Raw genomic sequence first — 144,179 nt, forward strand, 5'->3', positions numbered from 1 at the left:
AATACAGCATATTGCATATTCAATCCTTTTAACGCTCCCCCTTGGCCTCCCTTGTTGTTTTTCATGCCAATCAGCAAACCTGATGACTTGTAGTGCTCAAGCTCTGATTTCTAAGTGATCTAATTGGTCACAGGTGCAGTCTGCAGCCCATGAATACGATACGGTGGTTTCAATAGTTGTGCCATAACCCTGTGGGATTTCTTTGAGCTTATGCCATTCCGATTTTCTCATACACACACACACACACACACACACATTGCAATATTTCAGTTATTGGAATTATTACATTTCGATTGATTACTTATTCTGTCGTTGTTTTGTGTAACACGGATGGAAAAAAGGGGGGTCCGCGAGCATGCAGTTAGTTTGGTGCAACAGTGTGCGAGATTAAGCCGTGGACAGACACAGATATGCACACACACACACACACACACACACACACACACAACCAATCTTGCTTTACGGATATCATAAACTCCCTTAAGAATATTTTATTTTCCTACCCGTTACAAAGGAGTAAGCAGTAATGTTGTGTTTTTTAGCATATATATACATATATATATATATGTATAGTGTATATTTAGCATACATTATTAGACGTGTTCAGCCCTTTAAAGAATTAAAGTACACGTACACAAAACAAAAAAAGTGCATTTTTAAGCTGAGGAAGCTGTGGAAGTGGACGATTCCATGTGATGTGGAATTTTCTTGGTCGACCCTGAGAGAGACCGCGATTGTTTTTTCCCGTTTGAAGGAGTGACATGAGATGAGATTAGTCTGCCAAGAGCATTCTGCCGGAGTTGATTTCCCAGTGTTAAGAAGTGCGATGAGAGCGGCATGGACAGGGTTCAATTTCTATTCAGTCAGCGTCGTAAAGAGGCACTCCAACATGGCACTGAGTGGGTTCGGTGCGGTAGCAGTCGTGCTTTTTAAAGACCCAGTGGGGTTATTATAGTCCGATGTTTAGTTCACCCATGCCTCCGCCCTCCCCGTCACAGATGTTGCTGTTATTTCATTTATTTTGTTGGACTTCTTTGTAAAAAAGTAGATTAGTTTTTTTTTCATTTTACTTTGATAGGCCATGCTACAGGAAACACTCGAAAAGTACTTTTGAGTGCTGAACTCTTTATGGGGATCTTGTTTTGTCGCGTCGCAGCAGATGACACTGGCACTGACAACTAGTAGATCACACACAATTGTGTTATGTATGACAGTCTGACTGCGTTATGTATGACAGTCTGACTCCGTTATGTATGACAGTCTGACTCCGGAAACATGTCACAAGCGTTTTGGTTTCTTTTCTTTTTTCTTCTTATCTGAAATACACATGTTTCAGGTCACTTCGATGGCGGAGAACGATGCTTCCCTTGCTTCTAACCACATCTGTCATCATCTCAAGCGTCGATTCCGCTGATTTATCTGTATTTTTGCTCATTTTGTCTGTCAATGTTGTGATAATAAACTAACTGGTTAAGTAGAAGCCTGATACGTTTAAAGTGCAGCACTTACGGGTGCAGACGTAGTGGCACAAGGTCCTTTTTAAGGCAAAAACAAGGACGGAGGAGTAAAAAGAAACAAAAAAAAACATGCACGTCTCGTGAGAAGATCCAAACATTGAGAGCATGTTGATGTTGTTACAAACGCCTCCTGAGTGAAAATCGCAAAACCTCAGAAACCAACCAGGCAAACAAGTTGTTTGGCAGCTAATTGAGGAGCTCGGCGCTCGTTCGGTGTTTTTAATTAATACCAGCGGACCTCCAAAAGGCCTACGAGCGAGAAGCCGCGGTCTGCACGCACCAGATAATTACGTTGACGTTCGGGGTGGACGTCACGGCACTGTATTCATGTTGCTGCTCGAGTGTTTTCCCAAAGTGTTTCCCCCCCCCCCCCCCGCCAAACACTTGCTTGTTCTCAACTCCTGATGAATTGCGTAACGGAGCCCCTCTCATGAGCCTCCGGACTGGGACCGTCCACTTCTAAACCGGTAACCATCCGTCTTTCGACATTTCAACCCAGGGTTTTCTGCATTTATACATCTCCTGGAGAAAAAAAACCCGGTGGCGAAAAGGAATCATTAGTTTGATTGCTCCTTTGTGTCCAGCTGTGCAATACAGTCTTGGCTGACTTTGGGCCGGATCAGTCGGCTCCGCCTGGAGAAAAGTGCTTGAGAGTCGGCGTATATGACTGATCACGCCCATTTCGAACTTCTAATTAGAAGTTCTAATTTTTTTGTCCAGTGACTGATTAGAAAAAAAGATCATTTAATTGCCACTATGTTAGGAGACTGCCTTCCGCTGCTCTATACAGGAGAGTGATGTGTTGGATTCTCGCAAGCTACTCTTTAAATCTCCTGTTTTTCAAACTTTCTTGCTGAAACCACATATAGTCGAGCCGAGCAGAGATCGTGGATAGATCGCTATTCTCAGATTACAGAGAGCTGTGAGGCCCGAGGGGGGTGGGGGCATGTGGACCATGTGCATTAATAGATGGTTAGTGATATACATAATATTTCGGTTTTGACAGCAAATCTGTTTCTTAAGTTGCCGTGACAGCCACTCAAATTCATGCCAGAGAGCTATCAAATGGAATGGATTATTCCCCCACGTTGCCTGTCTACAAACCAAACGGAGCGGGGGCATGACACAGTTCCTCTGGCAGTGGTTGGTGTGGTGGCACGCTGCCAAGGAACAAAGGCCCCAGCTCGGCAGGGCCACGCGACGGAAAACAACGAGGAACATCTTCAGAGCCCCGGCTCAACCTTTTCAGAATTGCGCAGGTGAAGAAGAGCGAGAGAGAAAAAATAAGAAAAACCGATGCAGCCTGGGCGAGGAGCTCGGGTCCTCACTCTGATGTGAAAGCACAGCTGCTTATTGTGCACGGTGCCGGGGTGAATCATACCAATTAATGCCCCCTCATCTTCCTTCCTGGCAAATATAGATGAATGCCGCTCATCAGTTATCCCTCTCTCTCTCTCTCTCTCTCTTTCTCTCTCTCTCTGATATTCAGCGCGTCAACATGCGCAGCAAAAGGCCACGTGCGCTCACTAAGAGGCTCTCGGCTTCATGCACTATTTAGATGTCTCCCTGAGAGCCCTCTGCTCTTCCTCACCCCCTCACGGAGAGAAACATCCAATTCATCCTGTTGCGCTTTTCAAAAGACGCTTTTCATTAAAAACACGTGGCGAAGATTTCCATTCGATTGGGTTTGTTTTAAAGAAGCGCAGAGGGAACATCTGGTTTACGGAAGGGACTTGGAAGAAATACGAGCAGAAATTGAAATGGACAAAAAGAAAAACACACGCACGACATAAATAATACAAAACATGAACCAAATGTGAGTCGGCGACTTTAAACAAAAATATACGTATTCATCGCTCATTGATGTGAAATGCCACAGACGCAGGAAGCCACATCCCTGCATGTTAAAAAGAAGCAGTCTGCAAGATTCTTTTAGTCCCGCGTTAACTCCTAAATTGGCACCCAGGGGCTGTCGAGAAAGGAGAGAAAAGCATTAGCTTTCCCCGCCGCCGCCGCCGCCGCCGCGCTCCTCCAAGACTCACACCAGTAAACAGAACTGTCTGTTTTCACCCAAGTTTCCTGATCTGTTTATTAGCGCCTCGGAGAGAGAAAAGCTGCCAAGACAGAAGACCGCCGCTGCTCGGCAAACACAGATAACGCTTTTACACCAGCGAAAAAAGAAGAAAAAAAAAACGCTGTAGAAATGGCAACATTAGCCCCAAATGTGATAAAATGTCTCATCTGAATATTAATACATGCAAGTATGGGGGTGGGGTGGGGGGGGGGGGGGAGCATAACCCAGGGGAGAGGCAGTAGATGAAACGAGCCGCTGACCCAGATACAGTGAAATGTGTACAGAACCTTTAATATCCTGCCCGTAATGACCGTATCTAACTGGACACGTAGCTGACCTGATTCATAACGATGCACACGACGATCAAAAACCGTCTGGCTTTCAGCCGGTCGGCCCGGTCAATCTCACATCTCCACACACACACACACACACACACACATCCACAACTTGTTGCTGGTGTGGACGTTCTTCCGCGTGAGTGAAGAAGCGCTCGCAACCCCACAGATGTAATTGAAAAACATGAATTATGGCCTTTGTTCCATTTAGGTAGCGATGCTGTGCATGCTGTGACACTAAGTATAAAGGGACCATAATGAACGTTATTAATGTCACCTGTGGTAACCCTGCAACGCAGATATGGAGGAGCAACCGGAAAACTCCAGGAACGACTTTACTTAATCAGACACTGATCACGTTGCCATTCAACCAGCTCGTTCCCAGCAGCAGCTCGTTCCCAGCAGCAGCTCGTTCCCAGCAGCAGCTCGTTCCCAGTAGCAGCTCGTTCCCAGTAGCAGCTCGTTCCCAGTAGCACAGGAACGAGGCCAGCGGCTAATACCGTTACGCGGGTTGCATTGAGTTGCATTATGAAGGCGTTTAAGCTCTATTCAGTCAAAGGGAGTTTTGGGACGGAGGGTTTATTACGACGCTATCGTGATGGGTTCAAAGTAATGCTGTTGTTGAAGGAGATTCTTTCATCGCAAAATCAAATAAATATTATAGAGGGAAATTATGACTTTCTCACACGCGCTCTAAGAATCTTTTGAAACATCATTTAAACGAGATTTCTATTCAATACAAATGATGCATTTGTTGATCCTTTGAATTGTGTGTTTTTATGTGGATAAACCACGATAGACGACAATAAAAAAAATTTAAAAAAACATTTAGAACGGATTACACTGGATGGTTGAAATAATTGTTCAGGACAGAGGTAAAAAAAATAAATAAAAATAGTAAGTCTTGAGATTATATTATAGTTCTTAGACAATTGCAATCTGTTCATTTCTATTGAAACTTGTTATTTGGTCCCTTCTCTGTAAATCCCCCAACTCCAAGTAAAAAGCTATTTTACAAACTGTTTTCTTCCTCTATTCCATCTTCACAATCTCCTGTTGCAGTGTCTGCCTGCAGTGAATTACTTTGCCGAGGGCTGCTCGGAGGTGTATTATGTCTAATGTTTTCCAGACACTCTAATTTGTTTTGCATTTTATCTCCATCTTTATGCCTCCCTAACCTCCGTCCATAACCTCCCAGCCCCTTTTCCTTCTACTTTGTAGTAATGATTTAGTAATGTAGTAATGATTTGGAACGCACAGGATTAGTCTACCTCGCCTACTGTAATCAGACATCACAGAGCGTACTTTTAAAAAAAAAAGGATTTCCATATGCTATTTCATCACTTCTGAACATTTTTGAGGCGATAAATCAACCGTTTCAGATTTTTTTCCGAATATTGTCCATTTTTACGGAACTTCACGTATTGGAAATTTGCTCCAAGGTTGTTTTTTTTTAAGAGCTGAGGAGTTCCCTAATATTTGTGGTGGTATCTTTATCCCCAGTTGTGGTGCTATAACTGAATAAGCGGTTTGAGGCAGATTTCTTCTTTATATGTACGATTCTCCCCTCGATGATGTCTTATTTCACCCTGAGATGTTAGAATAGAATTGTTCTCGTCCTGCTTGCTTTCTTCCCCAATTTCCACATTGCCACACTCCAAGGACATAACGGGAAAATTGGTGTTATGTGAGTGCAAATGTAGGCCTATTCTTTCATTGTGAAATAGCCATGTTGTTATTTATGATGCTTTGTTTTATTACCACAATTGAGGCTCCTGAGATCTAATCGACAAATAGTGTTTCGGTTATCCTAGTGTGAAGTTTTCCTTTAAACTGAAATAAAAAGCTGATAGAGCACATTTTCTAAAATAAGGCGTTCTAATTGTTATTCAATTGGCCGGCCGCTCGGAAAACGTGAACCTTTTTTGTTTCTTCACGTCACTGTCTGTGTAGTTATTTCTGCCGTTTCAGTGCAGCATTATTTATATGAAAGTGATTATGCGTGAGATTTGCCAGTCAAATTTGGGATTGCTACATAAAAATAATAAGATTTCCTGCCTAGGGGCATCAAAAAACTATGAATTACCAAGCTTCAACATGGCTAATGACAGAGTACACCCGTCAGCCTATAAATGTACAGTATACGTTTCCTCGTAAGAAATTGTGTGATTCTTTTTTGCCACAGAGTTTATTTAAATGATAATGTAAACGCTCAGAATTCCTAAAGCTAAATACTTGTTGTATTGTGGATGCAACACAATTACATGTGCATGACTAGGACATGTTCCAGCATCTATTGTGGGCGATTGTTGGCTTAGTGTTGAATAATTAATCACAATTAATCTGTTTGTACAGCAGTGTTATCTTTCACTTTGGCACAGACTGTTTTTTTTTCTTCTCAAAAATGATGATGATGGAACCTGATGTTTCTTTGACTTGGTCATATTTTTAACAGGGGTCATAATGAGTATAACATTTTTTTTTTTTTTTTTTTTTTTAAACTGGCCATAATCACGTGATCCGCTCTAGGGACTGTGGCGTCCCAGATATCCCAGTTGTTTCTATTTTAAAAGGCTAGTAGGTCATGTGCCTCTATCAAGGCATGTTGAAGCCATGCCACAAAGAGACTTGACGGCAGGTATTTAAGTCTTTGTTGGTTGCCTGGCAACCGCGAGGTGTCAACCTCCGCCAGGAGAAAAATAGATGAACACTTAACTGCGTGAAAATCGTAATTTTTTTAAGGATCAGGCAAACCAGATGTGGATTAGTGAGCTGTTGAGGTGCGAGTGTGGGACGTCCTTATGCTAAGCTTTAAGCTAATTGTCTGCTGGTTGTTGCTTAATTTTTAGCGCATGGAAGTTAGTGTGGTATCATTCCCATTCAAATTGACGAATTATGACATTTTGTCTCCCAAGATCCAACAAAACATTGTTTGTTATTTAAAAACTGTATTTTAACATTAGTACACACAACATGCAAGGTTTGCCTTTGGATAATATAATGATTGATTGTCAGCTACCTTTTTATAAAAAACAAAATCCAAGGTATTTTGTTAGTGCGCACAGGCTGCCGGCTAAATTGTTGACTGTGACACATTCTCTTGCAGTTATTGTTTGTTTTTTTTGCTATCTGGCTGTCTCAATGCGATTTTTCTTTTTTTTTAAATCTGCATTTCATATCGGCGACCGAAAACGTGCTCTTGCAGTGTCTCTTCGGCATGACAGCTAACCGCACTGACGGGTTCTGTCAGGAAGCGCCGCAAGCGTCATAGCAACAGTCTTGACAACAACACATTGATTGATTGTCACACATACAGACAACATCAGTGTTGAATTCAGACGTGTTTTTGTATCGGGTGAGTTTATTAGTTGGACAGAACATGACAAACAGCGAAGCTGAAAACTAGTATAAAGTACAATTTTCCTTTTATTTTCTTCATCAAGGAGTAGCTATTTACTTGCGCTTGTATTAGAAGCCCCGAAGGTCCCGTAAAGTAATCCGTCAACTATATCGGGATAACTGTCAGGATGATTCACACCACCGATGTTCAACCGCGGGTCAGCCCGCACAGCTGAGCCAGGACTTGGAGCGGTCCAGGGCGTGTTGGGCAGGACATGCCAGTCCTGGTACACCCCTGGGCCTCGCTGTCCGCCGCCCGGGGTCCGACCCGTGGCGGGACTACAGAGTCCTCTTTAACGGGTACAATGAGCTGCTGGCTCACCTGTTACTGGATCTCAGTGTGGGCGAAGGGCAGCAGGTGACTGAAACAAGTGTCATAATATTCATTAATATATTCATATTTAGCTGTAGCCCATGGGGATGAGTGGTCGTCCCGTAGCCACAAGGTACCCGGTTCAATCCCCGCTCTCCCCATAGTTGCATGTTGAAGTGTCCTTGAGCAAGACACTGAACCCCCAGTTGATCCCCGGGCGCTTCACTGCAGCCCACTGCTCCTTAATAACTAAGGATGGGTTAAAAGCGAAGAGAAGAATTTGCCCACGGGGATCAATAAAAGTGTACATTTCTTCTAGCACTTTTCAAGCATACCAGATTCAAAGATTGACATTATTTTTCTAAATACCATTTCTATATTACCCTGCCTTTAAGACAAACTACAAAAAATATGAAGTCTGGCTGCAGCCTGAGGTGATCGCGCTGTGCTGTCTCCTGTCTTCACATCCAAAAACATGCATTGATAAATAAATGAGCGCAGAAGTCTGTATCTTGCTAAGTTTGGCAGCCTTCTACGTGAATCCAAACAACAGGATGGAAAAGTGCTCTATGATAACAGAAGCCAATGCAGGTTGTCAGCACATTGCCAAATGTCCATGTTAGGATGCCAAGATGCTGTCTTTGGTTTGAAGAATGCCGGTCCACACAAAGAAGGAACAGATCAAGCATGCACACACTCGATCATTCAAAACCCACGGATGTCAAATCAACACTGTCTCTTACAACATTAGTGAATAATCAAAACGGTGCCAAAAATGTTCCACATCCACACTATTATTCAACTGTCAAATCCCATCAAACTGTTTAAGAATAATCAACCTTCATTGAAGCGTAGTCAAAAAACAACCTTCTCAGAGTTCACATTGGTGTGTTTGGGCCAGAATGTTCAGAGCTGGAGGCGATGACATCACAGCGAGAGTGGAGAAAAGCAAACAATATCATAAACGAGCTGAAGGCCTGACTCGGTCTTCACGAATCGCTCACTCACCCACAAGTCCATTCAAGTCATTAGATAATGATTTTTGTATTTGTTCCACCTAAGTAGTTCACTAATATGGTAATCAGTGCAGTTTGGCAAACCGAGAGACACACAGGCACCAATGCACACTACTTATTTATTCAGTCAGCAAAAACTCCATTCATACCGTACAATGTTTCAAATGTGTATGCATTTTTGTTATTTTTTAACTTTGTCAGCCAGCCATAGTACTACAAGTATTTAATTGGCTCTAATTGCTACAATATCAATTAAGACAGGACGCAGCAGGTGAGGCTGGGAAGAATCACATCTAGCACCAGGACTATGAGCACTGGCGTCCCCCAGGGATGTGTCCCACTGCTTCTTCTCCCTCTACACCAACGACTGCACCTCAGGGTGTGCTGTTAAACTCTTGAAGTTCGGCCTCATCAGGAACGGTCACGAGTCTGCGTACAGACGGGAGGTTGAACAGCTGGTCCTCTGGTGTGGTCAGAACAACCTGGAGCTGAACAAGCCCAACACTGTGGAGATGACAGTGGACTTTAGGAGGAGCCCCACAACACTCAGCATACTCAACAGCACTGTGTCTGCGGTGGAGACCTTTAGGTTTCTGGGATCCACAATCTCCCAGGACCGGAAGTGGGCCTCCAACATCAACACCATCTGGAAAAAGGCCCAGCAGAGGTTGTACTTCCTGTGCCGGCTCAGGAAGTACAACCTCCCTCAGGAGCTGCTGATCCGGTTCTACTCCGCCATCATCCAGTCTGTTCCCTGTTCTTCCATCACTGTGTGGTTCGGATCGGCCACCAAACAGGACAGAGACACACTACAACGGATAGTCAGGTCTGCAGAGAGAACTATTGGTTCCAGCCTGCCCTCCATCCTGGACTTGTACACCTCCAGAGTCAGGAAGCGGACTAGAAAGATCACTGCAGACCCTTCACACCCTGGACACAAGCTGTTCCATTCCTCCCCTCTGGTAGGCGCTACAGAGCACTGTACACCAACACCAGAGGACACAGAAACAGCTTCTTTCCACTGGCCATCACTCTGTTGAACACCTAATCACCTCCATCTGCACTACTTGCACTATGACCACCTTTCGGCACTAACGTCCCCAATTTATTGTCATTGTTGTTTTTTATATCGCACATACCTGTTGCTACTCTGTTGTCTTTAATGTCTTTTTATATTCATCTTGTTTATCTGTATATTACATGTATGCACGACGAGAGCGTACGTGTAACCGGAGTCAAATTCCATGCGTGTGCACACACACATGGAATGCACCCATTCTGTTTCTGAAGACTAGCTTCTCGGCTCTCTTCACAGCAACCTCTTTGACATGTCATAGCAGGGTTAGTACATTTGCGATTTAAATTACCTTCAAAATCTATCCTGGAACCTAAATGCTACAGGACCATCATTCATGTTATTAACAACCCTTGACTAACTTCCCTATGTCAGATCAGACTTCAAATGGTAAATGGAAACCTGATCTCTTTAAATCACTCCAGTCAGGACTCTCGGTTCTCAGAATACAGAGCTCCGGACTGTCCCGGAAGTGCCAATTAATTCAACAGGCCATAGGGCCCTTTCCTATCATACTCATATAATAACCTCCCTGTGGACATCAAACAGTCTGATTCAAGATTTCTTTTACATTTAAGGCATTGCGGCATTGCGGCGTTGCGGCGTAGCGTCAGCTTTCCAGCGTACATTCTTCCCACCTGAAAAATGTACTCAGAAATTGCCTTTCTGTAATATATTTTGTGATGATAAGTATACTTTGCAAAATGGTTAACATTTGTACAACAGGGTTGCACAACACAATGCAGTTTGTCGTCCCATTGTACTACATGTCAAAACACAAACGCACAAAAGAAAACGATATCATATGTGGAGAGTGGAGAATGAATGAAGGACTCTCTCAGCCTGAGGAAAAGAAGGTGCAGCTGATACTTCTGTATCTCTTGCAGGAGGAAAGGAGGAAAACCAATCCACAGCGTCATGTTGTTTAACACTAGCTGGTAAAATATTATAAAACAAGCAGATATCTGTGTCTCGATGGCCTTTTTGTTAGTCCAATTCAAAAGTAATTTCAAGTATTGCTCCACATCCATCAGGGAATTTTCTCCTGTTAACTTTATATGTATTAATTGTATTCATGACTAAAAGAAAAGAGTTATTAAAAAAGGTCTTCTTTTCATGGGCTTCTGAAGAAACCAAGAACCACACGAGTCTTTCAAGATGTCATCAAAGTCAAATCTGCAACGGTCTTGACACATTTTTTCGGGGAGAGAACAATGGAGCTGTAAAACAGTTTCTGAATATTCATCACAGACGAAGCAATTTGTGTTTTTTTTTTTATTTATTCAAAATGTCATGATTGGCACGAAAATATAATTCTAAACCTTATTTCTTGTAACATACTAAACGAGGAAGCATCCAGACCTTCTCACATTAGATTAGAAATTAGAATTTCAATACGACGTATGGAATAAAGACAACATCTCTTTTGAATAAGACGCGGATAACATTATTATTTTTGGATTACTGAGAAACAAATTCCACTGTCATCTGTCTGATGTCCAATGAGGACCGGCCTCCTCCGTTGTGTATCGCGGTTGCACCGTGTTAATAAATCAATTTTCTTTTAAAGATCTAAAAGGAAAAAAAGTATTTAACAGCGTCTCTGCGGTCTATTGCCTTCCTCGACACTCTGGCCCCGCTTCCTCACAGTGGAGCATCCGTGCCAACTTTTAGTTTTAGACATTTTTTTCAACTAACATGCTACTTTTAGTGGATTTTAGCTCATGTCTTTTGTTGCATGTTTGCTGTTTCAAACATAAACTTTCATGTCACGAGAAATAAACCCCGGAGATAAACCCATTTTCATACGATGCATAAAGCATTTACGTTTGCATTTAAATAATCATGACAGACAAATGATGTACCCTTGTCTTACTCTATTTACCAGTTTGTCTTGTGCATCTAATGGAGATATTTAAGCCATTACTGACTCAAAAAGATGATCTAAAAATACACGACATATATATGAGCTATGGCCAATGTGTTTCCTATGCTGTTGGAGAAAAGCCAAGTAGGCCCAATCATGTGTGTGTGTTCAATCTTCAATTCTATACGTATATATATTATGATTACGATTACCTCTCTACATTTGGAAGGAGTTGTATTCATTCAGATATTCTTCTGTAGCATGGTTGATGTAACATGGGAATGCAACAATGTCGGTTTCTATTTTCCAGTGTTTTTCCTTTCTTCCCCCCCTACTCGCTCAAGTTCACGGTGAGGTGTTACCCACATCTGTTGGCTTTTCTTTGCAGCACGGACCCAAAGTGCACCAATAAAACATAACGTGTTGTTCTCGCCGGTGGATGTTGTTATACCTCCAACTTTAGAGCACTGGCAGTAACAACAATGAAAGCCTGTACTGTAAGCTGCCAAGCCCGGAGCTCAACAAACTCTGCACAACCTCAGTCAAAGCTATGTGTATCTCACTGGGAAGCACTGTACACCTGCAGGTGAAGCTCATCTTTCTGATCACTTTCCACTTGTTTTCTTTTTCTAACTTCTCTCCTCACGCAGTGTCCTTTTAAGAAGAAGGGAAAAAAATCGGTTCAATCCCAAGTATGAAACGAGTGCGAACTAATACTAATCAGACATGTGATGCTTATTATTCCATGGACTCCCTTTGTCAAGCAGGCGCTGCTGCATGCTTCAGGTTGCTCTTCCAACAGGCGGTGGTGTCCTGGTGAAGTGCAGCAAACCTCTAGATTGCAAGCCTCGTGACCTCTTTAGTAGTTTTCTTCTTTTTTTTTCTCCCTAATCTGATTTGCATATGTTTAATGCCGACATATGACTCCTTAAAGAATTCCTCATTTTGGCGCGACAGAGGAACCAAAGCGATGCAATTTGGCCCTCAAAAATCTCACCCCTTCTTGCCAGAATCATAAATCATAAATCCAGAACACACATCGTGCATGCGGAATCAGGGATTTCAGTGATTCCTGTGAAGGAATATCCAATTAACCAGGTGATTTTAATCCTGCTTCTATATGCAGCTATATATTAAGATATGATAGGAGCAAGAAATGGATTAACCAACCCATTCTCACTCACGGCTCGTCAAAAATACGGAGGCTTGATCAGAGCCCCTCGGCGCACCAGGCTTTAAACCCAGTTTTAGACAGGTGGGAGGGGAGGTCTGACGGGTCAAACAAGCAGAGACTGCTGTTAGTGTCCCGTGCCTTGACTCTTTAAAAAAAAATCTTAGTCTGTGTATCATTTGGGTACTTTATGGTGCAGTGTGCAGGATTTGGCTGCTGTGAGGTCGTAGATTGCAACCAAGGACTGTGGCGGGGCCGAGGCGAGAACACAATTGGCCTTATCCTGTCTTGTTCCCTGCGACTGAAGTAACATGGCGGTCCGGTACCGATAAATGGCTCATTCTAAAGTCACAAAAACACAACCGTTTCCATTGAGCAAGACACCTAACCCTGAATTGCTCCCCGTAGATTCCACGGTGTATGATTGTAAGTCGCTTTGGATCAAAGCGTCAGCTAAATGAAATGTAAATGTAATATACAGTAAATGAAACGTACTCGATATATTCTACTTCTGCCAATAGATACCGCTAAATGCTTTGTGTAATGCCTGTTACGTACAAAATATACTTATTGTACACACAAAAACACACTTATTTGACACAAAACCACTCTCTTTTTGAAACCTAACCAAGTTGTTTGGTGTAAATACTAAATAAACCTACGTGTGAAGTGGAAACGCCTTCCCAAACCTGATGCTATAGGGGTACACAGAGCGTAGTGTATAGGCATCTGACCAAACAACGGTATTTGATCACTTGAGATTGAGAAAGTGTTTCCAATACCCGCAGTATACACAGTATTTGTCAGTTATCCCTGCCAGCAGAGCCCTAGAGGTTGACCAGAGCACACTGGGGCTGGTTTAATGACGACATCCCATCACTCCAAGCAAGTGAACCATACATCTGTGTTTGTGTATTTCCACATTGTGTAAAATGACATTAATAAAGCAATTTAATCGAGGAGCACATAGTTCTACATCATGGGTATTCAGTTAAAAGTCCACGAGGTCCATTTAGAGAGAATTTCCTCATACAAATGTCCGGAGGATAATACAATATTTATTGTCAGTTTTTCAAATTGAACTGGATAAATTCTAAATATGACATACTTTAATTAAATGAATGTTCTTTCAAGTAAAATAAAGTGATGCGTTTAGGAATAAATCACAGAAATCTTTTGAGAAATGTATGCATCTTAAAATAAAGTACTGAATTGCCCTGCAGCTTTAAACTCAGTTCATTCAGTTGTGAAGTGATGTCACCCAAAAGAGCCACGATGTTACATTCAGAAATGTGTGTGCAGGGACTTTCTTTGTGGTTATTAAAACCACTTCTTTAAGCTCTTTTATCCTCTCTGTTAATATAATTGTTGGATAGTAAATTACTGTATTAGAATTCTGATCGTATTGGGCTCTTTCTGTCAAAGTGTGAACATTTGATTGGGTACATTTGCTCAAAAAAAAGGATGTGTGCCTTGTCTCGTTCGTCGTGGCGCTTCACAACGCCGCTTTTAGAAATCCCCACGCTCCCTGAACATATGAGGCGTACTGGTTTTGAGCTGCCTCTGGGGGGGAAAACTGAACTGAGTCTGCCCATTCTTGGTTATTAAAGACTTTGGTCTCGCTGTCCACTTTCCTCTTCTTGGCGAACGTGGAATGACTTAAGTTCTCTCTGACTGTCGGCACTCTCTCTCTCTCTCTCTCTCTCTCGTGTGTTTATCTAACTTATACTTATCGGAATACGCATATTTGATTGGACGAGTACCATCACGTGAGATGATTTACAACGCATGTAATTGGCCCGTGTGTTTCCGCTGATAAAGACTAGAAAAGCTGCATCCGGGTCAAATATAATTCTCAATTATCTATTATTTATTGGTTAGATCCAGGTCCAGATAAAACTATAAAAGCGTGGTCCGCATATTAGTTGACCCTTGTCCTAAAGCATGATGGGGGAAAAACTATAGAAAGAAATCAAACATTTTTAACAGAACTTGAAACCCTGAAACACCGATATGCCCCTCTATCCATTCATATACAGAAATATGTGGGGTTTATTATTCCATGGAATGTCTGAATATTATTTGTTAATGAGATGCCAGATCATGGCATTTAGCCGCATATATACTCCTTAAAAATAATAACAACAATATATGACATGCCTACGACTCATTCAATAACGACTATACCATAAGCCTGTGAAGTGACTACCAGGCAAAAACAATGTTCGGTTGAAAGGGTTAACAAGCATTTCATACTTGTTTTCTTTTCTGCCTTCGTCAAAAAGTGACGTAATCAGTTACTTCAAATATTTTCTGAGGCAAAACATTGGCGTACGGTTAAATGTGGCCACATTTCCTAACCAAATATTCATCTTTCGGGCCTATCAAGTCTCAAAGTTGGATTACAAAACTGTGTCCGCCGCTGAATGTTCCTTTTGAAATGTACAGCGTCACCCCAACATTTAATTGTAAGGGGGAATTTTCTTTTGTCTGTCAAGAAGCTCTGTGACCTACAGCGTCTTTCTCCGGGAGACTTAAGCGGGACTTCTGCTCTGTGAAAACGGATGCGTGTACGTGCAGAATGGCCTCATTACTCATTCCTCCGTTACCCGTGGGTGAAGGTGGATTATCTACAGTGTATGTGGCAGCCTCCCGTCTCTCCTGACCTTGAACTGTCATTTTTTATTTTGTTTCCATCCCCCCCACACCTCACTCCTGCATACCTCTCCACAGCCAATAAGATACCAAATGACCTTAATTAATGGCATTTCACCTCGTCTGTATTTTCCATCAGTCTCTCTGAAAACCCCGTGGAGTTCCCCGGTGCACAGAAACATTAAATATTCATATCGCCATCATTTTAATATTTAAGTCAATCAAATGGATAGCAGCAGTTAAAACTAACAGCAATTATCTATGCAGCGATAGGGAGATTTATTTAGTGTGCTGAGTGACAGTCGGTGGAACATGGTGCTGAATGTCTGCCGCTCTGCCTCTTCTTTGCCTATTTTTTTCATTTTTCCTTGACGACAGTGACTCCCTTTCAAGACTCCCCTTAACTTGAAAGGGAACCGCTAGCACAGCTTATGAAGAGTTTTGAAAAAGAGATATCGCCTTTTCACAAAAAGTGACACGGAGCCGTTCACAGTGGCTGACGACTTGAGAATTATAAACTGTGGTGCCATCTATTTTTATTGAGATTTTAAAAAGGTGAAATGTGTCGGATCTGGGCCGCTGGATATTTTTTTGTTTAAAACATTCAAAAAAATGAACTAACATTATGAACAGAATGTGAAGTGACTGTCTTGACACGCCCACGTATCGCGTTTGCAGAGATATCTTCGGAAATGAGTGTGCTAACCAGATAGTCCCGCCCCTTCCTGAATTATCACTGGTACCCGTGGCGATTGCGGTGAGCAGGGTCGTCCTTCAATCGGAGGATCGGCGGTTCGATCCCCGGCTCTACCCGCCCATGTCGGTGTGTCCTTGGGCAAGACACTTCACCCCAAAATTGCTCACGTAGCTGTGCCTACGGGATGTGAATGTATGTATTTATGAATGTTAGCTACTCCTGAACCATAGCTCCTCCCATCACTGTATGAATATGGGTGAATGATGTCACTTTGAGGGGTCGGAAGACTAGAAAAGCTGCTAAACAAGTACAGGTCATTTACCTTAAGAGGCAAACATATTATTAACGGCTTGTCAATAATAAATACAAGGTCTGTGTACATTTTGATAGTTTGGATTTGGATCAAGAAACAAGTCGTATTGTCGTTTGGTCCTCCTCGCATTTTACAGATTACTGCTGGTAGTAATTGCAGGAAGTGGAAACGATGCCACGTATGTCTTTGTAGTACGTGGAATTACACCGTGCACCTTTATGGATAATCACGTGTTTGATTCCACTATTGTTTTCGTCTCCTCGGACACCGGCTGCACTGCAGTAGATCGGCCTGAAAGAAAGACCGCGATGTCGAATTCCCCCTGAACCTCTCCACATGTCGTAAATCAGAGCCAGGCTTTTTTTCCGCCCTGTGTGCTTATTCTCCCGTGAGTGGGGTGTACCGCGTCTCCATCGGGACGAAATCTTGGTCAATTTGGTCAATTGACGTAAGAAACTAATGGGCTGAATCAATTTTTTTTGTAGAATGATGAATGATATTGGTTTCCAGTAGCAGATGTATTTCAATATCTGTGTTGATGGTTAAAAAGTCTGGTTCACTTCTTAACGGTGATAAATCAGCGACACACTCGACATATGGACCTATACTCCGTACATCGAGCTATATTAATTTTGGCCAAACCAGACTGGTGAGCAGTGGCGTCGCAAAAATATTGGGCCCTGTGCATATGCAGGCCCAGTGGGGCCCCTTCTGATGATCTATTGTCACGCCATAACCAAATCATCAAGTTAACGTGCACCTGTAGCGGTGTGGGTACGAGTTTTCAGGACCTCAGTACCCACAATACAATGGCGGAAAGCCATCCTACTCTGCCACCTACTGTACACTGAGAAAGGGTAACTGTATTTCATAACATAATCCTGTTTTTCACTTGCAGAATAAAGTGCTCGCCAATTGTGTCGTGACACAGAAGGAACACGACTTGGAAACTCAAAGGGCACAATCCCTATATAGATCAACCCAGTGGCCCAGAATAAAATGTTGGCTTTGGTTTCTGCAAACCTCTGATGTTTCCATATTTCATATCGACTTGGTTAGGTTTGATAAGATATCGTGCTGTGGGTTCAATTAAGTATCTTTCTTTTGGTTTCACACAGGACACAGACACCACTCTGAGACTTTGTTTGGTCCAAGTCAGAAGAAAAAAAAACATTCCCCCAAAAACACAGTTGGCAGTAGTTGCATTGGAATGTTTTTTTGTTTTTTTGTAATATATATATTGGAGACCAAGCTCTGTATATATCCAGTCAAACTACTTATTTAGCCAATAGTGGCCTAATAGTTTACTCATAATGCTAATAATGGAAAAGCTCCAGAAAAGCTCAGATAAAAATCGACTGGTATTCCGTCCGTTACTGGTGAGCGGACCAAACTGTAAAAAATCCAGACAGGTCGATAATTCACCGTATTGGTCCATCAAGGCAACAAGCCACTTCTGTCACATTACACATTGATTTTGATCCTGTAAATATTGATAAGTGCATCTTTAATTAAAGAAGACCGTTTTAAGGTCACCGGACCTATTTCTTTTTTTTTTTAAGAGCATCTAGAATAGATCAGATGTGTACATCCATACTATTAGCCCACGTGTTTACAAGCAGGGGACAGAATGCCCTTGCAGAACTAATGAACTATAAGTAAAAAAATCACTTCGTTTTTTGGAATAGTTGCCTGATTTAAATCAGTTCCATTTAGATTAGCCACCTGTGTGTGTGTGTGTGTGTGTGTGTGTGTGTTGTCAGTGCAGCAGTGCTCCTGAACCAATCCACTCTATAGAGGACTCTGGCTTAAGAATACAACACGTGGACTCATTCCACATCTAATAAAGACGACTCCTGAGGTTTTCTATTCAACGCATACACATAAAACTCTTTTTGTGGGTCAGTTTGAAGCCGCCATTCACAACATCTGCTGCACCCTGCATCAGTATTTACCACCCGAACGCTACAAGATGTTGATTGAGAGTGGGCATCTTGGACATGTTGGTTATTTGTGATGACCGATGCATCCTCTGTCTATCTCTCTCTCTCCTTCTCTCTCTCTCTCTCTCTCTCTTTTTTACGCCTGCTGATTCCCAGTAAATTCGATCTCGGCTCATTTATAACGACAACACTATCCCCGAGATCAAAACGTGCACCCACTCCAGCAGAGGAATGGCAGGTGCCCACGGGCTGGTGGCGCATTACTGTGCCGCGATGGGTGTTTTTCTTTTCCTTTTTTTCTCTCTCTCCCTCTCTCTCTCTCTCTCTCTCTCTCTCTCTCTCTCTTCACGCGTCACCAGTGGGCGCTTCTTTCCTGCGTACAAAGAGAGCAGAGCCCGGGGATGCGCACAATGTGAAGTCTCTCTCCGCTCAGAGGCTGTCCGCTGTCCTCTCTGCTCTTTTCTTGGCAGCGTCTCGTGGAGCGTAACGCGAGGAGGTCTCGGGGAGCATCCGCGGTGCAGCGCGGCGCGGCGCGGCGCGCATCGTCCTCGGCCGGCGAAAACCGAAACAACACAAACAACAACACAAACTCTCTGATTGTGGAATTTCAAAGCTACTGAGCTTCGGCCCGTTAGTCGTCCCATCCTTTTTTTTTTTTCTTCTTCTTCTTTTTTTTTTTAAGGACGGAGAGACGCACGAGGACGGAGCGTCAACACGCCGCCGGACCACAGAGCGAACATCTTCTTCTTCTTCTTCTTCTTCTTCTTCTTCTTCTTCTTCTTCTTCTTTGGGCTTCTGGTGAGGACCAGAGTTGCAGTGAGCGATGGTACCCGCTCACTAGAGCCACAAACAACGCGTCTATACGGACACTGGAATTACAATCAAAGCAGTTTAATGAAGAGGAGAAAGAGAAATCTGCATCTTAAAACAAGTAAGCATCCATCCAAGAGATCCCCACTCCGCGTCATGTGCCTGCCTCTTAACCCCTTATGTTTAATATGCAAGGATTGCTAAGTTATTTATTTTTTGTTTCTGCAGAGAGAGAGAGAAAAAAATAGTAGCACAAACAAGTTCATTTGAATGAAGTGAAATGAAATGACAGGAAGAAGAAGAAAAAAAGCCACACATGCGAGATGGCTTCATGGAGTGTTCTGAAAAAAAGAGATGGTAGAAAAGGAGGGGGCACCGTGCATAGTGTGACCACGAGCACGCTGCTCGTGGTCACACTATGCACGGTGCTGATGATGATTGCCAGTCTCAGATGATTTGAATGGTCCTACTGGGATTGATACCGCTGGGGCTCGTTTCCCTCATCTAGGACAAAGTCCATATGGTGCTGCTCCGCTCAGTCACACAGAGAGGCAGCAGCATCAGGGCTGGAGAGAGAGAGAGAGAGAGAGAGAAAAAAAAGCTCCCCCTCTAACTTGTTTACACCAATTATCTCAGTGTCTGCAGAGGAAAACAGTCTGAGCTGTGTTTCCTTTCGGTTTGTGATTTTATTTGTCATCTAACAGCATGATATTCTGATATTTCTTTCTGCAGAGAATTGTTCTCAAAGATCTCACAGGATAGTTGCAGCCAGAGTGCTATTAGAGAAATCAATGCAGAAAGCTCTGCTTGCATAAATATATATATATATATATATATATATATATATATATATATATATATATATATTTGTCCCCCTCTAGAAAAGCAAATATTTGGCCACCAGTGGTCTGCACACAAGTATTCTTTTTTTCCTCCTTCTTCTTCTTTTCTCCACCCAGCTGTAAAAAAAGAAAGAAAAAAAAAGAGCCCAACAGTGAGAGGAAAAATGCTTCGCCAGCTCCATCTTCAAAGCATTCTTTATTTTATTTTATTATTATTGTTATTATATTCAGCAGGGATTGTAATCGTTCTCCCGTCTATTCATGTTTATTTATAGCTCCCTTGCACATCATTTGAGCACTAGCCAAAGGAGAGGTGAAACATGTCTTTGAAGCCATGCAGCAAATTATTCCGTAACGGAGCATTTGTAGCACCATTTGCTTCCAAAACCCCCCACCCCCCCACCCCCCCTCCCTCTTTTTGATTGAACCAGAGTGGCAATTATTGTACAGCCCGCTTTTATGAGAAACGCTGTGAAATGGATTGAATAGTAAAATAATAATATATATGTTTTAAATGTAAAGAGCCTGAGTCTCCTGCTCCTCATCCTTGACCCCCCCCCACCCCACCCCTCCCAGTTATGTGTTTGTGTCTGTATATCGGATGAGGATCTGGGGATGATGTGGCTGGCTGATGATGGGGTTGAGAAATGGATCGCTGCTCCCCTCTCTTTTAAGTGCACTTACTCTCCTGCCCCCCTGCGTTAGGCAGCAGCTGAGGGGATGCAGCCGTGTTTAACATGGGATGGGGATGGGGAAGGGGGGTGGGGGGGGGGGGGGTCCTTCCAGGGATTTTATTTTTTTTTCGCATGAAAACACACAGCTGTCTAAGGTCTGCAGAGCCTCCTGCCCCAGATGTTGCACTCCCACTGTGGTAAACAGATATTTTTTTACACGAGAGGCTATACGCCCGCAGGTGAACATTGACATGACACTTTTTTTCTTTTGGGTGAAAAACCTTTCCCATTGTCTTTTTGGCTCGAGCGACGTCTCACAAGCAGTCATACATGTCAAGAGGCCACCATGTGTTTGGTATTGTTTCCACAGCCCCCGCAGCCTCGAAATGAAACCGCAGGAGCATCTCAGGAGAGAATACACGCGTTCAACCGATCCTTAAAGGAACGACCGTTGTCACAGCTGTCGAGGCCGGGTCGCATTTTGTGTGTGTTTTGTTTGCAACCTCAATGCTTAATTCGTAATGGGAACCCTGGGAGAACGCAGACTTGCGATGCGACCAGCGCCCAACAATTACCCCTATACTTGGCTGTGTCCTTCTCACTCCACAAGTATTTCGCTGTGGACATTAAGCTTCTGCCTTTTATTTGTTAATCACTTCACTTTGTTTGTTTTATTTTTTTATTTTTTCTTCTCTCTCTCCCCTCATTTCAATTCTCCCCGGCTCATGCTAAAATAGACTTAGTGCCAGGCCCCTCGAAGGAGTAAATTAGGAGGCATCAGTGCACGGTTGATTGTGAATTCTTCATTCATTGGCCAAAGCACAGAGCAGCTGTGTATTCAGATTGAGTCCGTTCCCCCCGGGGTGGTCGGATCCTCGACTCCCAGGATCTCCTGCAGAGCATGAGAAGGCGATAACTATGTGGACATGAATGCATCAAGTACTGGAGTGAATTCATACCCATTGTGCCACTGGTATTCAATTTGGACAGTGAGGGGTTTTTTTTTTCTTCTTTTTTCGTGTGCATGATGTGATGTATATCTTGGTCTTCCGGCTCCGTGCGCCACATGTGATCTGAATACAGACCTTGAGCGTGCACACCCCTGTGATGGAGAAACTCTCTCCTTTTCCCCTCCCTCCCTCCTTTTATTGGATTCTTTCGCAATTATGCTGCCCTCGGGGGCTTGGGTGTGTGTGTGTGTGTGTGGGGGGGGGGGGGGGGGGGGGGGGGGGGGGGCATGCCTGCCTTTAACCACCTTTCCCATCAATTATGTGCCAAAACAACAGCCCCACTAACCAAGAAGGCATCTCATTTACTCTGGAATGTGCTTAGTCCAATGACTTCCATTAGGTTTAGCTTCTGCGGAGATGAAAGTGTGATGCCTCATTACATTTGGCAGAGCAATCTTTTGCTCATCATTTTCAGCTGAGAAAAAGAAGAAAAAAAACGGCCGCCTCACCTTCATGGTATCGGAGCCCAGAGAGGAGGTTTTTTAGTAAAAAAAAAAAAAAAAAAGATTCCAGTTTTGCCTGCATCCAGGGGTCTTTTTTTTTGGGTTTTAAATCCTGTTTCTTTTGGATTTGCTAAAGCTTTTCACTTATATGCAGCTCAAGGTTTGCGCTTTTTGAAGGTCAAAAGTGATACAATTTCTTTCTTCAATTTTTGCAGCTTGGATATGGCTTTGGTAGCGTCACGAGACACTTAAGCTCTCCACCGAGAGCCACTGCAAAGCCGTGTGGGGGGGGGGGGGGGGGGACACACCCTTGCTACACAACGTCTGGACAAACTGGCACATGTATGTGTTGCTTTTTAAAATCAACCGTTAATTCGGGCTATGTCTTTTCTCCAAAACTGAAAATGTCACTGCAGGTTTTTTAACAGACTGCAGAAATGAAGCTGTGCTCTCATATCAGCACAGACACTCTGCCATGAGCTGAGTAACACCCAACTTGCAAAGAGAGTCTTTTTTTCCGAGGAGATTTTCTTCTCAGGATCTTGAGGCTTTTTGGACAAGGTTGGGGTTGTGATGACGAGGTCGGATCGTCCAGAAAGAGAATGGCAGTTAATGCTGCACTCAAACTGAAAAATGCAGCAGCCTTTTTTTTTTCTTTCTCTTCTCTTTTGCTCCAGTAGAAACTCTAACCATTTAATCCAATGTGATGTGTTTTTAAAGCAGCAAAAAACGCCCCCCAAATTGTCAAAGACACCAGGAAATCCACTCTGGAGCTCGCTGTGACTGCAATTACACCAGATGCGGGACAATTACTGGCACTATATGACAGTGGTGTTAAGCCAACACTGGGCATTAACTTGTGATCAGGCAAATGGGATGAACCCCAGCCGCCCCATGAGATTATGTAGTCAATGCTTTCCACGTCAGAGCCCAGCCACAATCCTGCAGTTACAAGTTAGTTTGAAACAAGTGAGTGGTTAGTATGTTTTAAGAATTCCAAACATAGCCCTGGGTTAATCCGCATAACAGGGTTGTGTTGTAAGGATGAGGGCCTGGGTTGATTTCTTAATCCTGCGAGGCGTATCAGTTTCCACTTAGTGTGATGTAGGTCAGGGCATGAGCAAAGCTCCTCCTGTGCCACCGATACTGCACTTACAGTCTCGGGGCTCTTGGTTCCACCTCGACGTGAGGAAAGTTGAATGGGCGTTGAGGTCATTGATCACCGGTCAGACGGGATATCTGATGCAGGTGAGTGTGTCAGTGACGGGGGGGGCGGGAGGAGATACCTGCGAGGATCAAATCTTCCATCGCAATATGTTTTACGTCAAGATAAATTGATATACTGTCGTATAAAGACTGGAATATCTTCTTTTTTTTTTGGGCTTGTCTATATTGATGCAGATGTGCAATACTACTTTAAAGCAGTTCTACTCATCTATTTGAAACAATGCACCAACACAGCCAGAGATATTAAAGAGGAACTCCAGCAAATGCGTATCATGTTCCCACAATGTTGGGGAACTTAGAAGAGTTAAATAAAATAAAAAAAGAATGGTAAAAATCAGAACATCAGAGGTCGATTTATCCCAACTCTAGTCATACTGTTATGGTTAAATTTTAGGATATAAGACGGAAAACAACTATGGAACAACAAACAAAACAATTCAGCAATATGACAATGTATGACCATTGCAATAACATGATAAACAATGGAGTTAAATGGAATTAAAAGCTAAAATAACAGTAATGGTAGTAAACCAGCATGAAATAAAAAGTAGATTAATTAAATAACAATTAAATTCAATCAAATAAGTGAATACAATAATCAAAGGCCCGGCTGATAGGTGGGTTTTAAGTTTATGATGAACTGTATTACCTACCTACTTTACAATAAGTTTTTACTTTCCTTTCACATTACTTTGCTTCACTCAGCACAAAGCCTGCGACGATAGATTTAGCAGTTCGGTTCTTCTGGGACAAGAATCGAATAAATCCGAAACCAACACTTCCTTTGTTTTTGTTCTTTTAGTTTTTTTAAAAATGTGTTTATTTAATAAGGGACAGTGCACATTAATATAAACATTTCTGTAAAAGTTAGCCAAGAGGCTATTTTTCATCTGGCAGAGGCAGATGTTATGTTAGAATGCATTTGACCCCCAAAGTAGCTTCATTGCCCATGTTTGAGAATTGATGCCTCTGCTGCCTTACTGTGAGTGACAAGCTAACGGTTGACGTACGAGACAGCTGCACTTCACAGAATCAACAAACAGCCTTACCTTTAACCGCCATTATTTCTTTATTTGTTCCCCCCCACATCTGTAGATAAGCAGCAAAACAAGCCCCCCCCCCCCCCCCCCCCCCCCCCCCCCAAAACTGTCAAAGTAACAGCATTGCTGAGATTAGCCACTTCGACTCCGTGTTACTCGCTAACCGGTTACAGCCCAACGCAGTGCTCTTCCGATGACTAATGCTCACGACGTCGTCGTCGTCGTCATCGTCATCGTCTCAGACAGATGACGCGCAACAGTTTTCACTGAGCTTGATGCGGTAAACTGTTGGACTGCCCCTTTTTAAAGTGCTTGATGGAGAAGGTATACGGGGTGCACCGCTGACAGGGGAGACGTACCATCAGTCTGGGTTTCGTACGACGCCTTCTTTTACCTCCTCTGTCGATCTCAGGAGGCGATGCGTTTGGATGCTAACGTTCAGTCGGCGACGTAAACCTTTGTTAAAGTGTGAAGTGGCATTTTGCGGCTCCCTGGAACACGTTCTCTCAGCTCCTATTCATAGTCGAATGGCATAAGAGAAGGATATACAGTACCTCTTTAAAGCTTCTGCGTCAAGCTTGTTACAACGCAGCCATTTAGCAGCTGTTTCTTCTTCTGTGCCACCTGAACAAATTCTCCCCGCCGGGCTGTACCCTCAAGTTTTTTTTGTCTGTTTCTATCCCTCCTCACTTCCTCAAGATTCCCTTCCTCTCCACTTACAGCATCTCCCGGATAAAAACAAAGCAATTATGTAACTCAGCAGTGCTATAATCATGTATTTTTTTCTTTTTTATTGCTGACGAATGCTTGTCGTATCTGGCTCAAAATGTCATATTTTAATCACATGCATAATTACTTTCCCCCTCAGATTAGAATTCTTGTATTCAAGGGGGAGGATTCTCAAGCAACTGGATGAGAGTCTCATTTGCCCTCGGCAACTAAAGATGATGTTACCATGGAAACAAATTGTTCTGCTATCAATCACCGGATGCCTTGCAGGTAAGATGTTTTAACACACATTATGTCTCACAGCAGGCACAGCAACATCTCTGATAATTAATTTTTTTTTCTTTTTCAAAGCACATTTATTAGAGGGTAATGTTAACCGTCGTGCTTTTTATCCTCTCGTGGGCTAAACACACGTTCGTAAAGGTTGTGAATAGAATTGTTATACTTGGGCAGCAGTGTTTATGTGAAATATTGAGTTTCATCCATTAGAGGGGAAGAGATAGAGTCAGAACAGTTGTAAATAACCCCTGAGAGGAAAAAACTAAACATTGTTCTCGACCCCCCCCCCAAAAAAAGTGATTAAGTTGCAGTCTTTACATGCACAGCGTACCCAGCACAATGTCTTTTGCGCACTCTGACAGCTCACTGTCAGGAGCAACCGGGAGTCCGATCCCCATCCCTGCTCACTGTCTCGTCCAGATCACGATCGGGATACGCGCCATGACTCCCCCCACCCCCCCACCCTCACCCCCCCGCATTCTAGCACAATCCACTTGCCGGCGGACCTCATTCTGCCCTTGTGTGGCCACCGAGGAATTTGAGAAGCACAGACACTCCACCAGAATGTCATCCCCTTGTTCGAATGACATTGTAAATCCCAATGAACGTTATTCAAATTGGCTCATGGGTAATTCACGCCTCCGGACCTCAAGGGAGCCAGATCCAAGAAGCTTCACCTTCCTAGCGGACAAGTGTTTTATAACAGGGCGCCGGGTCTGTCGCCTATAGGTGCGCCGGCTCTCATCCAGCGTTGTAATGGGAACCTCTTGACTCAATCCCTGCAGCTGATAACAATCATTATGACATCTGAAGTGACACGCTGTCTATATTCTCACGAAACACTCCCGACGCCTCAGATGTTTTTCGCCTGCATGGCATTTTGCTCAAACTCACATTAGGGAGAGCTTGTTAAGCCGAACTGTGAGGCGAGTGAATTTCCGATGTGAAGCTGTAGGGGTTCAATCATTCATGAACGGCTCGCTCCAGTACGTTTTAAAAATGCGTTAACAACATTTTCATGACGTTTTTTTTTTTGCTGTAGTTTTGTTTCGCAGCTAATTACAACAAGAGTTGCAATGATTTTGTGGTCTTGTTTCCCCCCCCCCCCCCGTCTATCACACGGAGAAACGTGTGTTGATTCCCGGACGTATTCTTTCCGGTTCAAACCCACGTGCAGAGCAGCTATCCTCATGCTGCAATCTATTAGCAGGAGGATATTAATTGGGCCTACTCCGGCCGTCTGTTGGCTCCGCTTTCATTTAGTACCAGACTGTGTTCCACATCCTTCCCTTTTAAGCTGCTGGCAGATGAGTGCTTCCTGATGGCCTCAATTAACCGGTGCATGCGAATTATGACATAGACGTTCTGAAAATAGACCCCCTCCACTTTATTTATCAACCCTGTCACTTGCTGCAAACTTTAATTATTGGGGAAATATGTGGACAATTGGCTTTCTAAATCAGTGGTCAACTATACCATCAAATTAAGTCCTCAGCTGTTTTTATTTTTGTTATTATGATGTTTTCTTTCTGGCAAGTAATTAACGCAGAACACCTCCGTTTAGTTGAATCACACACACACACGCACGCGCACACACACACACACACACACACACACACACACACACACACACACACACACACACACACACACTTGTCTATGTGAGCTCTGTGCAATCGCATTAAAGTCACCCAAACCCCCCAAGCCAGCTAAATATTCACACAGTAATCATTTGCGTTGTATGACACATTTGCTGTATATTTTTCTGTTGCATTTTTTTTCTTAAGCGGGGAGATTAATTGTACCGGACAGTAGCAACAATATGATGAGTTAGCATGATAAAGTTAAAGTGACACAGCGAGGCCCCCTCGCGATGGAAAACCGGCCCAGCATGCAACATTGCAGTGAATACACATAAGCGCCGTGGTCAGTGTTTTCTTTCTTCCTTTCTTCCCGTCACGATTCCAAGTGTCAGATACTAAATGTGTCAGCAATAGCAGTTAATGCCTAACAAGAGTAAGTGGGATTTGGCTCTTAAAGCAAGATATGGAAAGGACGCACACAACACTTCTTAGGGAGCGTCCAAATGCAATTCTGTCCTTAAGTATTTCAGCAAGATTAACTGTTTGTCCACCCGGGGTCTGTGCTTTGGCTGCATGCTCTCTTACGGTCAAAGAGACCATATATTTTGCTTGTACTACCATAGACTTTCTCCCTTTTCCCCTTCCCCAGCCTGTACAGAGGATGTCATATTTCAAGGGCCAAGATGGAGGACGGAGCCGAGCGACCTCATTTTACCGATCAACTCCCCGGACCAGCAGGCCACCGTCACGTGTGGGGCAGAAGGGAGCCCTCCCCCGCAGTACAGGTAAATTATCACTTCAAAGTTGCATTTCCCCCACACGAGCATCCCTTGGCCCGGGCCGGGCCGCGCGCCGCACGCCACGCGCCACACACCGCGACGCCGCGACGTCTCCGCATCGCACGTTGCAAAAGTCGTTGCTGCCTAATTGCTTCTAAATCTCCGTTTGCTCGCTTCCGCGGGAAATCAAAGAGGGTTTCCGATAGCGGTGATTGCTATTGATTCGTTAAAGAACAACGTTTTCTGGACACAAACGCTCGAGAGAGAGAGAGAGAGAGAGAGAGAGAGAGAGAGAGAGAGAGATTACGCACCATCCCGACAAAAAAGACAGGCTTCAAAGAGCCGCTGCCTAATTGAGCATCCATTTCTAATTGAAAAAAAAAAAAAAGCTTATCTATCTCAGCCGAGGCTATGATGTAGAGTCAGAGCCAGGGCCGCGGTGGGTGATGAATATGCCAACACCTCAGATACGAGCGAGGTTAACTTTAATAATGATAAGATTTAAGCCGCAGCCCGGCTAAAGCTGATGATTTATGATATGGTGCACGGCTTAAGAAATCATTAGGAGAGAAAAGGAGCTCCAGCAACTCATCTGCACCACGGATCCTTTGATATCTCCTCGGCTACTCCCTGGCGGTGAAGTGGAGCCTGCCCCGGAAAAAAACGCCAGCTGGCGGTGTTTTTTTTCTTCTTCTTTTTGTGTGGTGGATTGTGTTTCGGAGCTTGGTCAGCAGCGTGTAGATGCACTGCAAGCAGGGAAGAGAGGCAATAACCTTGTGAGTGACATTCTGTTAAATGCTTACATTTCCTATAATGCGTCTGCGCTGAAAACATGGTCCGGGGGGGGGGGGGGGGGGGGGGGTTGGGGTATCACTGTTGTGCAACCGGAGAGTCAGTGGAAGGACAAGTCGAGACCCGCGGACCTAAAAGCCTTCTGACGTTCACTTGTGTTTTGTTTTTTTTGTGCAGGAGAGGGCAGAGTTTTTGCTCATTTTAATGGATTTTTACGGATTTTAAAGTCTCACTTTATACATTTTTTGTAGAGACTGAAATTGTCTTGACTTGAATTGTGCCAAATAGATTTGTCAGGAGGAGATGGAGACCCAAACAAAGCTAAAAGGATGGTTAGTAGTAGACTTGGAAAATGGTCCAGGGATGTCACGAGAACCGACACTTTGAGTTGACGGAAATTTTGGAAAACATTTTCTACACTTCCACAGGTACCAGGGGTCAGGGGTCAGGGTTCAAGACTAACGGCGGACCGCAGCACACAGCAGCTGCTTGGCTAACAGTTAAAGGAGCTAAGGAGCTAGGAGTTAAAGGAGGTTTCATTGAGGCACTTTATGACGTGTTCAAGCTCTGTTCAGTAAAACACCGTTTTTTTTGCACAAATATAATCTTGTAAAGTTTAGTTTTAGGCAAGAAACTTGTTTTTGTTTTTTTAGAAGTCGGGTTACTGTAACATAGCTCCAAATGAATGCATATGTTTATGGCATGTGTTGGCATAATACATTGGCCATATCAACTTGGAGTTAACCCCTAGTGGCCCAAAACAGACAAAACAAACAACGGCATGCAGCTTTGTTTGATTTAAAATGTCAAATAATGTGAAGCAGTCCAGGCTGTTTATTACAACGTTGACATTTTTTCTCTGATTTTAATTAAGCCAGACGACAGAATGTTCACCATCCACCCTCAAAGACATTTGAGAGAAAATACATGTGTGTTACCCTTTTTTTGTATTGCTCTGATTTCATGTAAAGCTTTTGCTCAGCTTCATCCTCGTGGGACTCACTTGTCATGTATCCTACCTGGAGTTCACGAACTTTCCACCACTTTGGAACACTCAGCTTCTGTTTGCAAAACAAAGCGCACAACTCGCTCTGGCGATGTTCATCTAGGTCAGTGGATCCACTGTGCAGTCAGCGCCCTCAGTTATGGTTAAAAAAAAAATATATATATATATATATATATATCTGAAACCAGGTTTAAAAGGAAAAATTGACGTTTCAGTAGGCCAAGTCACCACTGTGGATGGACAGTTCTGGTAATGCTTTTAAAGACACACTATTTCTACCCTTAATCTTACTTTGAGGAGGGAGTCTTTGTTTTTTTGGAGCTTCATTTGCGTTGCATCATTTTTTCTGACACTGATCGTCCTTGGCTGGTTTCCCAGAGAAGAGAGGACTTTCTCCTGATGATACAATATAGAAAGCATAAATTCTAGGCAATTTATTTCCCCAAGACTGAAATTAGAACGTCAAAATGTCCAGCGCAGACTGTAAAAAAAAAAAGAAAAAAAAGCAGCCTTCAGGAAGTGGTCACTGTCTGACTTTCACCAGGGACGGCAAACTATTGCAAATGAAAAGTATTTGTATAATTAGATATGCCAAGCGAGAGAGGGTATTACATTCGGAGCTGCACACTTAATTTCCTCAGTTACTGCAGCTATTAAGAAAAATTCATCCATTTGCTTTAATAGCCATAGAAAAAAAATTAGGTCACCCAATATTGAATTTGTCAGAGAAGATGATGTTAACCCTCCTCAGGGAGCAGCTGTACCATTGAGGGTATCAATGCTCCCACAATAGGGTGTTTCAGCTTTCCCGCATATCCTACGGTGATGAAATGTAGATGAAATATTGAAATGATCAGTCAGATATTATTTTAATCCAGTTGACAGTGGACAAAATGCACCAAATGTATTGGATTTCCAGCACAGCTGCAATGAACCACTAAATAGTGGTAATACCAGGTACAATATTGGGAGTTGCAGAAGTTGTTTATTTCATAAAGATACAGCCCACATGGCCACATTTGTGTCATTTAGACAATGTGTTTTTAATGTAGATTGCCACACATTAACAGGCTGTATTCCTTTACTAAAACTGAAATATATATTTTCCTTTTAATCCAAAACTAGGGATTTCTGTGACAACAATCCCATTTACAGATCTTTACAGTAGTAAAGTACACAGAATAGTGCATCTTTAGTAGCATATTGTAAATATTATTCAGCATACAAATGAAGGATGAGGCTGGAGGTATTCCATCTTTCTTTCTCACTGTCAGCAAATAAAAAGAAGCAAATCTGGTTTCCCTCACCTCCAAAGCACTTCCATGTACGTATTTAAAAATGGCTCACAAATAATTACTCTGTTAAGAAAACAAGGCGCTCAGTAATTTCCCTAACATAGCTCAGCATATCACACGTCACAAACAAAAGTTGGTTTGCCCGGGACTATTTTCAGCGGTGGAGGGACACAAATGAGATGCTCCAGTGAGTTCTTTGCGGCGGCAGGGACGCCGTGATTGGGTTGAGTCAAAAATAAACTGCGGTGCCCGAGTTCAAAAAGCGGAAACAGAGTTACTCACTAACGTGAAGCTCGAGCGCGGAGGAATAACGACAAGCCTGGATTTGTCAACACAAAAAGCAATAAATTGTTGAGCTTTTATTATAAGGTTTGATCGACAGTAAAAAAACAAACAAAAAAAACAACAACATTTAATATCACCAACCTAATACCTTTGTCAGAGCCAAATTAAAATGTAAACTAGAATATTCCTCGCATGACTGCCCCTGTGATCTACTGACATTTGACAGTGATATGGAAGTGGAGCCTTTTAATATGCTGTTTGACGAGTTTGAAAATCCCATCCGGTTGGGTTTGAATAGTAGAGAATAGAAATGAGAATACTATAATGTCGTTTGTGTTCAAGCTCTTTGCTAGTCGGCTTCGTATGGTCTGATTTTGTTTCCATCACATCGACTCCCCCCCCCCCCCCCCCTCCCCCCTCCCGCGCCCTCCGCCTCGCTGGCGCCATGAATATATGAACGTGGAGCCCTGACAGTTCTCCAGTTGACAAATAGTCCGGTGTAGCGCCAGAGCACACTCCAGGGCTGCGAGCGGTGCTTTATGAATACACCTGTCACTGTGTTTACTATGAATCTGCTGTAACACAGGATCAAGGGCACAGCAGTGATTGGAAAGGGGGAATAAAAAAGTGCTCTGGCTGGTGTCTGCCACCATGTAATGTGACTTCGGGCAGATGTATGACTCTACCTTTGTTTATGGGTCGGTACAGGGTAGCAGGAGCATAAATAGAACCGGGTGGGTGATTAGAAGATGGTTGTTTTTTTGTCCCCCCCCCCCCCACATAGAGCCAGATAGCAGGGCTGAATCCAGAAATTGTTTCGGATCGTATCGATTTTTAATCTTAAGGAGGGTTACTTGGGAGAAAGAAAATCATATGAACCCTCGGGTGTACGAGATTGTTTCGAAACCAATGGCATCAACTGGAAGAAGGCCGGCCCGTGGTCTCAAATAAGTTTGAGTTATTTAAGCTGTGTGCTTGAAGAATACGCTTTTATTTGCTTATTTGGCTTTTACTTTGAATAAAAACATCATGAATTCAGGCTGCAAAAATGTGATTGTTAATGGTATAATATCGGCTGGTTAGGGTTTATGAATGTGTGCGTATACATCCATTCATTTTAAAAAGCAGCAGCAATATAATCTACTACACACAATTGCAGAGAGTAGCCCGGTCAGCAGTTGACTTTCCATTATCAGCTCCAAGCTCTGCACGTGCGTCTGTGTAGGTGTAAGTATAGGTGTGTGCGCGTGTGTGTGTGTGTGTGTGTGTGTGTGTGTTTGCTCTGCCGTCTCTGTGGGTGTCTGGCCTGAAGGAAAAAGGCAGGTGAGCCAGTGCTGCAGCGCTATCCCCAGTCTATTTGATGAGTAGACCTCATGCAAAATTGATGTGGACCTCAAGGTCACGGGGAGTTCATTCAGAGCATGCTCAGAGCAGCCAGCGCCCTGCAGCACACCGCAGCACACAGCACTGTTCTCCTGGAGTCTGTTGGACTTACTGTATAAGCTCCTCTGCACATGACGCGGTGTTAGAGACAGCTCGGTTAGGGACGATGCTGAGAGCTTTGCTCTGCCTCACCGATGCAGGTTTTATAAAGGGAATTATAAATGGAAGATACTCAAACACACAGAGGTGTCGTGCGACCCCTTTAAAGCCAAATAATGGTAAGCACAGGTAATGGCCTCAGCGTGGGCATTGTGCGAATTTTGTTTCATTCAAATCCCTTTTTGAGGAATGGAGACGTGAAAGTATCCAGTATTTTAAAAGAAAATTGCATTTTCTTTTTTTTTTAAATAGAAAAATGTCTCACAGTTGGTGGTGGATAAAAGAGCTCGCACCCCGTGTCGGTAATAGTTAACCTTTCATTGCAATATTCGAGATAGAATTTCAGCTTATTCTGTCGTAGGTATAGCTGTAAGAATGCTGCCTGATAACAGCCCGATTCACGAGGCAATTTGAAGGGGGATGGTACCGCCCTAGTTAGCAACACCGCTTCCCCCTTCTTAGCCTGCCAACCCCGTCTCCATCCCCCGAGAGAGAGCTCAAGGTCAGAGGGGTTGTTAGTCTGATCTGCCTCACTCATTGATCAGTCATCTGACTGAGGTCTGCCCAATTTAGAACCCCTGGCCCCCGACCACTACTGACACATACAGTAGGTGCCCCCCCCCCTCCCCCACCTTCCAGGTGCGGCTGTGGCGCGTTCCGATTGCGACGCCAAAGCTGATGGCCGCCCCCTCCTGATGATGCTTGTCATCCCACCAGACGCGTCGCAGCACGGCTAAGAATTTAAAATAATTTACCACAGCACACGTTTGTAAGAAGCCTTCATGAATCACTTCCTTTCATTGACTTGATGGTTTGTTGTTCTCCATTTATGGCTTATTATAATTCAAGATGATTCGCCAACTTTTGCTGTCGGCTTTTTACTAAGGCAGGAGGTCAGTCGCACAGTATAAATCTTGCAGCAGAGAATCATGGTGCTGCGTTTCGCAGCTGTTGGGAAAACATTGGAATCCGGGCAGCGGCGAATATGAAAGTATGCACCAAATTCAAGCAGCGCGCCCGAACAGCAGTGAAAGAGCGCTCCATGAAGAGAAGGGTTGCTTTTCTCATTAGTGTTTTCTGTTTGGTTCCCGTTGGTGTAAAAGTATCCCAGCTGGGTCTTATAAAAGATGCTGTGTATGGCGCCGTGTGCTGATGTTTCTTCACATATTCCGAGTGTGAAGTCGAACGTTCTATATTTATTTATTTGTTGGGCCTCTCACTGTGACCGTGTGGGAAAACGCAAGCGCGAGTTTGTTATTTTGTTCACAACCGGCTCGCAATGTCGAAGAGTGACATAGCTGCAGCTGCAATGTCGGAACCGTCCTTTTAAAAATAGTCCCGTTAACCCACGAAGGCCATCTGCTTTACCTCTCATTACTCCCCCCGATCTTTGCCTTTTTAAATCGCGCCCATTTCACAGGGTTCACTGGCAGAAGGCAGAAAACAAGGTCCCCCGTGTCTTCTAATAGCAGAGCCTGTCTGCGCTTTCTATTCCCTTCTTTTCTGCAGCAAGAGTAGGTAGGTGGCTTACTGATTGTGTCTGCGATGCAGAGACACAACACCATCACACCCCACCAGCTGTCTGCTCCGGAGGTGTGTGTGATCTGTCCAGGCTGCCCACCTTCCTCCCCCATTACGTTCAATCATACTGGGTGGCTGCAAGTCTAACTAGCTTCCCATCCTTTTCCATTTAACCTCCTCCTCCTCCTCCTGCACACACACAATAACCCTCCCTTTGCCACAAACAGGGAAGAAAATCGAGAAACACAAGGACTTCATCAGGAAATTACTTAAAATGTAAAGTGTGTGTGTTTAACTCGAAACCTTCCCGTTGCGTATCAGATATTTCATATGCAGTATATTCTTAGAAACATAAGCTATGCCATGGTATTGTGCATATACGTGATCATTGTTGGAACAGGGACAAAATCAGTCAGATTAAGTGACAGACTGTAAGATGAATAATGGAAGCTTCAAGATGACAGACAGCTTCATCTTTTGTAGTCTGGGGGAGAGCCATGACTGGCTTTAATGCAGCATCATTCTAACAGCCTGCTAGTTTGCCTGGGATGGGTGGGGGGTGGGTTTTTTTTCTCTTCATCAATGGAATTGTCATTTCACAGTCCTGTCACCAAGGCGGATATGTGATAAGTCTTTGTTTCTCAAATTCTATAAGGAAGCGGGTAAAGTCATTTTTCCTCTGTGTTAGCGCTACGAGATAAAGTCCCGTCACCCCTGGGAGCTCTTACAGGTATCACTCTGTTTGCATATCTGTCACACGCGCGGCAGACTGTAGATTTGGCTGAATAACGTCTGAGGCGTTTTCATTGTTCAGCGAGAACATTGTTCAGTGTTTTGTCTCTGTTGGTCGCGCTGATTAATAGCTGTCACTTCTTGAACTGAGCTCGCATGACAAAATATCCCGTGACCTTTCTTTGGAGGGAATGGTCTGTAGACGATGCAATGCGAAGGTGTCAAAAAGCAATAAGTCAGAGCAAAAAAAGCACAAACATGAACTAATTAGAAAGCACTCAGAGAGCACATAACTCTGCCAAGGCGGCACAGACTTTCAGATTTCCAATTTCAACACCAAAATGTAGACGCATTTCCAATCTGGATCAAAATATAATATAACATAATTGTATTTTGAATGTAAGTAAGTGCAGTGATTCGTGAATGCATAGTAACAATCGTCTACTGGTCATGCTAGCGGCTCTGTGAGGCTGTATTTTGGCAAAGTGGCTCTTGAGCTAAATGCTAACGTAAGCATGCTAACATGCTCCAAAGGAAAATGCTAACCTACTAATGTTTAGCAGGTGTAATGTTTGCCATGTTAATCGTGTTACTTTAGTGTGTTAGTTATACAGCAGCCAGCTAAAGCATTCAAATAAATGTTACCACATCAATAATAATAATAATAATATAATATAATATGTAGTAATGGAACAGGGACAGAGCCCGTTTTGACTGCATACTTTTGCTATTATACTCATTGAAAATATTACTTAATTAAAAGGCCTACATTGAACAAATGTTCTCTGAATATTTTCAAATTGTCTTATTGTTAGTTTTTCTTGAATAGAATATCTTAATATCTGTGTTATCATTGTAGATATTTCTAATTGGCACTAAACACAGCATACAGCCGAGGCTGCTAATTTTGCAGACAAAGGTACATTTTGATTTAAAAAATATCATGTTATCACCAAAGTTATTACAATTCTTCCTGAAGTTGTCAGGGATGTGTGCATCAATCCATCCAGTTATTGTTGAGATTACACTGAAAACCGCAAATGTGTTATGTTTACAAGTTATGTTTAAGTTTAGATTAGTCAACATTTTTAACCACTGTAGGTAGAAAGTCAGAAGATGAACAAAGTAATTGGGATTCAGCATCGGATCACCAAATGGCATTGGGATGCATCCTCTTGGGAACATGAATCTTTCAAAATATGTCAATAGTCGCTGTGACATTTCACTCTAAACCATCAACCTCATGGTGGTGCTAAGATAAAATGCAGGGGATCACCATAGACATTATGATACATCCTCTTGGGAACATGAATATGTCAGAATATGTTATGGTAACCCATTCAGTAGTTAGTTTGAGCTATTCTGCCAAAGTGGTGGTCAACCGACAACCTCTAACATGGTTAAAAACAGCAAAACAAATGTTTAAGTGCTCCCTCAAACTATGCTATGATGCATAATTTGGTGTTTACTTACCAGCACATAAACACCTATTCCTAAGGCCGTGCCCTCATTTTCCACCAAATGTCAATATGTCTTTTTAACAGTTTTCCAATATTCTGCTCGCAGACTAAAAACCAGAACCGAAAATATAACCTCCTTGGAGGTAATTAAAACGGGGATGAAATAAAACCCAATTCATTATGCAAGTGGGAGAATAGTCAATACTCACCGCTGCTCATGTTTTTGAATTTTGCCTAACATTAGTAGAAAACAAAAAGAGCGAATTAAGTCAAACTGGCAGCCGTTGCCGTCCTCAAAATCGAAGGAATGTGTTTCTTTCGTACCAAATTGCTATAACGTATATTTACAACGTCCCAATTCCTCTGCTAACAATACAGAATCCTACTCCTGTTACTCACCTTTTATCTCCTCAGCATGATGCGACCGATCCAATCGATCTCTGTGATAAACACTGTGAGTGTGCATCTCCAGGGGGCTCAGCCACTGATTGTGTTTGCGTTTTTCCAGATGGTCACTAAACGGAACACTCATTGATCTGGGGAATGACTACCGGCGTCACATGACTGGGGGCAGCCTGATCATTAGCAACCTGGACAAGGACCAAGACACCGGGGTGTACCAGTGCACGGCCTTCAACACGTGGGGGTCCATCCTCAGCCGCAGAGCCAGCCTACAATTTGCATGTAAGTGATCCCTACAATTGCTAACACGTTTTCTGGCGTGACTCTGACACAATTATGACATCCTGGCATCGCTTTGCATCTGCTGTTTATCAGTCGGACGCGTGTAATATGGCTGCGGCCCAGGCCTTCTTATTAATTTCTTTTCTTATTTCATTCACCAATGCCGATTTCTCATTTGGGAATAGATTTTTTCGAAAGGGGAGATGGTAATCGAATGAAATGTCAGATGCAACAAACACTCACGGCGGGTGAGGCCGCTTCTGACTTCCTCTGAACTCCATTGATTCTCATTAGCGTCTCCAACTCGTGACAGCATCTATGCTCGGTCCGGAATTGACTCATACTTTGCCGAGTGACGGGTCGGCTCCTGTGATCAAGACTTCAAAGGAGACGGATGCCGAATGACCCTAAAGAAAGCGTTTTGCTTCTCTGTAATCGCCGGCCATTTCTAGGCGTTAAACGTAGAGCAGATTGAGAGTCAGTGACCGACTGCGTGCCGCTCTGTCAGGCTGCTGCTCACAACACAAAAAGGTTCGGGTTGGAAAAGTGATTCTGTGGCGTTTTGTCCTACGGTACCTTCCAGACAGGCACCATCGAGGCACCTCTCTGCTCTTGATCAAGCCTGCTGACTATTGATCATGTCCCAAGGATAGAGAGCATTTCACTTCCTCTCAGGAGATGGACTGCCATTATCCCTACAGCCAGCAATGAATCTTACTCGTGGGGACCGGGTGAAGAGCAGAGCTGCTTGACATTTATTGTCTTGCCTAATGCGCAGCGAGGGAGGTCTAGGAGATCAGCATGGCTGATACTCTGCATTCCCGTGTAATGAGGCCACTGCCCTAAGATAGACATGTCGTGCCTTCCTTGCTGCTTTGCTAGCCGTCAAAATCAAGCTGCAAACGACTTTAAGCTCGCTCGTCCTCCCACGACTCACAAGAAGAAACTACTGGAGTACTGCACGGAATTTAAACACGTAGTTGCGATCGACATCATCAGCATGCAAACTGTATTTCTGACGGGTTTCGTCTTTTTCCACACTTGCTTTGTAGCAAAATCTAGTTGTATTCAATCCGGGTTTTGTGTTCATAGTTTTGGCCATCATCATCGGTTTGGATAACATTGCGCTCATCGAGTTGTTTGCTGTGATCCGTTAGCGTGGCAACATTGGCCGAGCGGAAAACAAGATTATTGTTTCTTGACTGACCTTGACTGCTCGGCCCAGAATATAACTTGGGACAACTTCACACATTGTAATTAAAAGAGTTGATATTGACTTCGCTAACGGTCGATTGGTGTCTTCTCATCATCTTATTTCATAGCGTTTTTACCTAGTTTACCCACATTAGCCACTGGGGCAAAATTAGCTTCAAGATTTTTGCCTCATTTCCAGTGCATGGTTTGGCTTTTATGAATAGAATTAATTGTGGTTGCCGTTGATGGTATTACAAAACTTCAATGGTCCGCAGTGTTTTAACCATAACTTCTAGTATCGGTTCAGGTCGCTTGGAACCTTGCAGGTAGTTTAGTTGTTGGGTGCAACGGACCATTGCCATCTCAGAAATAGCCCTGTATTCAAAAATGTATTCTACTTTAACTATAAAATATAAATATTCAATTAAATGAATAATTTCACATTTCTTTGGTATTTCCAAAACGTACGGTCCACGTACAGTTTGGAAATAACATTTTGGTTTAATTTGCTAATGTTGCAAATTGAGGGGCTTAAAAAGCTGCACTCAAATGTTTTTTTGTCTTTCTATCAACAATAGATCAAATGACTATTAAAATTACAAATTACATGTATTATGAAACGTGTTAATGGTAGAACAAAAATAACAGCGAGTTCACCTCAGCTCAATGACGCCCTGTGGTTATAATAAAGGCCTTATCAGCTTTTACAAGGTGACAATGTGTCGCCGTTGCGTTAACAATACTGCTTTAAATAGCCGGTTGGAATGTTTATAACTTGATCGTTATCACCTCAGTGCTTAGCTCTTGTTGTAATGAGGTCCCCCCCCGTTCCCAATTCTCACTAATTGCCTGACAGTGATATAGTAAGAGATGAAAACTATTGTTAAAGCTACACTAAAGAAAATTATAATAAACCAGATACCTTTTTCTTTTACAAAGCACATTAAGACTCCAGCTTTGTGCGGCTTCTCTACAGCAGGTACAAGTAGTTTGCTCAAGAACATTATCGGTCACAATATATAACTGGAATACGGCCGGCGCCATTGCCCAGACCAATCATCTTTGAGCTGTAATGGTTGCTCTGTGTAATCTCCAAGCCAGACATTCCATTATTTGTTCCTCCATTTTTTTGCTGCTTACAAGGGAATCACTGCAGCTACAGTGAGTTTGGCCTCTGGCTCTCGACGTTACAGTGTGTGGTCAGTTCACTCCAGTGAAGACTGTTATTCTTCTGCTCAGTGGCTGGGGGGAAAGACAGAAGTGTATCCCCCTTCAGCAGCGAGCCCAGCGAGCCCCTCCCCCGTGTCCGCTAAGTGGTTATTTGTAGATCTCTGATTTGCCATTAAATCGTGGCTGTTATGAATTATCAACTGCTATTATGCTGGAGACCTTTTTTAAAACAATACAAATCGACAGGATATCGTGAATGTTTTCACGAGATGGACACTTTTACAGCCTGATGAGATCAGAAGGACGTTGCCTCTGTCTGTATTTTTTGAAGTCAGACGTCTCCTCCTGTGGCCTCCTTGGTGTCCTGCCGTGACTTGGCTCTGTTTGATTCCACTGCGGTCATCCGAGAGCTACTCATTAATCTTACCAACGCTCTGTCCCACTTCTCTTCATAATCTTCCTTCCCCCTAATTTCCCTTATCGGTCACACTGACTTTCTTTTGTTTGTGTTTGGATGGCTTACTCCAGGCTGTTAGCCAGAGGGTGCCGACAGCGTACAGAGCGGACTGCGGCAGCTTCTCTCCATCAGTCATAATGCCAGGGGTGGTTTATCATCCCAGGTTTGTTTTTTTCTTTTATTAATTTATTTCTGGTCTGCCAGCGACTGCTCGTTCATTTGCAAAGGGGATGGATTGTGCTGAGAGTATTGATGGGCGAGCTAATGTTTTTAAGTGCAAGATTACACCACATTTAATAATGCTGTTACTTATTGCTGCTGGCACTGCAAACTGTCATTTGTCATGCACACTCCCTCCCCCACCCCCGGCCGCCCGTTCCCACCCCGTGTTTGCTCAGTCCACACCCCCTGCCCATTCCAGCCTAATCTTTTTCGCGGTCCTAAAGCGTGGTGTCGCAGCATCAACAAGTCGGGTCCATCTATTTCATCGGCACCCAAGATGCCTTTTGAAAGTGTCGAAGGCTGTCGGGAGGTGTCCCGGGGCAATCACTGATGCCCTGTTAAAGTTCTACTGCTCAAAATCTAACATCAAAAAACATGCCTCAGAAATTCACTGAAGAGGGAGCCTTGGAAAAAAACGACGTTCAGAACTTTAAAATATGGACGACATGAATAAAATAAAAAAAAAAACACTTTCTAGCCGTCTGATATTGAGCTCATTGCCGTTGATGATTTTACTTTTTCTTCTTTTTTTTTCGGCAGCAGTCTAATTCCATTTTGATCTTGTTGGACTCATCAGATCTCGATAACTTCAAAACTCAAGCGGTGAGGAGCGCTGTCAACGTCCGCGAGGGCCAAGGAGTGGTTCTCCTGTGTGGACCGCCTGCACACTCTGGAGGTAAGCTAGCTCTATCTGGGTACGCCGCCTTTGTGCCTCTTATTGAAACGTGGCTCAAAAACAAGTCGCATAATTCACAAGGCTTCTGTTTTTTACACCCATGTATGCAGTACACATGCTCCTAATTAATCAGCCTTGTTTTTTTTTTTTGGTGGACCTGTCGTGGTTGTAGGGAATTCGCAATTTTTGAAAAGATTAAAATAAAATGCCATCAATCGACTGCTGGTAGTGATCAACAAGTGATGCCTCAGTGGCAAAAGGCCTTTTAAATCGGCCAGGCTAAATCTTGGCGTTTGTTCAAAGTTTGGTCTCATTTAGCATCTGCAGATTAATTCCATACGAGATGTGTTTTGACCCATGGGAGAGAGCAACAACACAACATGAATAAATCCGCGTTTTTTGTTATCTTCGCCGCCATCATGACCGTAAGGTAGCCGGGTAGGGACCACTCATTGAGATTCGACTCTTCTTAGCGTGGGAGGCAATCTAATGAGTGCACATTGCTACCGTGTTTCTCAAATTAGGCTTGAAGGAAAAGTTTGACATTTTGGAATATACGGTATATATGTATATATGTATATTAATTTGGTTGCTGACAGTTAGATGAGAAAGTCGATACCTCTCTTCATGTCTGTCCGTTAAATATGAAGTTACAGCCGTCAGCTGGCGAGCATAGCTTAGCTCAAAGACTATTTACAAGGGCAAACAGCTCTAAAGCTCACTAATTGACACGCTAAGTCTCTTTTGTTAAACCCGTACAAAAACCAAAGCATTTGAACAGTGAGGGGTTTAGTGGGCCCTAAAAGTACAACTTGTTCCACTTTATTTTTCATGGGTGAAACAAAAGAGATGCAACGTGTCGATTAGTGTGTCTTAGAGGTGCTGATAGAAGAATTGTGTTACCCTAGGACACAGCCAGACTTTCCAGTCTTTATGCCAGCACTCATAATTATGCACCGCACATTCAAAACAAATGCTTTAATTGTTCAACTGAGAAGCTGGGAACGTCGTCTTTAAATAAGAGGCCACAAACAGGAGATAAAGACGCGGGCCGCTCAGCCCAACCTCTCTGAGGATATGGACAATGGCTGCTGCCTGGCTTGTCTTCCTCTTGATACAGTAGCTTACACATTGGAACAACCAATTTTGTTCACAAGGGAACAGTTGCATTGTAGAGCTGGTCTATGGGATAATGGGTCAGAGTACTCTGTGTGAAATACAGTTGGACAGCTTTCCTCTGACATAGGCCTCGGCTTATATGCGGTTGGCTGCTGTAACTGTGGCGCCATTGTGTTCTGTTTTTTTTTCTTTCTCACATTTTCAGAAAGTGAATGAAAGTAAAGTAGTGCGAGCCTGCTGTCGGCTTTTCTTCTTTCTCGCCTTCTCTCCCTCCTTTTCTCACATCTCTCCACCACCTTTTTTTCCCCCCTCCTCTAAATTCTGAAAGCATCAATTTGCTTCCGAACCTTGAACACCATTGAACTTTATCCAATACCAAGCACCCTCTCCGGCTCTCGATTCACTTTGTGGACTTTGAGTTCTGATAAAAGGCTTTTCTTGTCAAATTGTCACACGCAATCGTTATCGTGTCACTATTTGTTTACTCTTTTTTTAGTGCACAACTCACCTATTCTGTTGCATTAACGCCCTTATGTTGTATTTCCACTGTCCTATTGACTTAAATTCCTCACGGCTCATTACAGCCGCGTAGTTCAGATGGAGGTTTTGCTGAGTCTGAACTTTGTGGCTCCTGCTTGCCTAATCAGAAGCACAGCGTTCTATCTGCATCGCTGCTCCCAGCTTCGGACGCTTGATCCCCAGGGGGAAAGGGGTCGGAGGAGGGGAGGGGGGGCATCGGATATGATTGACAGTCGCCGCGCACACCTTTTGACTCGGAGCCCCTCAACTCCAAACTGGTAGATTACACAGAGCATCTCCTCGCTCTCGCAAATCTGTGGCGCGAGCGCTTTCTCGAAATGACACGGTAATTCACCGTGGCAGGTTTCTCTTTTCGTATGGTAGACCTGCAGCTTCTGAAGGGGGATGGGAGGGGGGGGGGGGGGGCGTCGCAACATGTTCTCACTTCCCACCGTCAATCCGTCAATCCGTCAATCCCTCCATCCCTCCGTTCGTCCGTGCCTCCCATGAACCCGAACCAAGTCGCTCAGGGACCCGGGGAATGGAGGCCATGTGTCAGGGGAGGGCACACTGACGCGCCGTAATCCATTTTGTTTCGCTCCCTTTCCCTGGGTCTCCCATTGCTTCTGCACTGATAGCTATTACATTTGCCATGCCTTGGTATAGCTTCCCAAGGAAACTGAGATAAGGGGAGGAAAATGAGGTTACATACTAAAGATTTTAGGCCACACTGGGGTATCTTCTTTTGGCTATAGAGGTCGATGCTACTAATACAGTTTGTGTGCAATCAGTTTTAATGGCGGTTTAATTTGTTTTCCATTCCAGGCCTGACATTTGCGTGGATCTTTAACGAGTACCCGCACTTCGTCCAGCAAGACAGCCGTCGATTCATCTCTCAGGAGACCGGGAGTCTGTACATCTCAAAAGTGGAGTCTTCAGATGTTGGCAACTACACCTGTGTGGTTAACAACTCTGTGACGAGGGAGAAGGTGCTCAGCTCTCCCACTCCGCTGGTCCTCAGAAATGACGGTAAATTCTTTCAAACGATGGGGAACTGAGTAGAAAATAATCCACAGTTGTTACATCTTCATGTCAGCATGTTGCCATTTGTGGTTGTGAGAGGTCTTTGCCCCGTAGGCATCAATTTGATATTAAGTCAAAATTAAAACGGGGCTACTTTTTTGATTGAGCTTACTCAACATTATTTGGTCGTATTTAAATACACGACCGTATAAGAAGTCACATCTGACAATGTTTTGATATTGGACTGTTGACATGTAATGATACTGTTGACAGCTCCGCACTAAAGCTGCCTGAGCTCATGTTAACGTTAGCTTAACATGCTGACAGGACGGCTTCCCAGCTCTGAATATTGGACGTCTCAATTTAAGCTTTCATATCCTCTTCAACGAGACGGTGGGACGTGCTTCACATATACACTGAATTAAATTCAGTTTCAAAGGTTGTTAAGAAAATGACTTTTCAGAAAGGGTGCCGGTTATTTTTTGTACTACCTGATGCCCTTTATAAAGGCTTTTTATCTCTCATTGCTTTATACATGTTATTAAACACTTCCTCAGATCAGTTCTATACCATTCTGGGTTACCAGGCTGGTCGGTCTTTATCCTCTTCTAGCGCGACACTTTCTGGACCACAATCTGTTAATTAGTAATTCACATTCATTACTGCTGATTTGATGGTTTATTAGAAAATGAGAACCCCCATAAGTATTACCAGCATTAATGCATTGCCAATAATTATAACTGGATTATTACAGAATAAACCAGCCATGAACGGTAAAGTCCCGCAACCCATACGTTGTTTTCAAGGACTTATGATCAATAAAGTAGATAATTTTTTTAACTGCTGATGAAGCCATTGATTGCAGGGTGCCTTGTTAGAATGCGGTACAATGTTTCCCTTCAGTCTTTCAGATCTCAGCGTCTCTATTCAGTCATTATTCAGAATGATCAGACCATTGATTTGAAGCACAAAATGCCAAACTGTGAACGTACAGGAAAATGCTGCGTATCACTAATAACTAATCATTGAGATAATCGGCAACCCCAGATTGCTTGAGAATTCTTCTGGGGGGCATTTTGCGTTTCTGGAAACCGCAACAAAACGGTTTGTGTGGAAAAACCAACGTAACAACATACCGTGAATAAATAGCCAGCGCCCATTTCTTACAAAAGGTTACGCAACAAGTGTAAAGTCACAGCGGTCTCCTGGGTGTTTGACCTATCCTCCGCATCTCTCACCTGCCCTTAGTGTTGAGCATTGACACGCTGAGCTGCGGAACACTTACTTTTCAACGTCGACCTTTGGTCTGAAAACATGTAAAGGTCCAGCTCATGCTGCCAGACTGTGTTGTTTGTTCTTGGTAATCGTAAGGGGCCTACTCCTATCGCTGAGAAGGAGTATTTGACTCGTTCCCGTGATGTGAATATAAATGAAGTCATAAATGAAGTCAGATTGCCACAGGTCATGAATCTGTACAGAGCGAGTCTTTTCCCTGATGTGTTCTCTGAATCTTTTATAAGCCACCTTTTCACCGGCCTTTCAGTGGTCACTTTTGCTCGACATGCATTTTTTATTATTTTTTTGTGAGCCCGTGTCACTGCGTTACTACTTTCTATTTGATCCAACACGTGTACAACAGGTGAGCTGGTAACCCTTGATGTAAAAAAAAAAAAAAAGCTTGTCATCCATTGTCTCCCTTTTTCAGGAGTAATGGGCGAATATGAACCCAAAATAGAAGTTCATTTCCCCGATTCAGTTCCAGCTGCGAAGGAATCGGTGGTGACACTGGAATGCTTCGCTCTGGGAAAGTAAGTCTGCCTCACTGTGTCTGTGTGTGTGTGTGTGTGTGTGTGTGTGACATATTCCGTAGGCTCATTCGTGCATGAATGAGTGCTACTCAAGATGATTTAGGGATGCTCGAACGTAACATCACTCACTCTCAGATTCATCAATCCATAGGAGGACAAAGGGCCGCAACATGAAAACACAAAGGGGTAGAAATCAAAGTTATTTTTAAGAGCTTCTGAAATCAGGGCAATCACAGTTTGATTTGCAGGGAACAATCACTCACAGGGCTTTAGCTTCAACTGCTTTTTTTTCTTCGTCCGTGCTTAATCAAACTTTGATCACTGGGAATGACAGTCGCCAACACGGGAACTTTTCCAATGTCGGTTTTTCTGCAGCCCCGTCCCAGAAATAAGCTGGAGGAGGACCAGCGGTATCCCTTTCCCCAGCAAAGTGAAGATGAAGAATTCAAACGCCGTCCTTGAAATCCCCAATTTCCAGCAAGAGGACGCGGGGATGTACGAATGTATGGCGGAGAATCGGCGGGGCAAAAATGCCGCGCGGGGTCGTATTTCATTCCATGGTGAGTGAACCATTTCGAATTGACAGGAAACGCGGGGAGGAGCCACGGGAGCTAATGCGCGTCTCCATTTGCACAGGAAACATGCATGCGATCAGCCGCTTTAATCTCATCCTTTTGACAGGAAGCCTATTTGTCTACAACGTGCCAGTAACAATGGTACAATGAAATGAAAGCACAGGCTTTGGATCTAAACTCGAAAAAACATAAATAGTGAATGTTATTGTAGAGGAGCCACATTTCCAGTCGATATTCAAATCTGTTGACCAGCCTGCCTTCCTCGTGCTGATAATCCACTTTAAACTTTGATGATTTAATGCAAGGCTGCTTTAACGGCTTCATGATTTCTGATACCACCCTTTGCTAATCCACTGCTTCTATAATTAAAAACACATGTTTGAAGATAATCCCCTCGTTTATTCCAAGCTAAACCTCACTGGCTCCAGACAATAACGGACACGGTGCTGTCCATCGAGGAGAACCTCTTTTGGGAGTGCAAGGCCAACGGAAAGCCCAAACCGTCCTACAGCTGGCTGAAGAATGGGGAGCAAGTGACGCCTGAGGTATGGAGATATGTTGAGACAAAAGAGCGGAATACATGTGCAACGCAATGAAAGCAGATGTTTCTGTTCCGGTTGCTTACGCTGAATCAAAAATGTAGAGAAACTGTTTGAAATGTGAATTGTGAGCGTACCCTGCTCTGGGTGAACGCATATTCAGTATCAGAAGTGGAGTTTTATGACAACCTCTCATCCATTTTCCAACTTGCTCGGTAGAACTACCGTTAATTAAATTCAAGGGGTGCTCCAGCGATTTAGTACCGAGCTTTCATAATGGGGCAGGCAGGCACACCTGGTATCTGTATCTAAATATATCGTACGGATAAGAACATCTGATCCAAGGGCCTTTGAATTTATACTTGATATTAACAAGCATTCGCCAATTAATTTTTTTAAATCGCTTTTTTTATATTACGGAGGTAAAAAATTCCCTTTCGGCCCGAACCAAACTGCCAGCTTCTTTTTTTGTAATTAAGAAAATGGTCCTTGTGGTTTTCCCAAACTCCCAAAGCTCCCCACGGCCACAACTATTTCACACATCATGCCAAATCCAAGGTGTGTGAAATAGGCGGATTCCCCCTTTTAAATCACCAACTGAAGCAAGATAATGTAGAATGTAATCATCAGTAAAAACATGCTACAAATAGATTCACATTGAAGGTTGGCAGTGTTTATGCGATAAGGTGACTTTGTGCCTTACTAATGTGTTCTATTTCACTGAGCTCCAGCTCTCCAAATGCGTTCTATAATTAAGAGAAGCCCCTCCCCCTGCCGCCTTGAGGATGTCTGACTAGCTCATTGGGTTAAAAATCAATCCAAGTCATCATCCGAGCTGTCATCATAGTTTTTCCGGCTGAGCAACCCCGGCAAATGAATGACTTCTTAATATGCTGCCGGTGCTGTTGTCAACATTGCTCCTCTTCTGTGTATGTAAGACGTCAGGTTAGCAGCTTCCACCGCGGCCTCCTCGTCTCTTCCCCCATTCCAAGCTGAACATAGGCTCTTCTCTCTCTCTCTCCTCTCTCTCCCACTGTCCTCCTCCCTTCATGGTGCACCAGTAATTGCTGCTGCGCTTGTGGACATAATAGGCTGGCCTTGCAATGGATATGCAGAACTGTATCTCTCTCCTCCTCAGGGCCGGATACAAATCGAAAACGGGGCCCTCTCCATAGCCGTGGTAAACCTGTCAGATTCCGGGGTGTATCAGTGTGTGGCTGAAAACAAACATGGCATTATTTATTCCGGTGCCCAACTAATGGTGTTAGGTAAGATTGCATCCCTCCCTCTGCTTTTTATCCTGCTTATCTGTCTGTGCGTTTGATCATCTCCTGAGATAAAAAAAATAAAAATAAAACCGCAGCCTGCTTTAGCTCTCCTCAGCAATCAGTCTGCAGACTCATTTGATGTCACTACGGGCTCTGCCAGCCCAAAAAAACCACCCCCACAAAAATGGAGTGTCTCATTTTACTTTGGGTCCTTTCATCATATTGATTTGGATACTACAAACGCGTTGCTCTGTGGCATTGCGCATGCTTTCTCATGTAGATGGGGTTATTGATTGATTGACATTTTCATGACTGGCTCGATGAGGAATTCAATTCTGCCTCGATACATGTGACGACACTTTGAACGACGGCTGACAAAATGCGAAAAAAACTGCTCAGGTTGGGAGCTTTTCAAGGGGTGGATTATGTGTGTGGCATGGAATGGGTTGGGCTGGCAGGTGGGTCCGTATCGCCTTGAGCCCAATAGGCATTTCTGTTGAGTTCATGCTGAGACTTTGAGCTGCACCCTGCTGAAAACTGAGGAGAGTCGATGCGGCGCGGCTGATCTGCAAAAGGTACAGGTTGCCTATATATTTTTTTTGTTTTGATCTCACGCCTTTCTCTGCTCCCCGACGCTCAGCTTCGCCCCCCAGTTTCTCCAGAAGTCCATTAAGGACCCTGCTAAAAGCTCGCTCAGGCAGCGAAGTCACTCTTGAATGCGAGCCCCAGGCCTCACCCCCAGCAATTACCCTGTGGAAGAAAGGGAACGAGATCCTGCAGAGAAGCGAAAGGTAGGATAAAAGTCCAAGTGCATATTCCTAACGGCTTTTATTCGCATTCACCGCAACCCCGAAATTGTTTGAATAGTGTGTTTGTGATTTGTGCGGATGCATCGCAGTGAAGGCTAATGAGAAGATTGAGAGCAGGAAAAACACACCCGGCACGAAAATTGCACATGGCTATTATACTACGTGCATGTGCAAAATCGCTCGGTGTCAGATCAAACCAGTATGCATGAAAAGTTTCAAACCATTAACGATTAGCAAATGGAGGTTGCTGCTGAATAGGAACGTTTTTTGTTTTTTTTTTTACATCGGGGAAAGTCAAACGGAAGCTGTTGCTCGTGCAAACGGAGTGTGATTCACGCAATCACCTGTGTGCCGCCACGGGCAACAACAAAAAAATGCCTCGTCGCAGATTTGAAGAAAACAAAGAGCCATCGAACAAGACTGGAAAACACACACACACACACACACAGACATTATGCAGACAATGAGCAAACTTAAGGCGCCGCTTTAAGCGAGACAAAGCGGTAGTTTGTTGTCCTCGGTCTCGCCGAGAGGCTAATTTGAGCTAGCGCGCCTCAACACAATGCTCAAGGACCAATTAAACGGAGGAGAAATCCAAAAGGGAAATCACGGGCGAGGAAATGACACATTTGAGCAATCCAATCCGCAGACTTGTCATCATCAGAGGAGAAGGAGAAGAAAAGCGGTGACTAAACCCCCCTCCGACCCCCACCCCTCTCGCTGAAAGTCAGAGTATTCGCAGCACCCCCACAAACAGGCCGGATGGTATGAATAAAAACAGGAAAACAGCACAGTGAAGAAATGCTCAACTGCCGTCTGAATCACGCCCATTGCCGCTTATTCAAAAGTAGGTTTTCAAAGCGAACAATACGAGCAAAGAATCTTGTCAAAGCAGCAATGATGCTCCTCGGTTGGCTCCAGAACGGGGGAGCTGCATTCAAAGCTGCAGAAAATTGGTAAAATTCCCAAGCTGAGTGACATTGAGAGACTACGTAGGCTTCTCATGCTGTGTGCTCAAACACTAGATGTTTGAATGCAGCGTGCTGTACCTTGGAGCAGTGGAAAGATGTATACACAAAATTGTCACGGAATAGCAATAAATGAATGGTATACTCTCACTCACATTATGAAAAATACATCCCCGATACATATTCCCCTTGTGGCGTCGAGACATGCAGATCATTTTTAGCTTAATTTACTCATCTCTGAAAAAACCTGCAAAAACAAGTTTTCACATGAACACAAAATGAAAGTTCCTTGTAATGTCTTTAATATAGCTAATATAAAGTAGCTTTAAATCAACAATTTTTTCACGTCATCATTAATTGCCTTTTTAATTGTCTTTTTGCCGGTTATTATAAATCGAGCGCTATTTTGTAGGGTAATACTTGTGCTGATATACAGTGTGCACTGTATTCCCTCACATTATATCACACTTGGGTTCCCAGCGTGATGCCGTCCTCAGTGACCTCAGCAACATAAAGCCCGTGAAGCACATTTGATTTATTCATTGAGTTATTCAGCGTGGCTGTTTGTAAAATATTTTCCTCATTTATTAATGTGTCCCAGAGTTTAGCCTACCGCTGAGTCAGGGTGATGGGTCACCCCGACTGCTGCTTTCCTGCCTTGAAGAATTTAGTTTTCCTGGGCTTTAGTGAAGAGCTTTAAAGCACCGCGAGGGTCAAAGTGACCCCCTTAAGAAACTTACAGTAGACTCACTACAAAATTAAAAGAAAATGAAATAACTGTCACGTGGGAAAATGTTGAATATCTGCAAATAATAAAATTCTGCTTCCACCCAGGATTACTTTGCTTCCCAATGGGACGTTGAAGATCGCCAATGTAACCAGACGGGATGCGGCCAGCTACACGTGCGTCGCCAAGAATCAGTTTGGGACGGCGAGCACCACCGGGAGGCTGCTCATCACCGGTGAGTTGACCTATTGCTCTGCAACCCACCCTACTTTGTTAACGTCATCATGCTATGCTTATGTTATGCTTTTAAATGTGTGCACACACGGTGACAGAGGACAGTGGCAGATTTTGTCGGTTCTAGATTTCCAACGGAAGAAGACAAAAGCAGCTTCTTGTTTCTTAATGGCAACCATTGAGCTTGACAGCTGAAATACCAACTCTAGTTAGTAGCTTTTATTATCTGTAGCTAGCCTGACTATTACCACATCTGAGAGTTGAACACTTCTCTGGCTGAATTATTATTGTTTCGAGGTGACTCATATGAAATGAGCCTCTGAACACCCCCAAAACGGTGCTCAGTTAAACTGGCTGATTAGACCTCTGTCCAGCACTGTGTGGGCGTGTATAGACGCAATTGATTGACATTTTTCTGAGTGTCTTGTTAGCTTTTTTTGCACCTGTTAGAGTGGGAGAAATTACACCTTTATCATCCTTATTGATAGACGAAGATTTGTGACCTAATGAATTCCACCCACAAAGACCAAAATGCTAGCGTGGCTCTGTCAAACATGAATGAATACCCCTACAGGGCTGTGCCTGTGGTGTGTGAATGGGTATGAATGGTACATAAGTACAATAGATAGAAAAGTAATATTAAAGAGCTTTGAGTGGTGAGGCCCACACATTAAAACGTTGCACGAAAATGAAGTGTAAACATGACAAATAGCTTTTTAACAAGGGTTGATGTGTCAGACCATTGCTTTAACGGGTCAGTAACTTCCTGGAGTCTCTGCTGATTGCCAGGAAATGGGTCCCAAACAAGAAATAGTCCGACACATGAACCAATCAAATCATTGGGCTGAGCTAAGTTAGCCGGCTGCTGGCAGTTTGAACTTTTCCTGCAGACGGTGGCATCAATCTCCTCATCTTGCTCTTAGCAAGAATATAAATAAAAAACCTTTCCTTTTAGTATGTATTTTATGGCTGCCTTAGCGTACGATTTCAGTGCTCTAATAATGCAAAAAAAAAAAAAAATTACTGAGGCTAAAATTTAGTCCAAGACCAATATGTAGATGGAATGGAAATAAAAGCAACATTGCTTCCGTAATAAAAGGTAAAGCCCTAATATTAGAGTACAGAATCATGAGGAAAGATATTTAAAATATACACGACAGAGTTCAGATGCTAACTATTCTCTTAGGACTCTTTAGATGCCAGGTGTTGCTCTGTATGCAGCCCCAGCATACAGTCTTATTAATCCAACGCTTTTAAAGTCTTGCTGTTTCCCAGTTATGGTCACAATGTTTTGATTCAACATTTCCTATCAAGGGATGGATTTAGCTCATGGATAATTTATTTTCCTTTCCAAATAAAGGTCAACCATTTCTTGTCAATTCATGGCTCGGGAATAGCTTTTATTTATATTGAAAATGTTTAACGTTAAACAACCAAAGTTATTGTCAAATTAATAAGACTGGTCTACATTATGCAAAAACAACAGTTGGACAAGCAACAAAAACATTATCCTTGATTTAGTCAAAGGTCATTATTTATGAAGGCAGTGACATAACACGTACATGTAGCCCTCCAGTTTTATCTGTTGTGTGTGCGTAGCCACCTGACCTATTTTTCTCATTAGCTTCCATTCTTTTCACACACTGACAGCTGAACCATTTAATGTCACAGAATTTAATTACTGTGACCTTTCCTCAACAAACTCCAATCCACCACAGCCACCAGTGGGAATGTGCTCCCATCTCCTGTAATCCTGTTTCAAACATTTTTTCCCCCAAATTGATCCCAGAACATGAAGTGCGAACCTGATATGTCATTAAATGTTGCTAATGGACAGGCTTGGAATGTAAGTGCTTATTAAAATCAGGGAAAGCACACATTTAATTCAACGCCTCGATTCCGCCAGTTGAACTGAAGTGAGATGGCGGTTGCCGGGTTTCGCGGCGGGGTCAAAGGTTCCCGCGGCGGCGGAATTAACATGCGTACGCTGTCGTCTGTTGTCTGGACAGAACCCACCAGGATCACCATGAGGCCCACTAACATGGAGATTATTGTTGGCGAGAGCATCGTGTTACCCTGCCAGATTGCCTGCGATCCAGCTCTGGATGTTTCTTTCTCGTGGGCATTCAACGGCCAGCTCGTCGACTTCCAGCGAGACGGCGATCACTTCGAAAGAGTGGGCGGGGTGAGTCATCTCGAGCATCGCACTCAGCTACATTCCGGCTATTCTCGGATTAATTGGTACACACTGTGTGATGTGTAAGGGTGTGCTCCGCTGCCCTGCTGAGGTCTTCTTCGACACTAGTAAAACCCAAGCAGAGAAATGTACGCCAAGACTATTTTAGAGTTCCACAGTGTTTCCAAAACATGGCCTCAATGGAAGGCACTGTCGGGTCTGTAATCGGGGTCCTTACCTTTCGAATTGGCTGTGTGAGCTGCCCCGTTTTACACTTCAAAAGATGTATTGGTGAAATGCCATTTCAGTCATAAAGAGGGTCTTCATTAATAAGGTCTTTATACTTTTTCATCCCTTCAACTTCTGGCTCTCTTACCTCAAGGGAGAACATGTTCTTATCATCTTCCTCTGCCATAATTTAATTTTGCATACCTATTTGTGAATCTTGAGCCCCTGAAATAATTAAGTAATGAGCTAGCTGGCATGGCACCAGTAAATGTCCATTTGAAATCCTTATTCTCTCATATAAGGATGAGTGAGGACTCTCTGTTGAGTATTTGTTCCTTTTGATGAAGGGCAAAGTCAATTGTTCAGAGCTTGTCAGTATGAAATTGCTTTAAGTATGCCTTTTTTTGCTCTTTATAGTGCCAGCCCGTGGCCTGATGGCTGCCATTCACGTGGTAAAGGTTGACACGATATCCGAATGCCCTCACAGCGTCGCGGACACGCCAAATTCATATCTCCATGAATGCAAATGGCAATTACTAATGACATTGAACTGCGCAAAGGAATATAATGAGATATAGTTTTCACAGAATCTGTTTCCCCTGTCCAGAGAGATTACCAGCCCCCTGCTCAACAGCTTCTGATGAATTAATTAACATAATTAAAGCAAATCTGCCTCATCACGGCCTCCATGCCAAGGAAGGACGCCTCGCTCTCTCGGGCACAAGCTCCCCGGTTGGCCAGGTGGCGGCTGACATTAGAGAGGGAGAATCAGACATGGCGGAGCAGCGCGTGGAGAACGGTCACGCGGGGGAAGGGGGAGATGAAAGGAAAGGGGTAAAAGAGAAAATAGAGCGGCGAGGAGGGGGGGGGGGGGTCGTCTCTTTTTGCCCGTGGGCGCTCAGAAGTGCCATTCCGCTCGGCCTGGTTTGTAAAGTGCCTTTAGAGAGGCGGAGATCCGCGGGCGGCGGCGTTGCTGTGATCACTTGCCGCTCGGGGGGGTGATGAAATCCGTTACGACTGCAGCGAGTCTTACCTGGCTGGCTCGCCCCCCCCCCAGGTGACTCGTTTCCAAAAGCAAACACACTTCCTTTCACAAGCCCACATGCTTTGTTACAGACTCTGCGAGAGGTGACTTTCAGAAGGCTGGCAGAATAACGCTGGATACACACTGTTATTATAACACTGTAAATTGCTTTTTTTTCCACCACGGCATACATGTTGCCATTTGAAAAGATAAGGCTTGTGATATTCTATTTTTTTTTTTTGTCGTCGTGTTGTAGTTGTCAATGAATATACCAGAAGACCACAATTAAATGACCGAGCCGAAACGCCGTTTTGCCCACGATAAGCGGGATATTACAGGCTGAGTGCATCTCACACTATGCAAGATGGGTCTTGTATCTAATTTTGACGTGCCAGTGCGTTCAATTACAGATGAATTGTAACGATAACACATCTCATTCTTTTGAAAAGTGCAGTCAAATGCAAGCTGTATACTGCTGGCAACACACACTTCAAAACATGACTCAAAAGTGACACCGCATATGTGCCAATGTGTCCACGGCCACTTGCAATGTGCATTGTTTCATTTCATTGCGAGTCGCAGAGCAGTGAGAATTGAACACTTGGTTTCAGACATTGTGTGCGGAAGTGGACGCCTCTCCCAGTGTGATCCAGGACGCTCCTCTGACAACTGACAACTTTTATATTCAAAGTTTGGTATTGCTTGTTCCACTGTGCTGTTGAGCTCCACGGCTGTCTCAAAGCTATTAATGATAATTCTGCACAATGAACGTGGGCACCGCAGTTAATTTTGATTCTATCCCACATAAGCAGTCCTGCTGCCGTGGATACGAGACTAGACATAAGAGAACCAAACATGTATTAATCCACAGCTGAAAATAGTCCCCAATAATATACACAATTATTCCTGTTTGAGTATCGTTTGCTAAAAACTACAGTGCCTAACTGTTAGACGGTATTCAGCCTTGCTAAACGCTGTTTGTTTTCTGTTTTTAAAAATATCTATTTACAAATGAGCTCGAGTCTGATCAACACAAACAGTGTCGGGAAAAAAAAACTTTGCGAATTGCGAGACGGACAAAGGCATTTGTCGGATTTTGGTCTTTTTAATGAGATTTGTTGACAATGAGAAAAGTATCGAAAACACCAGCCTTTTAAAAAAGGCACTTTCATGCAGCCACTAATAATACAAATGTCAAACGCAGATGAGAAAGATGACAACATTTGTGTTTTGGCGTGTTCCCCCACGGCCGTCACATGCATCCAGCTTATGTGAAATAATATTTGCTCTTTACACTGGGAGTTATATCTTGCTTGAGTTTATGTAATTACATAATAATTAGGATTGCCTTGCCAATTAACTCGACTATGTTGGTTTTGTGTGTCCTGGTAGCTGTTTGTAGGGGGTTGGGGGGGGGGGGGGGATGTTGGCAGGGGCTGGTTGGTTGGGTAGCGCCTGAAGGACAGCCAAAAGCATTATTTGTGCAGACTACATCTGCCATGTCTGTTGTTGGCGTTTGAGGAGATGCACAAATATGTGGCCTGGAGACAATGTAATGTGCAAGGCATTATAAATGTTTCAAAAACCCTGGAGGCAAAAGCTGAGTGATGAAATAACGCTGCATCTCTCACTTATAGCCTCGTGTTTTCCAACGATCATATTCCCCTCTTCCAGAGTATATCAGGGGATCTGATGGTTCGTAATATCCAGCTGAACCACGGTGGGAAATACGTCTGCGTTATTGACACGGATGTGGAGAGCCTGTCCACCTCTGCCATCTTGGTTGTCAAAGGTAAGAGAGCCAAAGGATTTTGCGAGAGCTTGTTTTCATATGCCGGTGCATGAACACACCCCGGTACCTCTACCTGTGGAATAATGTGGCGTTGAAGCATCTGCAAGTATTCCAAGAGAAGGATGTTTGACAGAGAGGGATGTGAAAGAAAGGATCCTTCAAGCTACCTATAAATATATACATTATATATGCGTTGCTGAAATAAATTTGACAAAAAAACAAAAAAAGGGGCAAACACACACTTATTCTGGGGCGTGCGACCAGTTTTGTTGATGTGTGCTCGGCGTATCTAGCTCACTACGCGGGCTTATCTCTCTATCTTTACATTGGTATTCATGCCCTTAACAAACCGTAATAGAGGTCCCAGGTGCTTCGAGAAGGCAATGTTTATCACAGAAAATGGCTATAATTGGCTCATTTACACATGGGCAAAATATCATGGAAAGCATTTTTGATAAATAATTGAGCAGTGGAGCAAACAACAGCAACATGATAACCGGACAGTCACGGACGGTGTCTCTGCCGCTGTATTGACTCTTTCCTTTTCTCGTGAACGGTCCCGTTGGGTAATCACTTCGTAGATATGTAACGAGGGGCAGAAGTCTTAATGAGTTTGATAAAGGGAGGCTTCTTGGAACCTCATTGTCTGATTCGTCTCAGGTCCGCCAGGTCCTCCGGACAAAGTAGCAGTGGAGGAGATCACAGACAGCACCGCTCAGCTTTCCTGGACCCCCGGAAGGGACAACGGCAGCCCCATCACCGGCTACATCATCCAGGCCCGCACGCCTTTTACCGTGGGCTGGCAGGCTGTTGACTCAGGTACCGTGGAACACTCCCCTCTGTCCCTTTTTTTGCAGTATTAATCTGGGTTCCTCTGTGTTTTTTTGTTGTCGTTATTTATTCATCGTTCAATTTGAGTCCAGTTGTGCGACAACCTGATTTCTCCAACTTCGCAGTGCCGGAGGTGGTCAACGGGAACACGCTGACGGCGACGGTGGTGGGTCTGAACGCCTGGGTGGAGTACGAGTTCAGGGTGGTGACCCGCAACATCGTGGGCCTGGGAGAGCCCAGTCCGGCCTCAGCCAAGACCAGGACAGAGGATGCCAGTACGTGAAACTAAACACTTCAGTGCACAGATTTGTAAACGATTTTAAAGTAATTAAAATACCAAGGGACTCTGTAGATGTCTCCTGATGAATTGAATATTTTAACCACAGTACGGCTGTAAGTAATGTATGAATCATGGAAGCAGAGCAAATCTTTGAGGTGGAAGAAACCCTGTCAAGTGTCCAATTGTCTGCTCAAAGTGTTCTAACAGCTGAGACGGAGCTCATCCCACGGGCAGCCAGGAATCCAAGTGTAATGGTTTACTAGTCTGCTGTCAATTAAGTTAAATACTGACCAATCCTCAGTAAATTTCACTAATGAATGAAGTTCAATATGTTTCCAAAACCTCGGATTATACTCAGTGACATGTGATGAACATTATAGGTAAGACTGCATAATTGACACGTCAAGCTGTAATAAATTCCGCTTACTTAGTGTCACATGAGTCCGGGTGAATGGACAATGGACAGCACTTCCATTGAGAGTTTCTACCACCGTGTAATAGTGTGAGAAATTCTGTGAGATTAATATCATGAATTTGCTAGAAAACACTCGCATTGTGCAAAAACCCAGGCACCACCAGCCACCGACTGAATTTCATTAGTAGTAAAGCAGTGTTCTTGGTTTTCCGTCATGTTCTTCTATGAACATGAATAAATACTAACATATTCGTACGTTTTGCGCCCGTCGGGTGATACCATGGCGGTGTTTAACGGTGGCATCTGAGGTGTGATGAGGTTGATGAGTCAAAAAGTTGCAAATTGGTTCCGTGACGGAAAAAAAACACGTTGTTTTTTCTATTGAAGATATGCAAAGAATCTTTTTTTTTTTTCTCATATATTTGTGCGATTTTCAATCAACCTTTTTTTTCTCAAAATAAGATGACATCTTTCTTTTATTTGGAATATGCCCTAATATGCCGTCTCAATAATATCAAGGTATTTCTCCCGGGAAACAGGAGCGGAATTTACGAAGGTAGAACCCGGGGTAGAACACAACCATGCATGAGCATCAAATACGAGTGCTGCATTAACCAGTTGCTGATATGACACATTAAATGCGATGCTCCACTTACTATAGGACACTAAAAGGAAGTGCTCCTCCACCTACACTATCAGCTTTGCCATCACACCGCGGCGCACAAACAGCTACGAGTGGGAGCAGGAATGAAGTGGGTCGGTGCCGACAGATCTCAGCTTGGGTGTTTATGCACGGTGACATTTGGGAAATATCGGTAATTCGCTATTCTCTGAAATGTTTGTGTTTTGCACAGTGAGGGATTTGCCGGCTGTGATGTAGAAGACGGCTTGTCATAAGGCTCCGAGTATAGTTTGGGCTTGTCGTTGAGCTTTTTGTAAACTGTGTTCTAATTGCTCCCTTCTGGGCTTTACCTCTCAGTTCCCGATACAGCTCCCACTGATGTCGAAGGTGGAGGCGGTACAAAGACTGAATTAGTGATAACATGGGAGGTAAGTCATCATTCACATTTTACGGTTCTATCCGTCGCCGAGTGATGCTTCTGCTTAATTGCGCAGAATTGAACGGAGCAAATTTTATGGCCCGCATTAGAGCGAGGCACCTCAGGCCCCGAGTGCCCTCTCTCTCTCTCTCTCTCTCTCTCTCTCTCTCTCTCTCTCTCTCGCCCTCGCTCTGGAGGGTTTTGCTCTTTGGCCACAATTACGTAGCCAAAAAGGAAAAAACGGCGAGGCAGAAGGGGATCCGGGCGTGTTCGGGGTGTGTGTGTGGGGGGGGGGGGGAAACGGCAAAGAAAAGGGCGCCGCGTCTAATCGCAGAAGCCCCCTTTGTGCGACGCAGAGACGGGGCGCGTCCGTTTCTTCGTCTGTATGCGTTTTAATATCACTATAGTTCTGTGTTTCGCTCCCAGCCTGTCCCCGAGGAACTGCAGAACGGAGAGGGCTTCGGCTACATCGTCGCCTTCCGGCCCGTGGGCACGGTCACGTGGACGCGAGCGGTCATCTCCACGCCCGGCGTGGCGCCCTACGTCTTCCGCAACGACACCATCCCGCCCTTCGCGCCGTTCGACGTGAAAGTGGGGGCGTACAACAACCGCGGGGAGGGGCCCTTCAGCTCCATCGCCACCGTGTACTCGGCGGAGGAGGGTAAGCGGGAGAGAGCGATGCTTAAATCAGCTCTAATCTCTCTCCTCACAACTGTGACCTTGGATAGCGATGATGAAATGAGCTTCTTCCCCCCCCACCCCCCCCCCCCCCCCCCCCCCTACCTGTGCTGTTATTTCCTTCCCCACTCAAGCTGGGAATGTCAACTTGATATTAGTTATCGTGCTGGTAGATTACAGGAAATCCTACCACACCGCGCTCTCAGGCAGGTATTGTCTTAATTGAATTTGCTGGGCAGATAGTCGTCCCTTATGTCAGTCACAGATCCCATTAAAAGAGAGTGGGGGAAATAGGTTTTCAGCTAAACTACAGGTCTATTCGGTGCCTTTCTTTTTGCTACTAGTGTGTGTGTGTAATTGTGTTGGATCCTCACCAGCGCTCAATTTTCTGCAGTCCCCAGCCTGGCTCCTAAGAGGGTTCGGACTAGAAGTGTGTCTGCAGTGCAAATTGAAGTGATCTGGGAAGCGCTCCCCGTCATCGCGGAGAGAGTGCTTGGATATGAGGTACGATAGGAATCACTGCGAACTCATTCTTTTCCTCTTTTTTTTCTCTCTTCCTCAAATGTCATGATAATTGAGCTCTCCCGTGTGTCCTGCTCATCCAATCACAACCATCCTTTGATTGTTCTGAAAATTAGCTGCGATATCTTTTCGTGTTGTTTAGAGTGTTGTTGCTATCGTGAAATGACCTCAAAACTGTTGGCGCACCGACAGCCAACCCACACAAGGAGAATAAAAACCCCCTCGTCCTTTTTCAAGAATGCAAAGAGGCCTTTACTGTGTTTTCTCTTTTCTTTCTTTCTCCCACCCTGCGGTGCTCTTTCAATATCTGTCACCTCTGGCCCTCAGCGCAGAGCTCTCCAGTTGCCATGGCGGTGGCCACGTTGTCCTTTTAGAACAGAGCTCATTTCTCCAAAACGCCCTCCTGAAGTGGATTTAAGCCGCTCAATCTCAATGCGCCGCCGACAGCGCGGATCCGGAGCGCTCAGCCTTTAATTAGACCTTGTTAGGATTGCTAATCCAGCTTCAGTTTAATGCAATCACCGTTATTACTGCTCAAAAGATTACATTACTGGAAGCCGAATCCTGCCGCTTTACAACTTTACATTGATAACAAATTTGAAATACAATAATTCTACACGTATGCCTGAGGGCGGACTTTACATTTCAAATTAATTATTTATCGACTTAACTCTTATGTCACTTAATACCAGACGCATGAATATTGAAGATGACCCAAAGCAAGCGACCAATTAGTGTCTTTTGCTCTATCAAACATCGCTTCACCTGCGGCCTTAATTGGAGACAAACAGCCCGGAGGAAAGCATCTTCAACACAGCACATATGGCTTTGCAGGGGAAAAAAAAGTGGTTGTTTGATACCGCAAAGCAATTTTGAAATATTTATACACAATTTATCCATAACCTCTTCACTTTTAACACAGCCAGCTTCCCGAAAACAAAAAGTAAAAAGCTGAGGCTGGTTTTTTTTATCATGAATTCTCCTTCCTGGGTCACTCATCATGTGACCCACTAACGCCCTGTTTGGTTGGCCAGGGTGACTGAGAGGATGTGCATCAGTAATCCACAACAGCATTTCAGATTTCACGACATTTCATATACATTTCAATAATGCATCATTAGAATCTGTCCATTTCAGCCCATGATTGTGTATATATTATTTTTGTTGTTGTGCACCCAATAGGTTGTGTACTGGGAAGACGACACCAAGCCCGACACTGTGGGCAAAGTGCGCATATCTGAGAACTACAAGCTGGTGAACGTCACCGGGCTGCGAGCCAACACAGTCTACTACCTCTGTGTGGCCGCGTTCAATACGGCTGGGCCCGGGCCGCAGTCGGCGGCCATCAACGCCACCACAAAGAAACCACGTGAGTCTGGGGGTGTGGCATCGAAAATCACGTCCATGAACCGTGCGAGGCCCCTCTCGGGTGACAACGCCTCAAACATGACAGCCGTAGCGTTTTTTTTTTCTTCTTCTTCTTCTTCTTTTTTTTTTTCTTTGGCTTTGTCGGTTGTGCTCGTGAAAATTCAATGTGACAAGCGAACTTTCCATTTACCTTGGGAGGAACAAAATATGTAATCAGTGGGTTGAGTGGTGCAGCAATTTAGCTATTAAAAATGTCTTCACAAACTGCTGCACAAACATGTGGAGATTCAAGCCCTCAGATCTCCTGCCACGTGAGTGAAATTAATTAACCGTGGCACGCTGGTGTTTTCGCGACACCAGGATAGTGAAGGAAATAGGATGGGAAAATAGTGAGCCCTAAAAACTCATGCAAAAAGTCCAAGCACGAGCAAATTAAGACATCTTCACCAAGTTGAATAAAACATGTGCAGCGTTGAGGAAAATAAGCCGGCAAATGAGAAATAAAGAAACACAACCGCATAATCAAACACGCTGCAAACTAGCGGCATTTTTCTTCTTCTTCTTTGTTCTGTTTATTTTTATTTTTTTTACTCGTTTCTGAATGCCGTGTTGTTAGTTTGCTTTGCTTTCGTGTATTTGTATCTATTTTCTAAATTGCAGTGTGTTAGGCTCTCGGGGCCTCCATAGGATTCACTCTGATTTAATTAGTGGAGGTGCTCTGCTGCAGCCTCAATTTATAATTGAGGGTTTTTTAATATCGTAATCTTTCCAAGTGGAGCCCACTGTGCTTCATGAAACAGGAATATGTAAATGATTCTATGCATGCATTGATTGAGAACACCCCTTACAGGAGATAGTTATGCAGCATATCTCGTACTATAACCATATACTTTTCCAGCTCCAGATCGTGCTCCGCTCAACATACAATGGACCATGATTGGCTCCACACTCACGATGCACTGGGATGCTGTGGTAGCTATGGAGACGGAATCGAGGGTCACTGGATATTTAGTAGGTCCAGATTCACTGCAAAGCTCCGATTTGTCTTCAGAATTCAGGGTCGACGCCTGTGTCCTGAACTGATCTCTCCCCTCCCTCAGGTGGTGCTGAGGAGACACCGCTACAACGACATCAACGCCATCCCGACCAACAAAACCACCGTGGAGCTCAGCCTCTCCGCCAACGACAACTATCTCATTCAGATCAAGGCCGTGAGTGAGGGCGGCGAAGGTGTGGGCAGCGAACCCATCCACATCCAGAAATTAAGTGAGTTTACTCTCGTCCCTCCGCCTTCACGTCGTTCTCCTAAAGACCACGGATAAAAAAACGGAGGGTTCAATAATTCGGCGGGGACATTTAATTTGGCTTCATCGCATCCCCTTCCATCCGTGTGTAATAGAGTTATTTAGAGTGCAAGAAAAGCTAACTTTTTAGAAATGTGTGCTCGGTGTCATCCATCTCTGCCATTGGGTTATTATTCCTTGTTGACTGGCTGCACAGCGCCGCAGCATATAAAGCAGTTCCCACCCCGCTGCTCTGCAAAATATGTGAGGCGGCCCAGTTTGTCGCTCTCCTCTCTGATATGATACAAACTTTATCTTCCCAGGCTACTTAAACTGCCTCTCCTCTCGGAAGCCAGTTATAATGTAGGGGGAGAATTAAAAAAAAAAAACATTATTTATGATGACTTGTCAGAAATTTAGGGGGATAGCACTGCAGAGTGCAGTTATTTTGTTCTTTCGACCTGAAGGGTATTTCTGGTTCTTCACTGGCTGCTTTTTTTGGTTTGCAGGCATGGGAGCGCGGGGCTCGGGAGCGATCCGCCTCAGCCCATTGTGCCTCTCTGCGGTCCTCATCGGTGCCCTGCTCTGCTCCGCTTGGTGATGTCTAATCGGAGCCTACAGAGCGCCCTCCCCCCCCTCCCTCCACCCCACCCCCACCCCACCCGTCAGCCTGTCCACTGGACTGGCACGAGGCCCAGGCTTTCAGTGGCCAGGACTGGGAGAGACTGGAAAGGACCGGACTCCACCGAACTCTTTAAAGGGACCACGCCACCTTTTTTTTTTTTTTTTAAAGAACCATCAGATTTATTTTTTTTGCCTGCATGATACCTTTCAGTATTTCTTCCTGCGTCATAAGTGCCATTGTAGGTTTCATTTTCTTTTTTTTTTAGAAGTTATGACGTCTACACGACTTAATCTTCTTAGTATCTTTTGGAGATACTAATGCCTTAAAAAAAAACTATTTTACACGTATAGTCCATACCAAAGTAGGTGATAGGCTGCTTGCTTTATGGTTTCTTTAATACTCACAATCATGTATCGCCCTCTCAACAGGTGATTACCTACAATAGTTGACTTCATCCATATGTTATTGTCTCAAAAATGAAATATAAACTAAACCAGTTCCATTGACAGAACATCAACTAATGTCTTTATCACACATCATATTTTGCAGCTTTTGCCAAAAGAAACACCAATTGTAGGCTTAAAAAAAGACTGACGGATATACAAAAGATGCATAGCAAATTGATCAACTGTGCCTCATCCCACTTTTCTCTGCAAACTGAAATAATATTAGGTCTGTTGGAGAACCACAGTCTCCTGAGTACAAGGCCCTCCCTACAATAATCTGATAGATCTTGGCATTCTGCCATCTCTTGCTCCTCTAAATAATAAATGCCCATCACACTCCGCGTTCTCAGTCTGGCTTAAAAAGCCGGGGATTGCAGAAGATAGAGACGTGTGGTGTCAGATCCCGTGTGCGCTGTTCCTCCTCCACATTTAGACAACCCCCGTTCTAGATGCGTATACCATATCACAGGAACATATAACATGTAAACACCCCAGATGACCAGCTGGCCCAGTGCACAATACACTTGCAGCATAACAGTGCCTTCACGAGAGCTCACTTATTTCTCTCTTTCTTTCCTTTTCAAATAGCTTAGGGGGAAAGAATCATGTTGCAGAAGAAGGCATTGTTTGCTGTTCTCTTTCTGAAGATGTTTGTCAGGAAGGCGAGGAAACTCAGAATATATAGAGGGAGCCTGTTATTGGAGAGGCTATGTTGATTAAATTTTCATTGGAACAAGCACCGGGTTTACCTTCGACTAAAAGGGTTGGAAGCTTTAGGAAAGCCGCAATGGATTGAGATATACGGCAGAAATTTCGGTCCCAGTATTTATGGCCTCTGGTTTAATAAATGTATGACTCCATCCGAAGCATAATTTATGGGCTATTAAGGCATCAGAATAATTGAAGCCAATACTGCGGTGAGAGTGCCCTGACTGGAAATGGAGCGAAAGGCACGGCTGACATTCTACCCCAACCCCATCACCGCCCATTGGACACACACCAGACTGAACAGTAACAAAAGAGCGCTGCTACTCTGCTGAGGGGGAGCTACTTTTCACGCCCTTTGTATCATGTGGATGAGTCTGTCAAAAACCAGCCCGAGAAAGGCGTGATTACTGGGATCCTGGCGGTGTTCGTTCGTGGACGTGGAAGGATACAGTCAACTGAACTGTTACACATTACTGTGCCTTTGCCGAACATGGGGCTGTGTACGGCCATTAGCTCGGAGGCTGTCGTCGTCTGTATTTTGCACTCTCTTATTATCCCACCACCCTTGCTTCCCCAAAGTCGAACGAAAGCACAAGGAATTGATGCAAGGTGACTGGATGTCCTCACTTAGCCGCCTGAACAGGTGTGCGGTCCCCAGGGGTGTCGTAAAACGTCCAAGCGGCCGACATAATCAAGCTGTCTATCTGCTCCTCCGTCGGTTTCATAAAGCTCTGTGCTCTTTGATTAGGTCGCTGCAGACCAGTCAATGAGATATGGATTTTCTTGCCCCAATATTACAGCTATCACAATTCAGCTGCTTGATTGACTTATGGCCGGCATCTCATTGCACTCGTTCTGTTGTGCTACAGTTAATTGATGTTTGAGAACTCCTATACGAGTGGACAACTTAAAATCCATCATTTTTCTGTTGTGTTTCCGTTTGCTATTTTACTAGAAATCTCACTGTATTTGCGCACATTTTTTTCCGCACATTTCTTGAAAAGTATTTTGTAGTGCAGTGGTAGATTGTGATTTTGCATTGGAGCAGTGACCTGAAAAGTGATTGGCTGGTTGATTTGTTCCACATCGAAGTATAAATACTGTATCTTTCTTCCCAACAGCATCAAAGCTCAGTCACACCAGCATTTTCAGTTACAGGAGCCTGAAATCTCCAGACTCAATCAGTTCATGTCAACGGGCCGAAGTAAATCTGTGTCCATTCCTTTGTGACGTAACCATTAGCAAAGCGTCTTGACAAACCGGATCGTCCAAAATGGAGGTAGCTAATGTAGCTCACCAGTTTGAGACAGGTTTTGATGGTGCAAATATGTGGAATAAACTGTGAAAACCTTATTTCCTGTTATATACCAAGCTAATGAGCAACACTAAGCTGGCTCGCTTGGGTAATTTGTCTTTTTAATGAACAAAAAGACTGACTAGCACTACTAGCATGTCCCTGCTGTCTATCGTTTAGCCGTTAGCGCCCTAGCTACGCTAGTTCACAAACGAGCCCTGCGAGAATTCATGACGTCACCGAGCCTCGAGCAATGCCCGTTTCACAGGGACGTGCGGTCGCTGTGCCAATGTCTGGTGTGACCGGGCCTCAAAGCAGCTTGTGTGTGCAAATACTTGATCCAAGTGGTGTTAATATTTCCGTTATTATTCAAATAAGGTAACCTCATCGCAAGGTGGCAGACTCGTAGGTTATTAATTAATTAATGTGTGGCAGTTTCTCAAAGCTTTCTTAATTTTTACATAGTTGTAATTCAGCCTAATTTTTCTTACCTCTGCTCATATTCACATAAAAAAACAAAGCTATTGTTTCTGGCCTTGTGCTTTAATACATACAACAAAGTACAATCGAATGGAAGTGAAGGCAGTGATTATAGGTATCAGCTGAAATGATTGAAGTAGACTGATCACAGAACAGCAACATATCTATTTATATCCACAAGGTCTATTATGTTAGGTTGGTTTCTGTGGTTGTTGTTGCTAGAAAGGAGTGTACCTGGTGTTGTGTAAATAGCTTGCATATATTTTTTAAACATGGTCATCAAAGATAAACCTTACTGCTTTTTATATAGTGTGTTCTCTGACCTTAATACTGGTGTATTAATCAATGATCTCTGTGAGATACTGACATGTAGAGTGGCATTTTCATATTGAAAAGTAACTGTTTTGTCTTGTATACTAAAATGGTGCATGTTAATCATTGTTTGTGACTTTGTGTTGAATTCTTTTCTAAAACTATAACTTAATAAAAATGTTTATTCCAGCCAGTTCGCTTGTGTCTGCCTAACTCATGGACGCACCAACTACTTTCTTCCAGACCCAAATCCCAGGGGACCTTCCAAGCCACAATATAGTTATTTATGGTGACCTTATTACCTATAGATATGGTAGAGAATCTGCTCCCAACAGTTCAATATCAGTTAATGCAGGTAGATATTATTAGCTTATCCTAAACACTTGTTTTTTAGTTGAGCCCTGTGTCTCACATAGGCTAGCCGCTACTCCTGAATTAGATATATAGATAGATAGATATATACTTTATTAATCCCCAAGGGGAAATGTGTTGTCATAGTAGCGCCCAACACTTTACAGACAGGCACCAAATGGAATAGACTAAATAAACACACAAAATAAAATAAAATATAAGAACAGGGATAACAGATATATACAAAATAAAAAATAATATATATATATATATACAGTATATATACACAATAGAATACAAATACCTGTGCAGTGTGTATTAAGGAAATTCAAATAAATTAAATTTAAACAGAGTGTGCAAAATATGTAAAATATATATACACAATAGAATACGAATAACTGCAGTGTGTATTTAAGGACATTAATTTAAGTTTAAACAGAGTGTGCAAAATGCAAAGTATGTGTAATGTACAAGATGTCATTCCTGCTCGTCATAGTTTCGTGCTTGGGCAGAAGCCTTTTTGTGTACTATCTTGACAGAGAAGGTTTAAAAGTGGTTAACGCAACATAATAACATTGTGAAACAGTCACGGTTAAGTTTAGGTTTAGGCAACAAAACTACTTGGTTAGGGTTAGAAAAGACATTGTGTTTATAGGTTAAATAGCTACATATGTTACGTAACTTAAACCACTGACTAACATCATGTGACGTAGGTACATAACGCTGACAGTAAAGGGACATGAACGCTGGTCGCCTGGGTGAATGTCCTGTGTTTGTTTGACCCATCTACCTTGACACCCTGGGAAAGAGATAAGACTGGAAGGCTGGTTAGTTTCTGGATCTCTGGGCAAATGAAGCTGCAGATATTTGTAAAACGATAAACATATAGATAATATATAGATAATAAACAAAAGAACAATAACATTCTATTGCGAATGGTAAAGTCAAATCCAAGTCAAGTCCCCAAGACTAAGCCAGAGAAGCTGGAGACCAGAGCGGGTCCTAAGGGCATTGAGGCTAAGACCAACTAGAGGCTAAATGTGCTTACAAATCTCATTAAATGTCACAAGGATAAAGGGTTTTCTTAAGGATAAACGGGGATATAAGGCTGTTCTACTGTAGAGATATTGACTTGTCAGGTCGCAATCTAATGCCAACAGCAGGTTATTGTACTGTATATGTAGTGCTAATTAGAAAATTAGCAATATAACAGGCTAAACTAATTTTGTGAAACAAGATGAACATGCTGAATATCAGCATGTTGATATAGTCATTGTGACCACTAGTACCCGTTTAGGGTGTACCTGCTTGGAGCGCATGCTTGTTCGGATTGACAAATGTCAGTAGCGTTAGCTACAGCATCTGTTTAGTCTTAAAACAAGCTCTTAAAGCTCTGTGAAAAAAACAAACTCATAATAGCCTACATACTATTGCAATACTATGCCAATGTTGGTTTTCTTTATAAGAGACTGCATTGCGCAATTTATTCCAACAGCTTGTGGTGAAATAAGATAATAAGGAGAGTGAATATAAATCATCGCATGCTTTTTGAGTTACAGTGACACAACAGGTGTGTAATATCCCCGAAATGTTATGTATTCAATGTAATTTATATACCTTTTGTATTACTGCCCTCCGAGGGAATGTTAGCTAGCTATCCTACTCGATGATGCGTCTTCATCGGCGTGGGGATGTTCAAACGTAACTGGTCATTGAAATCATTAAATTATTATATTATTTTAATTGGATGATTTTCTTTTATTCCTGTGAATTCTTGAGCACATTTCGATAGAAAAATAACTAGCTTTGAAAATAACAAAGATTGAAATGTTCAACATATTTGAACCATTACCTCTGCGACCCACTAGACGGTGGTCTGAAGCCCACCATTGGGCCACAGTATACAAGCTTGAGCACGAGAACACACAGATGTTTCCACAGGTCAAAACTCTAACAAAACCTGGATCTGGGTAGAAATGACATCGAATATCAATAATGTGACGCATTTTAAAGCACTACACATTTTAAAGTAACAATTTGTGCATATATTAAGACGTATATAACTAGAGAGCCTGCAGTTGAATAATTCAACAGTCAATTTCCAGTCCTTTCGAGATATCAAGTGAAATCTAACGGGCAAATGATATATATTACCTTTAACATCATTGATGACATCATAGCAACGCCTGATTGAAGTAAAGGTGCCACCTCCCATAATCCGAGGCAGGAACGGCAAAAAGCCATTGCTTGTGGGATGCACACATCAGTGGCAAGCAGGCCTTTTTAGTCAGTGAGATCTAAACAGGCTTACGGTATGCCACAGCAGTCTGTAGAGCAAAGGAGTGTTTCAGAATATAATCACCCGATTCATCAAAGGACAGCTTTGCACTGCCTTCTTCATTGTGCATTTTACCCATCATTAGCCTCACACAGGCACGGTATCTATGAAGAATGGATGTTTCTTTATTTCTGACCAGAGGTCGTCTCAAAGTAATACACAAGACGCCTGGTTCGAACTTGCGTTTTTATGTGAGAAAGGGTCACTTATTTGCGTTCACCCCTTGTCGGTCTCCTTGTTCGTTGTTTTTTTGCAGTAGCTTTCAAGGAGATGTGTTCTATAATGCATGCAAAATGATCTTCACTGAATGTCCTGTTGTAATGAGAAATATATGAAAACATTTCTTTAGAGCGCCACTGTCCATGCCCCTGTGGTCTGTTCTTGTTTTGAAAAGAGATATTTCCTTCAGTGTGTGGGGAAATTGTTTTTAAGATATGGTGGCGAGCCCAACAGGTGGGCTGTTTCATTAGTTCCACAAAACACTCACGTAAAAGGATTTCAAAATGAAAGTTCACTTTAAGTTTTTGTCCCAAAATGTAACGGCAGTAATTGCTCTGCAGTAGCATTATCTGCATAAAGATGTTTGCAGAGTATATTTATTATGGTTGAGATGTTTATAAATGACTGAAGGTCACTTTGTGTTTTCTTCTTTATTACTATGTTTAATAATTGATTAATTATAATGGGAAAGGTTGTTTGGTCCCAGAACTTCTTAAGTGTCGCGCAAATTGATTACAACATTCAGTATGAATGGGCATAATTTCTCTTTTATGGTATCCAGTTTATTTTCCATGGAAATATTTCAAAAATAATCTGAAGAGTTCAAACTTCCACTGATACAATTGCTGGTTCATTTAAACGTATTAGCAAGATTGATGAAAATGGAAAATTATCAACGCAATCATGCCTTGACCCTCTTTCTTTGTTATTTTTGCTGAAATTCTGTTAACATCCCAACAGCAACCAATACAACCAATAGATAAAATGCGACAAAAACATAGACACACATTTTTATTGCCGACTTGGAAACTTTCTCGCTCGACTTTTGGTGCTAAAGGCTAGCTACTTTCATTGGAAAAGAGTTGTCGGAACCAGGCTGGGTTTTTCGGTTGGATCTAACGTACACGTGCTAGTTTCTCAACATTACTTACCCGAAATGTATTTACCTTCTTGCCAAAAGTTTCACCGGTTGTTAAATATACAACTACAGCCAGGTAACACAGAAAAGCTGTTTGTACACCTTCGTTTTTGTATGGAATAACTTAATAACATATAATGTGTTAAAACTCAGTAGCTTTGCAGTTTCTCATCTGCCGATTCTGTTCCTTAAAGCCCTCTATAAATGCAGTTAATTTACCATTCGCAGTCCATTTACTTTGGACAGAGCCAGGCTGCTTTCAGGCGTTATGCTAGGCTAAGCTAACCATCTGCTGGCGCCAGCTTCATGGTCTATCTAATGGACAGCAATGGGAGTGGTATCAATCTCATCTTCTTATACCCAGCAAGAAACCGAATAAGGATATTAAATCTCTCACAATCCTGAACTATTCCTTTAATTATGTCAAAGCTGTGGCTCTTGTGGCTCCCTTCCCCTGTGTTACGGCTCATTCCCCTCACCTGTCCAGTCTGCACGACTGCCTTCCATCTACTCATCAACTGCACAGTCTATCTGCGCCGGTTCTCCATCGACTCATTGCCACATCATTTGCTCAGCTACACTGTTGGTTCATTTCCCAGGCCGCTTGAATTGGGCAATCAAGTTTATTTCTTGCACGTTTTTTCCCCCCCGATTCACTTCAAACCTGTTTTTTTTGTGCCAGAGGTTCACTGCCCGCCTGCTTCTCCCCAATGCAACCTCACCATCGTCCAGCCTGGACTGCCATTCAGCCCTGTGCCTCAGCCAGCCATCTTCTCCTCTCCACTTAACCGCCATTTCCTGTTGACCAGTAATAAATCTCCTTAACGTTCACTAACCTTTAGTCTTTGTTTGGACCTATCTGTACCACACAACAAAAACATACCTCACTGTGGGTTATTTCAAATAAAATGTACAGTAGAGTAGCAAGACTCTTATCTGTCAGTGTCATAGAGCAAAAAATTCTAATATAAAAAATGTAAATAAGGTGCAAGCAAGGCTCAGTCCTTACCAATGCCGCAACTCTCCACAGGAAATATACCTGCATCAAATGTGAAGAATGATTAAAAAATAAAAATAAAATCCGGCTGTTTGCCGGTGATATTTTCACACACGGGGAATCGGCATGTTTTTGAACCTCGGTCCTGGGATCGGGTCTTTCGCGTGAACACTGACTACTTCACTAATTAAAGACGGAAATTTCAACTTTATCGCACATAGTTGGTGTCAACCTGTCCAACAAATAATTATGATATGTAATAAATATTCTATATGTAGTGTATTTTTTATCTTTTGCAACTTGAAGGTGTCAAACTGTCTTTGACTGCTTAGTCTAAAGGCCATTAAAATGTAAAACTCTGAGGAGGACATTATATGTATACCTTCAGGCAACATCCACTAGACTGGAGGTACAGATGAAGGGCTCTGCCACAGTGAGTTGGCTATTCATAGATTTCTTTTCAACAGCAGCACTGCTCCTTAGCTTTGTCCCCTGGGCTTTATAGATGCTCCATCAGTGTTCGCTAATTAGGAGGGCGCCGTGTTTTTCTCTTTTTTTTCTCTCTCCTACAACAAGGAATGGGACACAAGAGGGGGGTTTAGAAATGAATCGTTGAGGTTTATTAATGAAGGGGTATCTGCCCAGTGTGGCTAGAGAACAATATGAGAAAGAGCGGCGTGACGCAAGCTCCATGCATCACTGTGGAGACTGCGTGGGGACACCAGCTGAGCAAAGCTTTTAGAGGAGATTTTTTTTATGTTGGCATAAGTGAAGAAAGAGGAAGGTATCTCAAACAGCAAATGATACATTTGGACGAGGTGTGGAGCTCAAATAATAATATTAGCTATTGTTAAAAGGCTGCATATGTTCAATTTGAATGGATGAATTTCTCTTCAAAGAGCTATTGAATGTCAATCTGGGAGGCTGCTGGTGCTATTTACTCCCCCACTGAGCATTCAGTCTTCAGAATCTTGTAACGTGCAGATTTTATCAGCAGGGTCAACTGCTAAAAAAGGTGTGTGAGCTAATATTCAGCACAACTGAAGATGGTCAAAATAAAACTCCCATATGGGATTTTCGCGATATCCCATATGACATTCTTTATTTTAACTTAGAGCATAACTGAACTGCAGTTATGCTCTAAGTTTACATAACCAATGTCTCAATATTATAAAAAGTTATAACAATGCTAGCAGCTCATTTAGCCTGTGCTTATGGCACATCTGTGCTTTGCGCTTAATGCTAACATCAGCATGCTTATCGGGACTTTGTGGACTGAGTCGGGCATGTCGTTTGCAGCGGGCCTTTAATGGCTACAGTTCACTTTTGTTGCTGGATGCTGGATTTACTAACATTACAACCAAACTGCTCTTCAGTACCCTGGAGTTTAACGGGCAATTAGCGGTTCTCGAGACGCTGCGAGCAACATTTCCGCATCCCCAATCCGAACAAGCATACGCTCCATGCAGGTACACCCTAAACGGGTACTACACTAGTGGTCACAATGACTATATCAACATGCTGATATTCAGCATGTCCATCTTATTTCACAAAATTAGTTTAGCCTGTTATCTTGCTAATTTTCTAATTAGCACTACATATACAGTACAATAACCTGCTGTTGGTATTAGATTGTGACCTGACGAGTCAATATCTCTACAGAATGACAGAAGAACCATCTTATACTTGTGGTGAACCAAGCAGAAAAACACAATTAACAGAGCTTTTGCAGAACAATTGGCATTATTGAAAACGAAAGCACAATGCAAGGTGTTGTGCAATACAAGGAACATATGGACATGCTTGTATACTATATGAAGAAAACAGAAAATGAAATAAATCTAGATGAAAATAAAGAAAATTGTTAGTTGCGTTGATTGCACAAGAAGAGCAATGAGATTTGTCAGGTGTGGCGGCCATCTTTGTTTTGTGCGATGGAATATGTGACATTGTATAACTACTTTAGTGCCATGGACTGATGTAGTTTTGGAATAAATACAGTAAAAGCTGTCAAATTTGGGCTTGTTTGTAATTACAAACAAGATGATGGCATGAGAAGGATAGACTGGGACGAGGTCTTCCTTTCCACTCCAGTGAGGTCACCTCACACGGGAGCTTTGACTCACTGGGAGCTCCAGCCAAAACCACCGAACCCAGCACCCGGATCTCGCTGAGCTTAGGAGGATGAATTCAAGGCTCCTTCCAGGAGGCAGCTGGTCAGGCGTGTAGGGCCAGGAGACGATGGCTCCGCGCCGGCAGTTTCTGTGCGTGACTTCATAACCGCTGGCAAGTCCTGCAGCAACGGGGCCACCTCGGCAAAGTGGGACACTGCTTTCTGTCTTAAAACCCGGAGCCTTCAGACGACTGTTGGAAGTTGTACGGTATTGATGTGGGAAGGAGTTGACCGTAAAAGTGTAACAAATCTTTTAACATTTCCTTTTGCTCCGAGATCAAGATTGATTAAAGTGCACCATAAAAAGACTGATACTCAATACGAGTCTTTGTTTCTATCTGTGAGGGTCAGGCACGTTTCTATGTAGAAGGTTTATCCTTAAAACCTCAGGAGCAGCGAGAGGAAATTTAAGCACGGGAAGTGAATGAGCAATGTTTTTTTCCCTCCCTCAACGACTACCATCGCACTGCCCTTATTATAGACACTTAACCCCCATTTGCCCTTGCGGCGCTGCTCTGTGGCCAACAGCAGAGGACTGTGCTGGGCAGTTCCTAGCAGTAAATGTAACAGAGTGAGTGGGCATCTACCATCTCTGCACAGAATTAGAAAAACAAGGTTAGCGTGTGCCTTTGAATGCTAACAGCGTTTTATTTACAAAGGGTGGCCTAGATCAGATAAATTGGGTTTTTCAAGCTCAGAATGTGACTACACAAGGACTTGGATGGTAAAGGGATTCCAAAGAGGTCTCTGCAACATTCTTCTGAACATTTCTAAAGGTAGAGAAATGAAAGAAGGTTGGTGGTTAGCACGAGCTGAATATATTTGAAAGTTTCCTTCTACAAAATAAAATATGTAAATAACACTTGTGAATTAGAAAGCTTGTGGACATATGAGCGGACAAAATGACGTCACTCTTTTAAGACATTCGACTGAAAGGAAATAAATGCACCGGAAATGTTTCAATGTCCATCGCACAGAATGTGTGTGTGTGTGTGTGTGTGCTGTGAGTATAGAAGGTCAGTAGAGGAGGGCATCATCTGTAAATTGTGATGGATGTTCACAGCAGACAGTGTTTTTTTTTTTTGCCCAATTACCTAAACGGCTACAAATATTGCGTGTGATTGCCTTACAAAATTTACCCATTTGAGTGATCCGACATCCAATCTATTTGTGGTTTGCAAAAACGAACAATCGGAAAATCAAATTTCTGCAATTAGCTTATTACTCGTCTCACATGATATTTGGTCAACACTTTAAAAAGCCGTTGATTTCGTCAAACTTGTGTGTATGTATAGGAGCAATTGTCTGAAAACACATCATCAGAGAAATGCTCCGTATAACAACAGATGAGTGATGGTGTGGCCAATCACATCCAAACCTCCTCCACTATAACAACGTCACACCACTCGGCCAAGAGAGATCCTTGTTTTTGTATTTGTTCAAAGCCGCCCTCTTGTTGTCTAAAATGACCTACTTCATCCGCTCTTGATATCACTTGTCTCTCCCCAATCCGTTTGAGTGGCGTCCTTGTCCTTTTTATCCCTTTTGTGTGACAGGTGTTCTTAAGCATCGACCTCTTGTGTGTGTCATTGTCACATGTCGTCTTTCCAGTTTTTTGGACGTGGACGCTATGCGGCTCCACGACTTCGCCGATCCATATTCTTCACCTATGTTTACATTTGACCTGATATTGTCATCTTGTTTGTCTTTACTCCCGTATTTCAAATCTGGGTTCTTGACTTCTCTCTTTTCTTTTGCCATTATTTGTGTTTTTTTGTGATATTTTGGATTCATTCATTACATTAAGACTTGACTGTATGATCTGGAGAGAGCAGGCTCAGTGTTAATATTTACCAATGATAATGAACTACAAAAATAGACCCAGGTTTGTTATAAACGGGAATTAACCGTTAACACTATTTGATGTCAAGCACATCAATATACTGGATATTCACGGGAAATGAATAATGTTGAGTCTGATCTATCCGGAGGTTAATGGATCTACCTGAGAAATTCAATGTTGCAATACATAATTATTTAATCCATACCGTCAGCCATAGTTGCTGTAGTTGTCTGAGTCTATATTCGTTATCAATCCAGCCAATGAACAGAAGCAGCTGCCAATTGCATAAATAGCTGTAACTCACTGAGGAAAAGATGTATTTGCATTAAACTTTACATTGAACACCTAGAATACTTAGTTATTTTACTGGGCATTTTGTTTTGTTTGTCAGATATGGTATGCTCACACAATGGTAATGCATGATGGTGACGTATCACTGCAACAGAAAGGACAGGGTGTGTTCACCTGCATCGTATGATGTATGACACAGCATAAAGAATTGGCAAAAAATATAAAACTCTGTCGAGATTTTAGAAGAGAATCGGCCTAATGTGTTTTCCATTGGAGACCTAATCACATCTAAATGTAATGTCAAAGTGTAATACGAGATGTGCCTTTCTGAAAAGAGCAAAGGTTGGAAGGAAAGCAGCTGATATTTCTAACATATGTACCCGCGGTCTTTACTTCTCAACCTGTCGAATTTCATTTTCCTGAACCTTTGTTTTTTATTAATATCTCCATGGAAAATCATACCAGAAACATTCACCATCATCCTTCTACACCCTTTTTAATTTTGCTTTATACCATGAAGACATTTCTGCTAAAGCAACTTAATTAATCTCTCCCTGGATCCAAGCGGTAAGGTGCTGGAACGATAGACTTGATCCACACTGATGTCGATGAACATACACACGGTTCTTTTGTGTTGATATTTATTAATACCACCAAATAATGCACAAAAGCGGTCAGGTAGGGAACCCATTGGTTTATGCCTGTTTCTCATCTATAATATGACCAATGCTGATTGTAGCTGCAGTTAAGGCAAAGTAGATTTTCCTGAATTCCCGGGAAAGTCTGCTTCTCCTCCCTGGACAGAAAATTTAATTTTTTGGGAAAGATATTAAAGTAGTTACAACTATGGTAGTGATGTTGTGACTCTTGTTATGTTGTATTACGTTAAGTTGTAATTTTTTTCTAACCTAAACCCAAGTAGTTCTGTTGGGTTTCTGTAAGCACGAAACGAGGCTGATCTGAGATGTTATGATGTGCAGAAATGCACGAAACAAAATTGTTTGATTTTTGAGGAGGTGCACATCAGCCATAGCATGGATCACAGCAGCTTCATGTCGGCTGTAATTCTACTCCGTAACCCCTGAGTAGGCTTTAATGACACGTATAGAGAATGTATACACTAATTCCTAATAGTTATCTCCACGTGCACATTTCATATGGCTGAATCGACTTGACAAAAGTGTATTAACACAACGCTTGTTCGTGCATGCAGTTATATGCAGCGCACACAGTATAGCCCTGTGAGTTCCATGCATCATAGCAAACCATTTACACAGTCTGGTAGAAGTGTGACAGCTTTAAGGGATGTGCACGGAGAATTTAAACAGGCATTTAATTGGGCAGCTAGCATAAAACCAGGGCCCGGCAGATGACATATGTTAATATGTCAGTTATTTTTCTGCTCTGTAATTTGTTCTTTCGCGCACAGGCCTGGAGCAAATTAAATATGTATTTGAGTTATTTGAATTCTATATTTCTAGCAGCAGCATGCTAAAGCAATGGATGGCGTGGTGATTAACATTCCTAAACTGCCGCTATGTTAAATCAACGCGTGTCTACACAAGTGTAATTCCATTTATATATTCTTTAACAATACATGTGTCTGCAATGATGTATATGTATTCCATGTAAATTAATAATATTACTCTTGTTGTAATCTCCCAGTTTGTACATCTTTGCGGTCTTCCGTCTCGCTGGGAAACATAATTCCGTCAGTCTGTTCCTGGTGCTCGTGTCGCCCCGAGGTTTCCTGAAGACCGAGGTGCCAATCATGGAGCCTATAGTGGTATAAATGAGGTCTGACACTGGGCACCAGAAATCCCACTTCATAATTACAGCTTAATTAAGCCACTCAAACACAGATGTGGGTTATGTATGCTGGTGGAGTCGAAAACTATCGGTTTGAATGTACTCCCAGGATTCTTCCGCAGTGTGAGGGACACGGGGGGGGAGGGGGGGGGGGGGTCTCTGCAGCTTTCGCATGCATCTGCCAAGATGTGTATATCAGCACAAATATCAGGCGGCAGCTGCTGATAATTGTAGCGAGATCCAGATACGCTAAGCCGGATGAACTCCCCATAGGCGGATGGGAGCCTCATAGGCTGCTGCAAGCGGACACTGCAGTGTGATGCTGTGTATCATTACGCTAATTTCATCCCCCGACAACCCCCTCGAGTTTAATTTTCGATATCGCTGAGGTGCAGTTTGCGCAAGAAGAAAAGTCACTCGTGTGTCACGCACATCTGCTTCATTCAGAGTTGGCCATTAATTGAAAATATATTGGTTTTCTATTTTACATCATGAGAATTCATGCGCGGGCACACGCTAAACTGCCGCGGAAAGGAGACATACAAATCGTTGGTTCCAGGGTGTGTGTGGCGGGGGGGGGGGGGGGGGGGGGTTAGTGCGAGTCGTTCATTACTAATCTAGTTCATGGCACAGGGGCTCTCGTGTGGTTCCTTGATCAGACGCTGGCGTTTCATGGCAGGACCTGGATTTAGTGAGGCCTGTCGGGGCAGGAGAATGTGAAATACGGCTCAATGTTCCTCGACAGTGCTGAGCCGGTGGCTTCATCTGTTCTGACAGGCTCTTGACTGTGTGTGATGATGAGAGACAGCTCCGGGTTGGCGCTCGGCACCGGCTCTTCAGCTGACAATGTGAATTATGGAGACCTGAAGGAGCCAGAGCATGCATCAGCAGACCCCCACTCCTATTAATCCTTCCCTCTAAAGGTTGCTCCGTGGAGACTCCGAACGCAACTCGGCGCTGTTTCAAACAGTGGCTGAAACATGATGGAGTCAATGGACCCAAGTGCCCCATTGACTTGTGTTGCAGCATCTTAAATTCCTTCTGTATTTAAACATAATTCATGAAATCCAACATGGATTTTAATGGCTATTATTGCTTCCATTTGTCATCATGTACATTGTTAAAAAGTACCCCTAAAATGGAGGTGTAGGTGAAGTGTTACATATCGACAACAACAAAAAGATGTTTGAAAGAAATAATCATGTCACCATTTTTTAATACAAGAATGAGAAATTTAATTTGTGACATTTTTTAAGAAAGCCTTAAAATGTAACCTCTTTTTGTTGTGAGATATTTAATCATTTATATTTTCAGATTAACACTGGCTCCCATGTGTACTTCATGGTGGTAATTCTCTTTGAGACACCTTTTTATGTCATTTCTTCAGAAACCAACCAATCACATGCAATCCCAACAACTGCGACCAGATTAAGTTAGCAGCTGGTTCCTGTGAACTAGAGCAGCTATATCAAAGTAATATCTAAATAATGACACAAATTTGACACAATTTGGCCCGTGTGTTATTTTTTCACTATCAATTTATTTTACAATGAAGAGTTTAACACGTTATTAGTTGGAATAAACACAATGTTACCACCTCCAGATCACCGAGGATCAGTATATCTCACAATTCCAAATGAATAATTTACAAGGTCATGGACTGGTCATGTTTTGTCAGCTAACGCCAGCATGCAATCCTGCCGCTGAATTATTTAATCATATCCGTCAGTTCCCTTGTGAAAGACTTCACATTGACATAACCATTTCTCCGAACATTTGGTAGAACCCTAACTTGAGCCTCTGTCGAAGGAGATATGAAAACCGAGCCAACCCGGAGAAAAAAAGACAAATCCTGTTGCGTGTTCCTTCGCTAATCCTCCCTTTGGACGGTAAATGCATCGCGGAGCTTAGAACCACACCGCCCAGGCTCAACCGTGATATACAATCTCCAGGAGACAATAGAATCGGTGAGTGTATTTTCTCATCTCATGTCTCTGCCAAGTTCACATGCCCACACACACACACTCCAGTGCCAACTGCATCCCCCCCCCCCGGCACTCACAACCCGTCCGCCACCGCAAACCACTATAATATGTCACATTTATTTGTCGGAAAAGGGGGTTGGTAAGAACATATAGAAAACAACCGGCTAACTTTATATGAAGCACTTAAAGGAAACAAACGGTTTTGTCCACAAAATGAGCCGGTAAGTAATCATCAAATCTAAGATCCGATGAGATTGAGGTCCCGCTTGTAAAATTAATTTATTGTTGCAGCAAAGCGAATGGATTCCACATTACAATACTGCAGCAGTAAATCTGACCAGAATGTGGAGTTGGTGAAGAGTGCATTGCAAACCGAGACTATCCTGTTGCACAAATGCTGTCAGCTAATCTCATTACTTAGAGAGAGCAGTCTCCACTGTTGGCATGTTGTCTGAGGTTAACACACCCACTCACTCACACACACTCACACACACAACCACACACAAAGAATGTGTTGCAGTTGAATATATCCATTTCACTTTCAGGACATTTGTATGTGTCGATAGAGATCTTTGCTCGACTCTAATGAAGGTTGCCATTGATTTTACATTCCGGGCATGCTGTGTTTTCCTAGACGTCGGATCTGGATGTTCCAGCATCGAAATGTATATCGTTGCACGGACTAATGCGTGCATTTGTGTGAGCAATTGTGTGTTGTGTCATGAACATGTTTTTAGGTTATAAAAAGAAGGTAATTCCTTGTTTTTCCCCCTCGCATCATCAGTGTTCGTATATATATCTACTGAGTCGACAGAGCAGCAGGCATTTATTCCTTTCACTGTTTTGTTGTATGTCAGTTAGAGGCCATCTTTCCCGACTGTCAGGAGCAATAAGATCTTTGCGGGAGAATTACCTAGTCATATCATCGGGTTTTAACCTCTGCTGAATTGAATACGATTCTGCACCAGGAAGGACACATTATTGAATTGACAGCTCCATACCAGTGGGAGCCAAGCCTCCTCCCTTCATACAGCACTATATGCATTTTGATTCCACACAATTAAATTACTTTGAAAGCAGTCACATCTCTTCCACTCAGTGTTTTCACACAACATCAGCATCATCTTTCATTAAAGGCCACTACTTTGGAGGTCCTCCGCTGCACTCATAAATACTGGGGATTATTCAATTGCTGTCAATCCGTCTGCCGCCTCATAGATTTACTGCCTTCGGCAGAAGGGGGTCATGGGATTCAAGGGGAGAGCTCCTGAATCTCAGGTTGGTTTCTGCGAGTTGGCGTATTGTATGTGAAGCACTCTCCAGCAGCAGCTCCGGATGCTCTGACACTGGATTGTCTTGCCCAGGGCTACCTGATCTGCAACGTAGTGGTCACATAGATGCCAACAGCCTCAGACATGTAGCGCAGATGAATTATTAATACTGTATAAGATGTGTGTGCGTGTGTGAGTGAGAGAGGGGGTGGTAGGGGGGGGGGGGGGTACATGCAGTCACAACACACCTAGCAAGCTATTCTTGTGTGTCAGTGGAATCGGGTAATACTCCACTAAAACCACCCCTATTTAGCATTTGTACGTAGTATATAAACACATAATACATTATTTATAACCCACTATAATGTGGTTGTAAGCATTTGTGAGGACATGACTGAATGGTTGATGGCAAAGTAGCGTAACATAGCTGTAATTCTATTAAATCATATTTTATCAACTAATTTCACTGCTAATGTTATAGGATGCCTACACGCTGACAATGTGTGAATGTCTGTGCCAAATGTTGTGCTAATCCATCCAGTAGGTGTGAAGATATTTCAGAGGACAAGTGAGAACCCGAACGTTAGTGTCTGTACATAATTTCATGGCAATCTAGCAAATAATTGTTGAAATATTGCCATCTGTGCGAGACTGGTAGACCGACCGACAGGCCACTGTTAGCATGGCTAAAAAAATAAAAACTCAAGTGCTACTTATTGGTCACATGTCGTGGTCTTCCTCAACTCAGTTATCATGAGAGCGAGGAAGTATTCATAAAAAAGTCCACTAATATAATAAGTACTTCGTTAGTACATATAATTTGTGAATATAATAAATGATTAATTATTTTTCACACGCATAGACATTTAATTATAATTATTCATTAAGTATTAATAGACCTGCACCTCAGTTATAAGTGCTAATGCCTCATTTATTTATTTTATTAAGTGGTACGGCATATATATATATATATATATATATATATATATATATATATATATATATATATATATGCAGTGTATCCCGTACCACTTAATAAAATTATATGTGTATATATATATATATATATATATATATATATATATATATATATATATGACAGAAAAGTATGTTCTCTATACAGGAAAATACATTTAAAAAAACAGGGGTTTGGTAGGTTGGAAAAAAAGAAATAGTTAAGAGAAAATTGCGGTTTAAAAGCAGTTTTGTGGATACGATTGTGGCAGGTTTTGAGGATGGTTGTCGGCGCTAAAAAACCTTTTACCCTGCACCACTTTCTCTCCTTCTGAGTATAGTTCAGTGAGTGCACTTTCACCTGAAAGGCAATTTGTAGTCAAACGGCATTAATAATATACACAGAGATGATGCAAAGCTTGCAGTGAATACCTATGTCTAAACACTCTCCTAGATATTGGAAAGACCTCAGCATCTCGTGCATTTATCTCCTCCCTCTACGCGCGCCCATCAAATTGATTTTAGCTGCATGCTGGGGTTGAGCTGTTGTTTTTCAGTCTGTCCTTGTTTTTGCTACAGAATTCTGCCTACTTTCTCAATGTGACGTGCTCCCCCTTGACATACATTAAGATGTCAAATATGATGTGCTTGCCAAGTCAGAAGCAGTGCTAAAACTGCCTTTATATTCCTAACTCAACAGTAAATCTGAATATATTGCAGTGTATAATATTCATGCTGGATGAGAAACTAACAGCGTACGCAACACTGTAGGAAACTAGCTTTCTTGCACGTCGAACGACTCCAAAATGTAATATTATGTGGGAGCGTTTGGGTGGAAAACTAAACAGTTCATCCGTGAGTCAATATGAGGGAACTAAACTGTGGCTCGTCTCAATCTGGTCAATTGTCTCCTTCACAAAAGAGTTTTCAAGGTCAAATAAGATGGCAGCCGCAGACACAAAAGATTACTCCGCACACACATTGTACCGCTGTCTGAGTGTGACATCAAAAGACTTGGCTGCACTCCGATTTATTCCATCATGCCCAAATGCACATGTCAGAAGTCAAATTTGGAGCTTGCAGACATTTGAGATTATAAACTGTGAGATGAAATGTGTACTATACAGCAATACGGTATGCGTTTGTTGTCGTCGTCGTCGTCGTCCCCCCCGTATTCAGAGCTGAGGACTTTGGCAAACACGACCAGCTCTTACACTTTTCCAACAGACTAAAGCAGAGTGTTCATTTTGCTGTGCCGCTGCCCCCTTAACCTCGCTCAGCTCTGAAGACAGACTTGGCCTGTCTATCGGAGGGCACAGTCTGCACAGTTCCTGCAGTGCAAAGAGACTCCGTCCCGAGGCACCACTGAGCCCCCCCCCCCACACACACACACACACACACTCTTCTTCACCCAACGTACTCTAATAGCACTCCACTTGATGTGTGAGAAGCACAGCTTGTGGTAGACCACAAAGCATTGAATCATTGTTTGCTGATAAAACACTCAACGCAGTGAACGCGCACGGGGAGTCCATCTCTAGAGTGCCAGCAATGACTGCAGATGAGAAGGAGTAGCCCGCGCCGGTCGATTTCATTACGGTCTGATATAATGGCATTGTGTTTATTGGAGAGAACGGCAACTTCTATTTCCCAGGTTTCGGTTCATGTTTTTTAAGCCAGCACAGGCTGGGGGTTATCAACAAATAGGATTGGGGACCACTTTGGTTTCGGGCTATAAAAGGATAATCGCAGGAATTCTGAAACAGTTCTCTGTGAAGGAACTTGTTAAGTAATTGGACTGGGCTCCCAAATGAGATGCAGAAGTACAGTGAGGATATGAGGGGTTGGATGCTTGATGCAATGGTTCAATATCCTCCACCACCGTCGACTGCATTCAAACCAAAAATGGTACAGTAGATATCACCCTACAATCACCCTTGTGACCTTATTTTATCTCGCCACATCATTATCGGACAAAGAGAAAACTAAATCCCCTCCTCAGTAAAAAAAAAAAAAAGAAGCAGCTTAGAGTGCCAATGCGAGGCTCCCAGACTCATGGGGACGACAAGAAGGGTTTCAATATCAACAAGAGAGGTGCACTTGGATAAGAAATAGCATGAGATACACGCAGAGCTCGTTCTGCTGACTGAGAACCTCAGGGGTAAAAGACAGGCCGAGGCGAAGACTGTCAAATTAGACACCACATTATGCATTAGATAGCAACGGCAGCAATGGCTGGTGACTCGGGTGTGCTGCAAATCGGCACAGGTGCTCCAGGATGTGAGATCAGAAGGTCGTTTCCTGACAACCCGGTGAAAGAGCAGCGAGATCCCACGTGTCACGGAATCTGTTAAGCTCCTGAAAGAGTCGCGGGATGGATTTATTCTCACTCCCAACCAGAGACACGAACAGCGGCGTTTGTTTGAGCCGTTCCACCCACGCTGTGGACTTTCTCGGTGGGGCCGTCTTATAACGCAGGCGGATCTCTCACGGCGTTTCTAGCTATACGTACAAAAAAATGATACGTTATAGTATATACCCCAAGAAATCAATTCGTATGCGATCAACTTAACCAGAGGGTATAAAGACCAACAAAAAAAACAGGGTGGGTGAGAGTGGAGGAGGATGGGTCAAACAAATACTGGTCTGAGAGACCGCTGGTCGTTCCCGGTGTGAAACGAGAAGTTTCTTCAACACTACATGTCATCATTCACCCATTCAAACATGCCAGGCCAACATGCAAGGTCCTACCTATCCATCAGGACTATCTAACCATTCTTACCCATTAACACACCACAGGAACAGCCTGCGGGGGCAAAACTTAGGGTTAAGGGACACGACAGCATAGACGGGGATCAAACCGCTGGCCTTTTCGATTGAAGGTTGACCTGCTCTACCACTGAGCCACTGTCGCCTCCCTTACAGACATCATACGAGGCATCATATGAGGATAGGTTGGATAATGACATGGGAAGTGAAAGGCGGGTGTAGACAGCTAAAGGGTGGCCCTGGTGTGTTTGGTGTCTGAAGAGTTGGGAGTGAGAACGGGTTGATGTATTGGCCTCTGAACTGCCAGCAATCCAGTCGAGGACAAACCACCTCGTTCGAGCTCCGTCTACACCTGAATGTATGCAACACATGTAATCTTCGTTCCTATATTGTGGCCAAATGTATGAAATATCTCATAGAACGTCTCCAAACTGGTGATTGTATTAAATAAAGAGGTGGGGAGATCCTACAAAAAAAGGGTGGGGGGTGGGGGGGAGGACTGTCCAATAATCTTCATTCCATCTATTCACTTATTTTGTAAAAAAAAACATATTTATAACAATTATATTTTCAAAAACGTGGGGTTATGCAGGCAGGAGGGTGCACACATTTAGTATATATTAAACACAGGTTGCCATGGTTCCGTTGGATTCTGTGGTGTGTTCAATTGTTTAGGAAGGCTTCGTCGGTTGTTGTTGTATTGAGACTTGTTGTGTTCTGGTAACATTCTGTTAGCTATACATTGTTTTCTGTCAGGTTTTTCCCCCCATTCTGTGCTTATGTTTTCTATATTTTGAGTTTCTTGTGCTAATCTGTGTGTTCCTTATGTTACCCAATTGTAGCGTTTGCGTCTTCATTCCAGTTCCCTGCCCGCTCCAGCTCCGCCTCGTCTGGTGATTAGTTCCTTGTGTATTTATATCTGCTCTTTGAGTTCTTTGTCACTTCATCTGACGTCGTTCCCAGTGTTGAAGCCGAATCGTTGCTCCTCTTGTTCTGCCTGTCTTATTCTCCCCGGATTTATTATTGTGAGTTTAAAAATAATGAGTTTATTCTTAAATTCATGACTCTCGTCTGTTGCCGTTTTCGCTTTTGTGTCCACCTGCCTGTTTCAGACATGACAAAGGGCATTTAAATACAACATTAAGACCAAAATGCATCCAATAAATACTCAGTGAAAGCACTCAAGTCAAAAGATAAAAAAGAACGCGAAAAAATACCGTTTCCTCTTCGAGTTGGAATTAATTGCTTAGTCGAAGTCTAAAGGACTTCACACAAAGGGTGTTTTTTTGTCAATATCTTCTTTTGAACTGTTTTTATCAAAAAAGTGCGAATAGAGTCACCAATCAATAACACCGAAACGTGACAAAAGGTAGTGCAGACCAGATCCACTTCAGTTCTTACCTTTCACAATAACATCCCTTGACATATACACTGCATAACAGTTACCACAATATATATATATATATATATTATTATATCATCATATATTTTACTGAAATCTGTGGAAGATGTGAGAAAACTAGGTTTAATGGCGCTCCAAGCGATTGAGGTTATGTATTACAATGAGTTTACAAGTTGGAGGGTCAAGACAAATAAATAACTCTGTATGGATTATGTGATATTAAATGAATGACACTGTATGTAATATGCAAATGTATCAATTAGAATTATGGGATCTATTAAGTGATTGTGGAAGGAATCCAGAAAACATCAGTTAGCCGATCTATGCCGGTCTGCCCGGGGGGCGGGTACTGGATCTCTGTTCCATGGGATATATTTTGTGTAATTATTAGTGTGATTCAATTTGTAATTGCCGTACTTTTTATATAAATCATTTTTATCGTAACTGGAACCATCAATTCGGCTTATTTTTGTTCGACGGAGCTCTCAGATGGGGAAAACTCGCTTGGAGAAAGCCGTCATTTCTTAACAAAGAATCCAAAGCCAAGCTGAAACAGCAGCCTTCATTGCATCTATGTGCCACTGTCACTCCAAATGAAGGCCTGGATGCATGAAGAACAACACCATTTCTGCTCCTGCAAACTGCTTCCATGGTCAATGGAACACGCGCTGAGGAATTTATCGACCTTCGACACAGATTAGACATTCACATGAAAGGTGGGGAGTTTAACCTTTAACGGTGTCCGTGCAAGCTCAGCTGAATTTCTATGAGACTGTCATTCGTCATTTAGCGTCTTAACCTCTTAGCATACCTGTATGCTAAGCTACTATCGGCATGTCAACGTGCTTGCGGTTAGGATGGAAACTGGGATAACAACAGCAGGTCTGAGTCAAACCCATGTTAGTTGGTTGCATGCCCACTGTCTGCCTGAAATGATAAAGTACTTGCCTGGAGCTACATGTTTTAAATCAGACTGCACCGGCCACAGCACCCGGTACCCGGCCCGCCAATCGCTGTAGCGCAGCAGAGAAGAAGAGCACGATCTGTGGAAATATTGGATTTGGACGTCGGTTTTGCCTGAAGCTAAAAAGTTATCATTCCTGGTAGAAAGAAAAACATTTGTGAGATCACTAAAATACAGATGCAAAGCCCCTGGAGGAAAAGTCCTTTTTTTTCTTTCTTTCTTCACCCCCTTGAAGATCTGGCCCGGGAAAGAATCACAGGGTAACAAATGGGTTCTCCGATGGGGCTGGTGCTATAGCCAAAGAGCTGAGGGATCACAGCAGTGATTCGGATTCATCTTCTGAGGACCGCGTGCTTGTATGCATGCGCCACAGTCCGTTGTTCATATAGCTATCTCTATTATTTCACCGAGGACTCGAGTGTTGGGCCAACAGATCGACAGACCAAGCGAGGCTAAAAATACACTTGTGTGTGTGTGTGTGAGTGAAAGCGCTGATTCTATTATCACCTCTCTCATCTGTCTTCTGTGTAACTAAGTTGCTGGCTTTTTTTCCGATTTAGCTTTTGATGTTTTATCACTTGTGTGTCAAACGCAGTCTTGTTTCAAAGGTTGGTATATTACATTTATCATAACCGCTATTACTGCTTCCTCTCCATCCAGGGGCACCACAACCTCCGCGAACGGTGCATCCACTAGTCCTGAAAACGTGGACCTTATCCCCTGCTACGGACTAATGTCTACAGTATATCGCTTCTCCTGTCGAAGGATCTTGAAAAAAAGCACACCAAACTAATGAGTTACTACTCTTTTGAGCTGCCTCTCGTGCTCCTTCTCTCGCCCTTAGCAGCGAGACGGCTTCTCTCAGGAGGTGATGGATGACTCGCTTTTAGTAACTAAGGTGGAAAATCCTGTTTTAGTCTCTCCCAGATCTTGGAGCAGGTTTTGACACGGACGATCATTCACTCCTCTCCGGGTCGGCGTCTCTGCCACTGCTTTAGGCGGCTTCCTCTTCCGCATCTGCACAGAACTTTATCGGATGCCACTGGAGAGTTCAGGTTATTGCTGCGGCTTCCTCCGCAGCTCCACTGTGGGTTCAGATCTTTTCCAAATATATATATATATATATATATACCATCCTTACATTAGATAACATGCTATCGGAACAGTGGGGTTCTGACATTCCTTGCCCTCCTCTAAAGCACTTTTAAACCATTCGAATCTTGGTGTTTATGGCTTGAACATACTATATTGTGTGAGATATAAGTGTGTTTAAGGGTTGGGGGACATTTTTCATGGACTGGTCATTTTGGAGATTTGGGACTATTTAGCTTCCATAACATATCTACCTTTTAGACTAGGGGAAAGGAAACATCCCAAAATGTGTCTTTAGATTTCTCCTAAATTGACCAAGTTAGCATTAGTTAATGACTCATTTGCATATTTAAATATATACGATTTCATCAAAATTGTAAAACAAAAGAAATGATTGTTTTGATGAGAGTAATCAACTGGGGAGGTTTCATAGTGTATTAGTAAGATGTTTTTAACCCCATTCACTTTGATTAATACATTGCTTTAATGTCTCAAATCAAGTTTTATTTCTACACTGAGCTTCATCTTTATTCCTTTCTATATTCTGAAGGTTTTTTCATGAAGGCGTTTGTTCATATATCTTTCAGAGTTTGATTTATAGCACATTTTATTCTTAAAATCATGGCAAAAAATATATTTTAAATGGCTGTTGACAGTATTTTCTGATTTACGGAGTGATAAAAGCTTCATCGTTTTGTTATCCAGCACCTGATGAATTTTTTTACGATGTGCGCACCCTTACACCTCGCTCATCTTGACTGGACAACTGCCATGGTCGTTGTTTATGTAACCCAACGCACACACACGTACACTTCTTTTGTCACATTTATTAAATCCCAATCACTGTGAAGGCATGTGCAACACCTTGATTTCCACTTCCACAGCAGCTGTGAATAAATGTACCCTGAAATCAGCTGTTTTGCTCCGCCAGTCTGCGAGACCTGTGGCGTTTTTACTGCACCTGTGTGTACCCGCAATCCATCATCAACAGCGATATCTCATCATTATCAAACATCATTATCAAACATCAAAAAAGATAATCATTGAAATGTACATCCCTCATCTTGAAACGGTATTTGCACAATGCCTCACAGTAAAAGGAGAAAATGAAAACATAAACAAAAGGAAAATACTTGCAAGTGTCATTAAAGACAATCAGGAAATTAAGCACACAAAAAATAATAAGGTGTATAAACATGCCTTGAATTGCTTTTAGATTGGACACATCACGTATTTATTTACTTTCTTCAAACTGAGCTAACTAGAGTACTCTGTATCCATGAAAACATGCGTGAAGTGCACACAAACACACCATTCCTCTTTTATAATTAGCTGCGTATGTGTGGCAAATTGCGTATGGACGCTTTTTACGCGTATACATTGTGTGGCACATCCATCACCTTGAAAAACATTTAAAAACCGTGTCTTTGGGTTTGCTTTTACTTAATTTCCGGTACATATCTCATTTTGATTACCTTGTTTGGAGTGTATTTTTTTTCTACCGCGTATGTGTTTATTTGAAGCTCACTTGTTATTCAAGTCAGGTCTGTAACTGACTGCAAAATGTAAAGATGCTATCCAAGGTCCTCTCATTAAAAATGTGCACACCAAAAGTCACAACAGCTCCGTCGACGGAAGGAACAATATTCAGTGCTCTCGATGCCATCGGCATTTGGCTTAATGGTCCCCAATCATTGTCTCTCTACGTGCAGAGGAATCAACATTGCAATGCACAGGGAGAGCTGTGGTATTATTATTGAATCACGCTGCCTCCCTGTTCAAATCAATACTTGGATTTATGAGCAAGTCTGTAACACATTTTTACCCTCACCTCCAGACTGCAGGGCACCTTAATTGCTGAAATCCATTCCTCCGATTAGACATAATTCACATTGGGCATTCTTTAATTCACTTATAATTAAAGAGCAGTCAAGAGGCAGACCTGCTCAATTATTAACACTCACGCATTTCTCCGTTTTATAATTCAGAGAGAAAAGTGAAAAATCAGCTGGTGGTCGCCAACGTGATAACATTTAGTGAGACGAGACACAGTGTGCACTGCAGCACCGGGAGAACGCGTGAACACGACAAGTCAGATGATTGGATATCCGTCACATGTCGAAGCGGTCGACACGTTAATTAAAGTGAAATACATTTGCATAATATAGCAATCTAGACATGTACCCTCATTGTGTTACCCTATTTACATCTGTTATTAACATCTGGGCGGCCCAAATTGTGATTGGCGCTAGCACGATTCTCCACTGGATTGCCTCTAAACAGAACAAATAACGTTAGCACGGTTAGGAAAGGCACAGAAAAGTAGCCAATAGATACCATCTGGCGTCTGCATCCGTCACGTGACCAACACTTTGCGTGTTGTCGGTAGATGTCGCTGAGCTCCCGGGACAACGCGTTACTCATTCCCAAATACAGCAGCTTCGAATTGTTACGCTCTGGTAAACCTCCTGGTCAATGTTACACGTTATGTAACTTGTTACGTATTTGTGTCGCCCAGGAATAGTGCTGGGCCAAAGACTTCATCATCAATACAAAAAGGGACTGTAAAAAAATGTATTTCATACGACACCAACACCCCTCACAATGAGTCCTTGTATTATCAGACTGATCCATTCAGTCCATTTAAATTCCGAAGTATTGCAATGTGTAATCCTCAAAGGAGATCATCAGTTTCTTAGATGGGGATGAAAATGAATTGTTTTTAGTACTAGCTTAAAAGGAACGGTCAAATATTTTCTGTTTAGTACTTTTGTCAGATTCGTACCGGCACTTCAGCAAATAGCCATCTGCTTACACTCTGAGTCCAACACTGACAAAGGCTCTTGTCTTCTCCCTCCTACTTAGCTGTTATATGTTACTAAACTAGCTGCCAGTGATCAAATTGGAAGCATTGCAACCTTAAACTGAGTCATAAACGGTTTATTGCCAAGTACATTACACATAAGAGGAACCTGGATTGGTGGTCTGTTAAAACCAGAATGTTAATAGAGTGTTATGTGTATAGAAATTGTCCTGGGGATGTAGGAGTCTGAGTCAGTGGGGGCTTTATTGATGATCCCAACCGCAGATGGGAAGAAACTGTATTAGTGGCATGACGTCTTGGTCCTGATGGACCGCAGCCTCCTGCCAGAGGGAACGGACTCAAAGTGAGAGGTGTAGGCTACAATATTTCCACAAGTTGTGGAGGGACGGTAGATTGCAGCCAATCCCACTCTCAGCAGAGCGGATGATACGCTACAATCTGCCCTTGTCCTTGGCAGTGGCTGCAGCATCCCGAGACGTGATGGAGGAGGTTAGGATTGACTCTCAATGACGGCGGTGTGGAAGTGCACCATCATTGTCTTTGTTAGGTTAAACTTCTTCAGCCGACTCAAGAAGAACATCCTCTGCTGAGCCTTTTTTCGATGGAGCTGATGTTCAGCTTCAACTTGAGCTCCTGGATTATGATGGAGGCCACGAAGCGGAGGCGCTCCACAGCGGCGACCAGGGAGTCACACAGGGTGATTTGGGGGAAGCTCTAAGTCGTTAGGTCCGCACCAGGTCACCAGAAGGTCAATCTCTTACCTGTAGGTGGACTTGTCCCCACCAGAGATGGGGGGTGGTGTCATCCACAAACTTCACGAGCTTGCCGGACTGGAAGTGCAGCTAATGGTGTACATGGAGATAAACTGCAATACAAACAAACCATCGTTGTGAGACAAAGGTTGGCTTCAAGCGGTGCAGGCAGAACCCTGCTCTCATACATATCTCCGTAAATGTTGAAATGCTTCCCTTATGTAGGGATATGCTCTTATGAGGTTTGCCACATTATTATACCAGTCAGACCCAACGCTGTTGTGCACGTTAGTGTTAATAAGTGCATTGCATTTTGATGTAAATACTATTATCTTCAAGTAATTTCCTAATTCTGCTACCGCGATGATACACATGAACATATGAGTGGGTGGATTTTTGTGCATTTGCATCAACACAATAATCACAGATGTTATCAGCTATATGTAGCCACAAGCTTATTTTTAGAGGGATTATAAAACACAAATAGCTTTACTTACTCTCTATTCCCATCCTCTTTGCGTGCCCTAGAGGTGGCAGCAAATGATTGGAGACCCGAAAAGGTTAAGTGAACCAGGGCTTTGAAAAAATCCCTCTGGATACAGGCTGCGAGCCCAGAAATGTGGAAACATAGGAAGCAACAGTGAGTAACTGAGCGTGACGACATCTCCGAGCACAGCATCCAGTACTTAACACGTTCAGGGTCATAGCAGCCCCTCAAGAGTATCTTGCATCACTTCCATTGATGCATGTTTGTCTGCCAGCTCTGCATCATTTTCACATTGATATCTTACAAATCCGGCATAATCACGATAATCACAATGATCGCAAAAGCCTCCATAATGAGATGTCATTATCCAGATAATTTTTTCCATATAGATCCGATGGGAACATTTGGAAAATGGGGTCTTTTTGCACAATCGTGACAAAAACAACTGATAAAAAAAACAAAATGATCGGGGCATCGGCGTTAGCTCCAGAATCTGTTAGTGAGAGCAACCGCTGATGATTTATATTTATGTGGTTTTCAAAATGTTCCGACAGCGCTCTGAGCACATTAAATGGGGGATAGTGCTTTAGGAGGAGGGAATCAGAACAATGTCATCATTGTCCATGCAAATAGCTCAGTTATAAAAATCTGTACCGATTTATGTGATTGTGAAAAGGTTCTGACCGACACATCAGAGGACAGGACAAAGGGATTCGCCATTACCTTTTTGAAATTTGATTTCTTTTTTTGCCTGTAAATAATGAATAATTAATATGAGATAAGCTTTTGGGTTTGAAGTTGGCCTCTGTAAGGTTTTCGATATACCCTCGGACAGTTGAAAGGCTCAGTTTGATGCCGTGCGGTGGAAATGCACCGATGGCGGTCACAATAAAAATGCTCTGAGGTTTTTTTTTTAAAAAAAGAAGAAGAATTCAATCTTTAGATGATTAACTACCATTTTCAGCTTCATCTGAGTGATGTGCACACAGGGAAATAACTTGAGCTCCCTTATCTGCACATGAAGGCACCCATTATGTAAAATCATCAAGACAGCATGCAACAATATTGCTTTGGTAGATGTCTTTTGAAATACTTTTTTTTTCCAATTATGTTTGCAAACTAATAAATTAATTGAGGGAAGAAGCTTTTGGCCTAAACACACCATCGGAGATGAAGCCTTTAAAATGATGAACGATTCAGAGCGCAGCTATTAGGTGGCCATGACCTATTAATGATGTTAGAACCGAATGTCCATGTTAGAACATCATCATTGCCGCTTTAACTGATTACTCTCAAACACGGTCAAGCCTTTTTTTCTTCTCCCCTCTCTCCCCTAAACGCTACGTCTCCATTAGGACTGTGTAATGCTCCAGGGACTGCCTTTTCTAATCACATGTGTCACCGACACCAGCACACATTTGTCACGCAGAGTGTGCACCATAAGCCCAATGTGCAGGCATTACACTGCAAGCTCCGGCGATGCATTAGGTTAGCCGGTATTCCGTAAATATTGGCCTCTCAACACATTTTCAGCTCGAGAGACTCTGTCCATATTAAGAGGTGACAAACAGATGGGAAGAAAGAGGCCCGGCTTAGAGGCTGTCAAATCAATCCTGGGAGAAGTTGTTACGCTGCCGATGCTAAGCGATTCCTTAATAAAGCACAAAGGCAGCTACATCTTTTCCACTTTGAGCATCCGAGAAAAAAGAGAGTCCACACCACTCAAAAGGCTCCTCATCATCAACAATAAGCAAGCTGTGTTTCACCGACAATTCAAAATTGACGTAGTAGGTGCACCGGCGTAAACATTGCTTCTGGTTGTTGCATTGTTAAAGTTGAATAATTGTATAACTTTGACAAGTCCCAAGTAATGATACCAATAAGGATAAATGTGTTTACTTTTTCAGAGGGAGGTAAATAAAAGTGCAATTACAAAACACAAAAGTACCCTGAGAGCATATGTGGCACAAAAGTAGTGCAAACGACTTTAGAAAGAAAGAGAGAAAGAAATCCAGCAATAGATCTGTGTATTCACAATATCAATACACGTATATAAAAGATATAAAAGCTAAATCAGCAGATGGATGTGCTAACATGACAAAACACTATTACGCAACCATTATGAATGGTGGATCTATAACAATATGTTTTGAAACAGCCAGCTGACTGAATACTAATGCCTTGTTTCCACAGCATGACTCCACTCACTTTTGCAAAAACCTCCACCTCCACCTGACTTCAATGAACATCTCACAGACAAACTCCTGGATCTGAGAAGCCTTTTGGAACAGGAAGGAAGTAAAAATGTCATCAAAATAATCTATTGCCAAGTGAAGTCTGGTATGTCATTTTAAAGTGGATTCAGAAAGGGATTTGAAGGTATACTGCAAAGCAGTTGAGGTGGTGTATGCTGGCTGCCAAACTACAGTTCTAGTGTTGAAGCAGGTAGGAGTTTTAAGGTCAAGGGAGAAGAATATAAATGCATTAATTATTTCATCAGTACCGCTGGAGGACAAAAGGTTGATGTTGAAATAGTCCTTCATTTGTTAAATTAGGACTGAACAAGGGCTGCACGGTAGTGTAGTGGCTAGCAATGCCACCTCACAGCAAGAGGGCCCTGGGTTCGGATCCCGGTCTGGACAGTCCTTCTGTGTGGTGTTTGCATGTTCTCCCCGTGTCAGTGTTGATTCCCTCTGGGTTCTCCGGCTTCCTCCCAAATACATGCTGGTTAATTGGACTCTATATAGGTGTAGGTGTGAATGTGAATGGTTGTCTGTCTCTACATGTCCAGGGTGTACCCAGCCTTTGCCCAATGTCAGCTGGGATTGGCACCAGCGCCCTGTGAGACCCTAAAAAGGATAAATTGTTTGGATAATGGAATGACTGAACAAATTTCCAAAACCACAAATCTTGGGATTATAAGGAATAAGGGGACAAAGCAGTGGTCAGGCCCTAAGATTGGGTTGTTTGTGTTCAGAGGTTGTTTACATGTATGTATCTATAGAAAAATCTCTTGACTTCATCTCATTAAACCCTTAGGGAAACTGATCTGATGTAAAAAAAAAATGTATGTGTCATCTGCATAACTGCATATTTCTTTATGAATCAGACTTCATCTTTTCAGTTTAAGGGCCACATTTCTTTGCACTGTGCCTAAAGACAATGGTGCTTCATTATAGAGACAGCTGAGATTGTGCTGCAATTGTTGATGTATAACACATGAGTATGTATCAAAAACAAGTGCCTTTTAAAAGGTGAATTTGAGAAATTATGTAAAATCGCGAAAAAGACCTTGGACCCCAGAGGGTTAAAGCTACGTGATTCATAAAAAACAGCAATGTAGTTAAAAAATGTTTAAAAAAAATTAAGTTTATATATTTAAATGGCTGTTAGACGATAAAAGTGCTGCGTAATGTACTGAAGTTTGCTTGTGCTTCATTTCAGATTAAAAAAAATATTTAGCAGGTGTGTGTTCCAGCAAATTAGACACATGCATGCCTCCAAATTAAAAGTGTTTGTGAAGTTAGTGGCAAGTTGGCATTGTGACAATGAAATAATGCGCCACCACTTAAGATTCTGAGCTATTGAATTTATTTAATTTCCAACTGTTAATAGCTTTAAGTGGTTTTTGATTTAATTGGAGGGTCAAATAAAACGTAAAACCAAATTTAACTTCTCATTATTTCACTTTGGCAATGCTTGCCCTGATTTAAAACACCGATGCCAATTTTCAATGATATCAGCCTAATTAATGGGCGTTATCAGTGGACTACAATTCTCCAGACTTTATTCACAAAGCCCATTCAATCGGCTGATATCATCCAAAGTGGATGACATTTATTCACAGTAGCATTCGTTTAGAATTACGTTGACTTCAAGTTATACATATCAGACGGGGGTTCTAAAAAAAGAACTCCCTAATTCCTTAATGGTGCACAATATTTACCATCTGTCATATGTTTTGAGTGTCAGAAGAGTGACACCTGCTGATGCTCACAGTCTTAGTTTAAATGTTAATCATACCATTTGCCAGTTAGCACAAGATACAAATTCCGGCTTCGGCAGATAATTTGTCATTGACCAAAATATTGGACAAACCGACATTTTGACCTGATGGTGTCATTAAATGCGAAGTCGTGGGATCCCCAAAGTTATTTTGTGAGAACACTCTCTACCAAACGCCGTGCCAATTCAGCCAATAGCTGCCAAGATATCTCACACAAAACCAAAAATGTCAGGCAAAAGTTTGGTTTAGTTTCGCGGTTCCTGTACATTTCAACCTTATGCCTCAAGCTCCACCATTACATTATTCATCTAATATCATTTTATACCGAACATACCCCTGAACATCCCCTCATACTTCATATTTAAATACACTTGTCACTTTAACATTACACTTGTTTAAAGTACTTTTATCTGTTTGTCTGTGCACTTTACTTTATATTATTCTTATTCTATTGTAAATTTAATTTGTCACTTGTTTTTTGCACTGTGTTGATTGTTATTGATTGTTTAATGTTTTGTCCAATGTTATGAAACATACTTAGCAATAAACAGTTCTGATTCTGATTCTAGTAGATATATCACGTGATAAGTGAAAGTTTTTTACTTCCTGCTGGTACGAAATGGAAAGCCAGAAGATTGTGTTCCACAAATGTTTCAGTCTTGACCAATTTGGTGAACCAACTACCGGCTAACTGACCAACATTGCCATCCCGAGGGCCCCACGGCTCGTGGGCAGTGGTAATGTTTTACATTTAGCTTGAAAGTTTGAATTAGCCTTTTACTGGCATTTGGTTCATGCACTGCCTTTTGCAGCAAGGCTTATTTTGTCTGTGATTCATGCTTGAGTAGATTTATATTTAAGGTCTGTTAAGATGTTCCTATAAACGATGTTCAAATGATACTAATCTTACAAAATTGTGTCCATTGGGTTAAATTAATTGGAATCTCTAAAGTGCCTGTACGTGAGAGTGAATGAGTACATATAACACATACAGTTATGTGTTAGTCCAGGTGGAACTCAAGTGTGCGCATGGATGGATAGATGGGTAGGTGCAAAAGATAAGCGACGGATGGAGAACTCGTCGAGGGTCCACGCAAGTGAGAAGATCACATTTTTAACACTTTCTCCTCATTTTCTAACGTCCTCCTCACAGCCTAAACTGAAATTCACCAGCAGATGTCCAACTAATAGATACATATCCAACTGGGGGTGTGAAGGCTTGTCTGTCACCGCGGATGCATCCTCATTCATCTGTTTTGGCAGAGGTGGTGTGTAGGGCTTTGGGAGTAGGGGTTCTAAAGTCTCTGGTGAGAGACGGCAGAGAGAAACATAGGGAAGGAAGTGCTCTTATCACTGTGCCGCACTCCCACATATACGTTACACTGCTCCTGTGTTGCAACCTCTAATTTACAGGCTGAGAGACAGCAGGTGTTCAGGACAGAGTAAACAGAGGGGAAGATGGAGGGAGGGATCGTTTCGACCTGCTTCAGTCTGCTATTATGTTGCTCCCCGCTGGACTGAAAACAAGAAGGCACCTCTCTTGGTATGCAAAACCTGTTTAGCTCTCCCTGTCTAAGTACCAGGCCAGTTCCCAAGGTCACACTTCCAGGGTAGGCTTTGCAAATGTTGTTCTACCCCGGAGGCGTCAGCCAGCGAGAAAATTAACAGACACTTTGGTTTTTTTTCCTGTGTGTTCCTGTGGGAGAGATGGCTGACTGCCACACTGATCCTGTCTTGATCTTCTCCGCCGAAAAAAAAACACTCCATTATTCAAAACAACAGTTTACCCTCTACCCAAAGTTATGTTGCAGTATAAATAACTTGTTTCTCAATTAAAGTTGTACGTGACAACTTGGCCCACCAATTGCACCTTGGACAACAAGACCACATTTGTTAATGCTGCATTTGTTAGACAATAAAGTGTCAGCTGCTTGGTGATTTAAAAAAATATATATATCATTTATGTTCATTATAAACAAAGAAAAAAAGAGTCAATTTTAAAAGGGGTAGTCAAGCTTTTTATGTTTTACTTCAATTAAGTTATTGGACTCTGAAGAGACAGATTAAACAAGACCAAGGACAGGGATGGGATATTTATTGAGGTTTGCGGCCCTTTTTTGGCCACAAAACATTTATTTGGCCTTCTTTATTAAAGCCTTGCTCAAGCAAAATGTATTTTAAGTTATTCCTGTTTGGAGGCACAACATATTTGATTTATACAAATCGCTTCTGCAAGTGATTTATTGTTTCTGAAATAGCTTCTGACTTTAAAACCTCTGGGAGCCATTTGGAAACACACCCACAATGACAATGTACATTTTCTTTGCAGATATTTGATTAAAGGCCAAGTATTTAAACATGTTTAATTCTTACCTGGCGAAGGTCATAGATGGTGAGTCAAGGGATAGCAAAAGATAGTAAACCAACTTGTCAACTACTGCAGCTTGTCCAGTGCCCCCCTACATCTGATACCAGCACGAGGCCCCCTTTAGTGACTGTATGTGATTCGTGAGTCGTTAGTCACTTGTACGTCACGTGAGTCGTTGGTCACCTCTTAGTCACATGAGTCGTTGGTCACGTGAGTCGTTGGTCACCTCTTAGTCACGTGAGTCGTTGGTCACCAGTTAGTCACGTGAGTCGTTGGTCACCTGTTAGTCACGTGAGTCGTTGGTCACCTCTTAGTCACGTGAGTCGTTGGTCACCTCTTAGTCACGTGAGTCGTTGGTCACCTCTTAGTCACGTGAGTCGTTGGTCACGTGAGTCGTTGGTCACCTGTTAGTGACGTGAGTCGTTGGTCACCAGTTAGTCACGTGAGTCGTTGGTCACCTGTTAGTCACGTGAGTCGTTGGTCACCTGTTAGTCACGTGAGTCGTTGGTCACCTGTTAGTCACGTGAGTCGTTGGTCACCTGTTAGTCACGTGAGTCGTTGGTCACCTGTTAGTCACGTGAGTCGTTCGTCACCGAGTCGTGCATGTGCTGACTCTTTCTTGACACGTCTAAAGTCGACGCTAGACAGGAAGGTAGAGGATCACAGTTTGAAGCTCATAACCACTGACCAAGCCTTGGTATTCGACGAGTAGGAGGTGAGAATGCGTTGCTGGAAACCACAATTGTCTGTCTCAAAACTGCTTGCCAATCCATCTAAGCTATCGAGATCACTGTAAAATGTAAGCGTTCGTTCTCATAATGGTATTACATAAACAGTCAGAGGGTCCCAAAAGTCATTAGGATTTACAATGTAGGGATGAGCAACCCGCAATGGCAGTGATCCAAATTAGTGCAGCAGAGGATAAAATACCCTGACCTTTTTTCCTACAACAAACCATACTTAAGTCAATATTGTCTTTAGCTAGACACCCATTTGTTACATTTGTAGATGAAGGGGTACTTGAACACCTCATCCAGAGCACGGAAGACATCCCTTTAACCCCATATAAGTAATACTTTTCATATATTTTACTCTAAGAAGCATGAAGCTCTACAGTACATTTGTGAAACCCCTTGACTGGTGGCTCCATTGTGAGCAGTGCAAGAGCACTGCAGTGGTGTTGCAGGCTCAGCTGCAGCAGTAGTATCATTAGCATACTGTCAGAAGTCATCTAGTTGGTCTCCAGACTCGCTGCAATGACCTTTAGCACCGTTTGAACTTTCTCTCGCTTGGTAAATATACAGATTCTACGTTATTGCATGCTGCTATTTCTTTGGACAGACGTTGGCTGACATTTCCATGCGAGTCACTCAGATGTCTATTTTACTTTTCTTGCTTATTTATTTTATTCTGAGAAACATACTAGTCCCGGATGGCATTTCCTTTCCAGGCTACCTTAGTAGTGTGTCCCCTGCACAGACAATTTACTGTGCATCGCAGTGATCTACTTTCTGACTCATGCTTTGATTTAAAATATTTTCCATATATATATATATATATTCGACCATATCAATATCTTCTTAAATATGTTAATAAGAAAGGACTTATGAAAGGTATATTTGAGATTCACAACATGTTCTTGAGAAGCAGGATTATTCGTACCTTTGTTCTTAAAATAATGAATGCCATTGTCCTAGTAAATTAAAGTAACTCAAGAATGACCACACCAAAGTGTCAAGAGGGTGGAGCAGTCTTTTCAGAAAGAGTGTATGGTAATACATTTCTGGATGTGATCACATTACTAATATAAATGTACATGCTCCAGAAGAGAGCAATAACAATTGTAAATTGATCTGATTTTTATGAACCTTTTTATTAACTTGCATCTTTTAAAATTGTGTGATTTGTCTGTAAACTGCAGCGATAATGAATAAATAAATTACTTATTTGCCTCCTAGCTAAAAACAAGCATTTAAAATGTGTAGTTCACTTAGCAATTAAAAAACAAATCTATAAAAATAAAGTGGTAAACAAATGTAAGACTGAGGTATGCTTATTGAGTATAAAAGGTTTTTTGTGTCTGTTTTGTTCTCGTAAACCTAATAGTGAAAGGGCTGCCTATTGGGTTGGTATAATAAGCTTAAGTTTCAGTTTACATTCTTATGTTTTCCCTTTAATCTAATGCCTTATTTTTATTTAGAAATGGTGGATTGAGTCACTGGGACGTCGCCAATTGGTTTGTGGACCGTCGGTCTGAAGCCGCAAATCTTGGTTTTTGGTGATCACCATCTTGGTTTTTTGCAACCAGAAGTAGAGGGTGGAGCTTAGTTTAAATGATGGGGACCAAAAAAGGTTAACTGTAATGAATGAAAAGGGTGGTAGTCATCTGTCAATCGCCAAGGTAGTCCCACCCTAAAGCGTACCCTGCTATATGGTCTATTTGACTCTAAATGGACACTAATTTACTAAATGAACATCATGCTGTATTGAACAAGACTTAATACTAGAGATTGAGACCATGAACTCATATTTACAATGTTTATAAATCTGATTGCCATTAGAAAGAATGCAGGTTCATGCACTTCACCATTGACTTCCCTTTTCAGACCAGGTTGACGCCTGTGAGACGGTGGATCCTGTGAGTTGCCTGCGTGACTTGTAGTGCAGTTAAAAATACACCGATCGTATGAGCCGAAGCCACATTTTATTTATTTATCGCATTTGACCACGGATGTCATGTCCTATCACACATTCAAAAGCCAAGAATACATTCCAGACCAGCAGCTCCTCTTGTCCAGTCAACAGTGGCCTCATTGTCATTTCCAGGCATTGATGTCGAGGCAGCTGACTGTCCGAAGGCATCTCCTGTAAGCCATGGAAATAACAAAAGAGATGGTGGCTGCGGGTCAGAGCCGTGTGGTAAACGCACGGCTAGCAGAGAGTGCTTGCATGCTGCTAGCAGCTGATATGAAAAGGTCTGTAAATGCTTGAGTAGACTGTCAAAAGTGATCTGGCATTTAACCGTTTGTGAATTGCTGAGTAAAAAAATAAGGTGATAGCCAAGCACGGTGCTATCTGTTCGAAGGCCCTGAGGGGACAAAACAAGTGCGGATTTGTTCTGAAGAATCTCTTTAACGGCGAGCTCATACATAGCAGGTCGATGTCATGCGTTTTCTGTACGATACTTCCACGCAGACACGCTCCCGCGATATGAAAACGTGCCAGACTGCGCTCTCAAGGATCCTCTTCAGCAAACATCTGCATTCGCCTCTCATCTCTTTGTGTATATCGAATCTTCCTCTTCTCTAGAAAAAGAAAAATGTTCCGTCAAGGCGGATCTTTCAAGGTTGCAAAACGCTGCAGTGACCTCAGTCCACTTCGAAAGAAGTTCAACCACTAGACTTGAGGCAAGCTGAGCAACCTTCTTGGTTTTTATTTTTTATTATCATGTCATAAGTGCTTTTACAAACATGGCTCTCCCAATATATGCATTAGGGATATGAAAATTCATGTTTGATGATCTTCATTTTTTATTTATATGCAGTGTGCTGTGCATATGAAGGAATACTTCTAGTCTGTTAAAATGCTAAATCTCAGTTAATGCGCGTTGTTAAAGGCAGAATATTAAACTAATTAACTCTGAAAATGAAAAGGTTGCTGTGTAACAGGATGACCTTAAAACCTTGGGGGAAAAAAAACCCTGCTTTCGTATTGGTGTCCAGAACCTCAGCTCCTGCTCCTTTGCCTATGAGTTAATTGGATGTCGGGGGCCTTTGGACAACAGATTTCTGCTGCTTCAGGGCTAATGCTTCGGCTGGTAGCACGACTCTGTTAATGTGCAGCCCCGAACGCTGGCGTGGTCCCCAGTCTTGTTTGTTACATCATCTCCGGTTATGCCACGCGAAGCCCCCCACCCCTCCAAGGGCCATGAGCCCCTGAAACATGCACTTAATCCATCCAGCAGAGCCACTCTGCACATTTGAACCTGGCCGTCGCTCTCTCTTTCTCACTCTCACGAAACAGCCAGACTGAGACCCGCGGTCGTTTCCGAGCTCTTATTCCCACCGAGATGCATTTAAATCAGGTTTGTGACAGTTGCGCCTGTGCGCATGCCTTCAATACAATAAACGCGGCGAGCGGGGCTGCCGAGGAGCGGAATGAAAAAGGGGGTGGGTGGGTGGGGGGGAGGGGTGCCATAGACGGAGATGAAATGTAACGTGGAGAGGGGGGCCGGCTTCAGAAAAAGATGCCGGAGCTGTAACATCTGAGAAATGTCTGCTCGTGGCTCAACAGAAGCAGATGAATATAAATTGATTGGAAGTGCACTTCCACAGTGCGACGTGCCACAGGGTGTACGGACGGGGGGGGGGGAGAAGCAGAGTGAAGTGCCGTGGGCCTTGGAGGGAAGACAGGAACACGGTTTCGGATCGCTTCCTTTACAGAAGTGATGTGAAAGGCCCGACGGTCTCTATTGGCCCTGACTTGTGTCTAAATGAATGGATCGCTTACGGTCACCTCTTTGACAATGTCTAAAATGTTTACTATAAAGTTACCTGGAAATCATTACGGCCTCTGGTAGACGATCATTTAATATCACGTCACAATCAGCTTCATCACAATGGAAAAAAAGCAACATTTGATGAGTTTAGTTTCATTTAATCGTAAAATACAACCACGAGCAGTTGCGTCTATTGTAAAAACACGGAATTGTCAGCACCTGCATACAGATAAAAGAAAGAGCAGGTCTACCTTTGTGTGCATCACGGGTTACAGTGAATGGCCGTCAGAGGTCACCGCTGATTTGTTTGCATTCTCGTATAACTTCATCTTTCCCACGACACAAGATGGTGCTCCTTAACCTTGGCGAACTGCTGGCGTAAAAGATGAATGCACTGAACTGAAGTACAACCCTCTTCACATGGATACCAAGTGGCAGGCTTGCTTTTGCTTCAACGGTGACTTCGATCTGAGGGGGGGGAAAAAAAACGGAAAGGAATTCTGGGACTGTTTGAAATGGAGCTATAAGCGCAAGTTCAGATGGGAAGACCATACCCCTCAGCCCGCCATTTATTCCTCATATATCTGCCAATAATTTCTCACACATTGCTCACTCGTTGTTTACTTGCCGTCATTGTTCTGCGACGTCAATCATGACACCAGCCGCGCAGATCAGCTGATCCCCTCTATCCAATAAGCACACGGAAACAATGACACGGTTAGCCAATCATCTTGCTGCTGTCTCATTTAAATATGACTGTCTCTCTAACTTCAGCTCATTCGCGCTGCAGTTACGCACCCCTCCACCTCCCCATCTCCGCCCAGTCTTCACGGATCCATCAGCTTCATCAACGCATCATTCTATCAGCTCATCACCACCAGGTCTGGACTCCACGGGGGGATCTATCTCATTTCAATTTCAAATCTCCCCGTGGAGTACAAGCGCCAAAGACCCTGAGACTTCATCATTTCATATCATCTGTTAACAATAAACATTATCCTTTCTTTATCTAACTGGTCTCTCCCTGATTGAAATAGTTCTGGTGAGCTTCATTGTGTCACACGCATGGCAAGTGTGTCCCCTCCTTTTATTCAGTACAAAAGTCTCTCCAATTAGATTTTAAAATGCCACCACAACTCTTGTCTCCCCAGGCATTTTGTGAATAGAATTCTCACAGGGCGGCACATATTATATCTCATTACTGACAGCGCGGGTCACCTGGGACTCCAATCAGAAAATCTGAACACTTAAGCAATTGGCTTCTCTCTAACTGCCTTGTAGAGATTGATTGGGTTCGGGCTCCCCGAGCACCACTTTAATGTCAAACACATAATGCATCAGGCAAACTTTTAGGGTTAGAAAACATTCAATCTTTTCACATTATTCAGCTAATGATATTTGTACTCACGTAGGATGCAATTTGAGCTTTCTCTCTTTTTCTCCCTGTTTGTATTCATGAATGGTTTTAAAATAACTATCAAGAGCCCAGCACTGAGAACCAGATGGTTTCCTAATTTGGATAATCGTATCATATGTGGATAGGATGGATCTCAGCAGTGTAGAGTGTAACCAGAGCCATCAATAATATTATTTTATTTTGTTTAAATGGAGGAACATGGGTTGAGAAATTAATGATCTGAAATGAGGAACCTTAAAACCTCAAACTGTATCTAAATGCATCGGATTAGTTACCTGATTAGAGTTTAAACAGGCATTTAATATCCCTTAATGGCATGCATTTTTTTAAAGGGTGGCCAAACAGTCATTCCATCAATGGTGATAGTTAGGCTGGCAGCAGGGGGCTGGCTGGTTGGCTGTGTTTGCCCGAGCTGGCTATGAAGACTAAAGCCTGGCCTACCTCCGTCACACGCTGTTCTGCCTCCGTCCCTCTTTGTTTCTTTCTGAGAGGGGCGTCACGACAAACTCAAGCTGAAAAAAAAGAAAAGAAAGCTAATTTGAATGCGTTATTTGCGAATCCAGAAACAGATCTCGGTTGAATTAAAAGAATTTGTTCATCACTCATATTCTCCTCTTTTGATTCGGGAGAAGTTCAACCGTAAAAGTGGCGTTCCCATTTCTGATCGTCTCATTTGAATAGCAAAGGTAAAACTCCCTCCAATCTCATTATAGCAAATAATTAGAAAGACGTGCAAGATAAAAGCATTTGTGCAGTGTGCGTTTTTTGATTCCTTTCTTGTCAATCATCTCTCAGCGAGATGAATCTTCCGACCCCTTGAAAGATCACAAGATATAGGCAATAACTTATTCCTACTGTTGTTTACATTTCTTTTTTGATCTCTTGTCTCACGCCAATGATAAACAACCTAAGATGAGAGACAGCTAGTGTTTTTTCAGTTATGTACCACAGCCAATTATGATAATCAGTATTATATTACAATATATAGGAAGCTTTCACACCTTCAAGTAAGCTGTTCAAAAGAACTCTACAGCTTTCGCCTGTTTGCTTCCGTTTGTTGAGGGCCGCTAGGGAGAGAAGAGGCATATGAATGACGTTTAGTGGCTTCACATCAGTAAACTTCAAGCTTCTACGTGTGTTCTAGGGCAATGGTTCTCAAATGGGGGTACGCGAAGCTCCAGGGGGTAGGTGAGATTTCAAAAATAGATATATATATATTAAATTGGCGTCCATTCAAAAATCCTTTGAAAATAGTTATTTAATGAATATTCAATTAAAAGTGTATTTTATACATTCTATATTAAATCAGACACTGATGGCACAGCGTTGTGTATTACATCTATTTTTAAAACAAAAATGAACTGCTGACCCCCCCCCACCCCCTTGTGAAATGACTGCACGTGTTGCCTCGTGACCCTCCCGTTTCTACCCATTTGTCAGTCAGTTACTTAACACAATGAACACACGAGAATCAATAAAGTGGTGCGTGACTCTCTGTCAAAATATGATTTCCCCCGATGTTGTGCTGAGTCAACGGAGAAGGAATGAACGAAGGACTCACCTCTGGGTCCATGTCGCTTCTTGGGTATTCTGCACTGTGAACACACAAAAGCACCAGAACAAAAAAAGCAAAACAGGGGATCCTTTCTTTCAGCGCAACCTTGTCTTCGAATTATTTTCGCTGTAGCAATTCGGCGCTATGGTTCCCTGCATGCACTTTGCCCACTGATTTAGAGCGGCGGTGAAACTTTTTACCTGCCGCACAAGCTGTACGAGCTCTTCAGCAACGGCGCATTGGCGAAGGCCGTGGAGCAGATCCAGTTCTATTAAAAAAAATTTTAAAAAAAAGGTGGAAATATTTTTAAGTAAGTGCGTCGAAAAAGAATCCTTCAAAAAAGATCTCACAAGGTCTCTCCGAGCTCGCGGCGGAGAAAATTACTTGACTGGCTCTCCTTGAATTTCAGATGAATTATCAATCATATTCCTTTCATTGGGCAACATCTCTACTTTCTCTCGAGCTCTTCGTTTTTATTTTTTTTTACGGCAAAGTGGGGATTGAAAATAGTGAAAGTGAAGTGGCAGAGCTCATAGTGCAGACGGTGCCGGGTGTTTTCTCACATCCAGCACTGACTAGCATGCAGCCTAGCTCAGCGGTGGTTCTCCGAAAATAGAAAGCTCCTCTTCAAAATGTAGCTACGGGGTCCTTAAAGGAACTGCAGCCGCTATCTCGCCGTGCACACTCGCTCCCGAGGCAGCTCCTCGGCCTCGGGAGGACAAAAGCGATGTCGGCAACCGCCAAAAATGTTGCATTATTCCTCATCGGTTAGCCGAGCCCGTGTACCGGCGGCCGTGCGGCCCGCTAAGCCTTTACACGCTTCCACCGAGCGTACATCTGATGTTTATTTTATACGCAGAGAGAGGGACGGTGGTTTTGCTACTTTCAAATCACATCCAACAGGAAATCTAATTTTAAATGTCCACTTCTTCTTCTTTTTTACGTCATTTTCATGCATTATGGATGTCCAACAGATGAATCCCGTGTTGATGCAGTGGCATCAAAGTGGACCTTTTAATTTTTTCCCCAAATTCCAAGGTCACTGTACGTGACACACATTCTAAATACTTCAAAAAATAACGGCCGACGGCAAAAGCTCGGACACATACTCAGAGCTTCCCGCTGGGGAACAAACATAAACTACGGCTGTTAGTGGTGGCGAGGGTTCCCAAAGTGTTATTGCTAAAAGCAGGGCCCCAAATGCTCTGGCTTTCTCATGCTGGAGAGACTCACTCTCCGCCTCATTGTCTCGCTGTTGTGTTGACGAAGATAATTAGTGCAGCGCGGTCATTGTGCGGCCACATTCGGGAGGTGAAAATGAGACCACTTCAGGCTCATTAAATGTGTATGTTTGCCTTTGATTAGGAGGTATTTATTTGCCCCCCCAACCCTCTCTTATTCAGGCTTTTACAGTGCACCTGCTTTCAGTGGTTGTATGGAGAGCTGCTGACTCGGATTGAAGCAAATAGACTGTCAACAGTCCTCACAGGGACCCTCCATTAGGCTGTCTCTTTCAGCCGCACACCCCCGAGGCTATGAAGCATTTTGCTCTCTTACCGCCGCAGACTTGCTCCTTCATTCTTTGTCCATTTGGAGAAAACAGCCCCTTCACCCTCTGCAGCTCCGTCTCTGCCTTTTTATTGCTCTCCTTTTTCTTCTTCTTCCCAGGCATGATATTTACATCAGCCTCTCCTCTTCTCATGCTGTCAAGAAATTACAATGCGCTGGAATAGGAGAGGAGCCGGTATCGTCAACCATGTATGAGTATTATTGCGCCATCAACCAAATGTGATTTGGATTATTGCTGTTGCTCCGCGCATTGCTTGGAAAGGCAAGAATAAACGCAAGATTGCATTGGCCGCTTCGTGACCTAGAGCTGTGGTTCTCAACGCGGAGGTCAGGGCACAGGACAAACACAATTTAGATCTTTTTAGATTTGAATAACTGGATTTGTTTTCCCTCCTAAACATTATTCAGATAAACCAAGGAATAGAAATACACTGCAATTATATAATTGTATTGTGATATTATGATATCGCATGGTGAGCACACAGTGTCATCGGGCTGATATACATCCAGATGTCAACTGTGACGTCATTATGAGCAGTATTTCATCAGGCATGTTGTCGTTTCACATCCTCTGTTCGTCCCCCAACATGTTGAATGAATAGATTTGGATATATCGCTCGATCATGAGCCACCGCTGCCCAACATTCAACGATGTGCGGAAGTTCTTCCCTTTGCGCGGCAGCTGCTGTGTTCGATGTCACGAGGATCGCACGTGACGCGAGAATCCATCTTATCCGAATGCAAGCAAAGTGTTTGTGTTTTCGCTCTTCCCCCGATTCGCTTCAGCGAGAGTTCGATTGACGGATGCTTCATCCAATCACCTGCCGAGTAACTATTTTTAAGTGCCTGCCCTTTCCAGTTTCCAATGACGGCTTCACACATGGTTCTGTGTAGCAAACCATCTGGCAGCTCAGATTTGGTCATTCCTATTCCATTCCTGGCAAGCTCGGGTAGCTAACGTCCACCTCCCGAGTTGAGGCTAGCCGGATTCTGCCTTGAGGAGTCTGCTGTCTCTTTTTCATGGGGCTGTATCCTCTGCACTCTGTACATTACCTCATAATGGAATAACGTATTTACTAATGTGTGGAGTACCGTAAAGAATGCTGAAATGAATCACGATTTGGTCCGAGCAACGCCGAATGACGCTGGCCTCGCCAGCTGGTTACCTGCCTCAACTATTTGGCCACCCACAAGGGCAACCAATCAAGTTACAGTACACACAACCAAAAAGGTCATGGCCAACACTAATGTTGGAGGTGCTGTCATAAGACATAAACATCTTATTTCCATTTGACTTCAATTTAAGGGATCACGAGGTTTGGGAGTCTTGACATTTCACATTTTCATTGGACATAATTGATGCAAAAAGAACTGGAACGGACAATCCTGTGAGCAGAACACTACAAAATGCACGCATTTGCATTATCTGAAACCTGTTAAAAAAAGGGTGTGCCTCGATGTTTTGCAATTCCTTTTAATTTACACGGTATTGTGAACATACTCAAATGCACATGAGGAAAGGGGAACGTTGGAGGCCATGACATTGAAGGCAGGTGGAGGGAGGTCCAACTGACCCAGGATTTGAGTCTTTAAGGTCATGAGAAAGCTTTTTGTGCTGCCGGTTATAAATCACACTTAAAGTTTCTGCTAAAAATACAGTATCAAAGTGAATGTCCAGCTTTAAAGCGCCTCCGTCTTGGCTGTTGATCAATATCTTCATACCCCAGCGCTGGGCGACACGCAATTGTTTCTGACTCGTATCAGCAATATCAAACAGGGAGTAGGCAAAGCTCGCACAGGCCTTTCAATAACAACAAAAGCACAACTAACAAATGCGCCACTTAAAGCCTGAACAACTCAAAGCTTAAAATAGAAGGCTTTTGTGCCGGTCTGCCATCCATATGTCTGCCTTTAACTTCTAAGCACTTTGCTGGGTATAGAGCCGAGGGCAGCGGCCGGCTTAATCCTCTCCACTTCTAGATAGAAGACATAAATCAGATAATGAATAAATCACACAATACGTAACATACGAGAAGAGTAGGAATGCAATATGCTACCAAATGGTATTTTTCTCTGGACTACTCTCGGCAGCAATGTGAATGCAAAGAAATGTCCCCAGCATCTATTTTTAATAAAGTAAGGTCTTTTGTTCTGATACACAAGTGTAGATTTTTGTGTGATCGGTTCAGGAGTTCCAAGGATTCTTTTTTCATTAACCGACTGCAGGTCTGAGAGGAAGCGATCAGAGCTCAAAGTCCCAACAGCACTGAGGAGCTGCTTGAAACTGCCAGGAGCTGACAGCCTCACTCAGGTGTGCCGACAAAGGAGGTAAAAGCAAGTGGAAAAGGGGAGAACGGCGCAAGATTAAATGATGTTGAAACTCATTTAGACCCTTGATTCAGTAAATCACTGGTTCAGTCTATTTATTTCTTTTAAGACGGTGCAAAAATAAAAATCTAGATTGTAAGACAATCCTGAGGGAGGCTACCAAAAACACAGCCCCGTTTGATGTGTGAAATATGACGAAACTGGTGTTATCTTTCGAATCGACGCAGCGATTAATACGTCCCTTCGAAAATAGAAAGCGACGGGCAATCTGAGAGATTTTCTCTTTCAAGGCGAGCCGTGCAGTTTGAACTCGGATCTAGCTGCTGGGTTTAATTTTCACCCAGTGTGAAAAGTCACGAGTCGCATCCAAATTTATGCAAACAATCAGGATAAGAGCTTCATTTTAGGGCCGGAATGCAAACAATTTATAGGAGCGAGTAAATCAACATAATCGACCAACAGAGAAGCCATCCAGCCGTACCGTGAATTCCTTCTTTATTCCTCATTTTCACAGTTTTGTTTTCCCGTATTGTATTGCGTCATATCGCTCTCTCCTCTTCACAGACGGCGTGCTGTCTGTTTTCCGTGTTTGCGAGGCAGCACACGTTCCGACGGGACATGGGTCCGACGAAATCGACTCCCGATTCATCCATCACCGCAAATTACACATTGGGTAGTGCTGATTCCCTCTTTTGGGCTAATGAAGTTATATGCCCCTGCACAACTACCAAGACGCCTGCTAATGTCTTTTAATTTGCAAAGATAATTACAACAAGGAAGGTTCCACTTGAAAATCCATACAGGGTGCCAAACAGAGCCAAAATCGACCAATCCACTGGGGTAATTATTTCTCCCTTAAATCCTCTAATGTATAGACACATCCCAAGGGGCTAATGACACTGATGAAATGTTTTATGCAGTAATAATGCATTCAGGCTTGGCATGATTTGTTTACAGGGTATATAATAAGCATTTGCGTGCATCTGCTTATGAATACTAATGCGCCTTGCATTGCTACTATCCTGTCCTGCACTTTGTTTGGGAAATACCAACATTTGCATTTGGTGCCTAAAGGTGCAAGGAGAAAAACCAGGCCAGGCTACACCCCAACACTGTGCAATCTGCAAGAAGCCAATGCGACGCAGGCTGTTGATCACGTAGCGTGTTATCTTAAGGTTAAAGACGCCCGGATGCTCGCTCATGTGCATGCAAGGCGAGCGGGGGGACAAACAATGGAGGCTGCATTGAGACTTAGTGGCAAGGAGAGTCTAGACATAATGAGTTTAATAACGTACAATGTTCATTAAAACATAGCTCACAGCCTCTCCGGAGGTGTCACTTCTGTCAGATTAGTGGTGCTGAGGTACGGCTGGCGCTGAGCAGAAGCAGCCCATATGGTCCGTCTGCTTGACAACGCTGTAACCCACAACAGATGTGCTGTTTTTTTTCTTTTCCCCTCTCCACCGATGTCGGAATCAGTTTCTTTGTCACACCTGTGTGTTCTCCAAAACCACACAATAACAGCAACAAATGACACTGTTGGAGTCGCCCTCTGACTCAACAGCAGATTGCGGACGGGCCACAAAATACCTTTCGACTTAATTAGGAGGACTGGCTTCCTCGTCGTTAGAATAATGGTAACCTAAAGAAAAAGATAAATCATACCCGTGTGATGTTTGCATGCTAACGTACCAGGAAGTAACGTTGGACTCTTAAATCAGGAGGAGGATGTGGCAATTTGCAGCCTTGTCTCGTAGAAATGACATACAGTACCTTCTCTACTAATTAGTTTTGACAGATATGATTTGAGCGACCCATTCTCACTACAAACTTGTAGTATACCAACACTTAGTCAGTGCCTGATACGTAACTTCTGTTCTTTACTTACACCAGTCACGTGTCGAGCGTACATACAGTATTTCAACGCAAATCATATCTTCATCTTTCCCGGAGCCTAACTAAGTAAACCCACGTTGGAAATTTATAAGTCGCACATTTCTGCATGTTTCATAGATGTTTTTCAGTCATTCGGGGTAGAAAATGAGCTTGAAGCAGCTACACTAAAATGTATTTCCCTTGTTTGTCGACCATGATGAAAATGTAATGCCTCTTTTATTAACTGCTGTAGGGATACAAATACTTTCCAGATTCCATCATTATGAGACATGACATTCTGAAGTCTGTGCATGTGCTCACATTACATTCAGTGTTCACAGGGTTCCTCCAGTACATGCATGTGTAATCTGTGAATCCCTTGTGCACGCCGTTTGAATCCAGTGCTGAAATGGCAGGCTCCGATGTGCTGGCAAATTTTGCCTTTTGTTGAGTCTCTTTAAGCTGAAATTACAAATATCGAAGAAACAGAACTTATGATATCATATGAAATCATTTATTCTTGCAATAAGAGGCATCGTTACACAGAGTCACTAAGAGTCTGCCCAAGGATGCACTGAAGAGTCACTGTTCACATGGCATGTATATAAGAGAGACAAGGATGGGGGGGATTCAGGAGGGAACATGTGGTTTCAGGTTGTGATAAGTAATCAAAGGATCCGTGGGAATCATAACACCTAAGGGTCTTCGTCCTGTCCTTTAGTTTATGACCTGTCCCCACAAGGGATTGATTACTTGACAACAGGTACGGGAGACAGTATGCCATATGCTTAGTACCTCTGCAGGAGTGAAGATGATTTGCATATATAAAATATAGACATAATATAATATAAAATTCCCATTACACCGACGCCAACGATGTAAAACTAGTATGTAGAGAGGTAACTGATGGATGTAAATATATAAAATGGTGATAGAATATATACTATATGCTATCAAAGGTATTTTAAAAAATGGGATTCATACGAAGAATGAAAATGTCTGCATTTGATGCATCCTTAGTTATTAAGGAGCAGTGAAGCGGCCGGAGAGCAACTATGGGGAGAGCGGGGATCGAACCAGGTACCTTGTGGTTACGGGACGACCACTCTCCCCCATGAGCTACAGCTGATATAATATTAATAATCTATTTAATTTATATAGCGCTTTTTAAGATACTCAAAGACACTTTACATGTTACATTATACACCGTAGACACAGCTACAGGGAGCAATGCAGGGTTAAGTGCCTTGCTCAAGGACACATCGACTAGGGCGGGGATTAAACTGCCAACCCCCTGATTGAAAGACGGACATGCTAACCACTGACTGTGGGTCAGTGTTTAGCATGTCTTTGAGAATCATAACTTTCACCAACCTTGTATATAATAGTTATTCAACATAACCTTGAAGACAGTAATCATTCTTTAGTTGCTGCAAGTGGACGTTGTAGAGGAGTCAATGTATTTCTGATACAATGTGTCTGAACAACAATTTTGCGAATACATTCATTTAAAAAAGAAAAATCCATATGTTGATCGGAAAAATAATTCATTGTCGCTGTTTCTCTCAAAACATGTATCCGAGTGTCATTTCTAAGAGCCGGGGTTACTATGTGTACATGCATAGCAACACTTTCTCACTGCTTAAATGTGTGTTCATGGTGATTTACAGGGTTATCCAGACACTTCTGCCAACACTATCATGTGTGCACCCGATAAGCTGTCTGTAATTTCAGCCGGATGGAAAGCAATTTCTTTGGAACATGCAAAGTGCCGATGATCGGGTTCAATATGGACACTCCCATGACAATTGCCATTCTGCTTACTGGCAGCCACACAGCTTGAATATTGGGTCATGTGCCACATAAGAATGTGAGATTTCATTATTAAACCTTCCCCCAGGGAGTACCATTGATCCCTTCATATATGTGTGTCACAGGTATCAAGTACAATGTGCAATATGTGGAACATGACACACAGCAGGGATGATAGCGCCAACATCTCTCGGAGGTGTAGATTTCAGTCCAAACCTGAACACTGGAGAGCTATAATACATGTCTAGCTTGTATGGATATAAGTGTCTATCTTAAGTAGCAGCTGTCAGCTACCGCTAATCCTTCTGCTTGATTTAAATGTCAATACCTCCTTCATATGTGCACAAGCATGAATCTGTATGGATAGAGTAGGCGTGATATCACGGGGTGGGGGGTGGGGGGGCAAAGGGCGAATGGATCTCGGTGGGCGATCACTGTGAGAGAGGAAGCGGCGATGGACCGGTGGCAGTGATGGCAAAGCCCATTGGCTTTAATGCACATCCCCTGGTGAAATGCCATCTGGGAGAAGCAGGGTGCCTATGGATTAATCACCTGAAGGTTCATTCCCCGATTATACACCCTGCACTCAAGAGTCTTCCGTGTCCCCGACGCTGATGAAGCCCACGAACCGAGCTTGATGCCTGAGAGGGCCTGCCAGCATGGTTCTTCAGTAAATAGTGGAGATGGGAACTGGAGGCGGTTAATGGATGACCCGGGGGTGCACACGGATAGATTAATGCGAGGGGAGGGAGGAAGCTGCCAGGGAGGATGCCACTCTATTGGGGTGTTGTCTCGTGAAGAGGCTTAGAGGGTCGAGATTCACGACGTCTTGTTGGAAGCGTGCGGATGAATTGATTGCCGCTCTGCGTATGTGGGACAGGCTTGTTGGGCTGGCGCAAATTCAGTAGAGAGAAATAGAAATCACCCGGGTGCACCCCGATCGCTGGGAGATTAATTTTCTCATATTTCCCCTCTCCCTCAAGCAGACACAGGTGGTCTGTTGTTTGAGAAGGGAGTAGGAGTGAGCTGTGCCTGTTTGAAGTATAATTTGTTCATCAAAGTGTCCCTCTTAACATATTCTCCTCACTTTGATGTGCCAAGTTTAAAGTAGTGTGCTGCATCTTTTAAGGATTATCAGTCACTGTGCCACATTGAAAGTACGGGATAAATAGCAATTAACGTGTTAGTTTTTTTGAGGAGCGCCCATACTTAGAGGGTGGTTTCCAGATCAATAACCTTGTTCTCTGAGGAGAGGCGGGCGCACTGTTGCACCTCGGTGGGCTCAGAATTAGCCATCGGTGGCAAAGGAGGAAAAAAAAAGAAAGAGGAAATCTATTCAGGCCCAACGTGACATAGATGAACAGTGTCGTGTTGTGGATGAAAGCGAGGCAAACACATGGAGCAAATGTAAATTGGAAGATAACACTCTGGGGAAGATGCCTTAAAGCACCTGAAGCAGAGTTTGTTGTTGCGGACCTTATGCGGTCTCTGCCTGTGGATAATAGCATTAACACAAGTTGAAATGTCAAACAAAGGGGGAGTTCAGGTGGCCCAGTGGTCTCAGGTCTTTATTACCATGTAACTACAAAACACTGGGCACGAATCCAGCCAAGGACCTTCCTCTCAGGTCATTTTCTGGTTTCTGTTCCCATGTTGCCCTTTTATCTTGATAATATATCTGATAAAGGTAAAATAAAAATACAACATATTGTCCTATGCATTAGATAAGGGAATAGCTATATTAAAGGAGGCAACACCTAACTTAACCATACCGTACTTGCCAAGTTGTTGTAGAAAGCGAGAGTTGTAGGGTTTTACAGAATTGGGCAATTGATTTTGCTAAAAAAAAAAAGAGCAAAGAACAGGAGTGGTCAGACAGATGATCAGACGGGTTTAAACCCGGCACCATTCAGGACGTAATCAGATGTCTTACCTTCCTAGAGGAAGCTCATTGCTGCCCCTTGTATGGCTTTCTAGAGTCTATAATAAAAGACCATGAACAAATGCTTTACCCAAAAGGTTGTATCAGGTTGAGCGTACCCTAAAGAGCACCTGAGACACCATCCCATCCCTACGTCATATCCCATCATTCAAGACCGCTTTCCAGCCACGGTTAGCGAGTTATATATCAATATATGCGACAGGTGAAGCCAGCAGGTGTAGCCTTTGGTTGTCCATGACAAGTGTTGATCTGGATCGGCTGCATGGACGAGGCGAGAGGTACACCCGCAGATTGAGAGCCCTCATGGCTTGGCTTGAAAGGGACTTTAATGGTATTCACTCAAAGATAGCACTGGTGCATTCTAGTTGTAGTGTAGGAGCCTCGTCAGTGATGGTACAGAGGATAAGAAGAGGGAAAAACAATTACCCAAACTGACTGTAAACAGACAATCACATCACAGTCCGACTTTTTGGTTCCACTTTGACCTACCGTACTTGGATTTAGGAATTATTACCTGTATTTAGTGTGCACTCGTTTCTGTTTTGTGATAATCTGGCTCAACTATTATTACTTATTTGGTGAGTACACGTTTTCAAACTAAATCAAATTTGTTGCACATACACCAAAAAAGACAATCTTCCAACTAAGCTGTTTATGTGTTTAATGAAAATGCAGCCTTCTTGAAAAGGTCAACGTCTCAATATTATCCCCGCTAAAAAACTAAAATAGGAGTGTGTTCTCCTTTCATCCAGAAATGTGGACTTTTCTTTTGGGCATGCATCTCTACCCGTGCCTTAAAAAAAAGCTGTTGGTTTGTACACCGCCAACCCAGATTGAGACGCTGTCTGTCCAAAGAATGCTCCAAAACTCTAATAATATCGGCACATCCCACATGTTTTAATCGGAATATGCAGCATTCTACATTGTAATTTGTTGCTGTTTAGTGCATGACCGAAACTACAAATTAACACCCAATTTGTAATAAACCGTCATTAATTAGGGGGGCAAAAAAAAAAAAATGTAAGCGAGTAATGCCCTAAATAAGAAAATAGTAATAACAAATCGTTAGACAGCAGCAGACAAGGGGGGGGGGGTGCCTCGCACAGGATACCATACATAATGCCGTGGCTTCTAGGCGTGCCGGTGTACAACAAACACGAGGCGTGGGGAAGGGAAAAAAAACCCTGACAAGATAAGTGCGACGCTGAGAGCTTTCTTCGGTCGTCGGCGGCAGCTTGAGATACAATGTACTCTATTAGCGGAGCAGCTCTCAATCAAGGACGAGCGCGCGATGGTGAATACAAATCTGCGAGCGCAAAGTAGATCAAATCAGGCAAAGAGGAGATGCAGGGCTTGCAGCGGGATGAGACGTTAACATAAATGACATCTCAATCACTGTCTGCTAGCGCCTTCCTGATCCGCCGTCCCAAGCGCTCCTCCGCAGAAGCTCTATCTAGTCTAAGTCCATTAATTAAACCGTGATTAGGTTCCACTAATCAAACTCCGTCGGATTCCTTGATGCTCAGCAAAGTCAATTACATCGTATCTATGAATTTGACTTTCTCATTACATTTTTCTCATATATATGTTTTTCCCTTGCCGTTTTGAAATTAAAGCGAGAGCCGGGTGCATTGAGTCGGGCTTAATCAAGTGGAAACTACCAAAGCCCTGTGACTCTGCAGTAGGCAATCTCCCTGAGCCTCTCAGCCTACTGCTATGAGCCGTGGCTTCATCAGGCTTACGAGCGCTGCGTCATATCTGCATTACAGCTGATGGAAGCAGCAGCACTCTGAAAACACCCCCACTGTCTGACTAATGAACTAGGTAAGGTCCAATCCACAAATTCAAACACTGGGGGGAGGAAAAAAGAGATCTCGGTGCATCCCACAAGCGCGGCGGAGTGCCGTATGAATGATTTAAACGAGCATCTGCAGAGGCATTTCAGCTGTCAGCCGTCAGGAAATGAAAAGCCTGGATTGGCTCGTAGGACCTGACGAGAGACCGTGGCGGCTGGCTGTTCAGAGACAGAGAGCGGAGGCAAGCGTGGAGACCAGCTGTCGCACTCACTGCCGGCAACACGCCGCGTGGCGATAGGAGGCCCGGGGGCACAGAAGGATGCTGTGACAATACTAGGAAGGAAACCAGCTTCTCTCTCTCCACCAACTGGGCTCGGCGTTCCCCGAGTCTCCTCCGCGTGCTTTATATCCGCTTTCACATCGCTCAAAACCGATAAGGCTTCAATCTTTGCTTCATCAGATGAGGCCTGGGAGGGCTCCTTTTTTTTTTTTTTTTGCTTCCCGTATCATAATTTTAACACTTCAAAGAGATAGGGGAGGAGCTCTCTCCTCACATTTGCTCAATAACTGTGCCAAAGCACAGCCGGTTTGATGTGCGCTAACTCAGCTTGTCAAAAGGGTTAAGATCCATGCCCTACGTTTCTGGGCTTTTCACTTCATCGGGCGCAAAGGCACGGGCAGTCGTATTCTGCTATAGAAATGTGTGCACAATACACACACCTGCACAATAATTACTGCATTCACTCTGTTGCAGAAAGAAATGTGTTATTTCGACATGACACAGATCTGTTAATATCCTTCTGGGTGTGAACACAGCCAACCTGCAATGGTTGCAGTTTTATTTGTATCATTTTTATTTATTTTTTTTATACTTTTTGTCAAAGTAGCATTTTGGTCACATTTGATTTGACATGTGGGGGAAAAAAAGCTAACTATGAGAATACGCAAGGGAAGGCAAATGCCAAAAAGGCTCATCATGGGTCTCATCCAGTTTGGATTAAAACGATCGCATAAACTTAACTGATTACAATATTGAATAAAGATAATTTATTCCAAAACAAAGTCATTATCGCGTTCAAAGAAAAGTCTCACGGATGAGAAATGTGATATCAAATAAAATGAGTTATTTTCTTGGAGTTATTTAATTGACACAATCGCGGCTCAGAAACATCTTCTTGTTGTATTAAAATCACTAATTTTGGAGAAAGATATTTGAACACCCAAACAAATACCCCTTTACCAGATTTACCTTTAATTCAGATTCCTCCCACCGCCTTTGCACGGGCACTGATTGACTCGTATAGTGTTCTGCGGCGTGGTCAATTTTCAAAGATGTTTTTGATAACAAAAAAAGATTCTGATCTATATAAAATGTGATACAATGTGAATGCATGAATATATCAGTATATATATATATATAGGTATTTAAGTAAACTTTAAACATTATTGGCCTGAGAGAATTATATATCTGGAGGTTGGGGATGATTCCTGGAGGTTGGGGATGATTCCTCAGATGAGTCAAAGGTCGAAGGTAATCAAAATGTGTTCGAGCGAGCAAGAGATGTACAAGTGCAAATCTCCACATCGCTTGTCAGTTCATATTGGTATCAGATGCATCCTAGAATAGACTGCCGCGGCGATCCAAGAACATCAGATGTAAGCAGCGATTCAGAACTGAGCTGAACGTAGCCAAACACGCCCACTCAGGCGCATTCAAAATGCATGCCTTTATTCCACTGAAACCTCAACGCTCATCTTGCAGACAGCCCCCCCGACGCTGCCACTGGTTGTGAAGAAGGGGGATTTATAGTATGGAAGATGCATGGCACACACAGCCCAGGAGAGGCTCTGTTGAAAGCAATCTGAGATAAAAAGGCGAAATAGGAAGCTCAGCCATATCCTGTGTGTGTGTGTGTGTGCGTGTGTGTGTGTGTGTACGTGTACGTGCGATCAAAGGCCATTAGTAAACCGCTATCATCTGGCCTCACCTCTTAGGTTTCTGTGTGGTCGACGCATCACCGTGCCTTCTCATGTATATGCTTTGGAGATCCTCAGCGTATGAACGCTTATCACAAGGCAGTTTGTTTTCTCGCTTTTCATTAGTTTCAACTCAGCGTTTCCCAGGAGAGTGCACCGGGGGGAAGAAGCATAGCACTTCAAAGGGGGAAGCTACACATCATCCACTGTACGTTCTCTGACTGCCAGTGTAAACATATTCATGAAACCTGTGCGCAAGCCAATGTTGGAGAATATGGCTGAGGACAAGGGGGTGGGGGGATTTTGATTTGATCTTTAGAGACTAAAACACACTCGCCGTCAACAGGCTAGAAGGACGCGTGGCTGTAAAAAGGTTAGCAGTTAAGAGACACTTAATGGAGAGAGCGGCTATCTTGATCCGAGAGTCGCGCCGACTCGTTCGGGCTAGCTAGCTAGCTCCGCTGGCCTCTGTAACTCGATGCCGATCTTTCCTTTAGAACTTCTTTATTTTTTCGGTCAGAGAAACATCTATTGTAACAAAGTGCTATTAATTTTGTTAGCAAACAAAATAAAACTTACCAGGGCGGCGGCGGCGCATGTTTCTGCAGAGTGAAGCCGATGCAGAAGTGTTTATAAAAATATTCGGATGGTATAGAAGTCTATGGAGAAAATGACCCGACTTCTCACTTGATCTATTCACTCAGCAAACATTGTAAATATGAGTTTATGGTTTCAATCTCTAGTTTCGAGTCTTCTTCAATACAGCACGATGTTCATTCAGTAAATTATGGTTGATTTAGAGTCAAACAGACCATAAAGCAGGGTATGCTTTAGGGTGGGCTTACTGTGATTGATTGCCACTTCCAGAGTCGTATACGGCATCCCTACGTCACTCCTCCGCATTCCAAATATGGTCTCTTCCGTTGATCGGATGCAAAAAAACAACAACAACGTGTCGTATTCCAAGATGGCGGCGAACTCGAGGCTTCATAAGTCCATAACTGGTTTATGGACTTAGTCGCGACGACTACTTTCACTTCTCTTACAGTCTATGGTTCGGTCATTAAAATTTGGTTTTCTCCATATCTGTGATATCCACCGCCAGTCTCTTCTGCTGCATTCAAGGATCATCATGAGCTTGAACGTGGAAACCGCATGGACAAAGAAGATGTGTCATATTTCATTGCTCAGAGTGTTGATAGCTGTTTACGGTAATTTCAAGACAAGGTAGAGCAAAGGAAACATGAAATACATATCATTTTAAACAAGCTATTCAGATATTACTTTACCTGACATGTAAGCAGGCTTCATGCTCATAAATAACTTTTCTAATCAGGTCGCTCTACGTGGACAGCAACTAACGGTTACAACCTAAGGAAATATTACAAATTACATTTCGGCAAAAAACTGATATGCATTATGTGAATGAACTAGAAGTTTCAACCCAACAATTACTGTGTCTGTGTTATATGACGTCAGCTCTGCAAGTCGAGTACCACAATTTCGGTTGCTGTTCCAACTTGAGGGGTCATTCACGTGAATCTTTCCAGGTACGATCATACTGACACGTGAACGCAGCATTCCAACGCCTTTTTTTTAACTTTAGGCTTACGGGAGAAGGTGTTCATCACGGCCCACTAAAAGCAGAAATAATTACCGAGCAACAATATGAGATTGTTTTTTATTAAAGCGTAGCAGTCGAAAGCAGTAACGCTACTCTGCTGCAGACCAAAACAACCGGTCCCAGACCACTTCGAGAGGCGGTCTTGGTGCGGTTCCTTCACAGTGAGACTTGAAACCTCGCTGAAGAGAACATTCAGAGTCTGCTCAACCAAGTCCACAAAAAGACCACAAAATATGTTCCGAGGGGGTCGAAAAAAGAAGTGCATTTGGACTAAAGGTTTTCACAGCGGGTGTAAGTTTGAATAATGTCCACAAAAGAATCTGCTGCAGCACGACCCACTTGTCTTTTCAACTTCATCATCACTTAGCCGAAACGTGAAACAAAACATCGTATGCCAATTTGTATCTCTTTCTAAATATAGAGAGGCCTGTAGTGTCAAATCCTCCACAGCGCTGCTTATTTCAGTTGGATTAGCAAATGAAAGAATTTTCTAATGTTTTAAACAGATGCTCTTAAAAGTCGTTTCCAGGACGGTGTTGCTTCAGAGATTCATGTGGAAATGGCAATATCATTTCAACCTTGACTTCTTGCTTCTACCTTGTTTTTTACAAGAGAAATTGAGAATTTGGAGATTTTTATTGCCCAAAAAAAAAGACAATGGACAAAAAAAAATAGTTTTGCAGATAGCCGTGTAGGTGTTAAAGCCTCTCTGCACGCACTCAACTTCATCGGTCTTGTATCCCTCCGTAACCAAGTATGGATTTTAGATCTCCTTATTATACCTGTTAGTTGTAAACTGAATGGTCCCTCCTCCCCAATAACCTTGAGAAAGATAACGCGTACAACACAAAGCCTGGGCGGGCGGATAGTTCTTTTTTTCTTCGTATATGGAGCTGAAAATGAGCTTTGTGCGCTTACCTGAAGGGATCAGCTGCTGCAGAAGCCGGATATTTTTCAGCAAATTAGCCCTCATATATTCTCTTGGCCCCGTTGCCGATGCGCTTGTTGTCGATTTCGGCGCGTGTCTCTTCGTGGTGCACATACGCATAATCATCCCTGTGCGTAAGGCCCAGACAGATAGCGTTACCTCCATTAGCTCACATTTGAGCAAGCCTCGTTGGACGTGTTTCTAAATGCGGTCACTTTCCTTTATGTTGGATGTTGCTATTATGAGTAGTAATAATCCTCTGATTTGCAGCTGGTCTGTCATTCCCCTCAAGGGCATCCGGGGCGTTATTAGGATCCACATTAGACCGCTGCGCAGCCAAATTTGCTGCGAGGACCCAAAAGCATTACTGCGCGTGTCTCATATAACCAGATTGGAAGACTTTTCCAATACCCCACTTGCCAGATGGATCCTCGCACATCTTAATGGGTCATTGCTTGAACTTGAAAACCAAATTTTCAAGGGCATTTGAGGTTTGCAGGAAACCACAAAAAAAGCAATCAATGCAAACATTGTTTCGGGAGGGGGGGGGTGTTCAAGGTTAGCCGAGGCTGGAGGACAGCGGCGATGCCACCTGTCAACTTTATGATGCAGTCCCACCGGGGGAGGGGGAGGGGGGTGCCACACTGATGTAATGCGAATAAACAGGTGAATGACGGCAGGAAAGAAAAGACGACAGAGAAAAAAAAAAAAAAAGAAAGAAAAAATGGTGTCAACTCAATGAGCCGTCCGAGCAAGATTTTTGGTGAAAGTCGAGGTCGTTCCGCTTGTGACCTTTGGGAGCGTCGGCGCGTGTCCTGAGCAGTTAAGCGGCGTGCTGTGTATCTGCAATAAAAAAGGCACTTTTTTTTTTTAAGCACCAGCACACAGATTCAAGTTTACCCACTAGCCCACTTTTTTCATGCTGCTGTCTCTGTATGTAATCCCCCCCCCCCCCCTCCCCATACACCTTTTGTCCTCTCGGGAAGAGGGTGTAGTCAACTGTGTGGAACGAGATCCGGCACCCAAAAAGCTTATTTTTTTCTCTTTCTCTGTCCCATTATTTCGAGATGGCACCGTAACTGGTCTTTTTGGCGCACCCCTCCATCGTAAGACGGATCATTCTCGCACGCAGAGCCCCGCAGCCTGTCGGTGGATTTTTTTTTTACAATGGAATTGCCGGCCAATCACTGGGAAGCCTGGATGGAGGCACCGGATGAAAGATATATTCAACAGAGCGGTCGCATTGGATGCTGCACATCTGTTTAACTTCCATGGCTCCATTGTCCCGACTACTGCGGCGGGATTATTAACTTCTACTGTTAATTTACATACAAAAAGGAAGTTATTATTGTACGGGCGCGGCCGCAATAATAATAACAATTTCAAAGCCAATTTTTTATGTGTATCTATCATGGTTTGAATATTTCCACCGGCCTCCTGTATTTGCGCGGCAGCAGGTCATGGGAACGCGCGGAGGAAGGGAAACGGGGGCTCCATGTCTGTGTTTATAAGCCGGTGATGCGTGACCTCGCTTTCACACCCTGCTGATTGTTTACTGGGTTTACATGCACATACTTGAACAGGGATGGTCCCTCCTGCCACACACAGTACTTTCACTGCCCTCCAGTGGCTCTCTAATAATAGTACGAGTCAGTGTGTCTCTCTCTCTCATTCACACACACACACACACACACGCACACACACCAAGCAGCAGCAGCATGCCACCGCCCTAATCAATTCCATCAGCGCTCGCTCCCACAAATGCTCCTGGAGCTGAAATGACAGGATCCACAGAGAAGATCCAATAAATGTTTACTTATTCCACTGCCATTATCATTTCAGTTCATCTCATTTGGCCTACCCGACGGCAGCACATAAATTACTTTCGATGCAATTATGGAAGTAACCAATTACAGCCCCTTGTAATTTCATCGTACAGTGTACAAATAACCACCCCTCCATTTATTACTTGGAAAACTGTGTGTTCTTTTTTTTTTTAAGACCCAATTGAATGCGGCGAGAGATCTCAGCAAAGCAAAACCAGATGTGGTTCGGAGGGTTTTTCTCTGAAAGCCAAACCGGGAGGAATGCACAGCTCCGGCGAGGTTTGTTTTTTAGTTTTGTGTTGTTCTTTTTAATCTTTTTTCGCGAGAGTCTGTGTGGTGAGGAAGAAAGAGGTCGAGGGGTCGAGGAGTTCATTATTGTGACGGGTCTACATGAAGAGCGGCCGAGTCAGGAGGTCACACGCAACACCGGAGTGAAGGCTCTCAGCAACCTGGCCGGAGGGGTTGGAGCAGCAGGGTGGGGGTGGGGGGTGGGGTTGGGGGGGGGGTGGGGGGGAGATGGAGCAGACAGCAGGGGGCGTTATTGTGTTGCCGGACTCACAGGAGTCCTCTATCATCCCTGGCCTCTCACACTCTCCCCTCCCTGTAAGTTTGGCCTCCGAGTTACACTGATGATTTCCAAGAGGAATCACAATCTGCCGTCTCTCGACACTAAGCTGTCCATCCTGGGGGGAGAGGGGGTGGGGGGGGGAGTTATTTGGGGTGAACCCGACCATATCCTCCACACGTCTATAAATAGAGAAGTCCTCTAAAAACATAAACTGTATGCTATTTCATTTAACGACCGCGGTCGTCCGCGTGCATGCGTGCGCCCGCCAAAAAAACGAAATGTGCCAAGCGAGCCGAGCCGAGCCGAGCTACAGACGCAGCCGAGGCAGAACATTTCACCGCCCATTGCCAAAACAAGATTCTCAAATCACCAACCCGGTGATTAAAACATCTATTCAGCGTTTCCAAACGGAGGCCGAGGTCGCCGAAGATTTGATTTCACAAGTTATTCATATATATATATATATATACGGGAGTAACATGTTCTTTTATTTCAACTCGTGATCTAAAGGCTTCACGTGTTCTGTTTGTGTGCTTGCTTTGTTCCAGCCGGCCCCTGATTGAAATATAGTTGACCTTCTTATTATAGGCATGTTGTATGGCACTTTCTGGGAAATGTCAAGTCCCTCCCCTTCACTGATGTAAGGATTACCAGGTGTTGACCCAGAATCCATTATCTCCTATTAGAGGCTGTCTTTCTTTTTTTGCTTTGTAGTGTGTGTGTGTGTGAGTGTGTGTGTGTGTGTGTGTAGTAACAGGACGCGGCTCATTGACTGCGTGCCACTTTTACTGCTAGATGTTGCAAATATTAACAACCGAACTCTTCCTCACTTCCCTGGAGTCAGCGAGCGACGGGTCGGCCCCCCGTTCCGAACGAAAGGGCCATCGTCTCAGCTCAGGTTTGACTCACAAAACTCTCGGAGGCAAGTGTTGCCATGGTGATCCGGACCATAAACAATGTTCGGAGGAAAGGAGGAGTGGAGGGAGCGCTCAAATCCCATCACCCAAGCTGGGTAACTGGTTATCACAGATATTACACCAAACAAATTACCAGTATATACATTTTGATTATGAGCCCAAAATACATGCATCCCATAATAATGTATCATTGCAGAAAAAAATAAAAACATATTATTGGATGCGCTTGAAGGTTTCGCTCTAGATCAGCGTTGACTAATTATCTTGTAAACAAGCGTAGTAATGGCACTACTCAATATTTATTTAGTGTTCAGTGTAGAGGGTACGATTTCTATTTCACTTATTATCTACCTTCCCCGTTATCAGTGTGTTGATATTAAGTGGAATGAAATCTTGAGTAAATAGGTAAAAATGATACACCAAAGTACATTTTGCATGTTGTACTACCTTATCATTTGCAAAGGGCCTTCAAGCGTTGATTGTTGTTGTTGTTTCACTCCCAAACCAAATTAGTCCACGAGTCAGAACAGCTTTTTACCAGTCATCAAATACAAGCTCTGTATTGTTATTATGAAAAACAACGCGCCTCTTGGATGATTTGCATACTTTTTTTCCCCCAACGTGTCCGACTCGATCGATGCCGTCCTCAATGCGAAACCCCCCCCCCCCCACCCCGTGTCTCGGAGCCCCCGCCCCAAGAATTTCTCCTTCTGCACCTGGTGTCTGTCATGCGAGGCCAACACAAAAGGCCAGTTGAGGCGTATCTTTTAAGAGGGTCATGTGTTTAGATTTCCTTTCACTTTTTTTTTCTCCCCCTTGAACTTCTAAAGGATGCGCGTGAGCCCGAGTTAGAGAGAGAGAGAGATAGAAAAAACATGAAAGCCGGCCACAGCGCCCACCTGTTACAGCGAGCTCAATGCTGTTTTGCCTTTCATTTGGCCGTTTGGAACTTTGGCCTCGGACAGGTTTGTCCCCCAGAGAGAGAGAGGGAGAGAGATAGAGAGGTGCACTGAGTTGTACTGGTTAAAGACAGCAGTATGTAATCCACTTTAGAAACGAATGGTTCGCTCATCACACATTGGAAATCAACTTGTGGCAGCCAGTTCTTTTGTCTTGGCACGGCGGCTGACTTCTGCTCGTACAAATCTTGCCACGGATGCCTCGGCGCGCCTCCAAAAGAAACACGTCGAACCCGACAAACCGTTCGCCGACTTTTCTCGCGGTGTCACGCGCAACTGAGCCGCATCGGCGTCCACGTGCGCTGAGCTCATTGTGTGCGCGTGACCTTTCGGGAAAAAAATAATTTGCCCCCGACGCAAGTGACGTCCCCTAATGAGGCGTTAACAACAAGGTGAGGTCACCGGCGGCTTTTCCTTCCCTCTCGGCTGATTGTTGTATAAATCGCTTTCTTTTTCTTTCTTTTTTTTAAAATCATCATTATTACCCTCGTTATCCCAATCAGCGCACGTAAACGCCGCCGCCGCCTCTCCAATTTACATCCCAAACTTCGAGCGCCTGCCGGCCCCCTGCCGGCGTCCGCCCAAAAGCGGAGTGGAAATTCTTCACCGTCTCACGTTTGCTTATAAAAAAATTTAAAAAAGGACGTCGCCACGCATGGACGGCCGCGTCGCCAGGCGCCGCACTTAGCATTCAACGTTAAACAGAGGATAATGACGACTCATTACCGTCGCTGATTGGGAAGGTTGTGTAACTGCGCAGAACTGATTTTAATTTGAAGATACATCAAATAGCTGGCACGACGCCAGGGAGGCTCTTCTTTCTTCCTTTTTCTCTCCTTTTCTTTTTTCCGAGCTTCCTCCTCGTCGCGCGTGAGAGGCCGCTCGTCAAGGTAGCCAATCACAGATGAGATGGCGGAAGCGCGTTTGTTGACTCCGGTTTGACTCACAAAGCAGATGCTCCCTTTAAAAGGAGAACAACAACAACAATACAAACATTATCTCCATCGTGTTCGGCGGTGTCGCTTATAACACCCTGCAGCGAGAGAGGTGGGTTGTTGGGGGTCTGGAGGGGGGGGGGGGGTGTTCTACGGCGACTGTGTCTGTCGCTCCGCTCTGGATTCCTCCAACTGCTGTCCAGACATGTTGCTATTTTCTGCCTCCGACCTGTATGTGTGCACGAGATTCCGGCATTCCTCGCAGGCCTCCCTTTTTTCTCTCCTCCTCCACCCTTTTTCTTTTTCTCCCTCGGCCTCAGACTCCGGTTCGGAGAGATGGATGTTGCGTAATGAGCGTAATTGCGCTAATCCTTCCGTTTTCACAGCGCTGTAATTTGTTCATGCTGTTACCTAATCTTTATTTGGGCCATGATTTGTATTTTGTGTATGATTACATTTCCTCCTCCAGCGGTTTGGCAATCGCGGGGCTCCGGCGGCTCGCATATGCTGGCTTGCGCAATAATCGCCGGCGCTTCTTGACGCCGACTTTTACAACGTCAAGTAAAAGACCTGTGCTGGGGAATCCGTGTTCACGGGAAGTGGTCCTTCCAGATGTTCTTGGAGCTTTGAGCTCCGAAACCTACACAGACACGACTTAAGACGTTTAATTGAGTCGTGAAGTCTAATTATTTGGTGCCTGCTTGTCTAAGGCTCTGGACATTTTTCCTGATTCTTTTTTTTTCTCTCACTCGCAACACATTCGCTTTCAGCAGTCCGGCAGAGGGAATATTATGTGTGCAATTTGGTGGTTTGTGGATTTCTGCTGACTTGTGCCGTGGGATGCCTGAGATGGAAGGGAGAAGGCTTTTAGGTCAGCAGTTGTTTATTTTGGGACTCTTCCAGGAGGGGAGAGAACGAGCTCTGCCACAATCCCAGCCTCGTTTTTTTTGCTGATAAGCTCCACTTTGCATTGTGTCTCTTCTCCTTGTCACCCTCCTCTCCATCTGATAGGAGACTCTCAGATGTGTAAACTACGCCTGGATGGCGTCATGCCGTTAAGAGTCGGAGGACGTCTTTGAGCTCTCCTCTTTGTGATGTACCTCCCGGGACGGAAATACACGCAGTCGCAGCCACAACATGACTCCCGTAGTAGTCAGGTTGAAGCCCTTCTCAAGTCAATACCTTTGCTGCAGCATCACAAGGGAGCCGAGCGGCGGCGGCGGCGGCGGCGAGGGTGTAGTGGATGTCCTGTTAGACTCATTATCATCAGAGGCACATTTTTCCCCAGCCGCACTGGCTTCTGGACCGCTAATCTACTCCATCTGATTCTCTGACTCCTCATTTCCCTGCTGAATCTGAGAGGAAAGTCCCTCCCCCGCTATCTGCAGGGTCTAATTTAGCTGTCTCTGCTACCTCCAATCTCCCCCGTTCGGGGGGGGAGGCGGCCGGAGCGCGGCGTTAATCTGGACGACGAAGTCCTGGTGAAGTAACAGCAGCAAATCTCCTTTGATTAAGCCCCCTCTTGGTTTCAGAAATCTCTACAAAGGGTTTCCACTAAAGAATGTGGCTTGTTTGACAACTCAGACATTCGCATTCACACAGGAAATGCATGTAATAGGGCCAGCATCTTCAATACCGCTTTTCATGTTGCAAAACGCCGTAGTTCTAAAAGGCACCTCTCGCCGTCTACTCCCCGATGGCAGTTTGAGCCAGAAAGTCAGCGGGGACACGGGGCCAGGTGGCGTTTGAGACAGAACAGCAGCCCCAGTCATCCTTTGGAGGGTTTTTTTTGTTGGCGAGTTAGCATGACAGGATGAATCGGCGCCGACAGAGTAGGCGAAGTCAAGGACGTGGGGAATTTTGAATTTTGGAACCCATCTGTGTGGCTCTTTTCCTGCCCCCTGCTCTTCAGCACCGCGACCTGCAGGTCAGACTAACCCAAAGAGACACCTCTGGGCCACTGTCACTACCTCGCTGCAGTGTCTCTCAGGTCAGCTCGCTCCTCGTTTCGCTCCCCCCCGCGGTGGTTAACTGACTGTCAGCGAAACAGAATACGAGACAGTGACATTTCCGCGCGCAGCCACAGAATAACAGACTAGCAGCTTGCATTAGTGTTTGGAAATGTTCGACCGCGTACAGCACAAGCAGACGTTGGCCTCGGCGGCGTCAGCATTGTGCCACAACAGAAGGGACGCTGTAGGCCAAGAGCTCTTCAAACGACGCTCAAGTAGATGTCTGTAATGCAGTTTGTCAGAGCGAGGACGACGGCATTCAAAACGGCAACAAAAGAGAAGAAAGAACCGTCGTTTTAGGAAGTCTCTTCTCGACTTTGATAAAGATGGTGAGTCTTGGCACAAGCGTTGATGCTAAACAGGAACAGATGCCATGCTCTACGAGGTCCGAGGAGCTGACGCAGGAAGCAGACTCATACTGGTGTCGAGCTCAAGGGGATCACATCACCTTGCATCAGTAAACCTGCCTGGGCAGCGTCTAAACCCTCAGCATCTGGGCCATCCTACGTTTCATGTTTGATGACGGTTCGTTCATTTTTGGAATGGTACCCCCCCCCACACACACACACACACACACCACAACCACTACAGATCAAAGCAACTCCTTGAGGATGTGAAAAAAAGGTTTCCCTTGAAAAGGAGGCAAATCAGCTAAATGCAAGACCCATTCAAGTCACATTTGAAGTCCAACTTGAGAGTAAATATCATCTATTTCAATACAGCGCACAGATCTGCTCTGTAAACAATGTCTATCTTGATATCTTTTACGAAAAGTAATGTATAACTTGCAGAACCAGTTTAGGCTACTTTGTTCCGGTTAGTTTGAGTTTTAATTTGTTACGTAAAACATGTATGTTGTTGGCGTTAGTTAAGTATCTCAGTTATTTAACAAAACTGAGGTGAAAGAAGTCAACGTTGTCTTGGTTTCACACTGGAAGCGGTCTCCTGGGTGATAGTCCTGTGTCTGTTCGACCGGTTCTTTCACCACCGACCCCCACGTAGAGGCTGTAGGGTATAAACAAGGAAGTAGATCTAACTGTGATTTTACATAAATAAAGAAAAAAGACTTAATTGCATCACTATAAAGATTTAATTCCTCTCACGGCGCCTCTCTGGCTCCAACTTTGATAGAATAAATCAATTCGACGTCGATTGAAATGACTTCACTTCCCAGAATGAAGGGAAGACTTGGTGCCTGATCAAAGGGAAAGCGTTCTCATGAAGAAATGACAACTTCAAATCCACCCTTTACAGTGGTAGCAATAGATGTTCTATTCTAGCTGTGTCAAAGCACTGAATCAAACACCATTGGACAAGGCAATAGAGAACATCTGCTACAGATTACTCCTTCAGGGTGTTGATCGTGAGCGGCGTTCCTCAAATCAATGCGATGATCAAAACCAATCGCAACAGCCGTGGGTCTATATTTAACATATATAGGCCACTGTGGATACTGTTGGTACATTTGACGTCTCAATGAAAGATAAAACATCTTTTTTGTTGAATACCATTAAAATGTATTACAGTGCATGTAGCATGAGTGGACCTATACATAGTCCACAGCTATACAATAGCACATACCGATATTGGAAGATTGGACTATTTTCCATACTTTTTACCTATCAGTCTATGTGGCTTGCAGCTACAGTGCTGTTGTCAACCACATCATTAACTAAACTCTCTCTCTCTCGCTACATCTGTTTCCCATCTTAACCGCTTCCTCTCTTCGGACACAGGAGATTGTTGGCATTTATGTTGTAAGCTACATACTGGGTGTGTTATAGAGAAGGGAGGGAACTAGGTGTGGAAGGTCTGCAATAAAAAATAAATAAAAAAAACACTCAAATTAAACATCAGAGAAGCTGTCGCGAATGTTGTGTCCACCATTTTGGTCCAGTCGGAAAATATCTCAACGACTGCTCCACGGATCTTTCATTGTGTTTTGTGTAGAGATTCATGCTCCCCAGAGGGTGCCACTCACTCACTCACTTTGGTGACACTCATCCCTTTCATTCAGTGTCCCCAGCTGGTCGGACTTTGCACCAATTCTTTTTGGTAGATGTGGAGGAATAAGTGCAAAGTTTTTACAGACATTCATGGTTCCCAGATGATGAGTCTTGATGACTTTGGTGATCCTCGGATTTTTCCTTTAGTGCCACCGTAAAGGTCACATTTGTGGTTTTGAGTAACATAACGTGGATTGCGCCCCTCAGGATTATATTATCGAGCCTTATCTTTATCCTCATATATGTATCCTCATATAAAAGTGACGTTAGTTTTTTTGGCTTTTGCGCTGCATATGTTACAACAGTTGTTTTCGTACTTCCACACAGAATTGTGACTATTACGAAATAAAGACCGGCTTACTTTTTTTCCTGGAACTATATGGATTTCTCTGAGCTTTTGCACCACAAACAAAGGCATTGCGCAATCAAAAATAAAAGGATTTGAAGTGAAAACTATGAAGGAAATGTATTCTGTGTTGTAGCTTTGATTAATACGTACGCTTCAAGAATTTCTGATCATTTTTACACTGGAAATAAGATGTCAGCAGAATGTGTGTGTGTGTGTCTTTGTTTTATGTATGACCTTGGACACTATTTTTTAACGAGACATTCTTGATGACAAAAGCTTGATGAAGGAGGCGAGAGCTTTGTGGATAGAGAGGTATTGGCCATTGTCATTGCTCAAGGAGGCAAAGACATCCTGTTCCATAACCGTTATCACTGCACGGAAGTAAAGTCGGGTGTGAAGTCAAAATTCAAACAAACACTCGCTGTCAGTCCCACACTTATTTTTGTCAGTGGAGCAGCTCCAGCTTTTGTTTCACAGATAACAGACGTGGCTTTTTATGGTTTCAATTTATTTTTTGGGGGGATTTTTCAGAAATATTGCCGGAAAGAAGAAAAAAAAAAGAGAACAAATCAGGAAGCGTTGGAGAGCCAACTGCACATTTTGAGTGCTTCCGAATGTATTTTTTTTTTCGCACTGAGCAGAGCGCGGGGACATCGAACGAATGCCAGGATTTGACGTGCACATGCAAATGCTATTACATGATAAAGGGCATGTAATCAGCAGGGAAACACTTTCCTGCAGTGATTTACATCGATGGTCTCGTCATAAATGTACATTACATTCATCCAAGACAATCTTGTGTTGCACACAGTGAAGTTGACAGCAAAGCCCTTCAAATGTAAATCTGATCCTCTTGGCTCACATTTTACATTTGTACGACAAGGCCAACCAAATAGGGCAGTGACACAGAACATCGTTCATCATTCATGTCCGTGACACGGGAGCAGAACTGTCTCATTAGACAGGTCAGGACCTGACTGATGGCTTCTGGTTCCCCAGATCTCTCTTACCTGACAAGCAGCTTTCAGGCTGCAGGAGCATACGTGCCCCAGTTGTCCCGCATGCATCCCTGCGTGTGTGTCTGTGTGGATAACGTACAGTCGACACACAGATAAGACATTTTTATTTTCTGGCCTGGGAACAAGTGGGCGTTGATGTTTCTCAAAAATCCTGCTGTGATAAGGACCCATGATAATAAGATTCAGCCATATTTGAAAGAAAGAAAAACTGCAATAGATTCCTCTCCGGCGTGCCGGTTTTTTTCCCCGAGCTTGATGTTTAACGTGTCATCCTAAGAGTTGGGTTTTGCTCAACCCTTGTGAACTGATTTACATCGGGGAGGGAAATTAGCTTTTGAGATGAAAGCGCTTCTCCTGGGTATGTAAATAGCACAGCTGAGTTCAAGGATATAAATATGCATCTCCCTCCATTCAGGTTCTATAGTGGGAGGCCGCTCGGCTACAGAGGAAGTAATAACTGTGTGTGGAAAAGGAAGTTTTTTTAAAAATTTGGAAGCAGAATAATGTATCTCTGACAAATAATTGAATAGGCCAAGAGTATACAGCCATGCTAGCGACGCTGTGAGACTGTACTTAGGCACAGAGATGCTATTATGCTCACAATGACAATGCTAACATGCTAATTAGCAGGCATAATGTTGACCATGTTCATGCTCTTAGTTTAGATTGTTATTATTGTAACATGTGCTAATTAGGACTTAATGCAAAGTCAACAAGTCTTCCAAATTAAAGTTTCTGTGATTTTAAGTGGTTATGAAACAGTACTTAACAGTAATACTGATGTCTTTGTATGACCGGCAAAAGTAAACGTGACCATCTGCGAGAAGTTAGGCTATTTCTACTTTAGTTATTCTTAGTTAAACTCAAATTGGGTTTAAGGAAGTAGCACGGTTCATATCGGGTTGGTTGGTTACAATAATAAACATGCGTTCGTGGCTATGGAGTGTTGGTTATGGTTATGGAAAACAAACGGTGACCTCCTCGGTTAGAGTCTATATATATCTATGGCCAAAGTGCAAAACCCAATATCTGCAAAATGATCCAGGAAAAGTGGAGGAAAACCGCCTATCTGTATTTTGTGTATTTATTTTGTATACATTTTTTAACAAATAGCATTCTGCAAGAAAATAACAAGTTTGTTATCAAGTTTTGTATTCTCTTTTGTATTCTCAAAAAAGAATTTTTCAGATAGGAGGTTTTTCTCCTTGGCCATCGATATATGTTGTTCACAACAGTTTGGGTTTTGGCAGGTCTAGATGAGAAGTCAAGGGATCACTGGAGTCAGTCCAATTCATCTTCTGTGGGCCGTGTGCGTGTGTGTGTGTGTGTGTGTGTGTGAGAGAATAACATAACGTTTGACGCACTTACTATTGTAAACGTGGATTCATGTGCAGGTTTTCTTTGTTCTGCTTTTCACTTCCCCGAAAATAATCCTGCGCAATCGACACCTGGAAATGTATTTGATTTTTCTTGCATGCTTTTTACATATTGCCTTTGACGACGCACAGCTATTTAATGGCACCTCCAAAAAAAAAACACCATTTGAATCACCCGTTTGTCATTACAAGTTCCTATCCATCATCAGACTCCAAAATGTCTCTCTTTGCTGTTATTTGACTTCAGTCCCCTGGCAGTTAACCCCAGCATGACCAAGTGAGGCGAGCTTTGAAATGGGCTTTTGTACCGAGGAATTCTCTGTTTGAACGTTGTCTACAAACCCAGCAGCACGCGAGGCAATAGGTCAGAACGCCGGGGACCAAAACATACATGGGAAGCCTCCAGATGTGACTTTGATACACTGTACGGGCGCAGCACGAGCAGAAGAATGCTCTCCCCGGAGCAGAGATCCCATTTCCTCATCCTCGGGCCCGTTAGCGGGGGTCCTGCAGCCCTTGACCAGACTTCCTCGGGACAACAGAGAGCTTTACTGACCCATCCGTCAGCTCTGTTTACATTCCATTCTTGTAAACTCTCGACTCACTCTGCCTCAAACCACCCCGCTCCCTTTTGAATCCCTTGCGACGATGGCACTCGACCTCAACCACCCCGCCCCCCCCCCCCCCCCCCCAGCCCTTTGTTTATGTATTCCATAGTTGTTCCAGATGTTGGAAATGATTGAGAGTCAATGTTCTGAGAAATCGCTTGCAGCTCCGTTATGTGGGGAGCTTTCATCAATGACACAGATCATTACAGATTCTGTTTGCTACTGCGGCAGGAGCGGAGGCTGTCGACTCAAAAAAGGCAAGGAAAAAAGAAAGCGGGGAAAACGGCAGAGTAGATAATGATGATGGATAAGGATCTATCACGCTGATTCCTCCCTGTTGTCAGCAAATTTCAGAGCCCCGATGGCATTCATCATTCCGAGAAGGCGAAATTTGACTTTCTCGGGTAATTCTTTAAAGGAGGTAACAGCTCATACGGACCACATCCGCACAGCAGATAGATGATCTGAGAGATACGCCGTCCCCTCGGTCATGTGTCCTTCAGGCGGATAACGGAGACCAAAGAGACGGTCGGCGTTACTTAAAAAGGCGTAGATAGCGCAGATCTATTCTCCTGTTACCGGAGAGGCCAGGAGAAGCTCAACATGGGTCAACTCGAATGTGAGACTGGGAAAAAGGAAGGAGGAGTCCTTTCAAAAGAGCTGCCTGGCTTTACCTTAACTCAATTTATGAGCTTTCTAAAGGCAAAAAGAAAGAAAAAAGAGGCTGCGGGATTACGGCTTGTCACAGAGGCCGGAAGCAATCCGAGCCACATCACCAATCGAATACAGTCAAGGCCCGATTCTTCAGCTTGTTTAAGTTGCAGTCGGACTATAGCCACAATGGCACAAAGACACTCTGATACACACAAACAATACCCCTGATCGAGACTCCTCTACATACAGGAATCAATACTAAAAAGGAGCTAAGTTGGCACCGGAACGACATAAAAAACCCGATGCCCAATTCATCACTTTAACTTCTAGCTATTTCTAACTCCTGTGTTAGTTAAATAGTGCTCGCCCTTCCCTTATTTCCTCTTAATGAGACCCAAAGACACATTGGCTTTCATCAATCAGACAGAAAACGCACAACATCTAAGCGACCTTACCCTGTGAGTTGGAGAGGCATTGCTAATAGACCACAGGCGTTTATAGATAGTCTCGCTTTGTACCTTCATTTCTCAGCTGCAGTGCACGCTCCACTTAATAGATAGGGAGACACTGAGGAGAAGGCAGGGGCAAGTAATGAAATAGAAGTTTACTTTTTATCCTCGGCGGGTTTAACAGAATACGTGCGTTGTTATTAACGGTATCTCTCTGTGTTGTTGGGATGTGGTGTGATTTTGTATCAAAAAACGGGCGTGGAGTGGATCTCTCAGAGTGTCAAAACCACGGCTAAAAGGGCAACGTTTTGCCCTCGTTAATCTGGTTTGCACTATGCAGATACTTTTGGAAAGTCCACACTTCAAATACAAACAGAACTTTTCAAACTGCCATCGCAAAATAGGTAGATAGGTAGAGATATATATATATATATATATATATATATATATATATATATATATATATATATATATATATGTAAAGCAGCTGGAAGTGTATATTTAATTAGCGTTCCATTGTGGCTCGCAAATAGCGAAAACAACGTGTGACAGCTTTTCAAGACAATGCTTGTTTTGTTTTAATGCTGAAAACAGCGTTAATGTTAAATTACATGTTTTTGTCCGTTTTCTCTTCACTCGTCCTCCATTGAACGCTCTTCCAAAAGCTGTATTTAGTTAATAATAGTGATTAAGTGCTTTGTCATTCACACATTGGGGAAGAGGGGGACAAAGATAGCAATCTGTGATATGATAGGAGCATAACAAGCATTAATTGTTTTATGGCTTTTATCGTTTTGCCTTGGAGACATGAAAGAGGGATTTTCTTTAAGCTGGTAGTCTACAACAAAGAAGAAGAAGAAATAGGCAATTTGGCCTTTTGTAGTGCGTCTGGTGTCTGGTAGTGGCATTTAAAAAAAGACACCAGACGCATGTCTGTTTAAGACTCAGATAATGGCCATCAGACCACCATGGCTGATGGGGTTGATGCCGGTCAGTCAGGATCCGTTAAACAGACTCACAGACCCATGGTCTATAATCTGCTTACAGCACCGTATATTTATAGTTATAACCACTCGTGACTATGCATTTATAACAATCATAACACATTATAAAGCATTTTATAAAGACTTATGGAGGTCAAGTATGGTATTACTTTAATTACATTAATACGTTTGAAGCAATAAAGCATGGTCAGTTACTGACTTGTTGTGGTAACTAACTTACGCCACTGATTATGCCAATATTATAATGTACAACTATGATCCTTGCAACAACAAAAAAATGTCAATGAGTATTTTGATACTTGACATAAGTATAAAACGCTTTACAATGTGTTGGTTATGGTTATTATTATAAAGCATTATATATGAGTGCTTGTGACTATCGCAATAAGCAGATTTTAACACATGAGAATGTATTTAATGCATTATAGACATGGGCGTCTGAGAAAGTGTGACAGACTGAGGTTTTGTGACCTTATAACAAACAAGATGTTCATGGAAGCGTAATTCTGGTATAATCAATTGGTGTTTAACATAATTTTCCGAGCGCATATTTAGGGGGAGTTATTTTAGCGAGCCCTTTTTTCGAGTGATGCCTAAGCATACTACTTCACTCGGGACAACTTATCACATTTATTATGACTTTGGCTCTAATTAATCCTGCAGCCACCAAGTGTGGTGGTATTAGTGGTTGAAATATGACCTATTTCCTGCCTCCCAGTCCAGCCTCTAACTAAGACATTCTTTAGATAAATAGATTTTCAAAGAAAACTCCCCCCTTTTTTTTTTTGCGTTACGTGTAAAGCAGCTCCTTTTTTTTTTTCACCCTTTCTCTCCTTCTCTCTGTGACAACTTTGATGGTCAATTATATTTAATAAACAGTTAAGGCGCAGAAATAAATCAATTTCAGGGGGGGGGCTAATCCTCTTTCTCAAGCCAACTGCGAAGCCGCAAGTCCTGAAGAAATGTTTGAAAATGAACCGTAATGGAAGACATATGTCATGCAGCCGAGGTCCCCGGGAACCCTCCGTGTCTCCGCTCCTTCAGCAAGCAGCTCACAAGGCCGCAAAAAAAAATAAAAAAAACTGCTGCTCTTCATCCGTTTGCTGTGTTTTTCTAGCGGATTTGCCGTTCATATTTTAAACCAACGTCATGTGTTCATCGGGGCCCTTTTATTTACACCACCGCCGCCGGGGGGGCTCAACGCACGCCACGTTGCAGCAGCAGATACCCGGCTCCACGCATGTGGTCGGGATAGTTTACAAACTCTTGGGGACTGGAGGTTTTGGTGCTTTCACCAGTCCGGTTAACACCTGGGTACATGTGAGAGCCACTGCTGCTGAAGCTGAGCATACACAAACAAGTGATTTCTGAAGATAAATGACAAATTACTTTTTCCGTGCGGCGTCTCCATCTTACAAGCGGTTACAAACGGTTGCCCCTTTTCAACTCAATGCACTCAATGTCGCGCTAATATTCCTCCGTTAGTTCCTTTAACAAGACACCAAGACGCAGAGAGCCGGTCCATCTCGAAAGCGGCACGAGCTGCGAGTCTGTTTTACGCCGGAGCCGATTGTCCATCGCCAAGCAACAGGCGGAGAGCTGCGGCGGCGCTCAGACGCTGCTGATGCCGTTCCAGAAGGTTAGCGGCGAGGCCGTGACGGACTCCGCGTGTCTCCTGCACGTCCTCTGCGGTTCGACGCTGAAGTGGTTTCAGCTTGCACGGGCAGATTAAAGAAGGAACTGAGAGGAAGGGGCTTTTGAGGTTTGGGAAGGGAAGGGGGGGGGGGGGGGGCGCATTGAACCATGCAGCTGCCAAATCTCAAACACTAATTTCAGGGCAGCATCTACAGTATGTTGAAGAGAACAGTACGCTCTCGTCTCCTCGCTGCTCGTTTTCATAATCAAAGCGTGACTGGAGTCTTGTTTTATCGACATCTGTTAAATGCTGATATTCAAATTGTTGGGGATTATTGTTTTGAGGGAGGCAGTTTCCCTCCAGTATCTTACCAATACAATACCAGCTATTTTTTTCCGAGGCATGTTCAACACACGCTAATTTACTATTAATAAAATCCCATGTGTCCCTGGATACGTGTAAATATTCTTAACGGCCTAATTAGGATTCCACAAAGTCAGTCCCCTGTGTGAGTGAGAAAACACTGATTTGCATCCAGCAGGTATATTAGACGTGCTGCGCATCCTGCAGGGAGATGGATGACTTCAAGTCAAGCTCACATCAACTAGTATCACGTACGTATTGAGCTCGTGAACGCCGACTTCGTGTGGGCGTCCCGAGCCGAGCTAAACCCTCCCCGCGAGGGAGCAAGGAAAAAGCCCCAAGTTCTGAAAAACCGCTGGAAAAAAAATCATCATCCTTTAGTTCTGGCATCGATGATTCAAACATCATACGATATCTCCGTTTGTTTGCTCACAAAATGTGACTTTATCATACACAGATGTGTCTTTGGTCATCGCGTCCATTACTATTGACACAATCGCGCAAAACGGTTTGCGTAAACCATTTCATGAAGTTCAAGTATCAAAGTGGCATGAATGTTTATCTGAATAACAGTGGAGACATTGTGGTGGAATAATAATACCCGCAGTATGAGATGGTAATATTAGATTCGCTTTGGAGACATTTTCGAGAGTGTGTGAGCGCTTGACTTCTTTGTAAAGCTTTTAGCGTTTTAACCTCACGAGGTGATAAAACATTTTCAGCAACCAGCGCTGCAAAAACGTCCAAAAATATGAAACTTTTTACAACCCACAAGGCTCTTATTTGTGCAACTTATTTATTTATTATGTGGACTTTTGATCAGCTTGTTTCTCGTGAGACAAGTGACAGCAACGGCAGGTGCTAAAAGGGGTTTTCTAAAGATTTAGTGTTGCTCTTCCAAACAGTTTTGTTTGTGAGAGACAGTTTTAACCAGACTAACAGGTACAAAAAGTAGCAGGCATGAAGCTGTTATTTCGCACACTCTGCTCTGCCTTGACAGTGTACTGACACCATCGTTCTACACAAGAACATTTTCTGGACGTGCAGAGTACAGTTAGTTTTTTACAAATGTTGTTTTTTGTGTATATATATATATATATATATATATATAACGTATTGGTTGGATGGAGCAAGACAAACCGTTATGGGATTAACAAATCCATTACAATTCATCTTGATGGTAACATTTCTGAACCGTATTTATCGAAAATCCATCCAATGGCTGCTGAGACACTTCACTCAAAACCACAATTGCGACATGGTCAGGCGGCTAGATTAGTAAATTATTTAAGAGTTGTTGAGATATTTCCGCCTGCTCTCAATCCCAACCCAGTTCTGGCGGGAGATAAAGCCAGGAGGATGTCAAGCCACGTATTATAAATAGCGACAAGTTCTTCTTGGGGGGTCTGGTGGGGCGACCGATGAGTCAAACAAAGTGTTTACGTCGTGAAACCCCCCAAAAAAAGCAGTTGTTCTCACATTTTAGGTTACTTGACGTTACCGCGTCTCTTTCGTATCGTAGCCGACTTAATTATGCTGCTTACGTAACATAGCCTACTTAACTATGTTGTACATTACTTGTACATTACTTTTAAGTTTACAAGTTACTTACGTAACAGGTTACTTAACTACGTTGTACATTACTTTTAAGTTAACAAGTTACTTACGTAACATAGCCTACTTAACTACGTTGTACATTACTTTTAAGTTAACAAGTTACTTACGTAACAGGTTACTTAACTACGTTGTACATTACTTTTAAGTTAACAAGTTACTTACGTAACATAGCCTACTTAACTACGTAATGTACGTGACTTTATATTCACGTGTTGCCTACTTAACTACGTTATGTACGTGACTATGTTCACGTGTTAATTACGTAACATAGGCTACTTAACTACGTTATGTACGTGACTATGTTCACGCGTTACTTACGTAACATAGCCTACTTAACTACGTAATTCACGTGTTGCCTACTTAACTACATTATGTACGTGACTATGTTCACGTGTTAATTACGTAACATAGGCTACTTAACTACGTTATGTACGTGACTATGTTCACGTGCTAATTACGTAACATAGGCTACTTAACTACGTTATGTACGTGACTATGTTCACGTGCTAATTACGTAACATAGGCTACTTAACTACGTTATGTATGTGACTTTATGCCCACACGTTACTTACATAACGCAGCCTACCTAACTACGTAGCAAACTTATTTTAACTCAAACCATCTATAAATGACCCTGAAAAGATTATGTTAATAGGGCGACTTTTACCTGCAAGCCTTTATTTTGTAAGTGCATTTGTATGTTTTGGGTCTTTTATTTTGAAGCTCTTCCGGTGTGACCGCAAAAAAGTACGTTAGTTGACGATGTACTAAACGATAAGGTGTTCATAAATATTTCTCTAAAATATAGTCACTTAATGAACAGCTAAGCACCTGGGCTTTGACTATATGTTTAGTGACTTGTAAAATGTATTGTAATAAGATGCTAATGATATTTCAGCTATATGTGCCCTTTAAGAAAGAGAAACTGTTGTGATTACTGTCCACATGTATATATGAATGTCATCTAATTAATGTTTGCGCTCGTAAGAGCTCCTTTCGGTTTCATTTTTCATAGCTCCTACGGTGATTTCCAGAGATTGATGGAAAGGAGAAACTGATCAATTCCTGTTCGTCAATAAGGCTCATGGTTGAACATGAATAAAAGCAATTCTGGAAACATCAGTATGCTTCACCATTGTCCGGCTGGGGTCCGCTACACCATCTGTTCCTAAACCTCACTGAGAAGTTTCGTTCTCGTGGAATCGGAAGTTTATTTTGAAACGACAGCGTATGCATGTAATGAGCGGAAAATTGACAGAAGCAACAGTGAGGCTAGAGAGGTACCTGCAGCGTCATAGTTTGACGTATAGGCCCAATGACCAAGCTGACGTATTGGACGAGTTGGGAGTGAGGACGTTTTGGACAATTTAACATAGGCCACAATAGTGGACTGACTGACAGGCATTGTAATCCATAAAGTCACAAGCTGAAAAAAGAAAGTCAAATTTGAAGCAGTAGTGGTCAACCATATCTCGACAGATCGTCCCCAAACTCCAAAAATATGGACAATTCCCATAATTCATTCGGACAGCGTCTTTCGTTTGGCTCCTCCTGTCTGGAAAATGCTTGCGTCTTCCAAACATTCTGCTATGTGTTGTTAGTCTCCAAAATGAGATAATCCTAATGGCATTACTATGACATCATATGGGTTCGCTTCATGGTAAGTAGGATGTGCCTTTAATCTTTAGCTTGAATCTTATGTTATCTGTATGATTTTGCATGACCAACCTACATGTATTCATGTAGGCCCCATGTCACCATCGGCCATTACGCTTCTCAATCACAATGACTGAATCTTGGGAATTTGCGCCGTATTATAATCGGCCACAAATTCACCACAGATGTTATGATTTTGGAGCACAGCAAGTGGCTCTCTGCTGCAAAATTCAAAAGAACAAAGTCGAACTGAAGCAGATTTGTAAGTAGGAATTGGGGGGCCTGTTCTACTTTGTAAAAACTTGTTTTATGTCAAAGTCATAACTTTCTTGTGGTTCCCCTGTGTTCTCATGAGCAAAAGATATTGACACAGTTCTCTACAACAAAAGCGCTTGTCTGGCCACAGCATTGAGAAGCATGACATCATGGGCTCGCACTGCGCTGGAGAACGTCCAGATAAAAGTGGCAGGATATGCAAGCCATTTAAGCCCCATCTGGCGTGAGGACCGTGTACGCAGCCTCAGAGCTTTATTGTTTGTGGCATGAAAGGATTACAGCACAACAGTTTATTTAGTCCTCCTTGAAGATCACTTATTTGGACCTGCTGCCGAGTCAATGTTTGACCTGGAGGGCACCAGGGCAGGGCATGGCTTTGTATGAATCCGCCATCAGCGTCTCTGAGATACTGAGCATCAAATGTTTTGCATATCATCTCACAGCGTGGCTAAAACTAGTATAAACTAACACTCCGCGATCATGAATATGAATGTGTCGATAACGCAACTTAGATTAAAACGAGGGGAAGTCATTTGGAACTTTAATTCCAAGCGCCCAAAAAAATGCACCCAATGTACTGAGACTCTTTTACAGAATATGCTTCCTGAACGATCATTATCTTGCTCATTAGATGCTCATCATTTTCATTTGGAAAACAAAACCGCTGACGCGTGGCTAAAACTTGTCATGTAATAAAGTGTGATGAATAGTGTGTTATTGATTCAGTGCTGCGAAAGTCGTTTTAAAAAAATAAATAGTAAAAAAGAAGCGTCGCAGAACTCTACCATAATGATGTCCCAATGGGCTTGTGATTCTGTCAGCGGTGTTGGTTCAGCGCGAGTTCAGCATTTAACCTGATTCTGATAGGGTGGACCCCCACCCACGCAATTTGTTCTGTTCCACCAAGCGCAAACTTATATCAGTAATAATGCTGCCACGGTTATTTGTTTGCTCTTAAAGGGTCAGTTCACCCAAATATGAAAGAAAGAATCATTTCCTATACTTACTTCTAGGGGTGTCTGGCCATATATATATATATATATATATATATATATATATATAGTACCCGTTGACCCTGTGAGGGCCATACCATGGATTTTGGATGTGTGCTATACAAATAATCCATGGCAGTGAACATAGAGTTCAAAGTTACATTCTAGCTTTGAGGCAATGCAAACTTTTCAAATCAACTAGCTTACCATAGATGTGCATGTCATGCGGAAATGATTGGAAATGGGAATTGGAAGTAAAGAGCAGCAGAATGAACACTATTGCAAAAAGATGAACTGGGTTGTATACCAACCCGTTTTTACACCCAACTTATTGAGTTGCCAGCGCTTGGTCAGTGCCCGTCATAGTTCCATACCAAGGCACCTTTTAGCATCCTCATGAGACCCACCAGGCTTTCCATCTGCATCAGTAGGAGCAATAAAGTCCATCTATTGCAGAAGGCAGGACAAGTTTGAAGAGTCAACACCGGACTGTCACCGAGAAGACCACTATTTGCATTCTGTGTGAAACCAAGTCATCGTTTACCTTAGCTTTGTTACACAACTGACGCTGGTTACGTGACTTATGTCCTTATTTTAACCCAGAAAAACAAAAAAAATGTCGAAACCTAACCAAGTGGTTTTGTTAAAAAGAAAAAGGAGTAAAACCTGCAGTATGCATGTAAAGAGAGGAAACTGCTAAGTTTCATGTGAAAGCAAGAGGTTTATTTTGAAAGGGAACTAAGCATGTATCGAGCTGGAACTGACTCACGTCGGTATCGAGTTGGGAGTGAGAATGTGTTTGTGTGAATTTTAGGATGGGCTAAACACACAAAGTCAGGTATTGTCCTTTGAACTTAATCTCTCCTTGACAAACGTGTTCTCTATTGAGTTTCTGGACTGATTAGCCAGATTAGCTCTAGACCTCACCAGAAGACAGTTTGTCTATGGATCGCCATGTTTTTGGGGACTAGCTGGCAAATAAAAGGTGAGCGTATTCGGAATAAGCCAAAGCCATATCTTGGTTTTACTGTGATGAATACATATACAGCTTGACCCATGTTATCCTCCTTTTCTTACATGCATTGTGTCCCAGTTTATATTTGCCCAACTCTGCTTTCCCATCCATGTGTAGACATTTGTATTTGTCTAGCTTGTATTCGTCATGTCACTGTTTGTATAGCACTTTGCTCAACCACATTTACTCCACATTATGTCATTACAGCAGCCAAAAAGAGACGCACAATCTGTTCAGAGACACAAACCAAGACAGTCTCAAGGTTAATAATTTCGCATTCTTCTACAAAATACACAAGTTATTCCAGCCCTGCTCATTTGTAACAAGTAGGTCATAATCTGGAATTCTAAATAGGATACTTGTTGTTTTGTACAAAACAGAATTAACATATTTTTGCACACAATGTTTTTAAACCAAAGCTCCCGCATGTTATTTCGGGCCCAGCCCACACACTGTTCCCTTTGTGGGATTTATCTCGCACTGTGATCCACAGCAGAACAACCAGCATCTGAAAAAGACAAATAAAAGAGTGGGATTTCTTCTTTTCTTTTGGATAGCTTTTACAAGAAGGTTGTCTTCAGCTGCGGAGTGGAGGTGTGTTTGTTTTCACATCGCTCCAAAGAATACAAGCAGAGACGCTATCTCCATTCCCATCTGATCTGGCCAGGTAGCGCAGCGGCAGCACTGGCAGGCAAAGACTCCTTTGGACCGAATGGAGTCGAGGTATTTGCCTCTCAGGCATCCGAAGTAGGACGGTGAGAGGAGTATAATCAGCCGTGCAATCTTGTGCCTCAGAGTCCTTTTCTTTGCAAAAATAACCCAATACAATTACTGTATTTAAGGTAATTATTTCATTTGAATTCATCATGTGTATATATTCTTTCACATG

At 43.1% G+C, this 144,179-nt stretch overlaps 1 protein-coding gene across 1 annotated transcript; it reads left to right on the forward strand.

The window, feature by feature from the left end:
• The first annotated feature begins 18,780 nt into the window (after nucleotides 1-18,780).
• Nucleotides 18,781-66,110, forward strand: cntn3b (contactin 3b). The gene is made up of 23 exons (XM_034532918.1): nucleotides 18,781-19,306; nucleotides 25,290-25,420; nucleotides 27,662-27,797; nucleotides 36,933-37,108; nucleotides 40,729-40,827; nucleotides 43,291-43,494; nucleotides 45,194-45,296; nucleotides 45,672-45,856; nucleotides 46,280-46,416; nucleotides 47,549-47,678; nucleotides 48,319-48,469; nucleotides 50,290-50,417; nucleotides 52,426-52,601; nucleotides 55,519-55,636; nucleotides 56,297-56,455; nucleotides 56,593-56,742; nucleotides 58,142-58,212; nucleotides 58,629-58,863; nucleotides 59,275-59,384; nucleotides 60,585-60,771; nucleotides 61,669-61,781; nucleotides 61,871-62,036; nucleotides 62,563-66,110. The coding sequence occupies exons 2-23, from the start codon at nucleotides 25,366-25,368 to the stop codon at nucleotides 62,652-62,654; spliced, it is 3,081 nt and encodes a 1,026-aa protein (XP_034388809.1). The 5' UTR covers nucleotides 18,781-19,306; nucleotides 25,290-25,365; the 3' UTR covers nucleotides 62,655-66,110.
• Nucleotides 66,111-144,179: the final 78,069 nt, after the last annotated feature.

Source organism: Cyclopterus lumpus, chromosome 5, assembly GCF_009769545.1.
Source record: "Cyclopterus lumpus isolate fCycLum1 chromosome 5, fCycLum1.pri, whole genome shotgun sequence".
NCBI classification, from domain to species: Eukaryota; Metazoa; Chordata; class Actinopteri; order Perciformes; family Cyclopteridae; genus Cyclopterus; species Cyclopterus lumpus.

Excerpts from the sequence above, each read along its gene's own strand:
- cntn3b (XM_034532918.1), top strand. The coding sequence starts at position 25,366 with ATGATGTTACCATGGAAACAAATTGTTCTGCTATCAATCACCGGATGC. Across the intron at positions 45,297-45,671 it reads GAATGCTTCGCTCTGGGAAA|CCCCGTCCCAGAAATAAGCT; the intron begins GTAAGTCTGCCT and ends GTTTTTCTGCAG. Across the intron at positions 46,417-47,548 it reads GGGAGCAAGTGACGCCTGAG|GGCCGGATACAAATCGAAAA; the intron begins GTATGGAGATAT and ends TCTCCTCCTCAG.